This window comes from Kryptolebias marmoratus, linkage group LG15, assembly GCF_001649575.2.
Source record: "Kryptolebias marmoratus isolate JLee-2015 linkage group LG15, ASM164957v2, whole genome shotgun sequence".
In the NCBI taxonomy this organism is placed as follows: domain Eukaryota; kingdom Metazoa; phylum Chordata; class Actinopteri; order Cyprinodontiformes; family Rivulidae; genus Kryptolebias; species Kryptolebias marmoratus.
Genome location: NC_051444.1, coordinates 20,176,498 through 20,283,132, shown reverse-complemented (window position 1 = coordinate 20,283,132; position 106,635 = coordinate 20,176,498). Strand labels below are relative to the sequence as shown.

The following is a 106,635-nucleotide window of genomic DNA, read 5'->3' as shown; positions in this document are numbered from 1 at the left end:
GATCATTAATTATCCAACAACAACCAGTTAATTTACCAACAAGTCTTTAACTGTGTTTATTCCTCTCATCATGGACAACAAGTCTTTAACTGTGTTTGGAGACATTTGTTCTTTTTTTGCAAAAGTTACCAGGGGGAAACAAATATTTCAGACGGCTGAAATAATCGGTTCCCCCTCTAAAACTATAGGACAAAAATAATTTACCAACAACTCCTTACCTGTGTTTATTCCTCTGTATTATGATATTATTAGCACATTTTATTTTTAAAAGAATAATGTTGTTTTGTTTTTTTAATGAGAAATATTTGCCCCTCNTAAACAATTCTGTTAATAGATAAGTCATTATTTACGGAGACGCAGGGGGAACCGTATCTGATGGGGGAACGGGCAATGTGGGGCTCGACGTAACAGCAGCAACTCGAGCACATTACTGCCCCCTATATGTCAAGAGGACAAATAATACCTTTTTTGTTCAAATTGCCAACCCGCCACAGTGGCGTGTGTGTTGATCAAATTCACCCACCACTTCAAATTTTTACCCGCATTTGGCCGGTGGCGGGTGCTAAGTTCCACCCTTGGTTTTGATGTTATAATTATGTTAAAAATATTTAAGCCTGCACAGTGATGCAAGTGGTCAGCACTGTTGCCTCACAGCAAGAAGATCCTGGGTTTGAAACCTGACTGCCACCTTTCTGTGTGGCATTTCTAAGTTTTTCACAAGACAGTGGGGTTTCTGTGGGACTTCGGTTTTCTCTCACAATTCAAAGCCATGTTTGTTAGGTTAATTGAAGATTCTGAGTTACCCTTGAGTGTGAGTGTTTGTGTTCATAAGTAACTGTCTTGCATGTGGCTGTGTTTTGATTTTTATGGATCAAATTTCAAGGCAAAGTTATAGTGTGGTGAAGAAGGCATGTTAACCTCTAAATCTTAGGCCAATCTTTTTCTAGTCTAAGAGGGTGTTTTAGGTTGAGCGGTTTGAATAATTCTGAATCTTGGTCATCAGCTACGGTTGGAGAAAAGATGTCGCCTAACTGATTAATCGATCATAGTTTGGGAGAAGCTCCTGCAGGTATGCAGTCATGCTTGTTTCACGTCTTTACAATTATTTAAGATGCTTTAACTGAAAGTAAAACAATATTTAAAATGTTTGCAATGAGTTTTCTCTGTTGTGTGGCTGGGCTTACTTTGTGTGATCATATTAGTAGATCTGGACTTACCTAATAAACACAAATTAAAAATATTGTATCACATTTTGGGAAATTTACAACAACATTGGTGCTAAACAGTTTCAAGAAAACCCCAGTCTTTCCAAAGGGCTAACTTTTCACAGCCCTAAACACTGAATGTAATTTCATGGTACAGAATGATTGACAGGCGTCTTGTCCCGCCCCCCTTGGTTTGCTGCTCATCAGTTCAGCCCAGGGTTAGCCCAAAGCCTCAGGCTTCAGCCGATCAGGGTGGAAGGACAATAACGTGCCTCGAGCGAGAGTGTATGTGGGCGTGGTTTGTTGGAGACTGACGTAGTAGTTACTATGGCGAGCAAGATAAACAAACAAGGTGGATTATTTTTTATTATTATTATTTTACTTTATCTTATTTTTCAGCCGTTTTCCTTAATTTCTTTGGGGGGAAACCGGAAGTGAAGAGGTTGAGAGGGGATGGACCAAAGGATATTCAAAAAAGGAAAAGCGGCAAAAACGAAGTTTTTCTGTGACCTGGTTTCAGTGAAAGGACTGGATAACAGCAGGTGTAGCTAACAAATCTTTAATAAGGTGGTTATTAACCTTTTTACATCCCAGAAAACTCATTGTTGTGAGCTTCTCTTTAAATGAAGTAGATTTCATTTTTTATTTAAAAAATGCACTTTCTAATATTGTATGTCATGTTTGATTTTATCTTATCAGTCTGATTACTAATTTTGTTAAGGGGTGTGGTGCAGTGTTATCAAAGCTGTTTGACTGGGAAAAATCATCTGAAATAATTAAAGTTGAAACTCTTAATGCAAGGAAATTAAGTATTGGACAACTGACAGAGGCTGTGTGTAAGCTTGGTTTTTAGTGGTGGTTTGTTTTAAGGTTGTCTTTGTGCTGAAAAAAGGACATAATGTCAATTTATAGCAGGTTTTATTTATTTCAAATTGGATGCCTCTGTTGTTGGAATCCAAACTGCAGTGTTTTATTATATATCTGTTAGCCCACCCTACAAATATCACCACAAGCCGCCACTGCTGGCAAACATCAGTATTTCTTCTGTTATTGTTTTTAAGGATATTCAAAATCCACCAAACTATGAAGCAGCATTCAAAGAAATTATGCAGGATGTTCAAGCAACCACATTTCTAATATGTGACAACATTACCAAACTTATCATCAACCGCAGGGATCTGGATCAAACAGGACTGATCTGTCTACAAGAGGAGGTTCACATCCTTAGCATCAACATCAGAAAATAATTAAACATAAATTTTAACAGAGTGGTTAAGCTTTGTGTTTACATGGTGAAATTATTCATTTGTAACTTTGACAACTTGAGACAATGGTGAACAGAGTCGAAATATGCTACAACTCCATCATAAAGAAGCTTCTCCTCAGTCTACCCAGACTGATCTGGAGCCCTCTGTTCACAGTCTAAAGCTAAAGCTATAAGACAGAATACAAATCAAGCACAGACATGCACATCAGCATTGCATTAGGCAAAGCCACAGCTCCGCCGCAGAGAACAGATATGCACGTCACACAAGTTGTAAACAGTGGAGGGCACAAAAGGACACTGAAGACATGAATCAAACTGCCATCCAGCGCCTAGCCCAACTCGTGAGGCAAGCTGAGGAAAATAAAATTCTCTCGGTACTGAAAGTTGTTATGCTACAGGGTTGGCCAGTACTTTGAGAAGAAGCTCTCCAAGAAATCAGGGTGAGATCGATACACAAGGAAGTGCTTCACAAAAGTCGGCAAGTTATGTTTCCAATTTATTTGAAATATGAAGTGAGACTTTAAACTTAATGTTTTTTCGTTATATCAGAGGTATTCAGGTTATCAGTCATAGAGAGGTTATTGTCAACTATAAAAGGGAGTAGTTAGATGGGATTGTTGGTCTTAGCTCCTGCGGAGTTGTGAGTGAATGGTATTTCCCAGCAGGCAATAGCAATTTCTAGTCCTTGTTTCAGTGCAGTTGCACAGTTTACACACCTGCTGTCTCCCGAGTAGTTATTTAGTACTTTTACTAGGGGCACTGTAGCAGTTTTGGTACATCAAACCTTAGTAAAATCTTGCAAAGGTTTTAACAATCTAACAGTGTGGGATAAATACAAATAACAGTAATAGGGACCGTCATTTTTTACCAAATCAAAAGAAAAATTGCACAATGCAGTATTATTCAAAATAGAAGCTGAATGGGCCCTAAATTGCCTCAGTTTAAAAAGCCTTGTGTGCTTTGCCAGGAGTGTTCACATGATTAAGTAGAACAATGACAGGCATCAAAAGTGTTTAGTTCAACACACACAGTAAAGTAAAGATTTCAGGGTTTGTGCACGTTCGCACAAGTGAAAAATGGTTCAGATGCGTGCAAGTTTAGGGGTTTCTATAAGTTCATTCCAGTTCATTCCACATTCAAACAAGCTAATATTCAATTAAAATAATAGTTTATCTGATATAATTCCATCAGTATCAGTGATAGGACTAAGTTTTTTTTAGGTGGGATTATGTTTGCCTTTTTGATGCCAGCAGACAGAGAGAGGATGATGCAGAGGGAATGAAATGAGAAAAAACAGGTTGAAGAATAGGAAGAACAAAAAGATGGTAGAAATGCCAAAACTGCTTGTGTTTTACTCATATTCACAGCAATGGATTCCACACTGGTTTTACATTACTTAACAGTGTATTTAAAATAATGCTAAAAGGCATATATAAATCTGTGAAGGCCATAGTTCATTAGAATTTCAATTTTTTTGTCTCAGTTGATGGTGAGAAGAGAAGAATGCTGGAGTGAGAAATAAAAAAAGACTGATGTGGAATAACTTTCAGGGCAACACAAGACGGAAGAGAGCACATGATGTTGCAGTTGCCACAGTAACACAAATTTACCTGTAATATTTTGCTTATCTAAAATATTACATGTATGCCTACAGTCTTTAATTGTGCTTATAACAAATGTTGAGATTAATAACATCAGCCTACATTTATTCTTCAAATGTTGCTTTAGTTTCAGCAGCAGCCTCAATGCAGAAACAGGATAACTTTGGGTTATGTAGTATCCGATTCATAGACACAAGTGAATATATTTAAGTAATCGGGTGAAGAACTGTGGTCCAGTGAAGCTTCATGTCTTTCAACATCCCTGAGTCAAACATTTTAATTTGCAGTGACACACTGACTGCTTAAGTAAAATAAGAAAATATATAAAAAATTAAGTCAAAAACACAAACTCTCCAACTGTTTGTGCATCATTTTGCTATCTGCACCTTCTCAGCGTGTTATAAATGAGCACTTTTTTGCATCAGATTGCAGGTGTCCTCACTAAAGAATCTAAATCAAGACTGTCTGCTGCAAACAGCAAAAAAGTAATAGAAAAGAAAAAAAAAAAAATTCTCACTATGAGCTTGAAAGTTCCTATCAAGGTGCCCTCCTTGCCAAACAATGCTCACATGCTATGGACCTGCATGATATGGTTAAAAACAAAAGACAAGTCACAAACTAACAAAATAATAGCACTTCTACCAAAAACAGATGCCAAAATAAAGCTGCTTAAAAGCACCATGTTTCAAGCTGTAAAATTTTGCATACAGATATGTGTAACAGAGATGGTTTATATACCATATTTTTAAATCTTCTGAAAATCACAATATTTTGGAATTTACACATATGTAGCATAAATGAACTAACATTTTTTTTTTAAATTAATTCTTTAATATGTATTTTGACATGCATACCCTCTGGTAATCAACAGAGGGTGGTGCAACAACCTCCACACCCCCACTTCCCACTGATTAATTTAATAGACTTTATTGGGAATTTATTTGTAGATGCAACAATGTTGGACACCAAAACTCAAGTTCTATCAGCTCACCAAACTGTGCTGGTCTTTGAGATCTGAATGTTTGAACCCTTGGGAGATATTCTCGTAAATATGTAAGGTTTCTATTCTAAATGCATGCATAAAAACCTCATTCAAATATGTATGAACTGTACCAGCACAGAAAGACACTATTTATTTGGCAGCGTAGTTTGACGTGCATGTTTTCTTTTGCAAATTAGATTTATGCTCAAAAAGTCTAGCTCCCTGTTAGCACCTAAAAAGCCGTGCAAGTCAATGTTTAAAGAGTATTGTTTTATTACAACAGAAATCTCTGACTTAGGGAGTCAATTTTATTGATCATTTAGTCACAACACAAAGTTTTGCTGGGAAGCTTTGCATCCTGACCTTTATATGATTGTTACTTTGATACACCCCACCTACGAAAACATTGCTGAGCTGTGAACTGACCTTCAGCAATGAAACTTGAGAGCATGCCACCACTCTACAAAAATAAAAATAAAAAAATACCTAAAGAATTTAAAGATGTCCTAGAGCAATTTGGAAGGCATGTTTGGCTTTTGAACCAAACAGAGCTCAACTGTTTGAAGTTTTTTGTGCATGTCTATTCTGTTATCAAACCACATGTTGGTTGAAATGATTTAAACAGTACAATAATGCTTTCTCTTAAAGGGTACTATATGTACAAATGGGTGCAACAGTCAAAAAAATTATCTCTGAATTCAATATTTATTATTGTTAAATCCCTATAAAATCCTAGCTAATAGTCTGTTACTACAACCACAAGGTATCTAAAACAAAATAATGAAATAAGGACTCAGAGAGTGAAATATTAAACAATTATTATTCAAAAGCGCAAACTGAATAAATGGGCAAGTAATTCAACACAAATGGGATTAATAACTTATCCCCTAATTAATTCATTACTCAATAATAAAAGCCATTAAAAAAACATAATGGTCAACCCCTAACTATATGTTAAACCAAGCATCCATGTTGAGTAAGTCCATTCTATTACAGTCACTAATAAATGTCATAATGAATATTATTGCATAAAAGAGGACATTCATAAAAACATAAATTGTAACCTTTGACCTGGCAGAAGAGGCAACAAAAGAAAATGGTTCCACTTAGAGATCCTTCAAGTATATTTAAATTCACAGCAGAATTTTTCACAGTAGAATTTAATTAGTGAGTCCTCTATGTGTGTGTGTGTGTCCTGAAACACCTCTAATTTCAATAACTGACACAATCCATTTATTCAGCTCCCTTGTTATCTCACGTAATAGAAACGCCTGTTCAAGAAATGTACCTCCCCAAGCTAATGAAGACCTTCATGCAAAAATCATCTGTGGATCCTCCTTTATTCTTGTGATCCTGGTCTAACCAATTTTACACACATTTTTGTCCTCAGGCTATGCACCTAGAAAGAGAAGGTTTTACTCTGAAGAATCAGTAAAAGATGAAACCATTGAGTACATCTTTAAATAAAGAACCATGGGAATAAGGAAATGCTTTTAGCTGTCAGACACTTTAACACCTTAAGAATTTACTAAATACAGAATTTATTGGACATCCTCTCTGCCTTTCTGTTGTGCTCCCATCTCATCAATTAGTGATTTCCCGAAATTACTGATTTCCACTATCAAGGCTAATGATAATAACAAAATAAATAAATAAATAAAATGGAACGATACAGGTGAGACTACTGTTTTCCTTCACTAATTAGGAAAAACAGATCTGGTTCGAAAAAAGCTGTATTTTTGATGATACATTTGCACTTAATAAATTCATGACATTTTTACTTTTACCAACAGACCAGTATGCTATTTTGGGGAAATGGGAACATTCGTTATGAGAAGTGGCAAAATTGGAGATAAATATTTTGATTAGAAGGCTACCACTCACATAGAGCCAAATATGATAGTATGTGTGTATGTGTATATATATATATATATATATATATATATATATATATATATATATATATATATATATATGTGTGTGTGTGTAAGCTAATGTAACATGCCAAGATACATCATTTCAATTAAAAGATAATGTTTTAAATATTATATATGTATATATATATATATATATATATATAATTATTATTATTATGAACAAAAGTAACTTTGCCACATCTGACTATAGGTCTGTATGGAGTTGGTCCACATTTTGCTGGTCTAAGATCTTCAACTCTTCTTGGAAGGCAATCCATAACATTTTAGAGTGTTTATGTAGGAATTTGAGGCCAGGGCTCAGTGCGAGACAGTCAAGTTCTTCCACAACTAACTTATCAAGCCATGCCTATACAGTATTCTTGATGGAATAGAAAAGAGTCTTCACCAAAGTTGGAAGACTTAATCCAAAATGTCTAAAGCTTGAAGGTTGTCCATCATTGAAAATGCCTAAGTCACAATGCCACTGAGTATAGTGTAAACATGTAAACTTTGCAGCTTCCGCTCACTTAGGAACCAAGGATCGTCCTACAGCAGGGCAACAATGCTAACCAACTGTGTCACTGTGCTGACCCTACACACACCAAGAAAAAACAAAAATCTGAATTTCTAAATAGCAATCATTTACAGTATGCATCAGTTGCAGAAACCCTCACTTCTTAAGCATAGATTTTTATTCACTAATATTTTGCTTGTAAAAATAGTTGAATACACTTTGTGAATCTGTCACAAATAGTGACAGATTCACCAAATGCTGTGAGAAAGCAGTGTATGCAAGTGTTTTGTTCCAGGTAGACTAAAAACGGAGGTTTTCCCCAGAACACCAATAAATGACTTGGATATAAAGGCAGCACATACAAACTATTAACACATTGTGAGCTACAGGTGAAAGATACTTTATTTATTACCACCCTGAGTGATAATGTGGTGCAAAGCTAAAACAAACAACCGCCCCACCTTTTCACCTAGCTAAACAAATAAGTGTGTGAATGTGTAAACGTTGTGCAGCACTTAATAGGAAAATCAGATTGTAATTTTAAGTTAGAAAGAGATCTCTGTCATTCGTTTTTCTTGTTATTACACTGTGCCGAGTTGACCTTTACAGATTTTTTTTTCTTCCACAGATTTCCACAATCACCTTACAGCTTACCTGATGTGGGAATAATAACATTATTATTTTTCGTGCAATATCTAAGCCAATTTGACTTCAGCACAGTAGAAAACCATTCTCATTAAAAGAAATTAGCATGCTGCTGTCCTGGTATCGCTTTTAGTAAAATGTCAGTGATGCACATGTTAGTTTCTTATTCAAAGCTGAGCCCACAGGTCATTAATATAGCTGCCAGCTTTGTGCCTGCCAAGTCCTAGTGAACACACAATTACCTATGCACGATTAGAACATGTGAGCGTTCCTGCTGTGCAGTCTCTATCTACATGCCAGTGGTTGGTATGTTTCATCCAATTGTTTTTCAGGCAAGTCTAGCATGTAATCAGAGGCATGATAGCCTGAAATTACAAATTTAGCATATTATAATCCAGAGCAACAAACCTAAATGAACCCAGTTATTTAATTAGAAATATATAAGAAGAATTTAAATTAACTGTTCTGAACAAGTGTGCTTATTGTCAAATCCATGTTAATAGTATCTATGTAACCAATTAAGCATTCATATTTCAGTTAAATTATTCTGTGCTCTTTCTTTTTTCTTCTGTATATCTTCAGCTGAAAGTATCCCCAGCAAGTGATTACAGGAAGTCAGCGCGAACACAGCTCAGCAGTCACCTTCTCTGAAGACGAATGGCTTCCTAATCGCCCTCTAACTGCATTTTCAATATTGATCAGTGCTGAATGTTGCACCATGACATGATCTAAAGTACATAATGTAGGTGGACATCTTTAGGAAGAGCATGAAGTCAGAGATTAGGAATAAGCAGAGCAAGCAAAGCGAGGTGATCTGTCTGATATTGTTTTTGAGATGCGCTGAAAGTAATTTGCTGCAGCATTGCAGTGGCTTGGTGGGGAGTTGCTGTGAGCAGCCATCTCACCTCACCTCACTCATTAGAGGGAGTAATAAATCGCTGAGTATAGATCAGTGTCAAGGAGCTACTCTACTGTGTCCTCTGAATCGATGTGCTGTGTAGGTGTGTGTATTAGTATCTATGTCTGTGTGCTTGTTACCGCAGCCTAGTCTCATAATAAAATGTGAAATGGGTGCAAAATGAATAATTTTGCATTCATGCTGATGGATATGAATTGAGTTTTTTCCTTCTTTTTTCAGTACAACCAAAAAGACTTCCAATATAATGTATTTCAGTGTTTAGTATTTGCAATATTTAGATCTTACAGACTGAACCAGGGGAGTTAAATTTTTGTATTTATTATTTAATACAAAGAGCATGATTTTTGTATATACCCATCCCCATGTTTTTACATATTTATTTTCTTTAGTATTTTTGTATTTATTCATAAATACAGAAATCAAGGTCTCAATCCATGAATAAAAGTCTTCAGTTGTGAATAAAAGATGAAAAGGTGTTTTATTTTTAATATTTATGTTTTTTCCAAACTGCAAATGGAAATAAAAAAGACAGACAGAAAGAAAGAAAGGTTGTGTCCCTCAAATTAAGAAAAGTAAGGTTAAGAAACACAAGCAAACTCAGAAAGACAGGCAACTTTACTATTCCAGAGAGGGAAATTTGGTTGGGTTACAGTTAGAAGGGTCATAACTGAGAAATGGTTCAGATTTAGCTGAACAAGCATTGTGTTTAAACTGTATTAAATATTTTAGCCTATGCTTAAAAGCAGTGGTCACTTAAAATTACTTTTCTGTTAAATTAGGTTATCATGAGTGGCAGTACTGGCAGTAAAAAAATATTTGTAGAGTTCGTCCTATGTTTACATGCAGTTCATTGCTAGGTTTTCCAGTCAGTTCTAAGAAGCTGGCTGGATAAACCTCTAGCAGAGATCTGGTGGGGACCGGCCTCTTTAGAAAGCCTTTTATAGCTACAGTGCCCACTGAAAACAGCTCAGGTTGATCTGACAGGAAATGAAAGAAGAGGAATGGGAAGCTACCCAAGATACAACTCAGATAAGGGTCATAAAAAAGTCAGCCAGTAGCTCGTCGGGAAGCAATGACAACAGAGGTTCAAAAGAAAAGGTCAAACAAAACAGCAAACCTGGAAAGAGTAGAGAAAAAAAGGGAAAGCATTACATAGTTGGTGGGTAGAACCAAAATGTAAACAGTTCTTGGTTCAGACAATGGATTAATAACATACTAGTCTATATTCTCTAGAGTCAGTCTACTCTTTATAGATGAAGATGATTGATTCTTCTCAACTTGGGATGGGACTGGCAGCTGATGGTGGACTTTTCTCAGAGAGTAGCCAAGATTTACCTCAGGCTAAAGCTGTTCTTGTGTGAGAGCTGCATGTGCTGGAGTCAGTTGTCCTGAAGACATAGGGGACCAGTGGAAAGGGAATAGAGAAGAGCAATAGTTTGATGAAGGATTTTAATAAACATGACTTGAAAATGAAGTACTTGCTAGGCAAGGTTAGATTTTAAAGTTTTGCAGGTTATTCAATTTTCAGGAGATGCAATGGGTATCAAGAACAAGAAAAGAAGGAGAGCTATCCAGAAACCCACAGAAGCCTGACAGCCTGGGAAATCGTTACCAACAAATGCACTCTTTATCCACCTCGAGGTGGATAAAGAGTGGATTTGTTGGTAATATCTCCTACAGCCGGAGCTAAGGTCTGATCAGACTCCGCTGGTTTTCTGGGTGAGGGTAGGAGAAGTTTCAAAGAGCCACAGGATCACAGACAATTTCCTTGTTTAACATCAAGAGATTTGTTTTTATCATGAAATACAATTTGTCATTAATTTTCATAAATATAAACTAAAAGTTTTGCTGAATCCTCAGTGCCCACAAAAGTACATCATGTTTCAATCTATTGAAAGTTTTAAGCTTGAGACTTTAGTGAATCCAGATTAGCAAAATAAAATAAAATAAAAAAGTACTAGATTAGTTTTAGCATATGAACATAAAAATGTTTTTGGGGAGGTTCATTAATACTACTTTTGAAAATGACCCATATATTTCTTATGAAAGAAATGGATTTGCACCTCTGAGCAAGATATATTTCTGCCTACAACATAATGTGTTATCAGAAGTAATACACTACTTTGGCCAGTTGAATTTACCAAAAGGGTTGTCTTTCTGCTTCACTCCTCAAAAGCCCCATTCAGACCTGGCACTAACATCCATCCTGGACAATCTGGTCACAAGAGGACAGCTTTAAATACAGATGTGGACACTCTCAATTGAGGATGGCTCAGACCCCTCCCTAAAGGTGGTCTGGTACTTTTTATTTTTTCAAATTTAGAGCGTAAACACAAACCATCTGGAGCTACATTGTAGGTCCACACCTACTGACCTGAGGGGACTCCAAACAAGCAGAAAAGTTGTTACTTTAATCTTTCTCAATTCATAATAAAAAACACATTTTATGGGATATTATTATTATATATTATCCAGTGATGTTTCCAGGCTAAAGAGGACATAGAATCTCTCAAGGGGGTTCTCAGTCTTACGCTCACAGTTAAGTTCAGTACAAAAAACAGCTGCCAGCTCACCAGTGGGGGTTTAACTGCACTGAAGTTTACAAGTTAAGTTTGTCAGCGTCTTTACATCATTATTATGCTCCTTAACTTTTCTCATTTGCTGATCTGAACAGGGCTAAAGTATTTGTTCACCTGTCAACTTGGTGTGTGTGTGTGATCTTGAATAAGTAGATCTTTAATGTTTAATGCTAGAAAATAAATTTGTGATCTCAAAAAGCTTGTTTTGAGGCCAAACAGCACGTCAGCTTCAAAGCTTGTAATAGGTCCTTTCATTTTGCATGTTTTTTTTTTTCCTTTTTTTTTTTTTACTCAAATCTCGTAAAATGATGTTTAACTCATAGAGAGACATGGTAGTGGAATCAAAGGCATGGATCAATTATCCACAGTTACTACAAGAACACGGCTTCAAAGAAGACATGTCAGATCATAATCTCTGCGGGTTATGCTTTCTCCACCTCCTCTCAGATTTCACAAACATTCATACTCCAAGAGTACACAACGAATGTACACACATTAAACATTGTGATCTTAAATCCTTATATTTGATATCATTAATTTCATCAGATAAGAAATGCTCATTTGATTGATTAAACACTCACAGGAATTATTTGTTTAAGTGTTATAAATAAAAAAAAAAAAAATTGACCCACTTATTTATAGTAAAAAGGAAGGAAAAATGAATGTGGGGGGATACATTTGTCAGTGATAAAAACATAAACATGTTTGTAGAAACAATAACAAAATCCAATAAAAGACAAGACGTAAATGGGCCTGAGCAATGAGGTGTCAAACTCAGGCTCGATGCTCTGCTTTCAGACCAGAGTAAACGAGGTTGAGAAAAGTGGGCCTCCAGATGTGTCTCCTTGTTCTAACGCCCCCTTGGCATCATCTTCTGACGGCTGGAATGTATTCAATTATATTCATAAATATACCATCGTCTCACTGCTGACAAATATAGACAGGATTTGTATTATTTAAATGCAACCTGGGAGGAAATCACAGTGTGAATATGCAAATAGGTTAAGAAGATTAAAAAAGATCAGCAAAAAAGTCGGGCGGTTTATGTGGCTTTGTAATTCTCCACCATGATGTGGCCGAGATGAGAAACAAAGACTAGGAGTGAAGGAGTCAGATAAAAAAGGGTTAATAATAAAACAAGAAAGCAGCGAAAGTGACTGAAGACGAGTGATGAGCGAACAGAAAAGAGGTGGGATGAAAGGACAGAAAACAAAGAAACTATGAACAGGGTTGAACTCCATCAAAAGGAAATAAATAGGAGCAGATGTATTTTCTCTATAAAACTATTAAAAGCATTATGTCAAGAAGTGGATGCATATTATGCAAGTGTGAGTGCAAATTACATTTCTTTAGGCGCCCATTGTACAGGATGATGTCCCTGCATTGCTCTTTGTGACCTATACAACCTATTAGAGTGTGGCTGGATTACAGTAAATTTGGAAAATGTCCTTCAGCGTGAAGGCTATCATGACTCTGCAGTGTTCTTAGTACTTATCAAATGTAGCTGTTTTCCATGTCCCAGAGACAGTTTCCTGCACCAACACCAACCGTTATCCGCCGGATGTTCTCGCAGTGATACCACCACATACGTTTACAATCACACCACACCTTGGGCCCCACCCTGGCATGACTCTCCGACAACAATGGGAGGCAGCTACTGGTTAAAACGCCATGCTAATGATTTTTTTCTTTTAATTAATATTAAAATGTATTTATTTACAATTTTAATTATTGTATTGCATGCCTCAGACAGTCTGGCAATTTAGATTTCTCTGTGACAGTAGCAACATAATTCTGATATGTCTCTAAAGCAAATGCAGGACACAAAATTGCATAACATTTACATATTATCTTCACAAATGACCATATTACTATAACAATGATTCTCTGGGTCATTGTAACAAAACTGCTGATAAACATGATAACCTCAGTTAAATTTAATGGGTTTTTTGGCTCAACAATAACACGTTGCTGCCACCATTTGGTTTAGCTTGCCCCATGACCTTATCATGACCTATGAAATGTTCTGCTGTATTTCAAAGGTTTCTGGGCCTCCACCATTAGTTTCAGCTTTGCTGTGGAGAAGGCAACTCCAGTCAGCAGCAGGATAGCGTGCAGGTGCAGCAGGTTTCTGTGCAGAATAGCAACCACATCAATTCTTCTTCCCTTTTTTCATCCATTAGGCCTGACTATGATGAGAACAAATGTTTATTTTGCTTTTGAAGATTGAGCACAGCACGATCCTATAGGACGTGATGTGCATTGCAGCCGCACCCTCAAGAGCTTTAAAATAACTTCCTTGGACTGCTGCCAACGCAGTGTACGTGTGCCAGGGTCGTAGCCTATAGGCACGAGGCTCGCATGGCCAGTCCTGCTTCAAGATCTTGACAGCTAAGCTACACCAGTGCTTGCTCACCCTACTTCATAGATACGCTGCCACCACTGCCCCTCCTCACAGGACAAAAATATGCTGTCGTCACAATAATAAACCACCACAATGCACAAACCCCCCACAACCTATCACTCTCTGTCATGCGTAATGCATTCTTAATACACCATCAAAGACTTTGCCATCACACTGCATAGGCAAGTTTTGGGTGATTTTTTTCAAATGTTTTAGCAGAGTTACTAAAGGGGGGCTAAAAAGAAGAGTGGGTTAAGCACCAAAAAAACCCTGCTTCGGATCTTATTGTTATTAACCTGAACGTGTCTTAACACTTTCAATGTCACAGCTCCGGCGATCACAGATTCAGTTCACTGTCCCTGTAAAGTGCAATTAATCTCATACTGCTTCTGTCAGAGTAAAATTAAAAAAAGGAACACTGCTGAATAAACCATAGTATTTGCAAGATGCATTCTCTTCCACAATTGCCTATGATTAAAAAAGTAATTAACACCTGTTTCCAAATCTCATAAAGTGAACAGATAAGTTACCACGGAGACAATTACTGAAACTCTGCCCTGTCTTCTCTATATGTGGCTCCTCATTAACAAGGTAATAAACATTGCAGTATCATCTGGTTCCTATCACAAAGATCAGCAGGAGTAATAGCTTTTCTTTCACGAGGAAAAGTAGGTAGTGGTGGTTTGGACGTCACGGGGAGGGCAGGAGTAGGGCCGACTGAAGAAGTGATGATATACGACGAGACAAAAGATGGGGGAAGATGAAGCACAAGATATGGAACAAAAGAAAAGAGCTGTGATGTTCAAACGGAGGCGTTCAAAGCTCCTATCACCATCCAGAAACCATTCAATCGTTTCAAATTAAAATATTTCCAGCAGGTTTTTCACTTTGCACTGTGATTTAAATTTTTTTTTTTTTTTTTTACTGTGTTAAGTAAAACAAGTCTCTGATTTTAACTTTGTATCAATTATTAACACAGTCTCATGGGGAGAAGTAGATACGGAGTTAAAATTAAAGATTCACTGTTTCAGTGTGGTGCTGCGGTCTCTCAGCCACATTTAAAACGGGCATATAACTTCCAAGCACACTGTAGGATCTGCTGACCTCTACGAGCCAATTACAGTCTATTTTTTTATGGACCCGCAGCCAGTTTAGAAGAAAGCGCTTTGAGTATTTTAAAAAATGATTATTTCACAAGTCCTTTTTTTTTCTGCGAACTTTTTTTACACACCCTTCAATGAGAAAAGAACATGTTTAAATGAAGCTCAGACTTTGGAAAAGCAAAGACCAAGCAAACAGAACTCTGTCCTTGAAGACGGAGCCTGTGTGTTTGTGCGCGTTGTCACTGATGTACAAGATAGACTCAAGAGGGTTCTTTTAATTTTCACAATTAAACAACGTGTTGCTCCTTTAATGCTGGATCGTCTCTTAGGAATAATTTCCCACGGTGTGTGAACATCATGAGATATAAGCTACACAATCCAACAAATTACCCCTCTGACTCACAGATAAATAAAAATACAGCACCAAAGCTCTTAAGCCTTTCTGTAACGCTGTGATTCATGGGAATTTCTTTGAACGTTGTGAAATCTTTGGGGACATGATGAAATTATTTCTAATTACTGAAGTCAGTTATTTTGCAGCAGGTGCTAACATTTCATGCTTTCAAAAGGCAACTCTGACCACTGATAATTACATTTAAAACTGAAATCTGCCTCTGCATGGGAAGATCTACCACACATAGAAGCTGGTGTAACAAGTTATTAGTAAGGAGTGAGAACAGCAACCAAAAGTATCTGTGTTTATTGCCTGCTGCCATGTAAGTCAGGCAATTATTTTAGACTATCAACCTGTGTGTGTGTTTGCTTTTATGTGTGTCTGTTAGCAAAATATGAAACTGTAAAAAAGAAGAAAAAAGAATCAGTCACTGGATGCAATATTTTGGAGTTCAAGAGGGCAGCCACAGCTAAGCAAATTTAGGAAACACAAAATGGCTATAAGTCAATAAGTTATACAGATATTGAGCTAAATGTTGGTGTGGTTGTACCTGAGACCCACCACATAATGCATGACAGATTACACAAGGTTCTGTTAAATTGATGCAATAGAAAAAAAACAAAAAACAAAAACAGTTATATTACAAAAGATATGTAAAGACATTGGTTATGATAGTACTCCTTAAGCTCAAATAATTAATCCTAGGTTTTTCTATTTTTTTCTCTAACAGTTGTGTTTCCTCTAAAAGTTGACAGGTTTGTGGTGGTGTGGGATTTAACTACTAACTTTTTAAAATTGAATCTGTTTTTCTTTAGCTCTGACAGAAATTCATGCTGCAAAAATATAACAAAGTAAAATAATTAACAGTGAAATGAACCTTAAATAAACTTTTCATTGAAATTTAATTTATGCGTATGAACTTAATAGAGCATAAAACACTTTTTAAATCTTTTTATAGCTCAAAGAGACATCAGATGTAAACCTTGCCTTCTCTCGTGAAACTCCTATGCTACATCTATTATTAATGTCTTTTTTGTGATAGTGTACATGATTCATTTATACACAAAGTATCCAGACATTACTGTCTTAAGTTTGTTTACAAGCTTGTAAGAGTCATGCAACCTACACATCTTAAGTGTTTTTGACAGAATACATTGAAAAATCTGCATAATTAAATATTATTTGTGGGAACAAAGTGTTTCTGTGAAGAAATAGCTGCAGTATGACTAAAGTTTAGGGCACTGAAAAAAAACTAATGGAAAAAAAAATTAAAAAGGCCTAGTGGCATTCATGAATGATGTTTTAATGAAAGGTATATTTATGCAACAGCATCAGTTAGAAAATGAACTTCTCTTTAATCTCACCCACCTCATATTCCTCATCGAAAGAATTAGTGGAACTGATTGGGAAAGAATATTGTGGGTGAAAGAGCCAATTGAACATACAGCTCCATCCCTCCTACTCTGAAATTTAACTCCAGCTTTCATTCCTCACAACTCCTCCTCTTTAAATGATATTGCATTGACAAGTCCATTTAATACAGCATGTCCTCATTTTTATCTCTTAAATCAGTAATTGAAGGTGCCAGCTCTACACAGTAGCATCTGCAGCAGCAGCTAGTTGAGATAATTGCAATCTATGCATGACTTGAGTATAATGCCGATTAGCTGTGTAACCTCCTTGAAGAGCAAACTGTGTCCAAATAAACACATCTTAATTATGCCCGCAGAGAATAGAAGTTGGAGAACATACAATTAAAGTGGCTAATTAATTCAGTGTTTTATCATTATAATTTTTGCCTTGTGCCAGGCTCATGAAACTAAAAGATTAATAATTTGGTCCTTTTTTTTTTTTTTTTTTCCATAGCACTGTTGGTCAGTCTTTGTAGTTCTCTGTCTTGGCACTCATTAGCCTCCGTGGGCTGAAGAAAAGGCAAGCTGAAAAAGTAACTATCTGTCTAAACCACATCAATCAGACTTCTTAACTTGGTCTGTCAGACTTGAGAGGCTTTACCATTTTTTTTCTTTAACTCAACAAAGTTTCATATAAGTTTAGTTTTACAACCGTATTTTTATTTAAATTTTTTTTTCTTCGTTAACCCGTTGGCCCAGACTTTGAAATTTTTATGTACACGTTTGTCTTTGAGCTCCTTCATAGCAGTCTAGCCCAAAGCTAAACCTTGGCTGAATCATGAACAGATGCCTAAAGGCACTGTCACGTGCTGAGGGCTTGTGGCAACTCACTGGAGTGGTCTCATAAGGAATGTTTAAACTTATTTTCTCTATTCTGCAATAACTCCCCCAACAAACTGACTATTGCTCACCACCAGAAAAACACATGCGTTAATAATAAACAAAACTTTCCACAGTTATGAGATGGTAAAGAAGGGAGATAATAACCTCACATTGCTAGGAGGGAAGAATATCTATCTCTGACTGCAGATGTCTGTAAGCAGATCAGATACACAAATCACCATGAGCTGTGGCTCGCCCAGCGCTGTCCAAATGCAGGTTCAAAGTGTCGACCCACAGAGTGCCTGCTCTGCACTTGAAGAGATTTGAATCACATCACCAGTCAATGAGGCTCCATGGTTTAGTAAAGGAGCATAGTGAAAAAACTTGTTTCAGACGAACTGCAAACTCACTGTATAATTTAGGCTTTTGTATTATTCTTTTTCAAGTTACAACATAGTACAACACATGGAAGTACTGAGGAACTAAGGTGTTTCCCATTTGTTCCTCTCAGACTTTGCCTTGGTTCACTCGTGATAATGATTTGGTGCTGATTTGGGAAAAAGGCACCATATCGGTGAGGTGTTTGGCTCTTTGAACCTTGGCCCAGGCTTTAACGTGTGAGGTTACCATCACTGAGTCAACATGAGCATTTTTTCAGCGACTTTGACTACAGTCCAAGGGGGATGACAATGCTTCTAATACTATATGAGTCTGAGCACTGTTGTCTTTCTGTCTCTGTTTTAGTTTTAGGACAATGCTGGTTTAGAAATGGGTGAATATATTTTGAAACAAATCTGTTCTTTATAATACTAAAGGGTAATCTCAATCAAACATATTTCATTTTTAACTCAGTATTTTTGTTGTTGCTGTGAAGTTGCACATACTTTTATAATATATTGGGTATTCAACAGAAAACAAAACAAAAATAAAAAAAAAAACATGGACAGATAACCACACAGATAGATCCCTGCTGAACTAAGGGGAGGAGAGGATGCAGAGCCAGAGTCAAGTGCCCAGAAAAGAGATGACGTTACAAACCGTCACCGGACCTTCCATTGGTTATCACGGGAAACAGGTCGCTCATGAACAAAATGGAGGAACTGTTGCCGCTTACAAGGATACAGCATGAGTACCATGAGTGCACCCTGATTTACCTCATGGAGACCTGGCTGACCAAGCTCACTCCGGACTAACTGGTGCAGCTGAATGGATTCCATCTCATTAGAGCAGACAGGAACATGAGGGAGAGTGGTAAGAAAAAAGGAGGGGGAATAGCAACGTTAGTGAACAAATGGTAAAACCTGGAGCACATCTATGTGAAGAAGCATCGTGTACGTTGGGCACTAAGCTGTTGATGGTTAGCATTCGGCTGTACTACCTGCTGAAAGAGCTTTTTTACACATCATTGCAGTAACTGTGTACATTCTGCCCGCGGCCAACACTGCTGTAGTGAGCTTCTCCACACTCTCAGGTCACAGTAGATGCATCCTCAAGCTGTGCTTCTCATCACTGGGGATTTTAACCATGCTTCCCTGTCTGCCACTCTCCCCAACTTACATTAGTTTGTACTGCTGCACCAGGGACAACAAGACTCTTGACCTGCTGTATGCAAACACACCAGATGCCTACAGCTGCTCCCACTCCCCCTGGTTGGCTGCTCAGATCACAACCTAGTCCATCTGCTTCCTGATTACACACCTATAGTAAAGAGACAGTACCCCACCAAACGGTGTGTGAAACATTGCTCAGACGAGGCCAGTGAGGCACTCGGGGACTGTTTTTTTTTTTTTTTTAATAGGTTCAATACTGGACCCCCACAGCCTGAGTAGTACACATCAGCCAACTTCCAGCTCCCCTTACTTGCTGTCATCATTGTCTTTGAACACCCCTCCTCTCCCCAATAATCCTCTTACCAAAGACTTTGCATTCTGCCTCGACAGTTTTAGATTCCAGCAACATTATGATTTCCTCACACACTCTAAAGGCCATATCCTGAATTTAATCTGCTCTTCTGGTTTAACTCTGTCCAACTTGGTTGCTGATGAACTTCCTCTAACTGATTATCTGCTCCTCTCTTTTAAAATTAACCTTATTCTCTCATTAACTAAGTCTTCACATATTATCTCTTTTCGTAATCTTTATTTTCGTATATCAACCATGACATCCTTTCCTCTGCTGTAGATGGCCTTTTGGCCTTGGACAACTTGCTCACCCCTGACGATATGAGCCCTCACTTTAACAATGGCTTCAGCACAATCCTCAATTCTCTCACTCCTTTGAAAACCAAGCCTGTTTTCCTCTCTGTTCTGCTCATTGGTTTACACCTGAGCTACGGCTAATGAAAGCCAAAGGTCAACGACTCAAGTGCCTCTAGATAAAAACTGGTCACACAATTCACAAAGAGATGCATAGAAATCATATTTTGGACTATAAGGATTGTATTACTCACAGCAAATCCATTTGTTTCTTGGAATTAATCCTTTCAAAATGTGGTAATTCTAAGATTTTGTTTTCACGTCTCAACAAAAACTTTCATCCTTCAGCTTCTCTTCCATCTTATTTATACTCTGCTGACTTCTGTGACACTCTAATGTTCTTTTAAATAACGAAATTGACTAAATTCATTGATCTTTGGTTCATACTCTGTCAGTAATACTTCCTCCCAACTTTCTTTTCCATCTCAGTTTCTATCTGGTTTTCAGCTCCCTTCTCTTTCTGACATTTTTGATCTCATCTGCAAGTCCAAGCCCTCCACCTGTCAGTTATGCCCCTTTTCCACTGGCTCTAATGGTCCAGGCTCCACTCTACTCTGCATGCTTTGCGAGCATTTCCACTAGCATTTTTTCGAGGCTGGTCCCTGCTTTGGAACAGGGCCAGCCGGGCCGGTCCTGCTTTCGTGGGTGACGCAAGCTTAGCTCCTGTTCACTCATTGGTCATGGGTGTGGTCAGATGCAAGCGTAAAGAGCAAAGAAAACAAAGATAGACAATTTTGGAACGGTAGCGAAAAAATAGAGCAGTAATGGAGTCCTCACAAACGTTTATTCCCTGAAGGAACAACAAGGTCCAGGCTTTTCTTGCAGTTATTGGGGACTGCAGCATTCAGCATCAGCTAGATGGGGCAACATGAAATTAAAAAGTTTTTTTGAGGTTGCAGAACGGATGGCTGGCGCTGGATACAACTGGACATCTCGACAGTGCCAGGAAAAAATGAAAAAGCTCCACAAATGACGCCAAGTTTCACACTCATCAAGAGTAACTCATGGCATAGGAAATCTGGAGGTGTGGCTTTTGGACTTAGACACTTACTGTAGGTCTTTCTCATAAATCCATCCATACATTTCAACTTGTCCAGAACTCCTCAGCTCATATCATCACAAGAACTCTCTACTCCAGCCACATCACTCCCCTCCTCCTGCACAAGCTTCACTGGTTACCGGGTAAACTTCGTATGGACTTCAAGATCCTTCTGTACACTTTTAAAGCCATCCCCAATCTCACCCCTTCTTATCTGTCTGACCTCATTCATATCGCCACCCCATCCCATTCTCTCAGATCTGTGTCTTGTCTCCGCCCCTTGTTCCTCTCGTCTCCACGAGAATAGCAGTGGGGTGCAGAGCTTTCAGCCACTCTGCTCCCCAGTTCTGGAATTCACTTCCACTGGAAACTAGGAACTCTGACTCTCTCCCTCTTTTCAAGTCTTGATTGAAAACTCATCTTTTAAGGATTGCTTACCCCAGTTAATCATACTGGCTTTATATTGTTTTTGCTGTTGGTATTGTTGTTTTTAAATGTTGGTTTGTATTGTATTTGTATGTGCTGGGTTTTATTTTCTCTACTGTTTGGTGTCCTTGAGTGTTTGAAAGTCACCCATAAATAAAATTTATTATTATTTTTAGCAGTACAAGTTTTATTATTATTATTATTATTATTATTATTATTATTATTATTATTATTATTATTATTATTATTATTATTATTATTATATTAAAACTAAATCTTTTTTTTTGTAAAAAAGTCTCCTTCCCTTGCTTATAGTCAAATTTATCTTATCTAATACACTTGACCAAACAATGAGCCATGGGGTCTCTAAATCCTCCAAACATAATTTTCAATTTGTTAAAAGAAACTCTAACCACTGTATCTTTTAGCAGTGTGTGGAACCTGTTTTCTCAATCCAGAGAGGCATTACTCTTCTTCAGTGTCATGTAAAGTACTGAGAACTTAGGGAAACCAATCATGCTACCTCCCACACACTGTACTAACAGAATCTAAACAAATAGTTTATGCTAAACTTTTTATTATCAGCGTTTTACTCTATATCAGCATAATTTACTTTGGAACTGATTATTTTCTTATTAACTCTGTGATGGAAAATATAAGTTGGCTTTTGCTTCAGCTGCCCTTCTATGTGTAGCACAGCTTTGTGTGATTGGCCACAAATTCATGAACAACTAAGCAGTCAGGCAGCTGGGCAGAAAGTGCAGGAGCCTTTATTGATATGCTAATGCTGTCGTTCATTAGTTGTCTTTAATTAGCGAGAGGCCTGCTAGGGGCTGCTGGCTAACTGCAGCCACCAACACTAGGCCACTTATCAATTCACAAAACACACACTACACCAGAAAGAGGGAGGAAGTGCCACCATGTAAACATGATTATATAAAAAAATAAATGTAAAACCAGAAGGATAAACATTTCAGGATGGTATGACTAAGCAATGCTGGACAATTAGAAACTACAAAAGGTGGGGATGTTATCAAAAGCAAATCATTTTTCAAGGGCAAACCAGTATAATGTGCAGGAATAAAAGAAGCTTATAAATCTGGATCCAGACAAAATACTGAGAAGAAAAGAAAAGTGCATACAGATAGCACTGTTTTGTAAAGATGCAGTCAAAAATGTACTATTTGAGGTGATATGTCCACATTTAGGGTGCATTCACACCTGATAGTCTGTTAGACTTGGTTTGATTGGGGACCAAAATTGAAACAATTGTTACAATTTTAGCTGGTGCAGTTTGCACTGAGTCAATCGAGCCAAACTTTTTGAGCAACCTGTTGCCCCCCTCGCCTGTGGTGGTGCTACACCAAGAACTACTGAAGAAGACAACACGAAAACCTCTGAAGAAGACACTGAGCACAACTTCCTTCTTCTGGAAAAGTAAACAAAAGTGAAGTGGCGTCAAATTTTAGCATTTTAGGATTTCTGTTTTGTCTGTGGTACATGTGCCAAACAAACATTTTTCAACAATGGGCTCAGCATGAGTGAAAGATAAGGTAGAAGACCATGGAGAATGTTGTTTTCACTCTTTTCATGCCCTTTCTCCCACTAGAGGTAGGAATGCGCATTTGTTTTGGTTGTATTTACCCAGAAGGCCCTGTGCTATAGTCTGCTTCCTGCTTTTGGAGCAGTCTCCGGTCTGCTTGCATTCACATATGTATTTGAACCACTCCAGAGTTCACTTCAACCAAACTGAGACCTAGGTTTTTAGGAGGGCCAGAGTTAGCTTTTTTGGTCCGCATCACATATCCGCATATGGCTCGGACTTTCTAGGCAAACAAACTAGATTTTGATTCAAGTGGACTAAACAGGACTGGTGTGAATGCACCCTTAATCCCAAATAAGTTATTAGAAGGTAGAATAAGCTAGTGGAGTGGCCAAATTTGGCACACTCTAGTATTTGTGAGCTGCAAGGCAACTACAAGCTTATATTACAGACGCTGTTTATTATGTTAGGCAATTGAACACTAAAATTAAATAGAATAACAAAAATAAACAAATTAAAATATTCATGTAGTAACATGCAGGCCAGACATGTAGTGATCTGAAGACTCCCACAGTTTTTGAGCTAACTGATGTCTCTGTGTCAAACAGCTCTCCACCATCTTAGGTTTTACGCTTTTCCTTTTAGAAATCTGTACAAATTAATGTTTGAGTTTACAACCAACCTTCATGAACTCTCATGTGCATAACATCTTGTCAATATGTTGATTGTTTGGTTTGAGTGTTAATTTGTCAAATTGTCCATATGTTTCACACTCTACTTCAATACAACATAAGGGTCTTTTGGAAAGTGGACTTGCCAGCCGGAAATTGAGAAAGCACAGTATGTGTTCTTGACGTTGTAGCTGCAATGGGTTTATACTTGACATTTTTAAAACAGCTGAAGTGCAACTTTATTGCAAATGTGTCCACATTCACAAGTTAGAATAACTTTGAGCATATCAAGTGTGTGTTTACACTTTTCACTCCAGGCTTGGGTCCTCTCCCAGAGGCCTGGGAGCTTGAGGGTTCTGCTCAGTATCTTAGCTGTTACTAGAACTGAGCTGTTCTGGACAGGGATCTCTGAGGTTGTTCCTGGGATCTGTTGGAGCTCTTCCAGTTTGGGGGTCACAGCACTGAGTGCTCCAATGACCACTGGTACCACTGAGGCCTTGACTCTCCACAACTTCTCTATTTCCTCTTTCAGCCCTTGGTATTTATAGCTTTTCGTGTTCCTTCTTCCTGATGTTGCAGTCATTTGGGACTGCTACATCCATCACCACTGCTTTCTTCTGTATCTTGTCGACCATCCCAATGTCTGGTTTGTTAGCCATCACCTGTTTGTTAGTCTGGATCTGGAAGTCCCACAGTATCTTAGCTCTGCCATTCTCCACCACCCTTGGTGAAGCCTCCCATTTTGACTACGAGACTTCCAGGCAGTACTCAGCACAGATGTTATACACTAATCCAGCCACTTAAACTTCCTTGTTCACTTTGCCTGTCTGCATCTTACACCCTGCACAGCCTGCATCTTGGATCCTGTCTTGTGTGGTAGACCCCAGCTTCAGGCTTATGCAGAACAGTAGTAAGCACAGAGTATCACTGAAAAACACTAAAGAAGGGACTTTTCTAGAGAAGTATTATCAGTAAATATGAACAACAAATAAACAACAATCAGAAACCATGACTCAGACACTTCTTCATTATCTTAGAAAAGTGAAAAATATGAAAATGTAAACATGTTCAAGTTTCTTTTCAATCATTATTGCATTTTTGACAGTGGGTTTGTATGGCATTTTAATTCAAACACACCTATGAAAGGTTTATTTCCACCATGCTTGTACGTCAACATTATCAGCTAGTTTACAGTTATTCATTGATCTAATTTTATGCAAAACATCCAAATAATCATATTCCTAAAACATATACTGGGAAGTTGATAGAACAAGTATATTGAAGAAGTGGATCAAACAAGCATTAGAAAAGTTTTCACTATTCAATCTTTTTTTTCTTCTTTTTGTACTTTAACTATAGGCAAGGCAACCAAATAAATATCAAACAAATATTGAGTAAATTCAATAAAGTGCAGCTTTTACTGAGGAAAATAGAGCTGTGTGTGAAAAGATGACCCTGAATGTCCCACCCTGAATTGAGAAAGCTCCTCGGATGAGAAGCGAAACGTCTTCAGCTACAGAATAGAAGTCCCGTTGTTTTTGTTTTTTAACTTTTTTTGAACCCACCAGGACCACCTCACACAAAACTGATAATTCAAAAGAATGTGTCTGTGCAAACAAGACCTATTCTGCTGATTTTGATGCAGGCTTTTCTGAGCCCTGTCATCTTTTCTCACAAACTGAATTCTTATATATTTTTGTCTGTTGTATACTAAAAGCATGCATATTGTCATTTATTGAGAGAGGCTGGGTTTTTTTTCTGTCTTATCTCCTCTTTTCTTCTCGTCTCCCTTCCCAGCTCCTCTCCAAGGCCACTGTCTGTAAAAAATGGCATTCCTGATGCTTTTTGCTGTTGGCTGAAGTGTTCTGTGATTTCTGATTTGGCTTTAAGACAAAGATGCCACTGTTCTCCCTGATGTCTGACAGCCATGTTAGGTTATTATATGAGCCACAAAAAGGAGAAAACTGTGACAGTTTTCTGTCAAACTCTACATGTCCCTTTCATCTCTATTACCATTGCTTTGTTTTCTTCTTTTCCAATTCTTCCCTCTCTTTCACTTCCAGCCTTCCTTCTATTTTTAATAATATATACATTTAAACATGAGATCTGTCTGATTCATAGTGAAGTCTCACAGCAGGCCACTTATCGGTGTGATAATCAAAACATGTCACTGTGTGGCCTTGTTACTCTATGATTGGAATTCATTTCACAGCAACAAAACGACTGCTCTCTCTTTTCTTCTTCTTCTTTTATTTCCCCCACTGTCATACTCCCTCTTTGCCAGTTCACCATCCGTTTTCCCCTTTTATATTTAAAACGTTTTTCAGCAAACACTCTGAATTCAAGTTTTGGGACATTCTAAGTGCTTACGTTACAAATCCTCACGCAAAATACTAAATTAAAAAAGCTAGGCAGATATTCATGACAATACCGGACAAAGAGAAGCATTCCACACAAATCTATATAATCTAGAATTCAGATTTTGATCCATTAATTTATTATTATCCACCGTCAAAGGCAAAAGGGCAGTTATGTTTTCACGTGTGTGGGTACGTATGTGCGCTTGTGTTCATCTGTCTGTACTGTTAGCAAAATATCTCATGAACCACTGAACAAATTTTAATGAAAAGCTCAGATATGAATCATTGAATATACATTTACAACCGATTAACTTTTGGGGTCAGCTTGATTTAAGCTGACCATCACAGCTAAGCAACCTTTGCAAACACAAAGATAGCTATAACTCAACCAGTTTTACAGTTATTGAGCTAATGCTTAGTGTGGTAGTAGCTGAGCATCACCCCCAATCCCCACTGAAAGCACATTGTGCAACATTTCCCACATATTATTATTATTACAGATACAATTAACATTACAACATTAACACATTTTGCAAGATCTCACAGTATCACAAGATGACGCATGCGGTCATTTACAAGGTTTGTTTAAAATGATTAAAAGTCTTCCACAGCATAAGATGTTTTTTGTTTAAATCTCTGGCATTTAAGGGGATGGGCAATATGCACTTTTTCAAGGAATGCTAGGACTTTAATTTCTTTGTTTTCATGCGTGTCTGTGGGAGGTAATGGCATTCAGTTGCTTTGTTACATAATAACCATAGTAATCAACTGTATGAATGGCTGTGACTGAGTCAACAATAAATCATTTTCAGATAAGGAATAAACATAATGCCTTACATACTAATCTGCTGCTTTTTAAAAAAAAACATACACCATTCATCTTCACTGTGCTTTGTAGTGTAAGTTGTTCAGAGCGAGTTTCAAGTTTAATTCATACAAATTAAAACAAAAGTTATTGATTTTGTACAGCCTATATTTGGATGTAATTTTTCTATATACGTTTTTTAATTTAGCAGCATCACATGTGACTGACTTGCCTCTGGTTTCTGTCCAGACATGCAGTTTCCAGCAGGACATTAACTGCTGAGGATGCATTCTGACAATTAGAAATACTCTGGAGTATAGCCTCTTGATAAAGGACAAGAGACGGGACATCATGCAAAATCTATAGAGAGGAAATGATTGAGTTTGTGTACTGTATAATTAATCAAAGTTACTGATGTATTGTGACTGTAGTAGACAGTTTGCTAACTTCAGTAAATATCTCAACAATCCACTAAGTGAGGAACAGTTTCTTTTATTTATTTTTTTATTTTTTTTGTATGATCAAACCTTTATAGGTGCTCAGTCCATAATGAGAATGTGACCTGCAATCAGTTCCCTAGAGAAGAGTTTAATATTTTCTTAGGCTCTGTCCTGATGATCATGTTAAACCTAGTAATAGAAATGTTTTTTTCTTCCATTTAATCAGAAGACCAGAAAGCAAAGAGATTTGTGTGCTTTTGATTGCCTGTCATCCTTGTCACCCACTTCTCTGTCTCTTTTGTCTCCACTGCTCCTTTTTTTGTGATTTCAGTCAAAAAGCAAACATAAGAAGCCAAACAGAATGTTTTATTGTGGCCTTTTTCAAACGTGGGCAACAGAGAGGCTTATGAAAACATCTAGATAAGTTGTTTGACACTGTTTGACATTGCTTACACCATACGACTGAGGCCCCCCCCTCGCACAAAATGACAACCCTACTCTCTCCAGAACTTGTAAGATCTAGCAGAATGTGGCTGGATTTGGGAATGTGGCAAACTTCGAAAACCTCCTTCAGTGGGAACCCAATCAGGATGCTGCTACACTCTTAGCGCTCAACAAATTATTTTTTCCTTCTATTTTCTGTGTCTCCTGCATCCTCACTGCGGTCTATACACCCACCCTGGCACGATTCCCTCAGACCATGTCAGGATGCAGCTACAGGTATCAGTCTGCGTTAGGTTGTTTTCATGACCTTGTCGTGATCCCAGTCGTAGCCTGGGCTTGATGCCAGTGTGGCCAGCTCTGCCTCAGATTCTCAACAACAAAGCCACACAGGAGAGAGTTCAGACTCATTAAAACTGTGGATTTTTACGTCAACTTTGCTCTTGGAGTGTGACACTTTTCATCTTCACTGACCATGAACAAAAGATTTATTTTTTTTCCTGTTTTCCACAAGTTATTTTCAACAAAAGTCCAGACTGGATACATTGTACAATAAACTTTAAATGCACACACACAAATGTCCCGCCAATCAGGATTGTGCAACTATTAACTTTGCGAGAAAGTTAACTTAATAAATATGATTAAAATAAAAACGATGCATACAGTTGTAAACAGCTTATATTAAATATATTATAATACCTAATAATTAGGTCTAATCTGCTTATCAGATTATAAATATTGGTATTATTTACATCTAAGACTGCCCTCACAGAGTCTGCTAAGTAAAAGAGGACTGTATATAACCTGAGCTGCTCTGGTCTTTGAGATAAAAAAAACCCCCAAAACATTTAGATTTTTTTTCTTTATGCTTAGTATGTCTAAAAATTATTTGTGGTGAAAACAACAGAGTTTGTAGGTAATATATGCAGCCTGTGGAAGCTTAATGGTGTGACTGTCAATATTACACTGCTCTTGATGTTTTGTGATTTTAATGCTCATCTTATTTTACATTAAATCTATGCTTGTTTATTGCATTTGAAAGTAGGAGAGACACAGAGGAAGCACTTGTTAGTTGAGTTTCATGGGTGAAGGAAGGTCCTCTAACTCCCTCAAAATGTTTTGTCATGTTATACAAATGATAACAATCCGATCTCCTCCAAAGTTTAGAGAACCATGCACTGTAAGAATGTGGACTCTTCAGTCAGATCAATTGAAGAAAGAGGGCTGAAGTTTATTTGAAATATATATGAATATTTCTGCTTTAATAAATGTAACACACTTTGTAGATGGACTGAGATAGATGTGTTAGAAATTATTGCCTACACTAATTCTTTTAGATCTTCAATAAAACAAAATTCAACGTTCAATATTGTCATTTCAGTGTTAAACCTGGACACACGCTACATGCACTACAATCCCTATGGGTACCAGTATGTATCATCAAAACTGCTTTGTTAGACATTGTGACTTAAGTATTACAATAATTCTGTTAATAATGATTTTGGTTGATATAACTACATTTCAGAATGATTTCACAAGCCAGAAACCTCTAAAGCTTTGTTCGTTAACACAATCAAGAGTCCCTTTCTTCAGTCTCATCCACGCCGTCTTTGTGTGCCTTTAATATGTCTTTGATCTTCTTGAAGAAGCGAAATCATCACACACACTCAGCCTATTGTTGCCATCGCTAAAACAGAAAGACGGAAGTGTATGAACACTGCACCTAACATACACACTGTGAATTTCAAAATGCAAAATCAAAACAACAAAACAGTGGTTACCTAAACAAATTAAAGAAGGAACTAAGACCATAAAACACAATCATTTTCATTAGAGAATGTGGGTTATTTTAGCCACAAATAAGACCATCCATCTAAAGGCCACCCAGGTTCTGACTGATTTTTGGGTCATAATCATCCAATCAACCAGTCTGAAGGGGGCCTAAACAGTCCTTCAGTATGTTTGATTTTAGAGGCATCCACTCCGCAAAATCAATAATTGAATGCAATTTTCAATAAATGAAAAGCTCTTTCAAAATCATTTCAGCAAGGCTCTGAGGCAAAAATGAAGATTTGAGGTAGAAAAATCTGTCCACTCCTCTTGGTCACCATCAACACTTGCTCACCATAATCACATCAACATCAGGATGTTTCTGTTGTGGAAAGCACTGTGTGGGCTCAGGACAAAAGATGAAAACCATTATCATCAAAGACATAGTTCTTCTGCATCCACCACTGCAAGTGATAACTCTGTTTGAAAAATGTAGTTCCACAAACAGTGCTTTTTTTTTCTTTTTTAGCTGGAGCTCATTTTAGATACACAGGAAGGAAGTGGAAACCTGTTCTACACTATGACAAATGAAAATGTTAAAACATTTTCTTGGAAATCTAGCTTGCATAGAAATTGGTTAAATAATTCAGTATGCTGTGATAAGTGATATTCTTCTAAAGGCTTTGAAAACTTAGAACAGAAATCATGATTTGTTTGGCTTATGCTTCCACTTAGTCTCCCATGCAGAGTTTTTCTAATTATCTAGAACCATGTTTCACTGAATTGTGGAGTTCTTTCTTTCATAGTGACCTCCAGGCTTTTTTTTCCCAGCATCAAAGGGCAAAAAGCAAGCATTTATGTTTTTACTTGTGTCTCTGTGTGTGTGCATACAGTATATTCATTCATCTGTTGTGTTAACAACATATCTCATGAACTTCTTGAAGGATTTAAATGTAACTTTCAGTAGTAATCATTAGACAAACATCTACAACTAATTAACTTCTGAAGTCAACCCAGTTGAAGTTGACCTTAGAAAGACAAAAATGGCTATACCTCAACCAGTTTTTCAGACATTGTGCTAAAATTTGTTGTGGTAGTAGCTGAGAATCATCCCCAAACACATACTCTAAATGCTACACATTGCATGATTTTATTTTATTTTTTTTAATATGGCATTATTTGTTTGAGTCAGCCTCGTCTATCTTTTAGCAAAACATCTTATAAACTGCTGGATGGATTTTATTGAAGCTCTCAGAAAGTCTTCATTGGATGAATGAATTCAAAATGGCCACCACACCAGATCATAACAAGCACAACCTGGCTATAATTCAGTCAGTTGTACAGACGTTAAGTAAAAATTCGATATGGCATTAGCTAACGATCACCAACCAACACATATTCTGAGCACTAACAGATTGCACAAGGACTTTGGGATTTCATTATTTTCATTATTCACAGTACACACTTGGAGTGCTAACAAATAACGTGGGATCTTTTGATATTGTGTTGATCACGAATAACATTATTTTCAATATCTGACCAGAACTCAGAGCATGTCTATGACTCTTCCTTCTCAACATAAGATGATCTTAGTTTATATTCTGGTGTGACTTGTGGTGGGCCATATGCATTCCTTCAAAGAATCATCACACTGTAATTTAAAAAGCTATTCAGTCTCCTTATTTAAAATGTTCTCAAAAGAATTGGATTTTCTGTAAAGAGCCAAGTTGCAGAGCTCATACCATGGATGTCAGGGCTGCAGTCAGAAAACTGGAGTCATCCACTCAGGGAATTGATTTAGTAAGAAGCCACAATGATGAAGAGCTGAGATCCACCAACAACACCTTCCTCTGCAGTTACCATTTTTCACTCTGGAGTTTTACAAACTTTGACTACTAAGATTAATGGAATAGGATTAAACATTCACCAAGGCTTAGCACGTTTTTTTGCACCTCTTTGATGGGTATGAATAGTCTTTCAAAACTAAGTTTTATGGTTTAGAAAACACAAACCCTGTTAAATCTGGTGTTAATCTATTTGGGCTGATGGGAAAGATGTCCATCAGTGCTCTTAATGCACCCCAGTGCGTTACAGCACATGTTCATTGTTTCCTAATTTTAAAATCATATTTTGTCTAAACTAATATTTTTTATAAAACTATTGACAAGGTAGTTATTAATCTTAAACTCTATGTCAAAGACAGATAAAGCCACCATGACTCAGTCTGAGCCCAACTCTCTCTCTTCTCTAAAACACAGGATCTTTGTGTTCCATTTCCTACATCAGTGGTTCTCAAAGTTGGTGTCAGAACCCCACTGCGGGTCGTGAAATACCAAGTAAAGTAGGAGGGATTTTGAGATAATCCACGGAAATTTAAATAACTTTAAAACCAATTGCCAAAAGCATGTATAGCCTTAACTGTTGCATAAATGTTAAAAAACAGTGGTCACAAATGGACAAGACTCTATGACTTATTCACAATGGTTGTAGAGTATACATCAACAAGTATTAATCAGGGTCAAGAATTGTTATTTTATGAGTCAAAAACTAAAACGTTTAGAGACTGTTCTGGATACCAAAATGCAAATAAGACAAAAGGCAGAAGATTTAACTAAGTACTTTAAAGATTTCTTTAAAAAGTTTTAAAACTTAGTATTTGGCATTTGGCTGTCACCTCTGCTGAACCTATTTATGTTTCATAATTAAAGATGAGGAATTGGCTGGAAAGTGATCCTTGAAACCTGACTGGATAGATATATGTTTCTCTAATAACAAGACACTATTAATGTATAGATTATTTTTTATGTTTAGAATGGTCATCAGCAACATTAATCAGAATATGCTGGGGTGGAGTTTTTGTCATTCATGACACAGTAAACCTGATGAACTGAATCAAAGGTGATGGGATTTTGCTTTTTGATTCTTGCTTTCCTTTTCATCCAAAGAGAATTCTCAATTCAAAACTGAAACATGATAAGCTCCTAGCTTGATGGGCTCCTAGCTTGTACATTGTTGGGATGTTCATTTTGTGAGTGAACCAGTATCTAATCAGTGACACCAAAATGACTCTTGGGAAGAATGCATTTTTTTTTTAACTGAAAAGTGTTTTTCGAATGGGAACTTGATGATGCCAGATACGTTGTGGATCCAAAGTCTAGTAGACATTTCATCTCTCCACTGGCTTCATGGATAAATAACAAAAATATGCAAGTCTTTTTAATATGTGATGCTTCTGTTAACTGCAAATGCTGAATCATGCCTTTTACAAAACTCATTTGCTGACCAGGTGTGAGAAGAACAGAGCAGCAGACATCCTCCCTCTTGTTTTATTAGCATTTCAGCCTTGTGCCTGCATGCACTCGCTTTCACTAAAAGCAGAGCTACAAGCACACAGTCTCAAGCTGCTGTGAGTCTGAAGGAAACATGCCTCCCTCAGATTAATTGTGGCCCACATATTTTTAATTAAAGTTCTTTGTGTGGTTTGTGTTGGCAATATGGGAGTTGGTGTTAAGTAAAAGCAGTGTGTCCTTGTTCCGTCTTTGTCGTTTAATCAAGACCAGCTGAAGAGAGTTGCTTCAGAGACTTTTCACTGATTCTCGGCAGATGATAGCCTGTAGGCTTTTGTTGAGTTGGGTGGAAACTGAACACACATCTCCAGAAACTTAAAGAATGATAATCAAAAGTATTAATATTATTCATAGAAACACAACTGTTTAATTCACACTTTAAGCAACTTGCTTAAGCTTAAAAAACAAAAAACTGATAATCTTCTTGTATTTTTGGAGGAAGTGAAGCCTGGGCGCCTTTGAAACTCATCTGCCTTGTCTGCTTCAGCTTCATATTGACTAAGATGTGTTGCAATAAAAGTCGTGGGCGCCCCCTACCAGCACACAAAGGAACACGTTTGATTTCCTTTTTTTTCCCCAGTATCCTGAGTGATGTACTGTACATCTGCTTCATCTTTAATGACCTGGGGGAGGTGATAAAACACTCGAGCCCAGATTCACTAACAGTTTGCACGGCTTTTGTGGGCACAAGTTTGGATTGTGTGCATCCGCCTACAAAAGAATTATCAAGAAATGTGTAAAGTTGGGTTGTTGGTGCAGAGTGTCAAACCTGATTAGAGAACATTTAAACAGACAACACTTCTCATACAGAGATCTAGTATTAATGAACAGTAATAATAATAATTTATAGTAATAATTCTTAGAGATTTATATTTATTGGAACCTACAACCAACCCCCACCCCACACAGCCTCATCCTCCCCTGGCCTGCAGATGCTCTAAGGGTAAGGGGGCACTTGTCAGACCCTCCCTATGGGGAGTTCAAAAGAACCTTTTTTTGATTTATTAAGTAAAAATAAGGATGCAGTATTGATCAGTGTTGTGGTATTGGTTTAGAAATGCCATCTTGAACACAATTCCTTCCTGGTGCATTTAAATGTTCATGTAGTTGTCTCTGAACTTCATTTATTAGAACCTCCAGCTCTCTGTGAGTAGCCATCTTTTTTTTTGTCACATTTGTTGCTTATGTGTCTGTGACAGACATTCATCTTTAAATTGTGCAGCAAAGACAACGATAAAAGAGGACAAATTGCTCATACCAGCTGAACTTGATGGGTGTTTGTGACAGCACATAATTAGCACTGTTTGGTTTCTGAATACGATGGAGCAATTAGGGATAGCTTATGAAGAAGGAAATATGGAGCAGATATCACCTGCAGTGCAATAATAGTGAATCTGGGCCTCAGAACTACTGAATCAGTCAGGTTTTGACAAACACCAAAACTTGACTTGTTTTTTATGAACTTGGAAACATTATCAGTGTTGGAACTTTCAAGTGAAATTACACAAGCTATTTTCAGATTATTTTATTACAAATATGTTTTTATTATAAATTAAAACCAGTGATTTTAATGGACAGGGTTTCTCTAAAGAATTAAGCCTGTTTGAATTATATATATTAATGAACTTATTGAAAAATAAACAGGTTTTCTTTTCATTAAATGTTGACTAAATGCATACCTGCTGAGGTCTTAACTTAACAGTACTGGTGGTCAGCATGATTCTTTACTGTGAATGAGGTCATCAACTTTTTATTTAAAGCTTCAAAATGTGACATTGTAGGAACCAAATCTTAGAAACATCTAGCTGTAAACAGTTATTCTGTACCAGAAGAGGATTAAGTCCATTAAACTAATGGCACAACTTTTATTTCTGCAGCAGAAACCATTTCAGCCAGAGTCTAACTTTTTAAAGAAATTAAAAGTTCCTAAGCTTAAAATAGAAAAAAAAAAGTTTTTGTCCTTGATTGCATCTTTAAAGGTTCTAAGCAGGAGATGCTGCAATCTTTAAATTAATCCTAACTTCTCATGGGACTGCAAATTGGTTGCATTTTGACAGTTATGTAAAACAAAAAAAGCGCACATCTCAGCAGAGCTTTGTGCCTTTAAACACTCTGTTGGAGAAAAGAACAACTGATTCATCATCATTATTAGCAGCCTCATCAGGAGCAGAAGTTTTAGAACAAAACTCTTCAATAATCAAAGACAATCCTGCTAAACCTGCCATCCAGCAAATCCATAATGCTACTTCGAAAATGGACACATTATTATTTCTTTTTCTACATGCAAGCAATATTTTGTAGGTGAGCTTTTAAAATCAAACCCAGATGAAATTGACATGTAATTTGTATTAACAAGATGCATGTGGAACAAGAAACTAACAAAAGCAGTAAATTAGAATAAATGAGGCTGAAGAATTATGAGATTTGTTATTTTGATGTAAATAGAAATACAAAATATATTCAGCTCTTTATTGTGTTTGATTTTATCCAGTGAGATGTTAAAACTAATATCCCCTTTATGTATCTGCCTTGTGTTTATAAAGTGTAATGAGAAACTTGGCTGTAGGGAAATAATGTCACATCATGTTTTACATATCTAATCCTGCAGCACACAGCGTGATCTTTAGCAAGGCTGGGTTGCCACTGATTTATTGGTCATCTGCATACATTATGTGGCATGAACACAGTAATTTTAAAACATCACATATACTCCCCCCCCCCACACACACACACACACACGCCTTAATGACAAAATTACCATATCTGTGACCCAGTGATACCATTACACAATATCATGTTCTCATGGTCTCATATTATGATTGACAAGCAGCTGTGTACTACTGCTGCTGTTTGTGGGATTATAGACTCACCTCTGTCCTTTTTTGATGTTGACTCAGGCGTGTCGTTGGTAAAACGCACAGGTGCTGCTTGTTGTGATGTTCTGGAACAAATAGCAGCTGTTGCCAAGGCTCATGTGTGCGCTCATACTGGGTAAACTCCAAAACTACGAAGGCAATAACCCACAAGATATCACTGCGGCAGCAGCATCAAGACAGCAGTGGGACTCAGTCACTCAACTTCCACAATGAAAGTCTTTAATGTCCCGCTGACTTGTTGCTCACAAAACACTCTAAACATCTGAAGCTTAAAAAAAATTGTGTTCACTTTGGCCAAAGCATGGGCTTCTCCTTTTTACCCACTTGTGAACATGACAGATAAGCAGCAACAAGGTGGAAGGTAAGACCAAAAGGCCACACCAACAACAACAGTGATGCGTTTACACTGAGGCTACACAGCATTAGTGATCTTAGGACATGGAATGCTGTAACTTTCCCATTATTTGACCTAATACATACACAATACGTGTAACAGGAACTCATTATGTCTGTAATATGTCATATATGACATAGGACTTCACATTTCACTAAATGTTTTTTTTTAACATTTGGCTGTAGGTAACTGGTATTTCTAGATGCACTTGCATACGAGGCAAAATAAGTAACAGTGTGACGTCAGTTAATAATTGCTTCAAATTTGAACATTTTAGGCCAATTATATTTCGTTGGGGCTGCGGTAGCTCGGTGGTCAGTGCCACGGTCTTGTAACCCTGAGGCTGCAGATTTGAGCTCAGGTCGCGTCATGAAGGGCATCCGAGGTAAAACACTTGCCAAATCTTTCATGCAAGTTCGCTCCCTGTGGCCGCCCCTGCAGAAGGGAGCAGCTGAAAGGAAAAAAAAAGTCATTTATATTTCATTCACATTCTCCTGCTTTGTCAGAAAACACATTTTGGTAGTTTTCTTTCTCTTTTTTTACTGTGTTGATGCTGTTATCATGTGGTATTATCAATAGCTTAAAGTTAAAGTGACAGATTTTGAAAAAAAAATGTATCTAAAAATGCACACAGTATTGATATGAGTAAGCTGTTGATACAAATAAAGCGTGATGTGTTGGTTTTCATTTCCTCATGACTGGCTGTCGCACGAAACACCAACTATTAAGCTAAGAAAACAAACTTTTAGAAAGCACACTAAAAGCTTTATTAAGGTGCATTTTATTGGCTCCTCTGACATGTTTATGACACGACTCTGAGTAACGGCTCTGTCTTCCTCAGCAATTTTATCACAAAAGTCTGCATGGTGAAAGTACCTGATTTATGCTGGCATGAATTAACTGGTTCACTGAGTCCAGAAGAAAAAGCCAAACACCTGATCCTGGTGCACACCCATACACGTTCAGGACCTTTGCTGTAGATCCTGAACAATAAGAGCAGAACTACGCAGAGGGACACAGTTTAGGTACAACTTTTATTAATACTGGAATCATCACAGTGCGTTTTGTTACATTAGCAGTGACTGAAGTTAACAAAAAAGGGTCAATTTCACAAAAATAAAAGAAAGAATAAAAAGAAAAGAAAACTGTATCTTCAGTAACAAGGAGAAAACCTTAGAAATCAATTCACAATAAATTAAAAACAGACTAAAACGGGGCAGCGAGAAAAGAGACAAGAGCACAGTGACTGCAGGGCTACTCTGAGGGGAGGAGAGGAAGAAAAGATGGCTTTGAATGAGCAGGTGTTCAGACTTGTCACAATGTTGAACAAAGAAGCCCCATTGGAATTGTCTCACTGGTGACTTTAGTGGGTTCTTTTTTTTTTTTTTTTTTAGAGTTCAGATGTTTGCTGTTGAGGAAGCAGAAGAGAAAGAGAGCGAGAGACGCTACAGAGAGCTGCAGTAAAGACAGAAAGACATTCAGTTTAGTTACAGCGACAGTGGCACCTGCAGGCCGCTTCGGCTACTTGGTTCTGGGTGACTGTTTGATAGGAAGTTACAGCGGGTTACATCATGAGCCCCCTAGAGGACATCAGTGAAACCTTGTGCGGCCACCGAGGATCTACCTTTGTCATCTTCGCTTCAGACGAGTGTGTAGAAGTGTGTGTCTGTGAATGCACGTTGGATTTATTCAGTATTAGACAGCGAGGATTGACAGATTGTGTGTGGGAAGTGAAAGGGAGGAACAGTAGGGGTTTAACCACGTGTCCTTGTGCAACACACACTCTTAGACACACACACACACACACACACAGATAAATAAATCAATATAATGTGGACAGATGGCTTAAGGAGTGGGTTGTGTGCAACAATTTTATGCTGCTTCTTTTAGTCTGATTACAAAAACAAACAATTGTAAACTAGCAATTGTTAAAAAAAAAAAAGAATGACATATTGTTTTTTTTTTTTGTTTTTTTTTTGTGTGTGTGTACTTGTCATAGAGAACTGAAGACATAAACAAAACACTGCTGCTGTCCATGTAACTTGCACATAGATTTTCATTGGTGAATTTGTGCTGTGAGATAATGCCCGCAATGAAAATTGCCCAGCTCCCTAACAATCTTCATTACCAGGGAAACTGTTATGAGGCGGGTCAAGAAGTTTACGCGATGAGAGAAGCTCTGGCTGATTGTGTCAATCAAACAGCTAATCTCAGCTGCTCTAGTTTTAATCCAATTATGCCATATCTGGGAAAAAGATAAACAAATAATTATAAACAAATCAAGAAGACAGAGTGGCTGATGCATCTCAATCAGTCTTCACAACACAAGATTTTCAAACTTTCTAAAATCTCAGTGGCTTTTCCTTCTTGCATTGCTGGCTGCTTCTTTCTTTTTGATTGAGTCTCCAGCTTTAGGCAGTTTAAGAGTTAAGTTCTGGGCTATTGTTTCTCACTTCTAGAAAAACAAACAAACAAAAAACATTTCACAATTAATCAACAATGCCTGCACAACTCTAAGACCAAATGAACAACCAAACTAGAGGAAGATCTGAAATGCTACCAGAAAAAATAAAAAACTAGCCTCAAAACATTAAATCTGTTTTGATGATGTTTTTGAAACTGTCCTTAAAATAGTCTAAATGGCAGAAATACCTAATCTGCTGCAGCTAAAATGAAGACCAACAAAAACTGTTTAATTTTCAATAGAACTGGATGGGATCAGATTCTTAATGCACTGACAAAAAATGTTTTATTTTTTCAACAAATGCAGCCAGAAACAGTCCTTGGTGCTTATGTACACATCTCTAACATTTGAATGATGTAGGTCTTGTCCACACATAGATGGGTAAAAAACAGGTTTTACCTCCTTTGTTCAAATAAAATTAATTGTACACACAGCTCTTAAAGTCTTCCCCAAAATAAAGACAGAATGCATCCAGATATGTAACTAGAAAGTAAATGTTGGCTGTCGCAAACACGCAGGCTGTTATTATCATTCATAATCTTCCCTTACATGTCACTTAGCATAGTGTGCATGTAACTACTTTTTTTTTATAAAACAGAACTGACAGATCCCTGTTTTTCACTTTGTGGACAAACCAGTGAACAGCAAGTTCATTCACATTTGAATATGTTGCACTTTGTTCACAAGTTTGCCAATATTTATGGTAATTTCTGTGTCATAGAAACAATATGACTTTTTTTATTTTAATATGATGGCAGAAGTATTTGCCCATTCACTTATAAAGAAGTTAAAAGTCCTCTTAGCAAGGTTATCATTTTTTGGCACAAAATACTATGGCTCTGTAAAACAAAGAGCTCACACTCTGACACCAGAAAAAAGCATTTACACGTGGATAAAAAGCTAAAATGCAATTTTAAAAAAGCTGTTTTTAAGTACCCCTCTAGGTGTGGACAAAGCTTTACATATAACTTTTAAAGGGTCTAACAACACACACATCTCTGCTCCCTCTTGAGCGTTCCTTTGACAGAAGCTCACTGAGAAACAATCAAAGTCATATAAGCCGCCTCTGACATGCTGCCAAAAAGACGTCCTAAACTGCCTGATCAAAATTAATTAAATTGTAATCTAGCGTTGAGATGGAGTGTTAGACATCCATCTGCTTGCCTTGAAAATGGCTCCTGTTACTGCACCCACCAGGGAGGCGTTTATCCCAGGCTAACGATTCCAACTCTTTGAACAACACACCTAGGACGCGTTAGCCACTACGACTCAAACCCGCTCTCGCATCTTTGCACACGTGCATGCTGGCATGAAGTTCAGAGACACAGAGGGTTGGAAAGAGGGATGGGAGGGGGGAACACAGAGAGATAATAAACAGAGCTGAGTGTGTATTCACTGTGGACTGCGGTGAAAATTAAGACTTAATCAGAATTATTTTTTATTAGCTTTGATAGGCTGAGAGAAACAAAGACACAGACTATATCCAATGGGGGCCCCCTCCTCCACCGTGACAAGCACTGTTTTCTCATTTGTCTGCTGCACAGCATCTCAGAGTGTATTGTTAGCGAGTCTGGAGAAGATGGGGGTTGAGGAAAATGATGAGGGCGTAAAGGGGATGTAAAGAAATGTAAAAAAAAGTCCAAATTTACACTCAACTATATGTTGCTTTCTGTGATTTGTCAGCGCTTTAAAAGCAACACACAACTTATCTGTTTAACCATTAGTGATACTGTCACTGAGTTGTTCAGATGGTGAAAACTTGGAAGTTGCAGCAATCTGCTAATTTTATGTTGTTTTCAGACCAAATAGGATTTTGAAGAACTCCATGTGAAGTCAATGGACAGATGTAAAGAAATGCAGTTTCATGTTGGGCAGTGGAAGCAGATGTGAATGCGCGTCCACGAATTACAAAAATTGGAATTTGGAGCAAACAGCTTGCTTAAAGCTACACTGTAAAAGCTTATTACCAATTAGCTCCACCCAGCATTGCTGGGACAGAGTAAACAAACAAAGGGACAAACCCTTTGTTACCATTTGTGAAAATTCCCAAATTCATTCTCGCAAAACGCTTCAAAACCATATTTCAAAAGTGATACAGGGACGTTGTTTTGTTTGCTTTTTTGTCTGAGAGCACAGTCTAAACAAAATACAAATCCAAGGTGTTTTCTGAAATGAGAACTTATTACTTAAACTTTTAATAAGCTAAGCCTGTGATTCCCCACTGTGTGCCATAAAACAACAAGTTTGTGTGTTGGGGGTGGGGGAGGATTAAGAAGATTTACCAAAAATAAATTAACTTTAAATATAACTGCCAATAGCATATTTTCTCAGCAACCAAAACTTCCATTAATGAAAAAACAACAAAGCAAACAAGACAAGCCTACCACTGTATTTTGAAGGTTGGGAAGAAGAGTATTTTCTGTTTAATAATGACTTATACCATAGATTGTTACTACCATAGATGTGCATGTCAAAAAGGACTGTATTTGCTAAAGAAGGTGCTTATCCATCAGCCATTTGAGACAACACAAGCAGAAATGGAAAATATAAATAAAAATCTATTTAAGTTACTGAAAGTTGAGTTTTCAGCTTTTTTACTCATAAAAAGAATGTTTTTAATGATTGTTCCCATAAACCATAGTCCAGAGTGTGAACTCTCTCAAAACTGGAAGAAGGTATTTGTGTGTGTGTGTGTGTGTGTGTGTGTGTGTGTGTGTGTGTGTGTGTGTCTGCACATTAGCACACATGTAAATGTATGTTTCTATGCATGTACAGGTGACAGTTTAGTTGGTTAGCCTACTTGAATCCACATACACTCAATAAACTGACATGTTGACACTGCAGCAGAAGAGTAATTTTAGCTTGTTCAGATAATTCAGAACATGGCTTATTTGACACATTAAAGCATTATTGTTTAGTTTAATATTTGTGCTAACTGGGTATTTTAAAGGAAAATAAGAGTATTGTGTTTTGCTCTTTGTACATATTCACCCTAAATCCAGACAATCTTGTGGAGAACAGGATGCTTGCAGTTTAAACATTCTACAATGTAGAACACATATTTAGTTGTTATCCAGCAGTCTGAATTGGGCCTTAGTGTCTGTTTTACTGGGTATTATAAAAACCCTTCACTCAAGGACTTGTGGCAGTGAATTCAGATCCTCACACTAATTCAGATATCAAACTTTATATTGTGGAAGAGCTTTGAGCAGAGCTCTTTGAACGGCTTCAGTTTGGAGAAATTGAGTTTACATCTGATAAAACACAAACACAGCCATGACTAAAGTAGACTGAGACAGTCTTAAAACAGCACCAAACTTCAAAACTTCAAAACCATTCATGCAGACAGTGTTTTATAACCTTTTACACCACTGTCAATTTTACATTACTGAAATATTTACATCGAATTCTGTGGTTATTTGTAAGCACAAACAGCAGCAAAGTGTAGGTCGTTCAGCGCACCCTGGGTCACATCCAGCAGAAATTCCATAATAGTTCTGCAAAACCAGCTGTGTATGGTACAGCTTTAAGATGACAGCAATCCACTTTGATTTTGGCTGCATTCAGATTAGCCGCTAGCTTGTCAGATTTAAACCTTGAGACCGCTCAAAGAGCTGTTTTCAAATGTTAAAATTTTAATGGACTTTAAGATGAAATCTGAAAACATTGTTAGGAGAAGAAAAACTGTGCTATTTTCCTTTATCATACCCAAAATAAGACAACACTGTGAATGCGCATACATGCACACCTCCCATGTATTGCTTTCAAGCAGTTTTAGGTGAATACTTCATTCGGTTGTTCAGGAGCCAAGCTGTGAAACTGGAGCAGTACAAGCAAACCAAACCAAACACGAGCAGTTCAGTGTCTTCTTTAACGTTGTCGTACATTCAACATATGCATGTAGAAGTCCTGTACAGTGTGACCTTAAGACAAATTCTTTAAGTACAGTACACTTTATCCACTTGTGACAAAATACAGTAGTGCCCCAAAAGGAAAACGAAGAAAAAAAAAAATCTCTTTGTGGAAGCATTGTTGCAATCTTTAACAACCAAGTGTGCTTTCGGAGAGTGCCACTCATATCAAACAAAATGCACGTAATCTGCTCTTCAACTTTTTTTTTTTTCAAATACAGCATCCTAATGGGTCAGAAATGCTCTTGTCGCGATAAATAATAATAACTAAGAGAGCTGATGTCACTGGTTTTGTTCAGGTCACTGCTAGAAGAGTGTACAGACATGGTGATGAGTCCACTAGTCTACAGATCAACAGTCAAACGAAGACACGCTCACTCTCAGCCCATACATCTTACACCCATATGTTACACAGCTTAGCAGTTTGTGTTACAACTGGAGTCTTTTTTACAATAAGAATTAAAAGTAAGACTTAGATTCAAACAGTACTGTAGAAGAAAAAAAAAAACAAAATGAAAAAAAACTGAGTATTTTTTATGTAATAGTTTCTAACAAACCTTAAAACCAAATCTGTGTGCCTGATTCTCCTTTACAAGTACAGCACATACAGTACATATTGTATGTATGAACAGGCAGTGAAATGCTCATTCCACACATCCTTTCCTCTCCCTGTCATCATCAAAAGTCTGATTTAAATCCTCCCACTTATCTGTCATCAGTGAGCACATCAAACAGGCTTCATATTCTCACCACTTAAGTAATCCTTTTAGAATGTTTTGTCCTGAGCTTTACTGAGTTATTTGCACTGAACTAAGCTGAACTTTACTGGGCTTCCCTGGACATTTTCTCATTTTCCTCCCCCCCCATTGTTCCACATCTTAATCAACCTGACCATTTAGAATTTGGGAGAATACAGAAATACCAATCCCTTTAAGGCGAAAGCTCAATCCTAACAAGTGTTTGGCAATTTCTTCTGTGAATGTTTGTCTTTCTATGATCATTAAAGGTCGCTTTCAATAACTTCAATTCCATACCATAAATATCCTGCTTTAGTCTGGCACTCAGGTGGAAGTTTGGGCAAAGTTTTTCCATCGCTAGCAGGTAGTTTAAAGTATAAAACTACCAAAAGGTGCAGACTGACATCATCCTAACTGCCTCTCACTGCATCCCGGTAGCTTGTCCAGCTACTGTCAGTCCTCACACCTACCCTGCCAAAAAAAACTCATGCTGTCTGCAAACATGTTGCTGCTTCAGTTTTAGTTTGGAAATTGCAATGCTAGACCTGATTTTCGATATCTAATGTCTTACAATAGAATAAAGGAAACTATTACAAACAGACATTTCCTTTTAATGGGTTTCCGCTCTGAGCTGTTTTCTTTCAGACTCGATTTCTGAAGTGAAAAGGTTCAGTCAAGATTAAATGTAGACAAAGGTTTGTTGTTCAGCCAGCCAAGTCTCACTTCAAAACATGTAAAAGTTTCAACAGAAAGTAAGTAAAGTACTGTATGTACCCATGTACTGTCAGAAACCATGAGATGGCACCATACACCAAAGCTGTTGTTCAGTGTAGGGTAGAGTCCACATCATATCATGGAAACCTGTGTAGCCCTAACTATGTGGAGTTTTCTAACTCTTATTATCCATTTCTGTAAGCTCTAGACCTTTAACTCCTAACCCTAGTCACATGTGAATCCGAGGGATGAAAAGTCATCAGATTAAATAAAACCTTGTGCCAAACTCCTTTGGATTCTGTGGTCTGTTTCATGGAGTGCTTGAGATTTGGCTCTCAACCTCTTCACTTCCTGTAAGCTTTTGTCACTATGGTGCGTTCCATTTGTACTAAAAAATCTGAATTTCTAAATTTTGTGTCGGAACAATCCACCTCAAAATCCAATATATATGCCTTGATCATAAAAAGTTGTGATAGCTGCAGTAGTAAATGTTAATATTTTCACTCTGGTCAGTCTGTATTCAAAAATATAAAATATAGTTCTTGTACAGTTTTTTTAGGTGTTATTGTGAAACGTCAATGTTTTGTGCTGTGGAATGCTACTAATACACGTTCTGTTGTGAGGCTGGGCTGGTTCTAGTCTGTCCAATGTTCAAATTTGTCTTTCCATGATGAAAGAATATACAGAAGTCACAGATGCACCTGTCTTTTTAGCTATGTTGTTTTTTTTTTTTACCATTTTTACCATATTCTTCTTCAAACAACAAAATATGCTTTACAGTTTTGGAATATACAAATAATAATTTTAAGAAAATGTGGCTAAAATTTACATTTATCTCCTGTGTTATGAGACTGTGAAACAAGCTTGCAATAGAAAAAAAAATCTTAAACTAATTTAAAAAAAGCTATTTAGATGAAACAGCCTGGGAAATATATATTTGCGATGTGTAATTTTTTCCATTATATGGTCAGTCCTTCAAATACCAGTGCAACTATGTCATAAAATGCTTCAATGTCATTTACAATTCACAACGAGCAAAGGTTTGCACAGCCCTGACACCTGATCAGTTTTCAGATGAATATTTCCCACTTTCTTATCCTATTTCTCATTTACCACATCCCTCCAGTCTTCTTCACTTCCTCTTTGTCTCTCCCTGTCTTTTTCTACTTTCACAAATTAAATTATATAATCAGGCCACAATCATTGCTCTCGCTCTCGTTACCACACAGTATGACTACAGCAACATCTACTGGCTATTGTACTTACTCTACCCCCATCAAAGTGCTTATAGTTTTTTTTTTTTTCTTGTTTCTAACTTTTGTAATCAATTTCATTTACCAGAAAGAGACAGGGACAGAGAGAGACGCATGACTAGGCATGAATTCACAGTCGATGTGTAATTTAGCATTCCTGATGATTGCCTGAACAGGACAAAGGAGAACCTACAATCCTCCATCGATCCTCTTTTGAAACAAGAAAATAAAACACATTTATTGCTCCATTTCTGATTTATCATTTTCTCTCTGGTTCTAGAAAATATATATGAATATATCTATACGCCTGGATTACGTCTCGTAACTCCTCGTACAGTGGTAAGTGACGTCACAATATAAACAAGAAAATACACACAGAACACACAGGAGAAAAGCCCTGCCCTCAATGGGTAACCAGCTGTCCTGCAGCAGAGCTCTACCCACCCCGCTTACACACACACACACACGCACACACGCACACACACTTCCCCAAATGCTCACTTTTACATTTGATCACATGCATACCCATGAATGCACGCACACATAATGCAGTCGGAGAGAGGGGAAGGGGAATGAGCACGGTTCAATGCCAACATTATTTTTTCAAGTCTTTTACATTAAGGTGAACCAGAGAGGCTGTCTGGTTTGTTAGCTCCCCATGCTCATCCCAAAGCTTCAGTTCAGTGAACTTATGCGCACAGTGCATCGCTGCTGACACAGACTGGGTTCACTTGGCACTCTGACTCCCCTCTCTCTTTCGTCATCGTCAGCCCCTCCCTCAGTCATCAGTCTTTCATCTGGGATCAGACAGTAGGGTTAGTTGAACAACAGGATGTGGAGGAGGGTACATTGGCAAACAGAACAATGATTCTCTCTTTCTTTGCCTCATTTTTTAAAATCGTATCTGTTTTTCTTGTGAGTCCTTCCATCCCTGGGTGAGGGTGTACAGAAGACAAACATGCGTCCAACACACACTAGTTATTATGGCCTGCTAGAAGCCTGTCAATATTAAGTATTTCACTTTTAATTATCAGCATTGGTTAACATTATTAATGTTATTCTTTTATATATCATTTACTCTAAATGTGTCTTGAAACATATTTTGTCTATGTTTTTTGTTTTTACTTGACTGCTATCATATTATAGCTTCCCCACAGTGGTTATATTTTTGTGTATGTACTAGGTGGTTGGGTTACACCACACTAACCCCTAACCTCCTATCAGCTGACAACCATTTTGAATATTATTATTTTTTAATCACAATATACGTGGAGCTGAGCGATCATTGGAGACGGTTTTGCGAAGGCGAACTCCTCTCCTGATGGTGGTCAGCATGTCGCCAGACCCTTCTGTGCCCTCTGTTCCTGTCTGAGCGTCACTGGGGACAGTTGGTGTTGGGGCTGGGTCATCTGGGAGGGCAGGGAAAGGAAACTGCCCCTCACCGAGAGCATGTGCACTGGCCACCAGCTCGCCGATTTTCTCCACTAAGCTGTGCCGATTTGCTGCGATCATTTGATCCTCCTCTGATCCGGCTGCCGAGCCCGATGCCATTGCAAGGCCCCCGTGTTGCTGGGCATAGACCTCTAACGCTGCCCCTGAGCCCCAGGCGGTATTAGGCAGGCTGAGGCGCTTTGGTGATGCCTTCACATAATCGAGCCCTCCCTGTGCATCCTCAGCTCCAGTGAAGAAGACACACTCTTCACTTCCCACACGGACAGGCACGCCACCTTGGCCTCCTCCTGCGTACCCACCTGCACCAGGTGAATGTGAGTCTGCAGGAACGGTGGGGGTTTTGACAGGCACAATGGGTGGTCGAATGGGAATGGGCCCTGCGCTGGACAATGTGCGTCTCACTCCTGGTTTTGTTGATGGGGTTCGGCGGATGGTGGCAGTGCCTGGAGTCCCTGCTCCTCCTCCACCACTTCCACCTTGTTGTCCTGGTATCCCATGAGTCCCTGGACCAAGAACCCCACTGGGCAGGCCAGCTGTACTAGCTGGCCTCTTGGTCTGGATCATGCGCCTGTAGTTCTGGGCGATGTTGGAGTGCCGAGGAATTGTGGAGGACTTGTCAAACTCTGCTTGTCCATCTGGGCCTTCGGTATCACCGTTCACAGAGTAGCAGTCATAATCTGAACCTAATGTGTGATTTTATGGGATAGAAAAAGAGAAAATGGGCACATTTTAGCAAAAAAATTGAGTTGCTGGGAAACTATAAAGAGCCACTTCACAAAAAAGTGAACTGTGGAGAGAAGATTGAATTAACACATAGGTAGCCATAGCAACAAAGAGCCAGCAAACTCACTCAGGAGCAGATTTAATATTTTTCCGTTTTATCTTTGTATTGTTGTTTTCCAAGAACTGTCAAAGAAACTGCCAGAGTACATCTGTCATAAAAGGTAGCTGTAGTCTGGATGATTCAATGGATGCTTCACCTTATCTGATGTTTGTAACACTGACAATAGGGATTCAAGTGAAAGTGATCCTATGTAATAAAAACCTCACTAGTTTTCAATAATATTGATAGTACAGTTAAAACTCCTAACTGGTTGCTTCTCTCGAGATGCTACAAGGAATCAGATGATGAATGTAGCTAGGTTAAAGGTAATGAATGTGGTTGTCCTGGGCTGAACAAGATTAAAAGCTGCAGCAGAGCGTGGAGCAGATTAGAGTTTCACCTTGTGAAGGAATTGTGTCCTCAGAGCAGGATGGGGTTGTTGTCTCTGTGCTATATCCACTGGAGTACTGCAGGGAGTCTCTGCTGTTTTTCTGCTGCTCCATACTCAGTCCCCTGGTCAGCACCATAGCAAGGTCACTAGCTGCAGGAGATACCTCCTCACCATGCTGGAAAAGGAGGAGTTACATTTGTAAATAAAAAACACAAAACAATCTTTTTAGGTAGTTTTCTTTGACCTCACTAGCAATCAATTGGAGATTAAGAGAAAAAATATTAAATTTGAAAGGAAAAGATGGCCGCAATGCAGTAAGAATTTGACTACGCTGAATCTAACTTGTAACATTAAAATGAAACTGTGAAACTACAACTATACAAAAAACCCACAATATATTCAATTCCTTAGCCTGACTGTGACCAGTGGCATCAGATTATGCCACCTCAGGCATTTTGGCATAAATGCTAAAACAACCTTGTCTCTTGTTGCCAGCTTAAAAGTTTAAACTGAATATTTCAAAGTGTGTGTAAATAGAACAGAACTAAGCGCAGCTGCTGATTATCAAGGGTCCATAAGCTGTAAACGGATGTTGCTATGGTGGGTTAAGTGCAGCATTGTGTCTGACCCAGAATGACTCATCATAACTTTGTCTCAAACCACTGCTACTTTTAGAAAAAAAACTCCTGATGGAACAACTTTTCATGTGTGAACAATATAGGACCTTCCACGCAGATATCCATGTGACATTTTCTGGTGGGTGTAAAAAGTGGACACACAACTAACATAAAAACAGAGTAACTTTGGTAACTTTATTTTCTATCCAAGTCGTGGACCCCCTTCACATGATGACACTGATTGCCCTCCAGTGTGAAAGCGACCTAATACCTAAAGCCATACTGTAAATACAATATATATACAGTATATTTATACATAGGTCCAACCAGTCCTACAAATTAGCTAACCTAAGTGTGCTTGTTATCCAAAGTCACCTTGGCAGCGATTGTAGCTGGTGTCATCCTAGGCCTCTGCCCATCATCAGGGTGCGCTGCTCCAGCATATCCCTGGGAACCCGGTGAGCCCTCGTTCTCCCTCAGCCTATCAGACGGTTCCTTTCTCCTCTGAACCGGTGCTGCAGCTACTGGCTGTTCATATTGACCTGCTTTGGACCAATCCTGAAGAAGTGAGAGGAATTAATAAACAGGAAGTGCCCTGTAGTATTAGCATGAGACTTGTCCAATATCCAGCAGTTTGAAGCCCTTCATTTGAGTGCAGAGAAAGGGGTCCTCACGGGTGAGCTGAGCCGTGGTGCATGTGTGTGAAGCTGTTGAGGTGGGCAAGAACCTTTTTTGCACTTGTAAAGGATTTATGGTGATGGCTTGAACCCTGCTTGGTTTTGGTCAATCACCAGTTGGTAGATAGCAAAACCATGGGGCAGGTGAACCTTAAAAGCATGCAGGGCACACACACAGCAACTGAGGATGAATGTTTTAGGGAAGCAAAGCAGCGTGCTTATGAATGAGTTAATCTGGTGAGGAAAACGAATACAACTTTTGCAATAGGTGTAACTTAATCAACGAGAACAGAAGAAAAGGTGCAACTGAAGAAATGGAAGCAAATGGAGAACAAACCTTCCACATGGGAACCTTTGATGTGGGAGAGGAGGAGCTGGATCCAGGGGGGCGGTTATAGGGTGGGGACGCAGGAACAGGAAGAATGACAGAGAGAGGCCTGGTGGAACCAGAGTGAGAAAGAGCAGGGCGGAAGGTAGCAAAGGACGAGCCAAACTGCGGGACGAGAGACATAGTCATGTCATCAGAGAATGAAAAAGCTGCAGACACAGAGGGGCAGCCAGCTGTGGGATCACATGAGAATGTAAGCCATAATCACAGACAACAGGAAGTCGCACAGCTTCCAAATGATACTAAGAAGCAGGAAAGGATAAGCAGAAAATCTGAGACATCAAATGACCTTATAATTATGCGTTATGAATGCAACAACTATATCAGTATATCCAGAAAGCCTACGGGCATGATTAGGGTAGATATGGTTATGTTAGAAAGTTGATGGGATGTGTTGAATTGTAAGAAAATGAAGGTGAATAAAATAAGCTTCACTAAATCAGACCTTATACAGAGATGATAATGTGACTTTGGATACTTTTATGGCTGCAGGCAAAAAGGTATCCATTATCTCAATAAACATTTCTAACCTTGAGCTTTAAAAATTTTTTAAGGGTTTTGTCATTTAAATTGATTAAATACAATAACTAGCTCAGAGGAATAAAATGAAAAACCCATTTGGAGTAACAGTGTTTTACAGCTCTGCCATGTCTTGGTATTACTGGCAGCTTCATATTTGCCCCGAGCACATGAAGCCGTTGCACAAGTCATCCAACACTGTTTGATGTCGATGCAGAGAGATGAAATGTTGAATGTGATCTGAGAGATTTCAGAGACACAAACAGTGGAGAAGTTTTAAATCAAAATCGTGATTTTTTTTTTTTCATCATGTGTCTTATGTGACCAGACTGAGCATGTCACCAAAGATTTCTTCATCTGCTTAAAAAGAGCACCTAAAATTTGAAGTTGGAGAACAAAAGTTTAAATGACTGTTTGCGACTCCCCCACGGTGTTTGTGCAAGGTTTCTGCCATGATAACCAGTGAAAGTGGAGCAAACAATCCATCCTGACAATGTTTGTTTTCCACTCAAAGTAGAAGGATCACAGATGAAACCTGTCGTAGATGCAAGCTGTTGTGAATGACAGATGCTACTTGGAATCAGAAATGAATATTTACTTTGGCTCCTGAGAATCATCTATATAATTATCTTTTTCCTTACAAACAGATGTGCATGGCTGTCAAGGAATGTGTACTGAAAGAGAAACAGATGAGCTCTACGAAAAAAAAAAAAAATCGCAGCTCTGATTTGAATGAAATTTACGTGGGTACCCGAACACCAATTAAAGTGATACAGAAAGCACAGAATACTAGTGATTCAAATGTGTTTTTAAAACTGAGTAGGTGGCTCATGCTAAGAAAGAAACTTTTTTTTTTGCCCCAGCATGCCTGAAGAGTGAAACCATCCAGTTGCTAGTTTTTGCAGTGGTTTAAAAGGCACTTATATGCATTAATGTAAACCAGATACTCATGTAAGTGGCATTTTTCTACTATTCTAAATAACAAGAAAAAAAGGAAAAAAAAAACAGAAATCTATTCTCTGCAGGAGAACCCATTAGGCTCCCAGACAACTATCACTGTCAGTTTTGTGTTACCTTTCACAAGTCGATCTCCAACTGATTTTACATAACAATGAAACTCTTAAAAAAATTCCTGCTTCCCCTGAAAATGAAACTCACAAGCTTACCAGCATGTGTTGCACATTGCCAACAGCGGCTCTCTGCTGCCACAATTATCACAACCACTTTAGATCCATTTTACCTGCGCTGACAGCTTGTTTTTCTTCTTCAGTGTGACCAGCGAACAGAATTGAAAATAAAACAAAAATGCTTCCATATATGGAGATTACCAATTAAGGTAATTATCTGTTACAAAAACAACCTTTTTTTTACTGATAAAATGCTCATAAACTTTGCTTAATGTATGATGGAATAAAGTCTAATCCAGACATTTCCTATATTGCACAAGTGATCCTGCCAGACTATTTATTTAGGTTTAACTATTTCAAGAAATGTGATTATTTGTTATTAGATGAACATAAAAAGTGTATTTACTTAGAGGTTTTGGAATACTTGTTTTTGCTTGTTTACTTGGGGAGACTTGAGCCACCCTAATTTTCAGTTTAAAAAATTAGATTATTTTCTTGAGTTTTGCTTTGATTTGACCAATAAACCACTTCAGTTTGGGACAGCTTTAGCCCAGTGTTAAGGAAGTTGTCTTCCCAAGGCCTTACAGCCTATTGAAGTCTTTGCTCCTCTGGTATGTTTATCAGTGTGATATATAGAGTTTAAATAGAATTGCATGGGTTAGAAACCGCTTAGCAGAACATTGATGAGGTTAAATATATAAGTGTACTACTTAATTGCACAGTTTTGGTTTCTCATTGACTCATTTTACCGGGCTACAATTTCTTGTTACTTCTTTCATCTTTGAGTACTTTTGGAAAACAGGACAATGATGCATAGAAATTTTTGACTGCAGTGATCGACAACAGAATGCACCATTTTCTTGTCCTTGATCTGGTCTTGAAAGACTTAACCTGTGTACAGATTGCCCTAGTTTTGATTTGGATGTTATGCGGCTGAAGATGCCGTGTTGTGCAGTGTGAACGAGAAGACTTACAGTGGTGGGGGAGCTGCATTCACTGACAGACTGGCATGTTTCTGAGGCCTCTGATGATGTGGAGCTGGATGATTTCTAGAGAGGAAACAATACCACAAACAAACTATATTTAGTTTAAGAATTTTTTAAGAACTTACAAATACATTGTATGTATATTGTACACAGGTGCATGCATGTTTTAGGCATATATACATTCTCTTTACAATAATGCTTAACATGTTAGACAACATGAATTCTGTTGATTTACAGAGAAAAGCATAGAAAAGGAGTAAAAAACAAACAGATTATTGTGAGCTTATTTATCAGTGTCCTCCAAGAGTTCAAACTATGAACCCTGGAGCAGATTTAATCATTGTTTACTTGTTGACATCAGTTGTTTGTTTTGTTTAGATTCAAAAAAATGTAAAAATACAATGATAGCTTCACTCTTCTGTGGGACATGGAGGCTTATTTTACACCTGTGCACCGTTGTTCTTCAGTGGCTCACCACCCCATCAGCACAGAGATAGAAAAAAAGTCATCAAACACAAACATCTACAGAGGATAGTTGAGGCCTTTCGTACCTGACTTGTGATGTCTGAGGGCATTGGCGAGGGAGGCTTGGAGTAGATGTTAGCATCCTGGGACACAAAGCCCGAATCGTGGGAGGAGACGCTGCTGAGGCGGTGGGCGGCGATGCCCCCCGATGGTAGAGGCTGATGCGGGATGGTGCTGCGGTAGCGATAGGAGGAGGAGGAGGAGGAGGTGGGTGAGTGTGGCTGCGAACCTCCTCCGCTACCGCCAATACCTACACCTCCCCCCGATGAGCGGGAGGCACTACTGTGGGCGCTGTTGACACTGCTGTGGGGTGGGGACAGGAAGTGAAGAAGGAGGAGGGGGTGGTGGGAGTTGTCAGAGTGATGGAGGCATGAGGATTGGGAAGTTATGTCAGATGATGACAGCAGTTATGGTTAAGAGGAGTGATGGTTTGTTTCAGTAAGAGGAAGATGTAAGCAGTTTGTTTAAAATGATGGATTAAGGATTAAAGGAGGCGTATAGAGAGAGAGTTTGTGATGGTTAAAGTTCAGGAGGAGTTGTTTGTTGAGTTAGTGTAAACCAGCAACAATTGGTCACACACCAGTCACAGTTAGAAGCAGAGAACCCACACCCAAAAAAAGGAAAAGAAAAGAAAACCACAAAAGCAACAACCAGCAGGAGAGAAAGAGGGCAGATCACACGAGTGCACACAAACAACATACGAGACAGAGAAGATTGACAAGTGAAGACGGGAAAACAGAGTAGAGAGGGGTGGACGTGGAGAAAAGGGGGGAGGGGGGAGGGAGGTAAACAGAGAGTGTGTGAACTCAGGAGATCCAGGGAACAATGAAACGCTGCAGGTGAAAGGCTGACAATGTGCTGCTCATGTAGAGATCCATTTTATACACACAAACACCCCTCACTAACACACACACACACACTGAGACATTAATGCTTTCAATATAAAGAAGCACAGCATTTTTTTATTATTATTATTATAACTTGAAACTTTGGGTATGCATGTATTTACAGCTAAATGAAGCAGAAAATGCAAGCTAAACCCACAGAATATTAAAGATTTATCCAATAATCCCAGTTTTTCTGTGGCGTGTCCACATTTAGAGGCGGGAGTTTAATATCTGGGGGTTTAAAAAAAAAACTGAAGATGACTGGACAAACAATAATGATGGACAAACAGACAAACTGACAGTCAGACAGTTAAAGTGAAACATGAACATCCAGGGAGGCTCCTCTTTCTGACAGTCAGCGAACACTTCAAGTCAAACAGACCTGAGGTGTGTTTGTGTGTGTGTGTGCGCAAGTGCGAGTGTGTGTGAATACCTGCACATGCTGCTCTTCCGTGAACCAGAGCTGCTTGGGGATGAAGGAGGGGTCTGATAAGACCAGCTGTAATCTGACCCCTTCAGGTCTTTAATCACCTGAGAGAAACACAGACCGCGTGCAGCATGGTTTATTTATCCTTGGTTCTCCTTTGAAGCGTTCTGAAAGTTGTATGGGGGGGGATCTGTGTTGCTCACCTGTTCACTGGCAGGGGGCAGTTTGTGAGGATCTGTTGTCAGCACAGTGAGATCATCAATGATGGCCTGCAGGTGGGTGATCTCACCCAGCATGGCAATCTCTCCATTCTGACAAACAGGACATAAACAAGAAGTTTCATGTTAAGTCACAACTGTCAACGTCAACGTCCAAAACTCCCTTTTTTTTTTTTGTTTGTTTGTTTGTTTTGTTTTTTTATGAAGCATTTTTCAATTTCACAGTGATTAGAAAACAGGTGCTTTACATGGGTCTGCATGCTTCTATAGATGTGTCTTAATATGAATTTAACAGAAATGAAGTGTCAATTCAGAAACTGGTCTAAAATATTGGCATATAAATTTTGCACACAACTTGCTGAGAAAGGTCAAGATGGCTTAGTTTGTACCTTTGCAGGCTAAAAACTAAAACTACAAACTAATCGGAGTGCATTTTGAAGAAAACCTGGTCAGTTATCAGGCTCCTCTTTTGTGGAACCAACTTCCAGTTTCTGGCCATGAGGCTAACACCCTGCCTACTTTTAAGACGAAGCTTAAGACTTTCCTTTTTGATAAATCTTATAGTTAGGGTTGGCTTGGGTTTCCTGAGCCATCCCTTAGTTATGCTGCTCATGGTGAATTAACATAAGTTAGCAATAAAAGCAGAATTTTATGTTGATTACTTGTTAGTGATGCTACTCGGCAGCAACATTACCTCTAAAAAAATTGCTTTACGACTGCAGAAAACAAACATTTTGTGACAATGGTTTCCAATCTGAGCAACACATATTAATCTCACTGAAACTGTACAAATAGGAGCACATAGCCTCTGTTTTCTCCTCACCACGACAGGCTGAAGGAAGCCGATGAAGGTGCAAAAGCGTCCCCTCTCCTCCACCAGAGCACGGCGCACTGCCTGCTTCTCCATCTCCTCCATCAGCAGGCACATGTCGGTCACATCCTGCATGGCGCTGTCGAGCTGGGGCTGCAGGTCCCCTCGCCCTGGAGACCAAAGGGGACGAGGAAAAGGTTTCAGAAAAGAGGCTACACCGATTGAGACAGACGGAGGTTTTCACCAGAGGAAAGTAAACGAGGAGAGAAATGAAAGTGAAGGAAAAGGATGTGGGTGAAGGATCTCCACAAGTGAATGTTATTAAACCGAAAGCTGCTGCTTCTCGGTGCTCCAAGACTAAAGTTTACATAAAATGTTCTCTCTTGTGTGAAAGAAGGTAACACTACCTGTCACCATGTCAGCCCCTGTCCCACATAATGCATTCTTTAAAAAAAACACTTTCTGGTTTCACGGTGCTGACAAAAGGTGTGAAATCTGTACACAAGGATGTGTAGCAAATCTGAATGTTATCTGCTAGCTACAGGGGGAAAAAAAAGCGAAATGCAATCACTAGAAAGCAGACATGAAATAAATCTTTGTAGTGTTGCAGCATGCAAGAAAAATCTGCGAAGCTGTCTGTTCTATACGAGACAAAATGAAAGGGAGAGCAGAGAGGAGTGGTAGCATGACAGCAGAAAGCCCGCAGTGTCACTACAAAGCTAATAACAGAAGCTGGGAGAAAAAAAAAAGTCATGCAGGAGTCAAGGAGGAAGGTAAATTACATCATGCATCAGCACAAGTGAAGCTAAAGTTCCTGTAAAGGCTGGTCTCTAATCTGTCATCAGGAGACACAACCTTTGATGGAGCTTATTTAAAGACTTCTGTGCTACTGTGATTTTTTTTTTTTTTTTGGTATTTTTGCCAAGGTGACATTACAGTCATGTCAGTGAAAAGAGTAGAACTCAAAAGTACAACAACAAAACATAACATAACATTTAACACAGTGGCTATGCCTGTTTAATAGATGTTGAGCCAAAATGCAGAAAGTGTGTGTTTGTGTGTGTAGTTTCTGCTGACATGGAAGGCAAGAAAAAGGAGCATCTGTTCAGTTTTTCTGTTCACAAAATTAGAATTTATTGAAAAATTCCACTTGTCTTTTCCCTTATTTTTTTGAGATCTTATTTAAAGCATTAAAACTAAAACTGCAAAGGAAGTCGGTATTTGTTTTAAGTTTTTTTTTTATGATTGCATGTTTCTCTCCTTATATTGATGTTTGTTTGTACTAGACTTAGTTTCAACTTACTTGTTAAACAGTGGTGCAAATCTATGAGAAATGATGTTAGAAGGAAGGTTGTGTTCTTTAAAATTACAAGTTAAAAGGTCAGCTTTGACTTCTAGTTAAGTGGGGGATAAAAGAAAAACTTTTAAAACTTTTAAAAATTACTCTGTGACCTCCAGTCTGAGGTCATGAAAAAAAGGCTCTGCTCTCAGACCTCCTATTTGTTTCTTGTTACAGTGCATTATTACTGAGACAAACACACAGATTTAACTTGTTTCCATAGATGTATTTAAAATGATTTTTTTTTTAAATCAGATTAGTTGGATCTAAAATGAAACAGTATTGTTGAGCAAATACATTTTAAATATTTGAACACATTTGAGAAATCAGCTGAATGAAATGTTAAAATGAGATGAATTAAAATGAACTCTGTGATCTTTAGACCCCAAAAACCTTTCAGTAGGTTCTGTTTTTTGGTTAAAATAAGTTCTAGCAGCTTTGAGTCATAGCAAATGTTCTTTGATCTTAAAGCCTTTTCTTGTGAAGAGTGCAGCATTAAGGGAAGACAATTTAGCCTAAATGCAACCATTTCACAAGAGGAATGTGGTGCAATTAGTAAATATAAATATATTAATGAAATTACTGCACACTGGAGCATTTTATACACTGAGAGTTGGGTAATATACCCCAGCAATAAACTTTTAAGGCATGTCTTGTGACTTTTTCCTTAATCTGTGAAGGTCTTTTTTTTATCTCGAAGTCTTGTTTCATCGCAGTTTCTATCAGAAAAACAGTTGCCTGATGCACCCTCGAAATGCAGCCCAAACTCAGCTACTAAATTCTGCAAGTATGAGAAGGAGACGTGGTGACGTGGCACAGCAACAGGCCGATACTTACCTTGCATCTCTGTTAAAGGGAGACAAACGCCACAGGAAGGGAGAGACAAAGAGACGGTGGCAGGCGAGAGCGGGAGACAGCAAAAAACAGAAGCCAAACAGGAGAAAAAAAAAGAAGACAAGGGAGACAGAGAAGAAGAAGAGGATGAGGATAAAAAACAGCAGAACACATCGTTAAAGTTAGTACAAGAAAGCCATCACAAGACAGCCACAGTGCCGGAGGTTAGGGCAAAATAACGCTGCAGCAACCAAAAAGCAACCGAGACACATTAACACCACCAAGCTCCACACGTGACAGGGCTGAATCATATATACAGTATCCACACATCACTGAAGACTTCAGTTGTACCTTCATTTGTATTACAGACCTATGAGTCAGTGGTAAAACAGTTCTTTTTTTTTCTGTATATTGTCCCATATATCTTCTGTATATGTATATTTCTGTCTTACATTACTTTAAAAAAAGAAGATTAAAATATGCCAAACATTAATGCAGAGCTAAAAATGAACCTTTGTAGTGCAAAACAAAAAACATAGTAAAAAGAAGTAAACAAAGAAAACAAGTCTAAGCATCTTGCATTAGACTTTTTTTTTTACATCACCTTTAGACAGATTGAAAGTCTCCACATGAGATCCTGAAATGTTTATGATGTATCTTGCACCCTCACATCAAATCACAAACATTGGGATTAAAATTATGATGACTAATCCCATACTTCAGGACTAATTTTGCATCCATTTTACATGCCAGGAGCTTTTTCAACTCTTGTAAAATTTTTGAGTCAAAGCTGTTTGAAAGGACAAGAGTTTGTTCTGACGGAAACATATTGTTATTCCATAGTTGTCTGTTTCCTGAACTAAACAAAAGACTAACTATAATACATATCCTTAATTGAATCATAAATTGTTTGTGCATGTTTAGTACATATAGTATCCTAATATATACTTGATGAAAGCATATATAATATGTATTGTATATAACCTTTTTGAAATCTACTTTTCTTACATGTTGGATGTGTTCATCTGCCTGGCAACTGAGGGGAAGCTGGTTCTGAATCAAACTACTTTAATTGGCTGCCAAAAAAGAATCAGAACAAATGAAAAAGGAGCTGCAACATTACTGACTGCCACTAGATGGCGATGTAACCTCACAGTTCATTTTCCTCCAGAACTCTAAGGTCAGCTCAAGTTTTTGCTTATGTTTGTTAGATCTTAATAAAATCCCAAACAGGATCCAGTTCTGACATATTTCCTTGTGATTGCTGAATAAGAATCTACTTTAGCCTCTGATCATCGCTGATAAACAAAAAGTAGAAACGAGCCAAAGGTCCAAATTATCTGCAGCTCCAAATCACAAGTTACACATGCGCACCTGAAGCAGATTTGACTGAAAGTGTCTAAAAAGTGGCTTGAGTGTTGGACAGCTGACTGTTACCTTTGCGAGCTTTCTTCTGCAGTTTCATGGTGTCAGATGACTTCTTCTTGATCTCATGGCGTGACCTCTTGTACTCTTGAAACAAGATAAACGGAGATGCTTTCAAAGAAGAATGTCAAGCCTCCAGGTGAAATCACATTTTCTTGCATTTCCCATGTAAGCTTAAATAGAAGCTTATAAACAGAAAAGTCACTGATACAAACTTTATGCTGCCTGGAAGGGAAAAGAAAATAACAACTTTGTTCTTTGGTCTCAGATTAATCTGTCTTGTCAGTTTAAAACTTTAAAATTGTGATCTTCTAACTAATCTAAAAAAAACTTAAATCCTCATCCAAGGTTGTCCAAAAAAACCCACATAAAATGCTGGACGACAAGTGATAAAGCAGACTTATCTTTGTCAGTTCTAAAAACCAAAACAACCAGAACAAGAGCAGAATTAAGTTTCATTTTGTATGGTGTTAACACTATTTATCTGAAACTTAGTGTATTAGGTGAAACAGTCATCAGCACAAAACCTTTTCCTATAATTTGGAACCCAGTCTGAATGTTTGTACGTTTGCAGACATGTCTGAAATGTAGCCGTGTCAGATGTGAGATGTCCAATAAGGCAGCATTCATGCAGCTTGGCATGAACAATCGTTTAATCAAAGTAAAATGTATAACCTCTAATCGTGCATATATTTCTGATCCCCAAATTACTAGTGGAGTTCTAGGAATGCACATTTACTTATCTGATCCTAAATATGTGCAATTCAGAGCAAAGCAGAAAAATTAGTAAACTGAAACTTAAAAGGTTCAGAATCAGCTGGGGCGCAGACAAGCCCCAGCTGAATAATAATAATGCCTCTATAACGCTATCCCTTCACCCAAGATGATGACCCCCTGTAGACGCTACGCAACTCGACCATTCTTCAGTGTGAACACAATCCTGGTGCTACTACGCTCTCTAGTACTCACCATACAGGGTTTTCCTTGATATTTTTTTGCATCAATGACATTCTCGCCTGTGTCCTCTATATGCTCACCCTGGAACAACTCTTTCGTACTGCATAAGGAAGCAGCTACAAGCCGTGCCTCACTAGTACAAAGTTATGGCCACGGGCATCACGTCTGCGCTAGGTTGTTTCCAAGACCACAGTTGTAGCCTAGCCATTAGCACGGCCAGTCCTGATTCAAATTCAGACAACCAAGCCACGCTGGTACACACGGGTCTCACATCACAGATACCCTGCCATTATGCTCCAGCATGCTCCACGCAGGACCCCAATATCCTGCCTCCACAATGACAAACCATCATGACCTTGCTTTGAAAGTTTGTGCATGCTCAAAGCCATCATGGACCTGTCGGGATCTACCACACATAACAGAGAATCATCTACATTCTTACAGCTTCGCTGAAGACATCACCAATACCCTGCAAAGACCAACACCATTCTGGCAGTTTCTTTTTACATCATCCAGGTATCACCTGACAAGGCTGCTTGGATATTTTATTTGCGATAAAGCTACTTTAACTGGGAAGGTAGGTGACTACATTATTGTAATGATACAGTTACATGAATTAGCACGTTGGCCTGTGATGCCTGCGTACCTTTGGCGTGATCCTTATCCAGCTGGTTGGCTGTCTTTTTCCAGTCTTCGATCTTGTCCTGAAGAGGGGTGATCAGGCTCTCCATCAGTGCACTGCAGAGACACAGAGACGGAAGGAGAAACTTCAGTTACACACACCAAACACTACCGCCTTTAACAGAGACTGAGAGGAATTATTCAGGCAAATATTTCCAGCCCTAATGAAAATGAACCCACTTAGATACAGTATGTTGCTGAAATGACTTCAACGCATGTTTTTTTTTCCAAAGTCTGATTACGTTCAACATTGCTCTATTCTCTTTCCACAAATATGAGGTATGAATTTGAACACATAAAGTGCTCAGGATTACTGCAACATGTAAACATAAACACTTTAAGACGGATTTGGTCTTTGCATAACTACGGCAATAGATAACCATCATCATTATCACCGTCAACATGACAGGTTTTGTTGTGGAAAAGGTCATTAGGGAGTACGGAGAATGAAGACAGAGGAAAACGATGGTTAAAAACAGACTCCTGGTGAGGTTTCCTGAGTGGGCTGTGCTGCATACCAGCAGCTGTATTCAGTTACAATCATTTAAATATAAACTGGGTGAGGAATTTAACTAATGGAATCCATTCAGCAGACAACAGCACTAAACCTTTGCCTTTAGATAACCCTGCAACAGTATCAGCTTTAGATGAAAGTACACAGTGTTCAACATTTTTTAAAACTTAAAACAACCCTGATGAACTGAGCAAGAAAATAAATTGGATGGAGAGGAGAGAAGGAGGGAAGAATGACTGGATCTTACTTAGTGAACTGTCGGAGTTTGGCCTCAATGCTGCGATGTCTCATGCACATCCTGGTAAGAGCTGAACCAATATCTCTGGTTGCCCCTGGAAAGAAAACACAACCACAATTAGACTGACGCACACACACACACACACTCATAGATGCTATCTCACTGCTCATTTACCACACAAGGTTTTTTTTTTTGTTCCATGAATCACAGATCTGACTTCAGGATGTGTAAAGTAAAAGCTAGTAAAACCACCGTAACTTTCAAACAGACGTACAACTGCACATCTTTTGTTTTGTTTAGGGGTTTTTTTGCACTCAACCAGTATTTACACAAGAGAGTAATCTGCTGCTTGGAGAGACTACGCACACTCCCAAATAAAGCATTGTATCACGAGTGAGCGTTTGCACCCAGAGACCCAGTTTCACGTGCAGCTAACCTGCTGCTGTAAACACCGGTCTATTTTAAGACAATAGGCCCACGTGGAAAAAGCTGACCTGAAAGTTAAAGTCAGTTTAATTGATGGCAGATAGCTCTGACTTCCAAACAAGGTGCTCTAAGCTGCTGCTGCCACTATAAAGGTGGACTGTTGGCACAAAAACGGTGATTGTAGCTTTGCTCTAAAGCCATAAAGACGCAGGAGCAGCTGAACGGCTTACACTGTAAACAGTGCCAGGAAAATACTGTAACTGAAGCATACAGAGACAAAAATAAATAAATTAAACAACAGTAAAACTGGATTTTCTCAACCTTCAAGTTCCTCCAACAAGGAAAGAGAAGGGAAGAAAGACATTATTTCAAAATGTTGTGTGCTGGTTTTTTATTTTCTTTCATACTGGATTTATTTTATTTTTATTTGTGTTGGTAGGTGGAGGCGAGCGCTTCACAGTTTCGGCTGATTAAAATGCAATGCTAAATTACTAAATCAATTCAGCAGCCTTTCATAGTGGCGAGCAGTTGTGTAATTACTCTGTGTCTGTGTGTTTGTTTATCTGTTAGCAAAATATCTCAAGTACCAGAGAATGGATTTTAATGCTGATCTTTAGAAATCAGGGCAGCCGAAGGACAGTATACAACAATTTATTTAATTTTGTCCAAAATGCATTTTTTTAAAACAAAACACAACAGTAATTGCTTAACGCAAATAAACATATATTTAACAACTCTTAGAAGAACTTGTAGGCCTAAAAATACTATATCAAGGAGCATTCTGAGCTACATGGAGCTGGTTGTAGCAGCTGCTGCATCTCCATTTTCCTTCTTGGTAACGGATTAAGTATGCGCAGACATGGCCGATTGCTGATTTTTTAAATGTTGCCAATTTTAGCTAAATAAATTAGTTCACTGATAATCGGCCTGTCTCTGTCTGCAACCAATTAACATTCAGAGTCAACCTGATCCAACATGGCCACCACAACTAACTGACCTTAGCTTACACAAAAATGACAACTCAGTCCTTTTTACAGATATTGAGCTAATATTTGGTGCAGAAGTGGCTGAGAGTCATCCTCCAAACAAGCTTTGAGCACCAGCAGATTCCACAACATCTTAATTTAAAACTTTGGCATTCAACACAGCGGACACTATGCATTTATTTCCAAAGAATGTTACTTTTATTTGAGAAATTTATTGTGAGATACTTTCACTTTATGTTCAAAACAGCATCACTGCTTCAACAATAATGGCCAAATATTGCTACAAATTCTCTGAGCCTAAAATAAACATAAAACCTGACTCGTAAGCTGTGGTTTAAAGTTAATATAAATACATTATTTCTTCCTTGTAGAAGGTTTTGGCACTGTCAAAGGGTACAGAGATGGTTAGGCAACTGTATTTTCTGCCTTTACTTCTGAATGCAAATACTAGTTTTGATGCTTCATTTGATAGGGAGTAAAATAATTTTCTAATAGTTATTGATCATTTTTAAATTCTGAATTTGTAAAACAAACAAACAAAAAAGGTTTGATTGCAATGTAAATAAGCTGTCCAGAAAAGAAAAGTTGAACAGTGCCAGTGTTTTTGTTAGTAATGTATACTAGTCATTTACACATTTGCCCTCATTATTTTTATTTTTTTTACAGTGTATTGCTGTATCACAGTAGAAAAACATTTGGTTATGTGTAATTTTGCGGCACTTATGAACATCCTCTGTTCTAATTTGAAGCAGACTGACCCTGTGCTGACAAATGTTAAATGCCTTGCTCAAAAGCACCTCAAAAATCATCAGTATTGCTCATTAAGTTCCTCACCAGCTGGTCTGCAGATTTAAATAAGCAACCTCTTGATTAAAGCAACCACAAGATGTATCCTCAGTTGAGCCACCACATAATCACACACACACACACACACACACGTACCAGTTCAACTGTGTATTGCTCACATCCAGAGAGAAGTCCTCCATTCATAATTAACAAATTCTTCCCTGTTTCCTCCTCTTCTACCTGGCAACCATTCCTTAAACTGAACCACCCTCCCCTGAAAACTCACTCATAGACACAAACATACTTGGGATACACAAGTATTCCCCCTGCATGCCAATCAGCCGCACAACTCAGGCAGCATTTTGATCTGTGTTCACTCAGAATTTGATCTGCTGTGATTCCAGATCAATAGGAGGACCTGGATGCTGGCATGAGGAGAGCGCGGGCATGTGATATTTCGGATCAAAAGAGAAGGATGATGCATGATAGAAACGAGAGAGGAAGAGCTGAAGTAGAGATAAGAAAGCATGAGGACGAGAGGCGTCGTCTTGCACATTTTAATGAGCTCACTGCTGGGGTGAGAGCCGTGGGACTGGAGTTACAGCCAACTGTGTGTATGTGTGTGTGAGTGTACGCGTGTGTCGATGTGTATTTGATTTATACATTTATGATGCTTCTCTTCCTGTTTGCCTATTATTACCAGACTTCTCAGACTCCAGACGAGATAAACAACTATCTGAGAACACACCACCCCCAACTGCTGCTACTGTTACAAGTCTGTGCAAAGGTTTCAGCTTTTTATTTCAGTCAAAAAAAGAACAATCAAGGTGTAAAGCATGCTCATACTATGCTACTTATTTTATCTGTAGTTATAGTCACAGTTTAGATAAAATTCATCCATTCATCCATCCAATAAATTTCTTTACCCCCTGTGGGGAGCTGGGGTCTATCTCTAGCAGTCACTGTGTGAGACCCTGAACAGGTCCCAAGTCCATCACATTGAGACAAACAACCATTCACCCTCTCACTCACACCTAGGGACAGTTTAGAGTTGGGTAGATAAAATGCTATGTCAAAAATTAAGTTAGTTTATCATAATGATTTGGCAGAACAGAAACAAATTAATACAGAAAATGCACAACAAAGAAAGACAGAACTGATAGGTTTTCAAATTGAAAAATAATCCATCCATCCATTTTTTCTGTTTTTCCGTAGTCACGTCATTCAGGGAAACCCATACATCCTCTTCCCGACCCACCTCAGCTGACTCTTTTCAATGCAGAGGAGCAGCAGCTCTACTCCAAGTTGCCCCTCGATGACAAACTCCTCACAATCTCAACGGCTGAGCCTGGCCACTCTTCAAATGAAACCCGCTTCAGCCGCTTGCATCTGTTGTATTTCATTCTTTCAGCTATGATCCATGCCCCATAATCATAAGTGAGAGTTGGAACATAGAGTAGTGGAGATCTTTGCCTTTCAGCTAAACTCGTGCTTCACCACAACACACCAGAGCAACACCAGCATCACTGTGGATGAGGTCAGTCCATATCCCACTCCATCTTTCCATTCTGAACAATACAGCCAGATACCTGAACTCCTCCACTTATGGCAAAGTCTCAGAGCCAACTTGGACGGTTAAGAACGATTGAGAACCATTGGATAGACTCTCATCCCCGCTGCTTCATGTTTGCATGGGAGCTGCGCCAGTGCACTCTGAAGATTACAGCTCGAAACGATCCATGTACTTTCTGAACATGCAAAAACATGTAAAATATGAATTCATTTGATAACAATGTCTCCTTTGTGTATTCTTCATGTAGGTGCCTTCTAGCCTAAAGAAATGAACACTGCATTTGGGTAAGAATTTCAAGATTTGATGTAAAAAAAAATAATACAAAGTTGATGAGAAAAAAATTATTAAAAAAAAATATATTAATGAATGATGACAGCAGCCTTTTATCACCCTAATCCTAAACTGTTACTGGGTATGAAAATATCCTTAATTTGTGTTTGTAGTAATCTTTAGAAATATATTTTTATACTGTTTAATAAATCTATATATTTTTATGAATATATAATATATTAAAGTGGGTAAAAAGAATACTTTTTTAATTAATAAAAGCTAGATTCATGTATTTTACACTAAATTTATATCTGTTTTTAATGCAGTCAAAACTAATATAAACTGTATATCATTTTTGAAAGCAAACTACTAAATGATACAGACAATTCCTAGCTTCGCCACTGGAAGGCTTTATCCCATTTTTCTGAGAATATTTTAAATGTCAACACCTATAAAAGGCACAATTTCCCATTTGGGAAACATAACTTTATTCTCTTTCCTTCCTCTCTATGTCACTCCTCCTTTCCTCCTTTTTAGCTTTGTCTGGCTGCAATAAACGCTTTGAGAGGTACCCAGAAAAGGTACCAAAGATAAGTCTTGTAATGCCAATTAGAACTTATGACTGATAATTCTGTATCCAGTGGTTTTGAAAAAAAAAATTACAGTAAAACTATGGTGTTAATAATGTATTATATATGCAGCCAACAGTGTTGTTCAGTCACCTATGTAAAGTAGTTCAGGAACCATTTTGTCCAGACAAAACATGTTATATGTCAGATCAATGATACCACACCAGGATCACATATTTGTCTATACAAGGCACTTTGGGAACAAAAGGTCATTCTACGAGACTTTTCCAGTCCCAGAGTAAACTGCAAAACACAAACATTTCTCTTTAAAGTCTGAACAGATCTGTGGAGGTTATCGGCTGACCAAGCAAAGCGGAGCCTTCCAAGTGAACGGCAAAGTAACTATTCATCCTTATCACCTAGCAACTGACTTAACTGACAGATTTGTTACGGTTTCCATGACAGCACAGATCTCAGCCTGTTGCTAAGGTAGGATTCAATTCAGAATGTTTGTTGCTAAGGTCAAATTGTTGGCCGCCATGGAAACAAATGTCTGAGCTGCACTGCCAGAGAGGAAGAGAGCTAGACCGAACAACAGAGAGGGAATACTACACACACACACACACACACACACACACACACACATTCACACAAACACAGAGCCACTCAGACAGAATCACCCCTGGAAACTCCAAGAGGGCTGACAGTGGTGGGAACCTGGAAGAAACCAGCTTGTATATCACATCTCAATTATCAACATAACCACAGTTTCTTAAAGTCCAGCAGCCATTCAGCTTTCCTGTAGACAGAGTACAAAAAGGCAAGACACTTTTCTAATTGTTGCTCACACACAAAAAAAAAAAAAGAAAAAAGAAAAAGGAAAAAAAAAGAAAAAACTTGTCGTAAATTTAACCATGTTCAGTTCAGAAGAATGACTAGACCACTAGAATCAGGCCGGATTCAGACGTGTTCTTCTATACTGATAGTATCCCTCTTGCTCTTTCTTTGCCTGGCTTATCTCTTCGCAAAGTTTATATCATAACAACATCCAAATGACTGCTATGTACTGGGAGATCAAATTTTCAGTAAGTTTTGTCGGCACGTATTTGACTGAAATGACAAGAATATATGCAACAACCTGAACGATCACAAAATCTTAACAAAAAGCAAAAGAAACAAGCTAGCTTATCACTTCGGCAAACTCTTCCACACAAAAACATGATCAGAAGTCAGACACAAATTTCCCAAAGTTATTGTAGCTGTATGAGTGGAATCAGGTACTCCTCTAGAAAAGCTTTGCTTGTTTAAGTGAAGTGTTGTGAGAAAATAGAATCAGATCACATTTAAAACACATTTTAATTTTAGTAGCCAATGTGACTATTTAATTGCTTAGTTCTACTATCAAAATATCAAAATGCCAAATATGAACTACAACATCCACAAGCTGGGAACAACAAAACAGGAGACTTGGTTCAATACTTTAAAATGTTTAAAAAAAACAAACTTATTTTTAAATTAAAGGCAAATCCAAATTAGCTTAATCTCTAAATACTTAAGTAACCAAGGTGCTTGTTTGGAAATATTAAACAACTTGAACTGAAGCAAACGACCAGCCAGTTTTCCCTTGCTCCCATTAATGCAGCCAGATGTAACTGATTATGTTATGAATTCCCATCAGGCTTCATTGCTTTAGCAAATTGTTGTTGATTTAAATCACAGGCACATACAAGGATCAAGGGATTAGTCTTAAGATCAAGACATGCAGAAATAATAACACTAAAAAAAAGGAGAAGAAGAAGAACGGTAGAAAAGCTGTTGTATTGTGGAGGAAGGGAAAAAAAAGCATTGAGTCAAGGGTGACAGTGCTTTGTGTCTTGGGTGGCAGATGATGCTGCAGTTGCCAAGGTTACAGACGACTGCAGCATCCACCTTGACTTCGACATCTCTGCAGTGACACAGCAACAATACACCGCTGGGAGATGCATAGATGGACTGTAAGGAAGACAGGCAGACAAAGAGAGGTGGAGAAGCAGTTGATGAGCGGAGAGATTAAAGGCTGGAAGACACGCAGAGACAATGATGCTGCAGGAACAGCAGCACCAGAACAAGCAGAATTATTCATGAGCCTCAGATATCCCTCTCACCATTAAGTCGGAGACTGTGTTTTGCAGACAACCAGGCAGCCATCCACTCAGGACGAAACAAGCCATGCCTGATGCAACACCTACAATACACAGGCTGAACAGTGTTTCGATGTGAGTCCAGAACAGAAAACCTCCAATACCACATGCTGAAGGAATGCATTACAGTCTGAAACCTGACACTGGAGCAATAAGCCACAACAGGTCACGGGTTGGAGGGATTTTGATTGAAGAACAAGCTTGTGGTGACTGTGTTTATCTTTCTCCTTTAAACATAAGCAGGAGAAGTAAAGGTTTTAATTATTAAGACCAAACACTGTGGCTGGGACAAACACTGTATAGCCCTATCCAAACTAGGGATATTTTAAATCCAACAATAATAATAATAATAATAATATAAAATTTCTGTTAAATGTTCTTTATTAGTGACTGGGGGAGTTAAATTGTTAATATAGGAAAGGATGTTTTACTAATGCTGATCCTATCCAGTCACTTTCATCCAAACAGCAGCTGCAACTTGTTTACATTTCAAAATAATGTGTCCCAACTTTTGTTGTGTCTTATCGAGTCAACAGGACAGGAACTTCATGATCTCTAGTCAGTCAACAGTTCCTATAGGACAAAACCACAAACACGCCCAACACCCACACATCTGCAACATGCCAGCTTTGACCTGTGACTACATCCACAGTTACTTACTGAAATAAATAAAAAAGTCATTTTGGTCAGATACAGGAGCTAAAAGGGCCTTAGTGCTGGCCGAGAAGAGGTCAAAAGTCAGAGCCAGTGGCCTGGGTTCAATTTTACTGCAGAGAGCTGACTCTGTGTTACTGTTAAAGTGATAACAAGTTAAATATGTTTGTGTTCAGTCTTTGTTTGGTGCCCTGTATTCCCTTCTGTCTTTTTAGAAAAGCTCTATACAAAACTCTTGTCATAGAGGGAGATGTGCCATTTTCCTGCCAAGAGGGAATAACCATTCAAACAGTTTGACATGTCAAAACACAGACCAGGAAGTGCAAAAAAGCAGCAAATCAAAATGCAAACGTCCATTCTGCACAACTATTCTTCACATTTTCCTCTTTTTAAAAAAAGCTTGACAGATAAATAAGCTTCAGTTTTACACTGTGAGGCTTTACGCCTTCTGATTTCCACTATTATATTTACCATGTGTCATCAAAAATACAATAATATACATCCCTGACAGTTTGACAACTAACAAAGTGAATCAATTTCCTTGATAATGGACTCGCAGACTGATTTGCACATTCAGAATACAGTAACTGAATTTCATGCAGTTTAAAATCTGACAATAAGACTTACAAGATTACTCGTAACTAAAAACCACTGCTTCAGGGCTGCAGAAACATGTTGGAAACAACCTGGACATCAAAGAACTTGCTTAAACATTGTATAGGAAGTCTACTTTGGGACAACTTCCTCCCTCGGCAAATAGACAAGCACAGATGTACACACATGTGTCCCACAACCCTGAGCCTTGAGGCATTAAGAGCCATGATACTGTAGAACAGAGAGTGTGCTGGCGTAATGGTTTGGATTCAGCTGGGCCTGGGAAAGCATGCACATTCTCTGGTTTTGATTACAGCGGCTTTAAATCTCTCATGCGCACATAGGGTACTCACAAACAACACATAAAGACACATAAACACAAAAACTGAAATGCAGATACACAATCACTCCCTAGAGACCATGGCAAAGATGAACTACAGACCTCCAGACAGGGGATATTTACTGGAAAACCAGGGGGGTGATGCTAAAAATAACCATACTGAAAGTAAAACTGACCAGCTGGCTTACATGAAAAGCAGAAAATAAAGTGAGAGTTCAGAGGAACTCAAAAGTAGATAGTTCAATGATCTCTTCAAATTTGATCCACTACATCATAAAGAACAGGGACAGAAAGAATAAATATACTTCGTAGTTTGCGAACTGCCTTTTCTCGCGAACTTGCTATATTTTTTAAGCTAATATTGGTGTGTACTATTAAGCATATAAAAAGAAAATATAAATTGACTTGTGGTGTTTACAGTAAATGCAGTCTTATAAATTACCTTCATCACTGAAGCAAAAACATGAAGTGAAGCAATTTCAGAAGACGCAAAGGCAGAGAACAACAATAAACATTGGTGGGTTTTTTTTTTTACTTTTTAAATAGCTTTTTGATGAGAAACAAAGTGAAACCGAGGTTGCTTGTTTTGTTCTCAAATAATTTAAGCTACCAAAACAGGTGTAATTTCCTTTTGGACAGCATCTGTTATTATTTCTATCTTGACCATTAGTTGTCAGTAATTGTTACACAGTGCTTTGTCAAGGTTGGCTTAGATTGGGCTAATTTAACTCGTAGGCCAAAACTGCAACAAATGAATGACTGAGTGAAAGTTGAGCATCGTAAAAAAGAAATATCACAACCTCAGGCTCCCCTTCACACTTGATGATGACCTCACCATGCTTTATTCAACCTGGTAAACCATGACTGAAATGCTGTAAATTTGAAAAGCCAGGGTGAATGCAGTCAGGACACTACTATTTGTTTTTGTTTTTGTTTTTTTTCTTATGTTATTATATACCTGACTTGGCATGACTCTTTAGAACTGTCTCTGCTGTAACCACATTTCACCATGGTCCTTAATATGATGCCACCATGATGTTAAAACCACCTCAATCTCCCTACAGAAGTTTTGTGTATGCTCAAAACCACAGTGGACCTTTCGTGCACTATTACATGTAATGGGGAGTGCACTGCAGTCACACCTAAAACCCTTATCAAGACTTTGCAGAGTACATTCGTGTTCTGTCAGATTTGTTCATACCATAGCCAGGTCATCAATCAATGTGAAGGAGGAAGCCTTACCAACAGCACACCACTGTTTTATGCAGCATTTCCTCTAACACAACAACATGACACCAAATTAGAATCACTAAAAGCAAATTTGTACTTTTTAACAAGCTGTTGTTGATTTAACACTATGACCTAAAATGAGTATAATATAAATGCCAAAATCTGAGGCTCGGTTTGCGATGATGCATATGTCTCACACTACATACCTTAAGCTGAAATCAGTTCAGAACATCTTGCACACTAATGTTATTTTGGTAAGAAAGTAAAACATTAAAACAAAGCTGCTTACAAGTGTGCTTCTTTCAGTGCCGGCAGTCGGAGAGACTGATTTTCTTTGCAGTCTGCACTTCCTGACCTCCTGAGGCTACGTGATACATGATCTAAACGAACTCTCACTACTGTGCCTGCACTAACAAATACAATCTACATTAGGCAGAAGTGAAAATATTTTGTTCATATCGTACTTTGTTCCCTACTGGTCTGTGCCAATATTTTATTCTGATTTCACTAAAATCAGACGAACATTCCTGTGATCACTCCGTCTTTTCTTCTCATCAGATTAGCGACAGTTCATTAAGCTTGCACACACCAGAGCAGGGGGTTAACACCGAGAGCAACGACACACTGAAAATGTCAAGAATTTTTATCCATACATTGTTCAAATAACTTCCCAATAAGTCATGCAGTCTGATCCAAAACTGCATTTTTCTTATTTTAAGAAAACAGAAACTCTCTGCCTGGATATTATGATAATAAGGCTTATAGTCTCGCCAGAAAAAAAAAAGACCAAAAATGGCCCTAAAACAAGGACTAACATTCTACTTGCCATCTAAAACTCATATGTCTTTCAGTACAACCACATCAAACAAACGGTTCAACTTTTTGAAAATTACGCAATTGAAATGGTACATAATGACATACGTGGAAAAATAAGCAACAGCAAGTGCCAGCAATTTCACAATAAAACAAAAGGAGTAAAACACCATTGAGACTCTCAATGTAATACAGTCTGACAGCACCTAAAGGGTGACATCTTGACCTGAAGTTGTGTTACTGCAAGGTGATGCTTTTTGGAGTGAAAAAAGCAATAAATTCCAGTCAGAAAGACAACACTGAAGGTCAGAAACCACTGCAAAGCTGCCAAGCAGAGATCTTCTTTTTTTTTTTTTTATTATTGCATTAACGTCAAGTCAACTGGTGTTTCTTAAGACACGAGAAGAGCAACTGGCAAAGAAGTTCATGCAGAGATTTCACAAAACTCCCAGGGTGGTTGTTCACTTTGCTTCCCAAGCACAATGATTAGCATGTAGAGCTCACACAAAGGCATGATGGCATGATTAACATACATGACTGCACCCTAATTAGAGTAGCGGGACTCACTTGCCTTTTCCTACATAAATTACAACTTGCAAGTTTATCTGCATGCATACTGAGACATATCTGCACTTATGCCACATACAAAACATGAACAACGCTTTAGGAAGCAGGAAACCACCTGCAATGGGTGCAGGAAGTATATGAGCTCCCCCACTGTTCTATCTGTGTTTGGGGGTGTCAGAATGGCAGCATGAGGATTCCAGTACACATGCTCATGAATTTATATTAACCCATGAAAGGATAAGAATTCCCGCCTAATCTTGGAACAATGCAACTGTGATTCCATCTAACCATCCATTTTCGTTACCCGCCTTTCCATTCAGTGTTGTAGAGCAGACAACAACGATTGTCTGAAAAATTGAAAACACACAGAATTTTACAAGAATATGCAAAAACAAGTTAATGCAGCTGCAGTTTTTCACAGTTATCCTTTGTCAGCAGTGTTATTTTTTTTCTTTCTCTTTCTACATACAAAGCATATTACCATAGGCCTATGATTCTGATAATACAAGCCAAGGTTTAATGATAAAGGTGCTTCAGCTGTTGACTAAGACTTGAACCCTTTCCTATTATTTTCTGTCCAACAGTTTATGTGTAAAGGTGTGCATAATGTAGCAGCTAAATCATTAAGAGTTGTGCCATCAAACCAGAGGCATCTCTGTGCTGAGTCACACACTGCAGTGGTCTAAATATAGCATTGTGAGGATTGTGGTCTCATCATGCCCCTCTGCTCACTCCTGACCCCCCAAGAAAAAAAAAATGATAACAAAGAACTGAATTTAAACAGAGCAGGAAAACAGAACTTAGAAGACACACATTCCATCATACATGTATTGAATATTTCACTAACATTGTTGTAGTTCTTTTTTTTTTATTCCAACAACAATACATCAACAATAACCATCAATTATTTGTCTATGTAAAGAATATAGCATTGTTATGAAACAAAAAAAAGGTGTCACCATGAAAAGAGTCACACAGAAAACCCTTCTAAAGATTACACACTGGCATGTGTGTGTGTGGGGGGGGGCGTGGTTGCCATGGAAACACACCCAATGACAGAACTGCAGGGCAAAGGGACAAGAGTACACAGTAAGCAAAAAACTGAACAAAAGATGAAAATGGAAAGATCTGTGCACATGTGCAGCATTTTTATTTTTTTTTGCCAAATGCTTGTTTGAACAACTTCTAAGCATGCAAATATGTGCGTACAGCAAATTTGTTTGTTAGGAAAAAAATACTTGACAGCTTTATTTGGATGAAAAAAATAAAATAAACAGCCCTAAATGTTTGAGACGTTACTACAGACACAACACAGTCATTTCTTTATTTCATTAAATAAATCTTTTGGTTTATTTCATCTCTTCTACCTGAAGCAACATGTTCTCACTGAATAATGCAAGGTCCTACGAAGGACAGAGGCAAACGTGTGTGAGTGCACAGCTGAGCCAGGAGCAGCCACCGTTCTCACGCCTGGCTCATGGTTGGTAATGCTGTAGAATAACACTAAACTCATGCTTGATTGAAACACACATATGCACAAACTGTAGCACACAAGTTTCTCCCCAAGTGCTGGAGTGGTTGCTTAAATGCTTTACAATATTTTTCACAAACTTATAACATCCTAAATGATTGCTTTATCATTTAATCTCACACACACACACGCAAACACACTTTCTCGAATGCATGCAGTCCTCAACCCAGCCTCTTGTCCAAGTTGCCAGAATTGAACACTCAGTTCAACTTCCCATGCTCACTGAAAGAGTTCACCACATATGTGTGTGTGTGTGTGTGTGTGTGTGTGTTTGTGTGTGTCCAACAGAGCATAGCTTGTGTTGCTGACCTCAGGGACAATGCTGCTCTGTGACATGAGGAAATGTCCACGGAGAGCTGCCAGAGACAGAGGCAGAAATGGACAGAAAAGGCTTAAAGGACAGAACATTAAATGGGATTAGATGGGAAAAAACATGTTGGTAAGTAAGATCGAAAGCACACAGCAGGAAAAACCAGGAGGAAAAAGGACAGCAAGAAAAATGTTACCACAACCTGCTTACTTTTTTTGTTTTAATCGATAAACTGCAAATTCTGTAAAGTAAATCTCTCTCTGGAACAATTCTTACTCTAAGCTAATCTTTTGATTTGTGAGTCCTTGAATAGACTGATAAATGGGATTGCTCTGTATACACTACACTTTTTTTCCATTTAAATTATTTTTCCCACATACACACATTCTAGCAAAAACACTGAAATAGGTGGCAATAATTTCTACTTAACAATAACTTCCCCCAAACTCTTTTTTTATGTATATTGTTTACAATCTCCTCTCTGTTAATAATCTTTTCAGCACACAATTAGGGTTTGATGGTGACACAATCAGGATGAAACAAAACAGACACAGGACAAAAAAAAAAAGAGTTAAAAACACTTCCACTGTTGTTTTGGTTTGTAGGGCACAAAGTGAGAGTGGGCATATATGTGAAATAGGTTGTTATGTCAAAATCTGGAGACGGGGAGGTAATGTAATCATGACTTTATATTATGATGTATTCAGTTAGGAAAGTAGGGTTAAGATAAGGTCAGTAGCTGACTAATACTCCCTGTAAACTAGTCATGTAGGCTACAGAACAAACCTTACTCAGGTTGCCTGATAAACAAAATTAAATCGATTAGACAGCTGACCGTGAATTTAATGCAATCTGTGAAAGGCAATTAAGCCATCCTCCTCAGATTTCTCCTCTCCTCTTGGCAACAACATGGCTATTTTTTTCCTCAGCCACCACTTCCGTCTCTTACTCTCACACGCTCTCTCTTTCTCTCTTCTTGTTGCCAGGCAACCATGCTCGTAAATGTGATGCCCCTCGACTGTGATTGGCTGAAGGTGTGGCAGCTCGGTACAGAGTTACAGAGAAGGAAAATGGGGAGATACTTGCATCGCACACACACAGGGGTTCCAAATATCAGAAGTCTTCATTTAGCTCACCACTGCTTTGTGCAGTTAATATGTAAGTGTGTGTGGTGGTGGTGGATGGGGGGTGTTGACTGTGTGTCTGAGTAATGGTATGAAGTAGCAAGAGGTCCTTGAAATGGGGGGCAGGTTGTGACTGAAATAAGGGAAACCATTCTTTTGTGACCACTTTCTTATAACTGACTGTGCTCGACCTATCAAAACACACACACACACAAACAAGCTTTGAAGCTAAAACAAAATTTATTATATAATTGTTTCCACTGTTTCATTATTACCCCTGTTAAAAATATGTGGCCTATAGTTTCTATAGCTTGCTAACTAAGGTACCTACAGCTAGCTTCAAGCAATGATTAAGCAGACTGTGTGTCTAACAGTCCACATTGATATTTATGTCTGCAAATTTACAGATTATCTGCTGAAACAGAAGATAAGGAAGCTGCCTTTCTGCACAAAGCCACCTCCATCCACTCAGCTGAAACACAAAAAGTGAGGAAAATAATAAAACATTTTGTTCAATTATGAATCAGTCTAAACCCTTAGGTTCAAATTGAAACATGTTAAAATTGTTTCCACGAAGCTGCCAAATACAGTATCTTCAAAATGTTTTGTTTGTCATACCAGCCTGATGGGATCTTTGGGAAACAAGCCCGGTTCACAGAGAACTTACTGGCTCCAAAGGACATAATATCAACATCCAGGTTCCAAACATTCCAGCACATTTCCCAGTTCTTAGTCCATGTTCCTTTTGGTCAGAGTTGATTTAGAGTCAGAAAGTGAGGTGGGTGTACATTATTTTATGGCTAATGTCTAAAGAAAAGTCTTAAAGCTTAAGGTTTATCTGAACGGTCTGTGGGCTACATGTGAAATTTTGGCAGGGATCAACAGCTTCAGCATGTGTTCATATCCAAAGTGATGGCACAGATGAGTCTTTTAAAAGTTCCTCACATTTCCACACAACAAACCTCTGTCCATTCTTCATTCATCGTTTAATGCTCTAGTTCAAGCATGGACTTCTCTGTCTTTTCATACAGCCACCCCTCTGATATTCTGGAAGAAAAGCTAACTGTGAGTTTAGATCATTTGAATACCATTTACATATTTCAAGTATCCTAAACGCCCCTTCTCTACACAGCACCAGTGCTTCAGAGACACTTAAATGGGAAATGAAATGAAATAACAAGTTTTCCTGTTTTACTTTTACTTAGACCGCGGTGGTTCTTCTATTAAAGGTTTGTATTTCAGGCGGTATTCTTCAAAGCGTTAACTGCACAGGTTGTAATTTTCACCAGGAACGGAACTAACCACATCCATCATACTTTCTTGTCCTTTGGGAAGCTGAAGAATGACACAGTTGTAGATTTGAGTCAGTTTACACAATTAAATGCAATACACTGAACCATTGAGAGATTCTGGAAACAAGCATCTTTAATGACTTTCTTTGGACTTATGTAAGCTTCAAAACACTTTTCACCTTTAGTGAATCAGTTCTGATTTTTCATTTGTTTTAAATGTGTGTCCAGAGGTTTTAAGCAACTGTTTTCAGATCAAAATATGCCACCTTTGTTAAATTACTGTAAACACTTGTGACCACGACCAGCGTCGCTGGCAACCTCCGTGTCACCCCAGAATTGTTATTAGTGGTGGTGTTTCTCAGAATCAAGACCACATTTCCCATAAACCCCACTGCTTCCTGCTCCTTATCCTGCTTTCTTTGGCTTCAATGAAGACGATAAAAAAAACCTTGGAAATGAATTTTCCAGCTCACGTTTTTCCTCTCTCCACCGTTTTAAACACTTCAGAACCTTAGTTTGTTTCTGCTCACTTCTTGTTTAGCAGGAAAACAGTCACCGTGGCTTTTTTCCATAAACAACTGAAGATCACTTTTCATCATTACGTCTAAAGAAAAAACAAAGGTTTGTCTCTGTGCAAACATGAGCGTGCGAGTGCATTAATAAGATTTATGATGTTCATTATGAAACCTTGTATGTGGATGCAGGCAGACAGCATGGCAATAAAACCACCAGGCATTTGGTTCCATCAGATCATCATCCTCATCATCTCTGTCTCCCACATACACAAACACACACTTACACATAAATGCAAGCACTCATGGGGGTGTTTTATAGCTTTGTGGATTGATGAAAGTGCCGAAAATGCAAAGTGGGAGCACTGGGACTGATCCAGCTTTTACTGCTCCTTTTGCAGAAAGAGTGCCAAGACAAAGAAGATCAAATGCATCAATGAAGGAATGTGTCAGCATCATCATCATTAACAGAGGAGTTTATGACTAAAACTGTAAGAGTTCTGGTAGCAGAAAAGAACATCGAACAGATTTTATTTTCCAATTGCAAATAATTTATCAAGTTTCAAACACATACAAGTTGTCATACAGTAGCAAAAATACAAATGACAATCCCCCCCCCCAAAAAAAAACACAGCTCTAGTGATCTACAATTACAAAAAAACAAACTGAGAAGGGTATGAGATGAGTTTGAGCCTCCTGCAACAACCTGCAACTATGTTCTGATGAGAGTTAGAAGAAGAGATCATTTTTCTCCAGTTTTAGCTTCTCTCCATCGGCTCCATGTCAAATTCAGAATAGAATTTAAAATCTACCTCCTCACAAGTGTCCTTCACCAACTAGTCTTCAACAGTTGCAGCCCAGGGAGATATTGGCTTTAATGACATCATGTATTCTCATTTACAGCCACTTCTTTCAATGTAAAAATTAATTTACACAAAAAAATAAACAATTTATGTAATTATATTGTAAAAAAAATCTACAGATTAAAAAAAACGTACATTTTTAACATATTTTTAAAAATTTAGCAGCTATGCCCTTCTTTCCTCACACTAAATAGATACACTGGGTATCTTTGCTACATCTGGGTGAGACACTTCTATGACTGAGGAGGAAGAGGGTGGCGACAGAAGCTGGCAGATACCATCAGCAGAGGAATGCAAGAAAACTGTCAGTGAGCTGCAAATGAGCATATTTTTTCAGACCAAAACTCAAGTCCTGCTAGTTTATTTTCTTTGCGTCAATTTAAAGGTGTGACCTTCAGATGTATCGTAAAGGATTTTCAGCAGTCCAGATATCCCTGTTGTTTTGTTCTGTCATAACTGTGTGAAGCTGTCCCCTCAAACAAGGAGATGAGAAATGTGAAGAGTTCATCTGAGAGTGTCCTCCTGTTCACCCCACACCAGGGATTTTACAAACACTTCCACACTTCCTCCCACTGGATTTCACCGACTTGTTAAATTTTTCTCTAACCTACATACTCCATCGCAAACACAGCACTAACATGTTCTCCCAGCCTCTAGGCTCCCTTTTTTTACTGTATTAACTGGATGGAAAACCAAATGCAAGCAACAGCTAAACACCAAGAACCCGGAACAAAACATGGTCAAATCATGGTCAAAGCTCGATAAAGTCACTTTAAGCTCATTCTGAGTGCTGCACTGTTTGTATTCTGCAAGAATTAAAATGCATCCAAGACTTTCTATACTCTGTTTCTTATCACCATGTGATTTTTTTTCTTTTCTTTTTTGCCCTCAATATCTCCCTGGTGATCCCACAAACACTTCTCTGGGAAACTCAGCTTGCACTTCACCATTTCTGCTCGTTGCCGTTTCTTCAGCACTTTCTTTTTTTTCCACACTGTCTAGGTAATCTCCTCATTGGACAAAGAACCATATTTGGTAATAAACTAACAAACTAATTGGCCTCCACATGCTGCTCCACGAGTTTGTAGAATCCAATAAATACTCCAATCATCAAGGATTGAGCTTTGTCACAGAAAGCCATATCATGGAATCTGACCAGTCATCCAAGGACCAGAAGATTTTAAACCTCAGTGTTCATTCAGAGTAAACAATCTGCCATCTCATGCGTTGACAACTTTCACAGATCAGGGGAGGTGAAGGATTTAAGACCAAAATGCTGACAGACATCCAGAGTAGTTTAGATGAAACCACTCTTTAATGAAAAGTTGAACTAAAAGGGGTGCACGGGTAGTATAAACAACAAGCATACATTAAAAGCCTAGCATTCCTTGAAGGAATGCATTTCCCCTGCTGCCTTCCATGCATGTTCTGAACTAAGATAATTTTATGTTGAAAAATGACAGTAAGGAGATATTTGTAAGATATAATAATATCTATGGTAAACATGAAGAATAACAAGGACCAAGTCTGAGGCAAGGAGAAAAAAAGATCTGACAACTGAACAAAAGTAAACTGGCAGGATAAATATGCCAAAGAATGGTGAATATGAGAAACAGACATGATGATTTACCAATTCAGGGGAGGTGTGTTAAAAAGCAAAAGGGACAATTACCTGAAACTTTGCATTTGGTCTGACTGCTACATTTTATTCTTTGTCAATCCTTTTTTTTTAATCATTTGAGTTCTTCTGGAAATATTTAACACTGAATTAGTCTGAAGGTAGGTGAGCTGACATGTTTTATGTCTTCTGTGCTGGAAAAGAAGAAGTCCAACAACTCATGATTCCTCTTGTAAGAACATGCTTGAATTGATTAAAAAGACTTAATTTCTTCTCAAAGCAAGTTACAAAATCTTTGTGTTTTTCTTTTTCACTGACCAGCCCCTGAAAATATCTTGTGCCATTTCTCATAAAATTTTTTAGACAGCTGAACGGATCTGTTGACAGAGCGGTCTTATAAACGAGACTGTCGGTACAAGAGCAGGGTACAGGATCATCAGTACCCTTTGGGCTTGATCCCCACCCACTGTAATAAGTGGCACATTCATACAACAAATGGTAGGAAGACAGAGAACATCATTATTGGTGCCGTCATCTGCCTTCTTCCATTTAGCAAATCTATCAGAGAACATCGCACACTGAAAAAGGCTTGTAATTGTAGCGCGGTTGACAAATGGTGTCCAACAGGAATGACTCATCAGAACAGAAAGAGCCTCTAATGAAGAGTCTGCATCAATATAACAGCATCATTTACTTTTTTTTCCTTCTTCTTCTTCTTCTTTTGTGCATGTGTGGCAATGGAAGCTCATTTGTTATGAGCTGACAAAGCTTAGTGACTTCCTGTCTGGCCTGTAAAAGCAGCGTGAGCTTCTTCCTGTACCCTCAGCTATCGGAGCCCACCTGGAGTGGTACACACACAGCATCATCACATACACTGTCTGACATCTGCACCCAATAAGACCCAACAGCAGGAAGAACTCCCCGTGGTGTAGCCTGATTGGTCACCTTCAGCTCTCAGCGCAACTCTGTTTAAACTCGAGCCAGACTTTAAAACACACACGTAGAATGTTAGGCTTCAGAAATATGTTGAAAAGTATTGTTTGTTCTTGCATTTTTTTCTTTTCAGATTTTACAACACATACTTTGTTTAGTTTGTCAACTAAGAAGGAACAAAATGTTTAACTTAATTCAAGAGAAATTCAGAACATACTGCAAGCAATAATAAAATGTTCTGCTTTCTGAAACTGTACAGGCCTTATTATTATATTATTTAAAAAAAGATAAAGAAATCAAAAGCTGTATTCTTGATGGTTCTGGTTAATTCAGCATTTTAAGCGGATAAGTGTAATTTTAAAAAATGTGTTTTTAGACCAATAAACAACATAATGGGTTAATTTTCTTTTGATCTTTAGTCATTTTGGCTTGTTTTATCCCTAATGTAGCTCCTCATGCTGCTCATTCATTACTTAGACACAAACCATCATCAAATCCTTGCTTCTGTATCCTCAGATCCAGTAGTGCAGTTTTATTATCCTATTTATACTTATTGTACAACACTTATCCATATGTGATCTCCTCAGCCACCAATAAAACTCTTCCAGAACGCTGTTCATCCCTTCAGTGGAATGTCGCAGATTTGGAGAACCGGTTTTAAGTGTAAATAATTATTCTACAGACTTGTAGAGGTCAAACACATTTGAGAACTTTTCCCAAAGAAGAATCTTTCTCAGAAAATATAACATCCTCTCTGAGATTCTCCCATCATTTTTTTTTTTTTTTGAGTTTGCTATTAGTGTAGTACAGTTGCTTCGAGCTTTGGGAATTACATGTACTTCAAGGCCCCCGGAAACTCTTTCATCAGTAGAAGGAGAATTAAGAAGGCTGGTTAACGATAATATCTCAACAGCGTGGCAATACTCCTGTGACTGCTGTAATGTTAACCTCATGAGACACATCAGAGGAAAGTGGACAACATTTCATACATGGGTGTTGTTTGTTTTTTTTTGGCTCACAGACATATCAGCGCTATCCTACCTCTGGTGTTGGTGGCCATGTCTGCCACCTTCTGAAAGGCATCCAGGAACGCCACAGCAGCCAGAACAGTTGTTCTACATGGACAAAAACAACAACAAAAAAAAAACATATATTAACATAAAAGAGCATTATCCCAATGTAATTGAAATTCAAACAGAAAACATTCAAATATCCTACAGTTTTGACACATTTCATTACACTGGCATTTACTAAAGCCCCATTTACACTGGATGACAACCCGCTTTCATAGACAAAACTTCCAAAGTTAGGCAATAATGGCAGCGTATCAGAGTCCTAAGTAAAGCAGCGACTTAGGGCCCTTGAGCACTGATGTGGTTTGGTCATCAAGAATTTCAAGCAGAACTGGCTACGCTCTCCTCATGCCGAGGTTAGCACCGTAATCGTGACATAATCGTGGAACCAACCTCACACAGGTGTGGTAACTGTAGCTGCATCCTGATGCAGTCTGAGAAGGTCATGCCGGCCCGGGTGTATAAAGCGTGGTGAATACTTGGAGTGTTTTTCAGCATCATGATTGTCTTCACACTGAAGGACGTTGTTCAAATTTGTCACAATCTAGACACATTTTAATAAGTTGTGCAGGTCGTGGAGAACATGAAGAAACTGTCATCAAGTGTGTAGGGGGCCATAAGGCTGTCATTCTGTCTTGACATTTTTATCCTTATGTATTCTAAGTGAACCACGTTTTTTTTTTTTTTTTTTTTTTTTCAGTTACTTGCTTCTGGTGAGAACTTACCGGAGTTGGGAATGCAGCTTGGTGGCCTTGGCACTGAAGTCCTCCCACACAGGATAGGAGCACTGACAACACAAACACAGCAAAAAGACAACATTACTGACTCATATTACTTCATTACAGTTAATTCCAACATTCAACATTTATATTCTCTAATTCTCTATACATTTGTACAAAGAGAAGTGAAATGTGAATACAAGTGGAGAGAGAAACAATTTTAAAAAAACAATTTTCTTTTTTTGGTATTCGTTCCAAAAATAAACAGAAGCACAGTGCATAAATGTTGTATGTAAGATTAGACATTGCCCATTAGGAGTCTTTTTTTTTATGCTGGCCAACTGCTTTTATGTTAAAAACCATTCACTCTTCCCTAAGCATTGTTTTTTTGCTTCCTTGATATCACCTTAAAGTAACTTTTCCGCTGTTACTCAGTTTGAACAATGAAAAATGAGAAATATTAGGAAAATGAATGACACCACCGAGTGTTGGCTGCTTCTCAAAATTATGATGGAGTATTGGTGTCAGACACACACACACAGAAAATAAGAAAAATGGAGGATGACTGAAGTCAAAATGTTGAGGATAAAGTTTAAGAAAAAATGTTTAATTGTTGAGAGAGAAAAAGTTGTGTCAGCCATCTTGAATATGGTTGACTCCAAAAGTTAATTAGTTGCAGTTGTTCAGAAAGTGATTACTTTCTGAGAGTTTTATTAAAATCCACCCGGCAGTTCATGCAATATTTTTCTAACAGGCAATCCAGCTAGCACACATGTGCACACACACACACACACACACACACACACACTCACATATACAGGCAATTACATGATTGTCTGCCTTTCATGGCTGTGGCTTATAAATAAGTATTACTAGGTCTAATTTAAAAAGAATTCTCAATGATCTGTGTCTAGAGAGGTCCACAACCTGTAAATAACGCCCCTAAAATCCCAAACGGTTCAGGCTGCAGTTTTACATGAGAATAATAATAATAATAGTAAAAAGTCAAACTAATACAACAGGGCTCCCTGCTCCAAAGATGCAATTCTTTGAAGCCTCATTTTCCTCCCATCCTCTAGCTTGACTTAGTATTTTGACTTTTTTCTCAACATTTTGACTTTTCATTAAGATTATTTTGACTTTAATCTTAATATCAAAAGTTTAATCACAAAATTTATGTTTTCTTCTGAGTTACCCAAAAGTTCTATCATGTAAAATAGTCCTCTCATAAAATTATAAATACAAAAACATGGTTCAGTTAAAGGGATAGTTTGGATTTTTTTAAAAGTGAAGATCGCTGGGAAGATTATGAACAAATACTTTTTTACCTGTTGTAGATAACTCTTTGACCAACTTAAATTTGGAGAAACTGAATTTCTTCAGACCAGATGAGCAAAAATATTATTATCTTCCTGCTGGCAGTGCCCCCAGGCTGAACCAGAAGTGCTACAGCTGGCTGCTACTGCTACCTGCTACAAAATTCCAAATTTTGACTGTGTAATGCAAAATAGTAAGTTAAAGGTTTTTAAAATAGCATTTACATGAACTGCTATAAAACAGATGTCATTTGGCCTCACTTGTACTACCTGTTTGCTCATCAGAAAACAAAAAGTATTTCTCCATTCTGAGTTTGTTGAAAGAGCTTTCTACAACATATAATAGTATTTATTTGTTGTTAATAAACTTTCCACAGAACCCCACGTCAAAATATCATAATTTTATAACAAAACGACATTCTACAATCCACAACAAAATGAATATACTGTTTGACACAGAGGTTATTGGATACTTAAGACAAATTTGTTAACAGTAAAAAAATGCATTTAGATCTAAAATAATCACATTTACTAATCAATATTCTACATAAATACTAAGATAGATAAGGCTTTTGTGTTACTTCCTTGTAACATGTGTACAGCCGTATCCTGCTACTTTTTCTGACCTAATTTCCTCAGCTCCCCATTTTTACTTTCATGAACGCATTAACACACATCGGCATATCTCATTTACCCCTCCATCTCTGTATCCCCACCCCCAACTTTCACCCTCCATTCACCTCTTCCTTTATCTCCCCAAACCCCTCCTCTCCTCCGGGTGCAGCCATCTAATCCATGCGCCGAAGCACACGCACATGCGAACGCCAGCGCCCACAAACACGCGTGCGCGCGCACAGCCACTGGCATCAAGCAGCATCAAAGGGTTCAACGAGAACATGCCGGATCATTAACACGATTCCAAGCTGAAGGTGTGTCTCTAATGGATGCTGCGCCCCCATCCTCCCAGCACTTCTTTAAACTGGATGACTGCACTATCGCACACCCACAGCCTCGGTACATATTACATTACACTTGATCCAGGTTAACCCACAACCCTGTTAAGTGCCGGCAAATTGTCTGCATGGGGAGTTGGTGCATGCATTTGTATCAGTATGTGGGGGAAAATCTCTTTCGATGAACACAGAGATGCAGAAAATCTGCAAGTAAAATAATAAAGATATATGCCTTTAAAAATCAAAGAATGAATAGTAAAAATATAAAAGGTAAAGAGGCGCAGGATGGCAAAAAGGTGCATGTAAGTGTGTTGTGGGGGTGTTTTGACATGTCAGACTGGTACAGACGGTAACGGCTGTATACTCTTTGATCTGGCACGTTTGATGTGGCTTAATTTGGTCTGAAATCACAGTCCTATTTCCCCCTGGTACTGTACTGAGCGCCACCCCCTTCCACCACCCAGTTCTCCCACACACAACCGCCCCCCCCCACACACACACACACACACACACACACACACACACAGCACCCCCACTCCCCTTTCCCCCATCCAGCATGTACGAACACTCCGCAAAGCTCAGGCAGTGTGGATGGGAGATAACATGACTCCCTCCTCCATCCACAGCCCTGCAGTTCATTAGCATATTTTCAACATTTCCATCCAGTAAATCAAGCTGGTGGTGAGTGACCATGTGATGATTGAATGAGTCTGTGTGTGCACCCCCACCACCCCACCTTTCACAAATACATAGGGGCAGTTTGTCCTTTCCTGAGGTGATCTCAGGAGCTTACCAGTGGATCTACTTTAAAGCATTAGTCAAACCAAATTTATATTGTCCTTTAGTTGTTCTTTAAGGCTACAGCATATAAAAATCATAATAGTCATTGAATTATGCAATTTTTCAATGTTTTTGATTTGGGCCTCTTGTGTATATGTATCAGCTATAATAAAAAATTACCACTAAATACTCATCATTTACTACCAAAAATCTACAGCTTAATTTGTAATAAATGAGCAAAATCAGCAGAGTCAGGTGTTGTTGCCAACAATTAAGAGTCGTTTGTTTACATTCGAACATTGACAAGTTCACTTCGAACAGTCTCAGCATGTGACAGATATTAAGTCGGTTAAATCCCCAGATGTAAACAGAGTCAGAGGGAGAACAAAGGAATTTGAGACGTCAGGTTGAAAGCTAAAAGGTAAAGCTCTTTTCTCTTCTTCTGAGAAGAAGCGCCGACTAAAAGCTGTAGGGACCAGAGTCGACAGAAGTAGAGTTATTTTGTGGGGAGCAAATCGAGTGCCTGATAGTGTTAAAGTAAAGGTTGAGATAATATCATATGCAAATGAGATGTGCCAAGATATTCTAAACTTTTTATTTATTTTAAACTTTATTTGTGCCACAACTGTAATTTCTGTATGATTCTAGTTTTTAAAAAATGCTGAATTTCTGTATTTTCTGTTCAAGCAGACAGGAGACGCATGTGGGGAGGCAGCAACGAGCCTCAGAGTCCACAGGCCAACACAACTCAAGCTGACCATGCTCATATGAACATGGATTTCTCACTTGGCTTCAATATAATGTCTCTTGACAAGTATATTTATCTTCACTTTCCTTAATAGAGGTAATGTGTTTCACTTACGTGCATTGCATATTTAGTCCTGCTAATTACAGTCAGCTTCACAGCATTGCTTCTCTCAAACTGCTAAAATGGAGGATTCTATATAACCTTAATAAATGATCAAAAATGTAGTTTTAGTCAAAATATGAAGTGATAAGTTCAGCTGAACTTCCCCAGCAGGTGTTCCCTCAGTGTGTAGTCCTTCTAAAGCAGACATACAGTATGAGTGTCACTCTGTGACTAGTGTAGCTCACACACTTCAAGGTAAATCTGTTTTTAATGAATTTATATTTGTTTCTTTTTTTCACATTGGTCAACGTTATAGTTGTTCAAATAAAAAGCCAATTGAGCTTCCTGGAGGCTGTCACAGAAACAAGATGAAGTATTTAAATCCAGGTTCAAACTTATGGTGGGTTTGTATTTTAAGATCGCCCTAAATATTCTATCAAAATGGTGGCATTCAGATTTTTTTTTTTTTTCTGTCATTAGAAAAATATGTTAATAAGAGAAGATATTCATTTATCATGATTACCTCAATCAGTTGTTCCCAAGAAACATTTTTGCCGGTTGATTTTTTGCTAAAATAGACCAGTGGTTCTCATTGTGCGCTGCCATGAAAGGTAGGGAGTTGTGTTATTGGGTGTGTCTGTGTGTGTGTGTTCATGTGTTTGTCTGTCTGTCAGCAAAATGTCTCATAAACCACTGGGTTAATTTTATTGAAGCTCTCAGAAAGTAATCTTTTGACGTACATCTACAACTGATCAACATTTTGAACCAACCTGATTCAAGATGGCCACCACAGCTAATCGACCTCACAAAAATAACTTAAGCTCAGTCAGTTTTACAGATACTGATCTATAATTTGGTATAAAACAGTCTCACAGTTTTTGCAATGTAGTTTTTTTTGTTCAAGAATGTTTATAGTATGTATATTTATGATTAATGTAGCCTCAATCATTCATTAGGACCAAAATAGAAATGTTTTCATCTTTGACTGAGCACTTCCTTTGACCATGAACAGAAATAAAAATGAGGGAAGATTATTTAGATATGTAACTGCTATTTATACATTACTGGAGAATGAGGGACTACTCAGTCTAGCAACAAGGAATAAAAAAAAACATGACATAATCAAGAAAACATAAAGCTTAATGTTCTTGAATCTGAAATAGATTTAATTTTCATGGCAATCAGCATAAATTGCAGCGCAGAGCATTTAACCCAAAGCTATTGTTCTTGAGTCCAACAGCTTTTATGTGTTTTTTTTTAACTTTAACTAAGTACTTTTAAACTTTTACTAAGTACTTTTTAAATGCCAACCCTTAAACATTTTTTAACACGTGAACAGCAACAAAATCCACAAAAACAAACTGTCAGGGAAAGGTTCCTTTAAAATTCCTCCGAATGGGACTTGTACTTGGTTCTTCTGTTTTACAGTCATGTGACGTTCCACCACTTAGCTATTCTGACCTCCAACTGCACATTTTGACTCCTGTTAGACCTCCTTCTCATTGGATGATGACCCCAACAACCTACATGACCTTTTAGAAAATGGCTGAATCATAACAAACTTTCATACCCCCTTTTCAGTCATGCTGCTACACTTTTAGTCAGTGCCAAATAGATTTTTCAATGTTCTGCATCCCTGAAACTTTCCTGCACCATCACCACCCAGTCTGGCATGACTCTAATGAAGGATGCAGCTACAAGTGTCACATCTGGCCTTGTTTGTTTTCATGACTTGATCTTCATGTCAAAATCACAGTTGTAGCCTTGGCACATGGCCAGTGTGGCCAGTCCTGGTATAAATGTTGACCAGGCCACACCAGTGTATGTGAACCCCATGTCAGGAATACGCTGCCACCACAATGATAAACCAGTACATTTTTGCCATGGAAATTTTGTCCATGGTCATAACCTTCATGGTTCTATCACACTATGTCACAGTTTTCTTAATATCTCTATGAGACCTTGCAAAGACCATCCAATTTCTGGCTGAATTTTTACATCACAGTGAGATCCAGTGTGAAGAGGGCCGATTTCCACTAAAATAACCAAAGTTGTTGTAACAAAGAAAACAGATTTAATGTTTGTGCTGTAGGCTTGCTTTAAGACTGCATTCAGCTGTGACTCTTCATCAGACTTGGCTCAAGCATTTTTTTTTTTTCAATTAACACACTGCTTCTATTTATCAACTGTTTGGCTTCCGAGGTCACGAGGGAGTCATTTTTCACAGATCTGAGAGAGAGGCTGCTTTGTCTGGGTCCAATATCTACCTTGGAATTTCTTTTTAAAATCAGTTCTGCCTTTAAAGAGGTTAAAAGGTTCAAGAACTTAATGTTGAAGTGTGTATTTGTCTCAGCAAGACAGCTCAAAGACTGCAGCCAGTGTCCTACATGATTGTAGGACTTAAAGTCTCGCAGTTGCCAAAGGGCAAACACATTGGGAAGTGAGACACTTTGAGAGGGAGACACTGACTGTGTGAAAAAGCTTTGGGATTGTCAACTATTACATCACCACTTCCTGTGTCACAAAAAAAAAACCTCTGCGCAGCATGCATGACTACCTCTTGAGCACACACTCATGAACACACACTTTATACTGCCAATCTCAGTGTAACATCACCAAAAAAAACAACATAACTGCCTTTTTAACAGTTAGTCCAAGTCAGTGGTTTACAACCAAACCTGATTTAATGTAAAGCACTCAGAAGCTGTACACGCTTATGTAATCAGACTATTTTTCTGTTCCCTTTAAAAAAAAACACACAATTTGAGTTCTTCACCTTTGACTTTCCTGCATATGCCCCCCCTCCATCCTGCTTCCTGTACTGCTGCCTTTTTCATAATAAAGTTGACCCAAAGTGCTGAGTTTGGCTTTTTCTGTAGAAAATATCCAAACCCTGCTAAGGAAAAAAAACAAATTCTAACAAGCAGTTCAGAGTTAGAGACAATAACCAATCAATACAGCTTGTTTAATAGATTACCTGGAATTTAACAACCATCTGATAAAAACAAGTTCCACACACTGCATCAAGCTACAGATATTACTGCTAATGAAGATGAAATTTGCACAAGCCAACAGATTTTTGGAATGATCAACTCACAAGACGTTGGAAGCACAATATAAATATTTCTGGTCTGGCTGCAACATTAGTCCCAACTGTGTAAAACTACCCATTCAGCTCCGATTACCACTTCCAGTTAGACAACTCAACATTCAGCCACTTGGCTATTTTCGTTACTAAGATCTAAAACTGTGTAGGCTTAGCATGGAAACCTTATGAAGAATGAATTATGTTCCTATTTGAAATCATTTAAAGCTTTTACTGATGTCTAATAGAAGTAAATATACCGTATTACATAAATATGAATACATACATTCAAGTGTAATTGCTCTAGGGATGTACATTAAGATTCTTATGGGACTTTTTCAGCTAACAATGATAAAAAATAATTGAGGCTTAGACCAGATAAGAATTAATGTCATAAAGCAATACTTTTTAGAGTAACAGAACAATGATTTATGCCAAATGAATTCTATTTTTCCATGTTAAAAATCCAACTACACCATGGTAAGCAGGACATGTGTCAATGTGTCATTTGTTTGAGTGAATGCAGCTGTATATGTGGGTGTAGGTTCACTAACCAGGCTATTTTCAGTCGAAAAGGGCGAGAATATCCAAAAGATCATAATGCACCGGCAGCATACTGCTTATTCACAGGTACTGAAGACAAATGTTACTTTGAGTGCAATCTAAGACTCAGCCATCCATGCACAGTGCACTGAATAAAAATAATTTTGAAATGGGTGTGGAGTTCTGTGACAACATGTCAACATCACCAGTCAGAGATATGACAAGAATATATTTCTGATCTTGCGAAAAAACACCTGTTTGTGAATTCACCTATTTCACTGCACTGTACATCGCAAACTATCTGAAAACAGCAGAACTATCATAATATATTAAAGTAAACATAATTAGTTGCTTTGCTGTGTTAACAAGTGAGAAAGTACATTCAATTCCCACCACTGTCTTATCTCTGTCAGAGAGCTCCTGTGTCAAAATGCAGTGCTCTAGAATTACTGAAGCAAAACTAATAAGGGTTTGAGGAAATTTTGAAATTTTGTGGAACCACTTTTTTTTTTACATGTTCAAAATTCAAACAACATGACGCTGAACCTCTGCGACTCACGCAAGGAAATAGAGAACCCCCAACAAACATTTTGGGACACTTTGGAGACCCTCACAAATGCTGTTTGCCAACAAGTCTCCAACAGTTGCATGCTAGTGAGATATTACACTAAAGCTAAGTGAGGGTGAAATAACGCAAAAACTAAAGCTCTCTGAGGACTTGCCTTCATTCCTCTTGTCTTGTGATCTTTAGGTAACAAAACTAAAATAACATTTGATGTCAGTGTCTAATATTACCGTAGTCCATCAAGAACTAGTGGCTGAAGACACTTAATCATTATCTCCAAAATATTACAGGCTTAGACAAAACGACAGGATTTAACACCCTAAAAATGAGAATGCTGCCTTGCAAAACAGCAAGTGGTATACAACTGTTATAAATGTGGTGCATGACAGCATCAAATGAAGCCAGCATCTATTTACTGTCTGGTTTAGTGTGTTTCCCCTTGACTTTGAACACTTATTTTTGCTATTTCTTTCTTTTAACATTTCTTCTCTTTTCTAAAGAGGAAGAGAATTTCCCAAATGGTTCTGCAAAGCAAACTATTCTTTCCCTTGTTGACATGTTAATGCTAAAAGAACAAAACAGCAGTTTTGCCAGATCATATTTTACAACCATATAGGCTACTTGATGTATATGCTCCATCTTGCCAAGAAACAATTCCTGATATGTTGCAGTTTATTGTTCTTTCCTTTCTCCTCTGCTGTCTCCACTGCAGAGTAATCCTTCATTTCATCCCATCATGACTCTAGACTCAAGGGTGCTGTCAACAGTCCTCTGGCCTAGTTCTCATAGCTCCAGTCTGCCCGGTCTGTCCAGCTTTCTATTGAGAGCCCCACTCCACCACTCACTACAGTGGACGAAGAGCTTACTGTCTCCTCTCGTTCTTTTGTTCCCTTTGTTTCCCCCACAGCAAGACAGAAAAACAGAGGAAATCCAGCAAGAGAGACAGAGGGAGAGGGGGAATAGGTGGAGGCAGAAAGAGAGGGAAGTGGGGATTAGCTCTTTTTTTTGTCATATAATCGAGCCAGTTCCCACATTAAAAGAAAATCACAAGAATCAAACAAAAGTGGCTAATTTCACAGCGCTTCATATGTATAATCAAATGGCTGGGAGTTAGAAAAAAAAAAGGATCAAACTCATTTTTATGAAGAATGGGGATGGTTGGGTTACCCACAAAGAAAACATGCTACCTATTATCTGTCATCATGTCTCCCTGGAATAATTAGTTTCATTTTGGTGTAGTCAAATGCACCATTTCACTAACTTATAGTAACAACACATGTGCCATTATTACTGACAAGTGCTGGTCATTACCCTTCATGTTGATAATTGTTTCAAGATAATAAAAAATGTATGACTTTAATATTCTTTCACACTGGATGATGACCTTCCTGATGATGTAAAAAAAAAAAATCAGCTATAACATAGATGGTAGGTTGGAAAGAACGTACGGGGGTTGTCATCCTGTGTGGAGGTGGCCTGAGACATTTTCCACAGAAATGGTCTTTCTCCTCTAACAAAGGTGTAGATTGTTGGGTCTCATAAGAAATTTGGATATTTTAAAAAATGCAACTATTAGCTTTTACAGCTTCAGGTTAAACAAATGCTTGCACGACATTGTACCGCAAATTAGTTTATTTCGCATGTGATTGTTAAAAATTGACCTTTTTTTTAAATGTTAACATTAAAATGACAATACTAAAGAGTATCAGGATTTGTACGACTCTACTAAATAGAAAGTGTGGAATTTTCATTTTGTTTTAGTGTTTTACAATGTTTACTGTATGTTATTGTTCTTTGTTTTGTTAGAAAATTTATTCAGTGGAATTTTGATTTTGCAACGTACAAATTCTAACTTAGCCTTTATTGGTTATCAGCTGTAAACACACTGAATTTGTCCATATTCCATCTTTTCATAATTCCCCCCACCTGAATAAAACACTTCTCCAACCACAGGGACTGGGGGTTTGTTTCAGGGGGAACAGAATCAGCATGAAGATGATGAGACAGAGGCTGCATAATTGATGAAGGGCAGCAGTTAATTCCAATTTAAACTCAGCGATGAGGACAAAGCGGAAACTATCTGTGTTTTGTTGTGTCAGTGCACTGCAAGGAAAGAGCTCATCTATGTCCTATCAGTGAGACATCTGGCCCGACATAAAAATGTTGTACAACATAAAATGTTAAACAAAAAAAATCCACACATTCTCATGCTACTTTATGACACCAGAAACCGGAGATGAAAAAACAGAGTGAAGAAAAGGAAAAACAAATTTATTTTAAACCAAAGAACTAAACAAAATAGCTTATTTTAGTGCACCTTATGCCTCCTTCCCACTGGATACTGACCTCACTCTGTTCTATGTGACTGGATGCAGTAAATTTGGAAAACTTCATTCAATGTGAAGACAAATATGATGCTGCTATGCTCTTAGTGCTTGTCAAACAGTTTTCCTCCAAGATGCTCTTCCACTCCCTCACCAGGCTCTTTATGCCACCCTGTGTCAGGATGCAGCTATATGGCAGAAGATCACGCCACAGTAGCACACTGCCTCCATGACTAGGCTGTTTTCATGACCTTGTTGTAATCACAGTTACTGTCAATGTGTAAGGCCAACATGGCCATTCCTGCTTAAGAGTTTAACAACCAAGCCACACCAGTGCAAGCAGGTTCTGTATTATAGATTTGCTGCCACCACGTGCCACCCAGGACCTGAAAATGCAACAACCAACATAATAAACCAACACAACCTCGCTACAAAAGTTTTATGCATGTGCAGGACCCTTTATAACTTACCTCACTTATAATAGGGAACCTGCACTGTTCCTAAAGCACATCTGAAGACTTCACCAAGACCCTGCAAAGACCATCAATGTTCTGGCTGATACTGTAAGTTGTAGAAAGCCCATCATCCAGTGTGAAGGGGGCCTAGGACAGCTTCATCACAGTCTTTTAATGCATTCTTATTTGTTTATTGCTAAATTGTTTACTTTTATATCCTAAAGTGTTGGCGCTCTCAACTGCAGTTAAACAAGGATATTTGCTATAAGCTAATGGTTAATTATCTGTTTATCTGTTAACTTGTTGTTGCTGCTGTTCATGTTAGTGTTATCCACTACGACCACCATGCAGTGGACTGCTAACGTGAACTTGTGGCTAGTGTTTGTAATGTTAAATTCTGTCATCTTAGATGTAGGAAACAAGCACTGTGTTTCATAAACCATTGAACAAATTACCTCTGCAGTTCACCAATCATTTAAGCCCCCATCCACACAAGGCATAAAACATGCACGTGAAAATCAGATATTTAGAGCATGAAGAAGTCTTTCTTTTCATCCACTTTCTTTCTGAGCTGAACAAGAGAATATTGATTTGCTACGTTCATTGTTATTCTCTGTGTCAGTCTCTGGCCTGTTCATAATGATCAGTGTGTTTTACAGTGAACAGCTGAGTTTGATGAGAAGGCTTTGACAGGCCCAACAAAGGCTGTCTTGGCTTACTACCAAGCAGCCTCTTTGCCTCTGACAACTAGTCCTTCCCATTCATCTACACTGGCCCTAACAAGCCTCGGGTCCCAAATGACCTCAGAGATTTTAACAAGCTCTAACGAGGAAGATGTTCCTTCGCATGCGTTATGATTCTGCTGGCACGTTGGCACCTTATGGGCTGAAAATAGGTTTTACAGGTTGTTTTTTTCGGGGCAAAATCTGAGAAAATCTTTGAATTCATAACACCAACAGTCTCCTCGAAGCTTCCCTACAAACTAAATTATATGTTCACCTTGTGTTTCAGCTTTATTTCCATGCAAAATGTCAAAACTTAATATGTAAATTGATTTGCTGCAATCTTGAAACAGAAAAAAAAATCAAGTTAAAACATCTTGACCGTATACAGTTTTGATAAGAAGCGAGCAACAGCAGCGAGTGAAACATGAAGTCCACCCCAAGAGTCAACAGCTTGTTTGTTTTAGCCAACTCCTTATTTACAATACTGCATCAGTTCAATACAATTTGTTGCCAGTTGTTACAGCATTCCACTTTTCACTTTTTCACTTCTCTTTTTCTCAGGTATTTTGCTTTCAATTTATTTCTGTTTACTTGTTGTATGACACATCTTCAGCCAAATTTTAGTTGTAGAAAAAATGGATTCACATTTAATGCTAAAATACTACAAGCACAGGTTTTCAAAACAAATGCACTGATTTTAAAGATGCACAACGTGTTCAAATCATCAGCCCTCCAACATCGTTACTGACAGCTGGTACAGGGTGTTTCAGCTGAAATGCTGTTTGGTTTTCTCTCAATAAGTTGCAGGACTTTATGAATAAATACCTTTTTTAGTCTCATCTATCTAAAGGACATTGTTATAACAGTTTTGTTTTTTAATATCTTTTTAAAACCTAAACTGTGTTGCTATGTTCTATTCATACATAGATGAGTAACATAATTTCTCCTGCCAGCAAACAGTATAAACCAATACAAAATAAACATTCAATGGGCTGTATGAATTATTTTTATGTCCTGAAATGTGACACCTTAAAAGTGAAAGTATTTAAATTATACTATGATTGCTACTGATATTAAACCAATGACAAATTACTGGGAATTCTTGCAAAATCTGTCTTTACTAAAAAAGCCAAAGGCAATCAATGTAAAACACATTGTGAACACACGTACTTGTTTGAAGCTTTGCAGTAAAACATAAAACATAATAAAAAGTTACTCACTTACAATAAAGCTGTCTTAATATAGCTTTTAGGTGAGACTTATTTGATACCAGAACTATTGTAACTCCCCTGCTGCATGTTCACTGCATGATCGGATCAAACTCAGACACATCCACTTACATTTTTGTTCTAATCTGTTCAAACAGCAGGTTCTTTTTACACAAGTTTCTTTGACTTATCGCATCAAATCCAAACATTACAAACCTTTTTGGCATCAATAATGCTGGATTGTGTATTGTAAAAGTTGGATAAACATTCAGAACATCTGCTGTGAAATACAGTTTTGGTTCTGATGAAACTGGGACTGGGTGAACCCACAGGAGCCCAGAGGATAAGACATCTGTGTTTTCGTGGCTCTTTCTGTTAATACGCAAGTCTCCACAACAGCTATTTGTTGGGAAGTTCCCTGGACCACACAGACACAAAAAAACACAGCATAGATTGGTTCTAATGATGTGCTTCCACAGAGCATCTTTAGTCCTGCAGCATGGTCCGGAGTCATGGGACAGAATGGTTACACGCTTTTGAAGACATGGACAACAGCCATATAACTCCAAGTAACCTAGGCATTAAAATCCCTGCTCTAAAGAACTTTTATTTAAGCTTTGTAGATGGTTTTATAATCTGAGCACAACTTCATGTCACTGGTGATGAATGCTGCAGCCTAGAAACATCCTCTGCTAGCTTTCAGCACACCTGATGGTGCAGCTGCAGTGGACAGCGTTGTTGGTAATGCAGTACCGGAATGTATTATATATCACTACCCTTATATTTTCAGAGCCAACTTTGTAATAAATTAGTTATTAGGGACAATATAAAATGTCTGATTTCAATGTAGTCCAAATGTATTTGAAAAAATAAATAAATTGGGGTCAGTGAAGTACCGTGGAGTATCACACATGCACAGAGAGAACATGCTAAAAATACTGACTAAATGCCGCAAACAAATTTAAAATTCAAGTAGATTTAGACAATCCACCTAGTGTTGTATAAATGTGAGAAAATGCATTAATGTCAAAGCACACTTACTAGGTTTGTAACATAGGAAGAGTGCATCTTTACCTAAAACTACATTTAAAACTTTAAATGTTGTGACAGCTATAAAGCACCTGTAACACATTGTCCACTGAACATGTAAAAGAGGATCATGCAAAACCATTGTCACCCAGCACAGTCTGCTGCTTCACCCACAAATGTAACCTAAAAGTTTATTATGCAGGAGGGAACTCTACACAGAAAACCTTCAGAGCTCTCTGGACATCAGAACATCTTCAAATGGACAGAATAACAGTGGGCATAAGGTTTGGGGTCCAAAAATATTCATGTCTTTTAATACTTTTGAGAAAGTTCACAAGAGGTTCTACATGCCAAACATGAGAAAAAACATCTAGGCTTTTATCAGTTAAAAGTAAAAAGCTCTGTGAAGGTACGAGGGTTCAGTTTCCATGGAATGGCTCACTTGCGTGAAAGATATCTTCGGAGCTGAGGTGTGAATTGAGTTTGAGGAGATGTTAATAAGTCCACTTTGTTTTCCTTGAGGTCCATGGTTATTACAAAACAGCGCCGGACCACAATCCACACAACTTACTTTACTTCCCAGACTCAGGGTATTTCTATTTAACTGGCCTGCCTGCAGTCCAGATTTGTGTCTCAGAGTCTTTGCTGCTGGTAACCCAGGAAAAAAGCATCTTCATGAGCTTATTACAGAGTATGTTTTAACACAGGCCATAATTCCTAACCCTAACATTTAAATGTCAGACTCAAACTTCATACTTTGTATTATGTAAAATAGCAACAGAGAGTACAAGAAATGAAAGATTAAAAACAAAAACAAGTGTCAGGCTCCTATGAAACATCACGAGTTCTGATGGCAGTGTTTCATGAAGCTCCATTCTAACCAAACCTTGCAACTTTTAAATGCAGACTTTTAACAGACCCTGTGACAACACTGCATTCCTTTATGTAAGTTTGTGTTCATTAGCCCAAAAAAGTCCAATATATTCTGGTGACATGAATCGATAGTATTGGTTTTCATGCTGGTGTGCACATTTTGCTGAGGAAATGAGCATCTGTTGCCAAAAGCATCCCTGCAGCTCACCACACTATAATTTAGTTTCTAATTTTTTAATAAGTAGTTTTGGGGCAACTTGGAAACGAACCAGGGCCACAGTGTATTTAATGCAGAAGAAGGTACAAGAAGGTAAAAGCCACATTGGGTGGAGGACCAGCTGAGGCAAAAAAAGAGGAAGGGAGGAGCAGGAGGAGAAAGAGGAAGATGATGAGAAAGAGGAAGAAAAAGTGCTTTCTAATCACTGTAAATCGATTCTGCTGACAACAATTTGACTCGCATACCATGAGAAGGCATGGCACCTATACAAATCAGGTTAAAGATCCACAACCTCACGTTGAATAATTTGTTCTTCGTATTCATTAGATTTTTCTTGTTCAGCTTTATCCACTTTTACTGACCTTCATTTTTATAAAAAAACACTCAGGAAAATATTGTGTTTGCCTTCAGGTCTTTTCTCTCAAATATCAAACTGTTAAATCGAAATGTAACTTTGTAAATCTGTTTACTAGATATAAGATGATCTACATCTGCCAGAGTTGGGTGTAAGTACATAGATTTTACAGCAGCTCGCTCAGTCTGCCTAATTTATTTTATTATTTTTTTAGCCAGTTTAATGTATGGCGTCTTGGAGACTCGGGTCAATGAATAATTAACCTGGAGGGCACAAATCAAGGAGAAATAGAAAACTTGCTGGCTGCTGTGTTCACACCGAGAGGTTTAACACATTCTTGACCATATGGGAAAAAGAGATTGATGTTAGGAGGTTTTCAGCCCTGTGGTTATCTGCATATTTATGTCCAGCACTACAGAGCTGATTGTTTCTAACAGTTGAAAAAATAATCTTTCAACAAATTATTATTTCCTTCTAATTGAGCTCTGTAATTAAATATATCTGCAAATGTAATGACAAATGTCAGTCAATGAACTGAAAATGGTTACTTTGGAAATGTTAATGTCAATTAAGCTTAAACGTAATTTTAAAAAACCCTACCTTACTCTGAACTCACATCCTGATTTAACCTTTTTTTATCTTTGCTCATTTAAATTTAAACCAACATATTAGCTATACATTGAGAAATTTAGACTGCAGATGATGAAGAGACGGATGACTGTTTCTGACAGTGAATTGATCATGAGGCAAAGATTAAAAGCAGGTTATTAATTTGTTATAAAAAGTCTTTATCAAAATTCAGAGGCTGGTAGGAAGAAAGGAGGCTCTTATTGCAACAGTCAAAATGTACCATATGAGTATTTTGCTTTCTGTTTTAGTACATCTGTCAAATGACACACTATGATAAAAGAGTTAGGAATGCACTCTTATTGTGGCCATTAACTGGGGTCAGGGAATCTAAACTGGAATCAGACAAAAACAGAGCTACTTACAATCATGCAAACATATTCTCACATTTCTGACATGACATTAAAAGCTAAATCAATGGAAAAAAATCAGTTTTCCCCCATAAAAAGAACAAGAAGAAAAATCTATTTGTTCATTTGTTTCATCTGGTAAAAGCTGTCCCTGGTGGGCTCTAAACGCTGACTTTAAACACATTGTTTTCTGTTGAGGCAAAGGGACTCTGAGGGCTGATGACTCAGTGACTCTGTTAACAAGCCTTCTTGCCTCCTTGAAGCTTAAGGAACTCATCCATTCCTGATCGCGGCGGGAGGTTTTTAGCCCAATGACCCATATATTTCAGAGTGAGCTGGGTAACATAAACAGGACGATTATTAGAGCACAAATGAATAATAGATGGAACTTAGTCAGAGATGCACAGAGAAGCCTGCAAAGTAAAAAGCTCTGAACAAAGATGTAAAAACTGAATGAATATATGAACCACAATCGGCTGCACTTTCTGCAGTTCAGCCACAAAAGAGAGAAAAAGACAACCTTTATTGTTAGAGGAGCTTTGTAAAATCAAACATTTAAAGATCCTCCTCTTGCTGCTTCAGAGAAAAAAGGTCAGGACATCAACTTCTCATAGTCAATCAGATAAATCAAGATGAGGTCTGGACTTTGACTGGACCATTGAAACACCTTGATGCTTTTCTTTTTTTTTTCAGCCATTCTGGTGTAGATTTGCTGCTGTGTTTGGGATCATGGTTCTGTTTCATGACCCAATTTTTTGCCAAGCTAAAGCTCAATCTTAGCCAAATTGCTGCTGGACAGATGGCCTCACATTTGACTAGAATACTTTAGTCTACAGAGACATTCGTGGTTGACTTAATGATTGCAAGGTGCTCAGCTCCTGGAGCTGCAAAACAAGCCCAGACCATCAGCCCTCCACCACTGTGCTTGGCAGTCGGTATGAGATGTTTGTGATGATATACTGTTTGTTTTTTGTCTTTTTTACAAACGCAGTCCTGTGCATTTTGACCGAAAATCTCAACATTTGTTCTTACGTGTCCAAAACACACTGCTCCAAAAGACACTGCTCCAAAAGCCCTGTGTTTTATTGAAATGAAACTTAAAAAACCTAAACCATGCTGCCATATTCTTTTTTTTTTTTTTTAAATAAGAGTCTTTTTCCTGGCAACCCTTCAGAACAAACCATGCTTCTTCAGTCCTTTTTTCTAATTGTACTGACATGAACTTTAACCTTTACCCTGCTGACTGAGGCCTATAGAGTGAAGCTTTGGGGCTTTTTTTTGTCATATCTCTGAGCAATGCACAATCTGACCTTGGGGTGAATTTGCTGGAACCTGCCCTCCTGGGAAGACTGACAACTGATTTAAATGTTTTCCACTTTGTCAATAATGTTTCTTACTGAAAAATGCTGAAGTCCAAATTGTTTGGTAATGGTCTTATAAGCCCTCTCAGACTGACAGGCAGCAACAATTGCTTTTGCTTTTGTCTTTCCTTCTTATACCTGTGATCCAGGTAAACAAACTGGCAAAAACTCCTCTCTTCACAGCGGTCGTCATGTTTGCTAATCATCAGTTCATTACGTGCATTTAATCACCAGCACCTGGTTGCTACTGTCCAAACTGTTCAATCTTTTTTGGCTTTGTTTCAGCCTAATAAATAATAGAAAGGTGTAATATGTGCTTTTTATTATCACCTGATATGAACAGAATTAAAGAGGGTGGGCTATGTTTTCTTTTATCCCCCCCTCCCAACACAACTACAGGCTACATAGAACCTGGGTATGTATTCGTGTCTAGTAGCAGTCTTTAATCACTGATCAGTGCTGATAGCCAGTGTTGGTATTGTGGATCATCTTCTCTGACTCTGACTGCCACAACAGACAGCAGGAATCTGTCCTCCCAGCTCAGTGACACAGAGGAGAGCTGCGAGCGCACAGCGCACCGAGCCCGGGTCTGGGTGGGTACTGCTGCTGTGAGAGTCATACAGATCAGACAGACAGACAGACAGACAGACAGACAGAAGGGCCAGTGGGGATCGGTGTCTCTCCTGGCTTCTCACGCCTTCAGTGATTTTTTTTTTTTTCTTGCCAGAAATCAACCCGACGGAAAAATCAATGACGCTGCACTCGGAGAGGCTGAGAGCCACAGTCACGTCTGCAGCTTCTATCCAACAGGAGAAAAAAAACAATATAGGCGATAATAAAAGCGTTTATGTATCCCACGTGTTGAGAAACGCCACGGGATGATGCGGGTGATGATTTATCCCCCCCTCTTATTTTACTAATCTGCTTCACGAGGCCCCTGGGATGAATGGAGCTCCGGTCGCTCCTGATGATGGCTCGCATCACAGCCACGGCCAAAAATGTTGCAGGTTACTGCAACAGCATGGCAGACCCACAGCCGGAACCGGGTCTCGTGCTTGCTTGTCGCGCGAGCGGTTTGTTCATTTGGGGGATCGCGTCCGAAAATGGATGCATCGGCGTTTGCATGCGCAGCCAGCATTCTGGGGGTGGTGGAAGTGGATGGTAGAGCGGGGTAGGGGCTGGGGGGGTTAAACCGCAGCATCACTTCATGCAAGACGGTGCCATTATTCATCTGTCTCAATGGTTTAATGAAGAAGAAGAAGAAGAAGAAGAAGAACAACAACAACAAATAAGAAGCAAATTAGAATATCAGGAGTATCCAGGCGTTTAGAAAGCAGGCCTGTCATACACAGCTGAAGGTTGTTCCTGTGACACCGGCCCCATTCTGATCCCGGGACGCGCGTGCGTGAAGCCGCCACGGCTCCAATGTCAACGAGCTCAAAATAAAATAGCCCATATTTACCTTCATATCGTTGACAATCGCCTGGAATAGACCCCCGAGGGCCCCGCATTCCTTCTCCACGGTCTCCATGTTTGCCAAATCCACCATTCACGGGATTCTGCAGGAGCGCACAGCAGCTGCGCGCTACGACACCCAGCAGGAAGGAAGAGGGGGGGATAATACCAAAAAAATGTATATAATTCCACAGAAGCACGAGCGGGGCTCTCCGGTTTCTCCTTCAAACCGAGAGAGAAAGAGCGACACTAACAGGAGGAGAGGGGGGCGCAGGAAGAACAAGAGGAGGAGGAGGACGGGGGGAGGGAGGAAAGATGCCGAAACGACAAACGGGCTGTCCTCTACGCTGCAGAAAGGTGTTTCTTTTATTGTTATTTAGAGAGAGACGAGCAGGATGATCTCTCTCTCTTTGGGTCTCACTCTGGTTCCGGCTCAGTCAGGCGGTGGGGGGGCACCGTTCGGATGGCACCGGGGCGACCACGCTCATCTTGGCGCAGCCAGCGGAGGAGGCGGCGGCGGGGATGCATGTGAAGGCAGCGGAGAGAGGAGCGGAGCTATGTGTCACCGTTAGGGAGAGAGAGAGAGGGAGAGCGCGTGCGTGCGTATGGGCATGTGTGCGTGTGTTTCAGAATGTATGTGTTTACGCATGTAAAGGCTGGCTGTGATTGGTGCAGAGGGACTGGGCTCAGCGGAGCAGGGAAAGCAGCCAGTAACACGATCCTGCTACTAAAAAAAAAAAAAAAAAAAGGCTGGACAACCCTGATGGTCTGTCACATGGTCGAGTCCAAGCTCACACACACACACACACACTTAACCAACACACACCTGATCACCAGAAGAACAGTCAGTGGGGGGTAAGTGTCAGATAGATTTACATACTGGAGGGCAGGTATGTGTGTGTGTGTGTGTGTGTCAGGTTTATCACTTCCAAAAGAAGAAAAAAAAAGCAACTTAACCATAAGGTGACCTGTGTGGACAAGTTATTTGTTTATTTGGGGTGAAATATCAGCTGCACACAGTGACAGGAGGTTTATCCAAGATAAGACCTGAAGACTTTCCATCCTGGAGGAGAAAATGAATCCCTTAAATCCATTCACATGCGACTGACCTGTTGTTTGTGAATAACTTGTTTCATTAACACACACACACACAAAACAATGAATACAGCTTCCAATTTGACCTCAGGGTGGACAGACTGTCCTCAGACACAAGACTTCCTTAAATCACTTCCTTAAATGCTTCAGAAAAAAAAGCTTCCCTCCTAGATGCCCCGAGTTGGGAATTAAAACTTTAACAAACATCTTTTTTGCATCTGCATCACTCCAACAGCCTTTCAAAGGAAATATTGCTTGAATCATGGGCCCATCGAATTAAACAGCCCACATTTTAATCGTTTACCTCCTTCTGTGGGGGTTGGGCATATTATAACAAATGTACATAAAAAGAGGAAGCGTGACAACCAATAAGCTTACTAAATGCAATAATACTTGGCATTGGTTCAGTTTATATGTGGAACTTTATATTTTCTGTGAACTCTATATTACAGGTTTGGTTATGATGTTTAATGTCTCTAGACGCTTTTCAGTTGTCTGAATGGTGTTTATTTGTATTCCTAAAGGTTTGTTGTTTAGATAATTCAACTGTAGATTGGTTTAATTATAAGGATCTCCAAGTTATGTCCTTATATACTAAACAACATCTTTTTTCTTTTTTTTTCATTTTCATTTTTCAAGCTCTGTTCCCCTTTTCAGTCAGAGCGGTAAATTTATTTCTGGCTCAACTGGCTCAAAACAAGCCATTATCAGTTCATCAATACGGTTCATCTTCCAAAGTGGGTTGCTGCAGTATTTAAACCACTCCAGTCCTCAAAATTGAATGGGGATTCATTCAAACACTAATATTTATTCATTTATTTTTTACATTGCCATCAGTTTTGTACTGCACGTTCATTTTGACAGAAGAATAATATTCCTGACAGATTTTACCCCAGGCTGCCCCAGAAGTGTTACAACTGTCAGGATTTGGGTATCTTTAAGTTTATTTTTGTATTAGGTTTATTGTTTCTTTAATTCTGTTATTTGGTTGTTCCTGTGTTTAGTTTTATGTTAGTTGGTGTTTTGCTCCCTGTGCCCTTTGTGTTCCCTGTCATTGTTCACTTTTCCTCTGCTCATTACTCATCAGTCTGACTCAACCACCCACACCTGTCCCTTGTTAGTAATCAGTCACCTGTTTCCATTTACTTGTTACCCTCAGCTTTAAAAACCTGTTCATCTCCATCCACTAATCACTGACTCATTGTCACTCTCGTGTCTCGTCCATCGTGTTCCCTGCAAACTGGAGTTTTGTAAGTTTTTGTTATTCTGTTTTGCTGCTGCCACGGCCGCTTTTTTTTTTTTTTAATAATTCAGTTTTTCTTTGGAGCTCCGTGTCAGTCTGCATTTGGGTTCAAACCTACCAACCATGTAACCTGATGACAACTTGTCACTGCTGCTGCCATCTGAGCTTTCAAATAACCTCTACTTTATATGTGAAACTGTATGTAAATGTAAATAAATGTATAAATGTAAAACTCTTTAAACACGTTGCCATAAAGTACTATGAAATTTCAGTGGAGTTGTTTTAAGACAGGAGCAATTCATTTTGGTCTCAGCTGCATTTAGACTAGGCATTAGCTCATCAGTTTGTTCAGAATTAAACTCTGCTCAAAGATGTTTCTTCAACAGGTATTAATTGTTCAAAACCTTTTCAAAGAACTCTACTACCAAAGCTCTATAATATATATTTATATATATATATATATATATATATATGTGTGTGTGTGTGTGTGTGTGTGTGTTTGACTGCAGCACTAACTGTACACTAACTGTATAAGTAGTGGCCAGACATCAGCATCTTTCACCTAAGAAAAACTCCCAAGTGAAACTCCATTTTAAACACACACTTTGATTTATCTCTGTTGTTAGCTGAGATTCATGGATTCAAATTCATAGATAACATATGTCAAGTTTATTATACTTAGAAAATGTTAAAGTAATATCATCACCAAGCAGCTACTTTGGATAATATCATTAGCAAGCTTTATAAAACAGAGGCCAGTAATGGGTGTCTGATAGTTGTTTTTTTTCTCATATTTCTTTCAGGCAGAAAGATTGTTCTGTCAGATGACAACCTCATGAAGACTTCAGCACGCACCATCTCTAGATATTACTCTTTTCCTGGAGCAGCTTTAGTTTCAAGCTTAAAAACAACATAACAAACGCCACAATCCCTTCTCAAATTAAATTCCAACCATGATGTGACGTTAACTGGAAGAGCAGCAGATCTGTGATGTGAAGGCTCGCCGCAATTTCAACCTGGCAGACTCACTCAGCTGGATCCTCGCTCCCAGCTGCCAAATCGTGTCCAGGTGCAGGATATAAGGCTCCCCGGCCATGGCTCCTCCTGCTCGCCAGTCAAGTCTCGTCCCACCGCCTCCCCGATCTCCACCGCTCCTCTGGACTCCCCTTCCTCGTCCTCCACGCCACCACCAGGTCCGGGTCCCGGGGGATGACTACCCTAATCTCTCACCCTACTTCGATCATTTAAGCTCACAGCGGTTCTCTGCAAACTCGTCTCCTGCCGGGGCCCGAGCGCCAAAGACCTCTAGCCAATAAAACACTCTAATTGTCTTTATCTCTCCGTGTGAGTCTCTCCAAGGTTGAAATTTAAGTTGGACTACTCAAACCCTGTCTGGTTTATCCAGAAATAACAGGAGTACCACAGAACCTTCATTATATGGAGCACAGGCATAACACACACTGATGAGGTCCGAGCTCAAACGTTCAGCATCCTCAAAGATACCTCTCATAGAGACCATAAAGTCCTCTGTGTGTGATGATGGAAGGAGGACTTCGAGTTCACACCTTGCCTTTTTTTTTTCTTGTTCTGTGTTTCCCAAAGAAACTGACTTTACTTTGTGGACAAACTAAGGAGAACACATACAGGCACAAAGAAATTCATTCTCTCCCATGAGGCCTTCCCTGAAAATGATTGGAGCAGGGCAGAAAGTAAACAGACTTCAAAGAGTCGTGCGAACGGTGTGGCTGTATTAACAGCTGCGTCTGCTGAAATGACAGATTCCAGGCAGGTTCAATCGATTTGACAAGGTTTTACTGCATTCCTCAGAGTGGAACAGATTCTATTTAAAGACGGCTCACACTCCGGTTCTTGTTAGTTTACCTTCATACACACAGAAAACAAATTGCTTCATTTTGTCACCCATAATCCTTCTGACATAAGTCTTTTTGTTGAAGTCTTGTTTGATTCAATGCATGATGGTATTTTTTTCAACCATTTGGGAAATATTTTACCAACTTTAATCTGCGAATTCAACACAGACGAGAGAAGTGCATTTTTCTCACATGGCGTTTCCTTAGCATATATAAAAAAAATTGTCCAAAAACTGTGCCTACGTCGATCCTGTTCCTGTAAGTAGCACGGGCTCTTTGTCTGAAATGTAAAGCAGCTGGTACTGGTGCTCCAGATGCTTCTCTTTGCTTTTATTTGACGGTTTCTGGACACAGCTGTGTCTGACAACCAGAGCTCTTCAAAAGGAAAAGTCATCTTAGTGAGTAGATCTCAGTCTGTCCTGAGGCACACTGACGTCAGACGGGAAGGGAACTGCCATGGTCCTTGTCGATTACAAATAAATTTACTGACAAATTAAAAATATGAAAAGGTTTTAGCATCTTGTTTAGTTTTTGCCCCTTTTTATGGGTTGTTTGGTATCTGCTTGTGGTCACATTGTGTCTTCTTGTGCTTAATGTACAAAAAAATATTTGTCTTTTACACATAAAACTGTATTTGTCTGTCTGTTAGAAAAATATCTCATAAAAACTGGATTGATTTGAACAAAACTCACAACGAGTAATCACTGGATGTACATCTACAACTGATTAATGTTTGGAGCCAACCTGGTTCAAAATGGCCCCCACAGATAATCAAACTTAATAAGCACAAAAATGGCTTAGACTCAGTCAATCTTTGTAAATAGTAAGCTAAGATTTTGTCCGGTAGTCACTGAGAGTCATCCCCAACACATACTCAGAGAGCAAACACAGTTGTGTCTCAAAGATTGACTAAAAAAAAAAACATAACTGTCATTTTTAAATGTAAAAAAAGATATTTGCTTAAAACATTGCAACAATATGCATTCCTTTAAACCCTGAGGGGACCCTGACCTGAGCCTCCTCAGGATTGAAGGTGTTAGGGCCTGTTGACTCAGGGCTAAGGTTAGGGTCACCTCAGGGTTTAATGCGTTAGGGTCTTCTCAGGGTTTAAGGCGTTAGGGTCTCCTCAGGGTTTAAGCGGTTAGGGCCTTTTGTCCCAGGGCTAGGGTTAGGGTCTCCTCAGGGATTAAGGGGTTAGGGCTTTTTAGCCCAGGGCTAGGGTTAGGGTCTCCTTAGGGTTTGAGGGGTAAGAGCCTTTTGGCCCTAGGCTAGGGTTAGGGTCTCCTCAGGGATTAAGGGGTTAGGGCTTTTTAGCCCAGGGCTAGGGCTAGGGTCTCCTCAGGGTTT

At 38.5% G+C, this 106,635-nt stretch overlaps 1 protein-coding gene across 6 annotated transcripts; it reads right to left on the bottom strand.

The window, feature by feature from the left end:
* Positions 1-37,145: 37,145 nt before the first annotated feature.
* mtss1lb (MTSS I-BAR domain containing 2b) lies at positions 37,146-101,824 on the bottom strand. Of its 6 annotated transcripts, none has more exons than XM_017419617.3 (16): positions 101,087-101,823; positions 82,015-82,076; positions 81,258-81,331; positions 61,055-61,139; positions 60,259-60,350; positions 58,668-58,742; positions 57,234-57,242; positions 55,070-55,227; positions 54,232-54,339; positions 54,035-54,132; positions 52,741-53,017; positions 52,178-52,252; positions 49,507-49,662; positions 48,868-49,050; positions 47,885-48,050; positions 37,146-47,344 (listed from the first exon to the last, which is right to left on the bottom strand). In XM_017419617.3, the coding sequence occupies exons 1-16, from the start codon at positions 101,171-101,173 to the stop codon at positions 46,467-46,469; spliced, it is 2,583 nt and encodes an 860-aa protein (XP_017275106.1). In that variant the 5' UTR covers positions 101,174-101,823; the 3' UTR covers positions 37,146-46,466. The 6 variants fall into 6 exon arrangements, with proteins under 6 accessions (XP_017275106.1, XP_017275110.1, XP_017275111.1 ...); XM_017419621.3 differs by having other exon boundaries at positions 46,467-47,344; positions 52,741-52,888; positions 101,087-101,824; XM_017419622.3 differs by lacking the exon at positions 57,234-57,242 and having other exon boundaries at positions 46,467-47,344; positions 52,741-52,888; positions 101,087-101,824.
* Between the last annotated feature and the right edge of the window lie 4,811 nt (positions 101,825-106,635).

Excerpts from the sequence above, each read along its gene's own strand:
- mtss1lb (XM_017419617.3), bottom strand. The coding sequence starts at position 101,173 with ATGGTGGATTTGGCAAACATGGAGACCGTGGAGAAGGAATGCGGGGCC. Across the intron at positions 54,133-54,231 it reads TGCCCCCTGCCAGTGAACAG|GTGATTAAAGACCTGAAGGG; the intron begins GTGAGCAACACA and ends TGTTTCTCTCAG. Across the intron at positions 53,018-54,034 it reads CGGAAGAGCAGCATGTGCAG|CAGTGTCAACAGCGCCCACA; the intron begins GTATTCACACAC and ends CCCACCCCACAG.